Source organism: Bombus vancouverensis, chromosome 12, assembly GCF_051014615.1.
Source record: "Bombus vancouverensis nearcticus chromosome 12, iyBomVanc1_principal, whole genome shotgun sequence".
NCBI classification, from domain to species: domain Eukaryota; kingdom Metazoa; phylum Arthropoda; class Insecta; order Hymenoptera; family Apidae; genus Bombus; species Bombus vancouverensis.
This window is the reverse complement of record NC_134922.1, coordinates 9,472,190-9,588,358: the sequence shown is the minus strand read 5'-3', so window position 1 is coordinate 9,588,358 and position 116,169 is coordinate 9,472,190. Positions and strand designations below refer to the sequence as shown.

Genomic DNA, 116,169 nt, shown 5'->3' with positions numbered 1-116,169 from the left:
ACATTCTACACCATTGAAATGTTTCAATAAACGTTTTGTCACGGGTAATGAATTATTAATAATAATAACAATTGTATCGTTAATGCAATGATTAGATGACCTATCCATCGATTATACAGCAATGTCTGTTTAATCTATGAATCATTCATTCATCATTCGATTTCCGTTAATTAATTCTTGTATCTTACTGTCAAGAAGTAAATAAAATACGGAATTACAATAAAATAGATTAATTTAATTAATTAAAATAAACTAAAATTAATTAAATTAATAAATCAAATTAAAATTAAAATTAATAAATAAAATTAAAATAAATAAATTAATTAATTAACAAATTAATCGTATAATCGCGTAATTAGTGCCGCAATTGTTGTCCTCTAAACGATTCGACCATTTGTGACACGTTTAACGTTATTTTGCCCCGTATCGAATTGTTCGTTTAAGATTTCAGGATTGGAAGCTTTGTAACAAGAGGACGCGCTGACACCCGGTTGTTACCATATTCATTTGTATTTCATAAGGCCTTTCATTTTTCTTTCTCTTCGAGGGCTTGTTTTACAACGCCACGTTGTTTGTCTCGGTCCAGTCATTAACCATCTGTTTTTAAATAATACACAGGCTCCTCGACTATCCATTCTTAATCTTACTCCTTTCATAAGCAATCCCTCTCACTATAATTTTTCACAACCCCCTTTAATACTATTTTTCACGAAAGCAAGCAAGATAAATCGAGAAGAATAATGGTTTGACAATTTCAAACGGAATAAAGTGGAAAGTAAAATTAAAATGCGTAGACACAGGCCTTACAGTTACCTATACAGGCTGAATAATACATTCTGTTCGTGTTTTCTCAAACAAGTGCATCGAGTTCATAGCAAAAAAAAAAAAAAAAAAAAAAAAAATTATAATAAGCTGTTAAGCCTACAACCGAGTGGTTAAAATTTAGTAACTTTACGTAAAATCTATCGACATAATTATCTCATTCCGTGAGAAAATTCATGAAAAATATCGGATACGAGTGTCCTTAACGTTTCAATTAATTTTCATATTTTTCGCAACGCGCACTTTGGCGATAGGCGAACGATCTTCTGTCTGGACCTAAAATTAATAACGAAAAATTATTCGATTTTCCGGAGAGAAATCGCTCGAGTCGACGCGGGAAAGAACGCGTTGTGTGGCAAGTTTCTATAGAATTTCCATAGAAAATAATGGCATTGTCCTGGATTCGACCAACTTTGGCGTGATAGCCGCTTCTCCTGTTAAAACGTTCCTGGCAACCCTTTGCGAATAGTTTCACTGCGAATTGCTGTAAAAATTGAAATCGACGAGAAGCGACGCAGCAAGTGTCGTGGCCAGTTTCTGCCGCATTGTATTTCTACTGCAATTCAATTCGTATGGCGGAGACACAAGTTGGCGAGAATAGAAATCTGGTCGTTGTGTCCGCGATAGTTTTGGTAGATCGGCGTTAATCAAAGTAGAAATCGAAGGAAACTGTCCTCTCGTGGAAATTTTCTAATTCGTCAACCTGGCTTTTCCTTAATTCTCCTTCGATGCTGGCACAGTGATACGAGATGCTGCCCTTCTCCTTCGTTTTACCGTTCCAACTGTCAAGCTGGCAAGCTGGCAGCACGACCACGAATTTTTAATACACCCTATATATACAGGGTGGTTGATAACTGGTGGTACAAGCGGAAAGGGGGTGATTCTACGCGAAAAAAGAAGTCGAAAATGTAGAATAAAAAAATTTTTTTTTTTTTCATTTTTCCATCGAAACGACGATCTACAGTGAGTGCGTTATAACGTACCGCGCGCGTACCGAGCGTAAATTCAAAGTCGATTTTCTCGAAAACAAAGCCTCGAACGAAAAATGTTTATTCTATATTTTCGACTTCTTTTTTCGCGTAGAATCACCCCCTTTCCGCTTGTACCGCCAGTTACCAACTACCCTATAAACGAATCAGGTCATTTCCCTTACGTTTGTATCCCTTTTTCTTTTATGATCTCCTAAATATTTCGATACAGCAAAGACGTACCGATAGCGCCGGACATACAAACTTTATCAGCAAAATATCGTCTTTTAACGCACGTTAGAATGATAGTTATTCCCCGAGAGATAAAATATTTTTTTATTCGAGATAAAAGCGCGAAGCGTGCGGGTTCGTGTCTTGTAAAAATCGATCGGCTATCGATGCGTCTAGTTTCGGTCGTAAATGGCTGGCCTACACGTTCTCTAAAACGAGGAATGTCCATCGACCAGTTGGTTTCCGGGCCATCAAGATCGTATTGACGACAGTCAGCGAATGAAGAGCACGCGTGCTCAGCCGGAACATAGAAGATTTCCTCCTCGCCATTCGTTTTATGTGTTGGCCGTCTTTACGAGCGCCGCAGTTGGCAGATTCTCGATCGGGACTCTGGACAACCGGGAAGATCCAGTCGGAGAATATCCTTTGTCCTTTGCAGTATTCTTATTAAAAATAGAACAGAAGAGAATAAGCGAATTGATTGGCCTTTAACGCTTTCCGTTATAAGCAGCTCATGCTGCTCTTCGAATTACGTCCGAACAGCGTTGTTTAGTGAAACGTGAATCTTTCTTATCAAATACGTGTACAATTTATATGGATGATTTACACGTTGTACAACAATTACATTGCTTCAGATAGCGTAATAATTATTCGCTAATCGATAGTAACGGAGCGTGCAAATTTTTCAGTTCCTTCCATGATAACACTGCTACGACTTTCTTTCCTTTCAACAGGATTGGTAATTTTTTACTTCGTAATGAGGTGGTTGTTGGTGAAGATGCCGGCAAGAAATACTCTTGATGTTCAACAGGAAAGTTTATCAAACTATCAACAAACAACAGTCAACAATTTACGATCAACGATCAACGATCAACGATCAACGATCAACGATTAACAACAATTAACGATTAACTATCAAGAGTTATATGATAATCACGTATCTCTAATGGTGTTTGCTTCGCTATGACCCTTAAACTTTCGCACTTCGCAGCTCGGGGCAGAACGAATCTTTGGTTCGAAATCAAACGGATTTTTTTGCCCCTCGATATCCGCGACGATTAGATGTCCGCCACGGTTGCGATTGCGATTTTCCGAATATTCGGCCAGAGAACCGTAGGGATATCGATGGTACATTAGGCATGTCAGCTTTACGCTTTGAAGGTACAGCGTTTGGTGTCGCGAAGCCGTTGCAAAGTTGCGTGGTCGAGTGCAGCCACGGTAGTATACGCGATTTATTTGAGTTTTGGCGGCTCTGGCAGAAATAAATTAGGATTTCGTTAGTAAAGGGAATAAGAGAGGTGTTTCAACGTTAGTTCGAAAGATCACTGCTTCGGTGAATAAGTGTGGGCTATGGATATTGCAATAATTGCCGAGCTTCTTCAACAATTCAACAAAACAGGCTGGTGAACGCCGAGTAGCGGTGCATTTTCCACCCGAGTGTGGTTTAAAGGGTGTTGAAGTAACTAATACTGTTACGTGGCTACTTTAGACAATGCAACTTCGCATTTTTATGTATTCTACTTACCTGAACGAAATTTTACTATTTTATTATTATTAGTTGAATTATCGTCGAGAGTTAACTTATACGACTTGTACGAGGATGTAAGCAGCAAGGGCACGAGTTACGCGATACAAGTTTGCAACATTATTATGTACTTAAAAGCAAATGTTTCGTGGAATTCTCTAGTATGAACATGAACTTCTAAGTGAACAAAAAATCGTAGATAGTGGAGAGAAATAGGTGGACTCCTGTTACACGAACGACCTGGTTATATGAACCGACTTGTTCCCGGGCAGGTTCGTATAAACGGAGTACCGTTGTAATATAGTTAAAAAAAAACAAACAAAAAAATGAGTTATTCTTAAAAGAACAAATGTAACTTTCTTGGAAACGGGAGAATATTCTACACGCTCTTGTCGAAGTTTCTACGAACATGAAAAATTAGATTCCGTCGATTCTTGAAGTTTGTCAACGACGAAAGAATGTAGTACAAATATAAATACAATTAAGTCGAGAATAACTTGACTGTAATTGACGATCACTCGGTTTAGATTAGAGTTGAATTTCTTCGTTTCCGAATATTTCATCTCAATTCGTATCCTGTATATCATATCTTATCTTCTCCAAGGCCATTATCGTTTAAAATACAGAATATGTGGAATTTAAGCAAGCAAAAATTATGTTAATTGAAGCTGTTGCGGATTTTTCATCTTAATAGGATAAAAAAATAAAAAATAAAAAATAAATAAAAGATAAAAAATAAAAAAATAGGATAAAAGAACGCAGCAGGTTTAACCTCCAGCTGCGGCTGATTTTCATATTTTTGTGTACAGAATCTCGGACAAATTTGCATCTTGTATAGGTATATCGTTAGAAGTCTTTCGACGCGATACATAAAGCAATCAAAATAAGCGGAAGAGAAGAAAATATTGTTGTTCGTTAACTTCCAAATAGCTTCCAATTAACACAGTATGCGGAATGTATAACACAATTTCCACGTTGCTCGCTGATGGAGTGTTAAAATTTCACTTCGCGCCCCTATCGAACAAACAACTGAGGCGAAAAATCACGCGTACCGATAGCTGTTACTTTATTTTTTCTTCGAATTGAGGAAACTCGTTAACGACGGAAAAATACGATGGAAACATAACTCAAAGAACGTAACGGCATTTTTCATTGGTTTCCATGTTCCATAGTATCAACTTTTTCGTTGTCGTACGAAAGTACTAACTAAACGATAGGAAACTGAATATATTTCGACCTAATTAATTATTACGTAAATGCCGTAAGAAATGAAATGCCTGTACTCCGCGAAAAGATCGCATAAGCAAACTAGCCACGTATGAAATAAAAAATTCACGACGAATTTGAAATACGTAGGAGTGTTCCGATGCGTTTGGCGTCAGTATCTCGCCATTGCGTGTTCAATTTGTTGCAGGTAGTAGAGAAATAGAAGAAAAATCATCGAGAGTCAGCGAGGAGAGGGCACGGCGAGCTGTTGCGCCATTGGTCGCCGTTAGGGGTGTCTGAACACTTCGTGGGTGGTTGGGAGCGACTATATAAAGCGTTTCACGGATCATGGTACATCGCAGTTGCTTTTACGTGTTGCTTCATCCGCGTTCCGAAACTTTTTCCTCTCTGCAACGTGTCTGAAGCGTCTTTTTTTCGCTCTCGACCAGCGGCGATCGTGTTCGCGTCTCGCGTTCCTTCCCTCGACTTCCGTTCCAAGCGTACGACCGAACGTCGATCGAAAGAATTTACATCGTCCGAATAGTTCGAAGAATTTTTCTGGTGAAGTTGCTCGTTACGAGGTGGAAAACGAGAGGATAGTTGGGGAGAAAGTCGAAGAGTTGATCGTGAGAAGAAGAAAAAGAATATCTTTTGTCTTTATTTGTGAATTTGAGGATCGAGACAGATTCATATAAGGGGAGTATATTAACATCGGTCACGATTATCTCTACGTGATGTTAATTGTTAAAAATCGATCGCTCGAGGAATATTCGTTGGTGTCACGTTCGAGAAAATTAATTCCCATAATACACGCGTAATCGAAAATATTTTTACGATTTTTATAATATACGCGCGAGGAATAATATAGTATAAAAATAATATTCCGGTCGTCTACTTTTAAATAATCGTAGAATATTTCGCGTTCGAGCGAGGTAATCTAACGGTAGAAATAAAAATAGAAAAGAAGGGTTAATCACGCGGATGATGAAAATATCTGGACGTAATTTTTACAGGCAAGAAAATGCTTTCGCGGCGTGGGAAGACACAATTGGTACCGTGCTTTGGAACCATAGAAATCGTGATGTGTTTGTGGATTGCGTGTATGGTTTTAACTCTGGTCGCATCTCAACAAAAATTTTACATTCAGGGCCGGTATGGCAAGAGGCAGGAACCGCGTACAGGTGAGATATAAATGTATATAAAATTACCTTGATTGACAAACCTTCGAGATTTCACAGATCCATTTTCTTTATAAAGTACGAACCATTTCTTTTCCACCGTTCAAAACTCAAACTACTGTTAAAAAACCTTTCTAAGTTGTAAATGATATAATTGATAATTATACTATATAACTATAACTACGTAACTGCATAACGATATAACTACATAAACCACATTAACTGAGAAATATTCAAACACAGGAATTTTCTCTCTATTAATACAAATACATCTTGATTAACTGTTACACTCTATTTAAGTTTCTGCGATTCCGCGATATTTCCTTTGCTCTCGTTAAAACGTGAAATCTTACCTTTAATTTTCCAGTCGTTCGTATTTTCAGTCTCCGCGACTCGTTCCGTGCGCGATGTTCTAATCAGAAGCGTCGTGGTCGTTTTGTGGACCAACGATTGGTGGTTATCTCCAATTAGAGCGTTTCTAGTTTCTAGTCACTTGATCTTTTCGTTCTGAACAAGGCACATTTATCGAATTCAACGAGAGTAGAATGTTCCGTAACTGTGAATTTTCTTTTGTTACAGTCGATGCGTTATAATTAACTATCGTATACCTCCCCTATTCTTTTTCTCGTATTTCGAATTACGGAAATTTTTCCTTCCATACGTATACTCTTTTCTTCTCCATCGTCGTTCTCATTTTTTCGTATCTGCTTCATCATTATTTTTACCTGTTCTTCGTGCAATGAAGAATCTGCAAAGGAAATACGCGTCTTTCTGTGTACATACTTATAATTGTTTTCGCAAGAACAAGAAACGCTCTTTGAGCTTCGATTCATCGCAGTAATTAGTTATGGGTATCTGCGTGATAGAAGCAAAGGATAGCTTATTAAATAATGAAAATTACGATATATCGGAAATTCTGTGACGAACGAAATTGGAAATGTCGAGCAATCGTTAAACTTGGATAATGACGATTCGTTGCCTCCATCTGAAATGTTGAGAACAATTTGCGACATTAAATTACCGTTATTATTACACATCAAAAATTACATGTTATTATTAAATTACACACTTATTGTTATTTTCTGTTCATTCGTGAAGATTCAGATGCCATTAAAATGTCTACTTACGAAAAAGAAATTCATTGCCAGATGATTATTCTCGACGATGTTTCGCTATTACGCATATAGTAGGATAGAGTGATCTGAGTCACTCAGCTACATTTTAAAATTCAGTTCTGAACTTTGCATAGAATAATCAAACTTGCTGCAAATCACGAGACATCGTTAGTCTTTAATATAGTAATAAAAGAACGAGAAAATGCCAAAAATCATTTAAATAATTTTCTGATGACATTATTCGGGTTCGCGAGAAGATATTGCGTAAGGATATCGGTACTGGTTGAACAATTATAAAAGACTATAGTCGTCGAGAGTTGTCAATATACGTGATGTATTTCGTTATTTATCACGTCACGAATATCGAGTTAAATAATTTGTTTTCAAACGTGGATCGTTTGAAAATAGTTTGCAATAGAATTTTTTTAATTACAAGATAAATTGTTTAAACACCCTTCCAACACAAATAATTTTAATTTAGCTTAACGTCTCAATTGCAGACTCGTTCTTCGTGTCGGGAGGCAGATATGGGCGCAGTGAAAACACGCAGAAGGCGAGTAAATCGTTGCCAAAGTTGGTGGAGGTAGAGGTGCCAAGGATAGATCGATTCTTTTGGGGTAGCCGGTACGGGAAACTCTCCCCTCCGGATTACCGGACACTTTCATCGGTGAATCGATTTAGCGCCATTCTCAACTTTATGGATCAAGTTAATCTCGATCGGGAGAACGACGCCAGCAACCGGAACGATCTCGATCTTGTCCCTTAAAATTATTTCGTCGGTAAGATATCTTTCTTGCTTTTTTTTTTTCGTGAAAGGTTCCAGCTGTACAGATGAATGAATTTTTAAATGAATGAAAAATTCAGAATGCGTAAATTATGCAAAACGACGGATAAGTAGTAAGAGGGAGCAGAGACAACTTTTCAATTATTAATAATAAAACGTGTGTCCCAGCATTGAAATCACCCACAATTTCCAGGATAATATGCCACGCTTTTTAGCGTGTTACAAATTTTCTTGTAACATAAAATAATCTCGAGCTTGAAAGGCCTATGAATTTTCTTGAAATCGTACACGAGTTTGACCTGATGTTCGTTGCGAGATTTGACTAATGCCCAGTGGCAAAAAAGAAATTTTAAACTTTAATATTCTTCGAGTCGAGACAAATTAACTCTTTATAATTCTAATATGTTTATAAATTTTCACGTTTGAAAGGATCGATGAACTAAAGCAATTGAAAATGTTAGATTGTTTAATTTTAGAGAAACAACAGAGTATTTTTGCTGCAGAATTGTCAAAGAATTTTCTCGTGAAGCGTTTTCTTTGTTGGAGCTGTTACAGAAGAGTTTCTATTGCACAGAAATAATCCTGTTTCAAAGCGAGACACCTAATTCTTTTCTTTTCTAACGAACAACTATTCCAATGCTAATATTATTGAACTATGCTTCGCAGACATCTACGAGGACTCGTTGGCTCTTTTGTGCAAACGATACAAACTGAGAGAAGAAGAGTTACAGGGAACGTGCGTGTTTCGATCTTCTAAACAAGTCCTCCGTAATGATTCGTTGTTTTCAATCGATTTAAAAGAATGTAAAGATCTCGTGAAAATCGGTGGAATGCGCAGAAAAACGAAATATAAGCTTCAGTTTACGCATCGTAGAATCTGGTGTTTTCTTTGTAAACCGACCCATTCCTTTTTATCGTTCTCCCATTTTCCCTCATTCACTCTGCTACTTTTCTAACAATTCTTTTTCCGTTTTTTATCGATTTTGACTAGCATTACGTATTCAGAATAGTAGTAGAATAGCAATAGTAATAGTAGTAGAATGCATTCAGCATAGGAGTCGAATATTGCTCGAGTGTCGTTTAGATCTTTATTTAATTATTTTATTCCATCTAGAATCTAGATTCTTACATATATACATATGTATTTTTAATTCCCGTTAAATCATCGACGGTTTTCAATTTTTCACACACAAACTTTTTCCACTTTTTGTCTTTTACTACTACATTCTGTATTTTTATGCACTTGTGGGCGCGAGTGTGAAACAAATTTATGCTCAGATCTCATTCTTTCAGTTGCACTGATAAAAATATGAATTTGCATAAAAAATCCGCAGTCTATTTATTACCATCACATTCCGTAAATTATCTTACAGATTTACCAAATTGTACAAAATAATTGCTTCCGAGGAGTAAACGTTTTAGAAGTTTTGCCGGTTCCTCAGCAGTAATGGTCTGTATTTAATCAGACCGCCTACGGGAAATCCCTGGAAGGAATTCCTTTTTCTTTTTATGTTCTACTAACGCACTGTGTCCTCTCCATAGCTATCTCGTCATTATCCTCTTATTTATCATTACTTTGCGATCGTTTAACGTCATCGAAGGAGTCTAGCAGATAAGTTTCGCGTTAATAGATTTTTCCTGTCTTCCTCTTTAATTCCATCCCTTTTTCTTTCCACTTCCATAAAATATCGAGTTTCAATCGTTTTCGTTTCGTTTCCTCTTTACGTTCGGGTTTACCGCTTAGTATTCGATATCGAAGAACGCAACAAGTCTCCACCGTAATCAAATGGCGAATCCGGATTCGATTATTTTATTTGTCCTCTATCTTTTATTTTTTCCCCCAAACGGTACGTGTAGGTGGTCAAAATATCGTAGTGGCGATAACACTACCATTTTATTTCTCGGTCAAGTGGTCGTGTTCCAACGATTCGGTATAGATCAATGCGATTCGTTCACGATAATGAAACTACCTGGGAAAATGGGAGACACGATCGTTTGCGCCATTTTTACGGATCTTTTCGATGGCCGCGCCGTTCTAAACTTTCGAATAAGTTTGGCGAGAAACTTTTTTGGTCCCCGTTTTAACACGAGAATTGCCGATAATTAAAACGAAATATTTGAATTGTACAACGAAATAGTATTGCATAGTTTGGACAAATAAATAAATGTCTGGTGTCAAATAGATAGCCTTAAAAATTAACCTTTTTAATATTATAATAAAGATATCATAAAACAATTCCGAACTTTGATCTCTTGATATCTTTTTTCATAAGATTATTTGTCCTCGCATACTACATGAAAATCAATAATCATAGATAATTCATTAGCGATCTCTCGCGTTTCATACTTCTCCATTTACTCTATTTTAATTTGATAAAACTCCTATAGTAACAATTTTTATCGTTTTAAACTCAACTCGGAAGAACTTCGGTACTTAAGGATGATCTCGTGAAAAGTATCTGTACACGACCGATTAGACAGGAAAATAAAAAGATCCGAGACCATGTAACCTACTGAAGGATTTAATAGTTCCCCTGTTACAAGATTCTAAATCCTGGGTATTAAATGAAATTTTTCTTTAAATCCCAGCATCTTCCCGCAATCTTTTCCTAGATTCAATTTCAAATCCTTTAAAATCCCGTCTTATCAAATCCTTCTTAGCAATATCCACGAGTTTACCAACGATAGATAGAATTTCAAAAAATACGCTGGCGTATTTTGTATCGCGATATCGGTTACGAGCGCGACAGGATCGAGCGTAGAATACCGATGTGCCAATTAGAAACATCGACGCGTTCCATTCACTTTCGCCGATGAAAACGAAGAGAGCCCGTTTGAAAGCAATGAAAGTAAGATGCGTAAGGAGGATTCGCGATGGTCGCGAGGGGAGGATGCAGTTCTGCTTGGCCGTGGAACTCGTTCAGCAGGGTAATCGAACGGACGGACCAAGCTGCGAGCCGTGGAATGAACCGGACCGGTCTACCGTAGTTACTCTCCGTGGTAGACAATGCCTGGTATCGATTAGAAAGTAGATAATATGCACGACACGACGTGTATACTCGACACAAGGAGGTTATCGTTCTTGTGCTTCCAAGCATCGCACAGTTTTGCTTCTGTGCTTCTCGAGAAAGGTAAGATGAAGGGAAACTATCGACGACCATGGCGATCTCGCGATAAACGAGTCGCTGTGAATTGTAATAAATTATGCATAACATCGAGAGAATGGTAAAAGGATATCCGAACAAATAGGAGGCTTGGAAATACAAATTACACAGGATAATTGAAAAATGCAACGATAGTTCATAGGATAGTTTAGGTTTTACGATAATGAACTTATTCGAGAGCTAGATGTTTGTTAATTATTTCCAGTCACTGAACGATATTAAATCGTTTATCTGGCACTTTACCTGTAAGCTTTCATCCGTAAACTTTGTGCTTTGGAGTTTACTATAAATTTTCAGCGCGAGATATTTACCGTTCAGTTTCTCTTGAAGCGCGGAACGTGCCGCGGAGTGTACCATCGCATTTCTCTCTTACAAATTTCACCCAAAGTTGCCGATTGCGTAACCCTTTCCAAAGTCTAGTCACTGTCTTGTATCCTTGTAACGAATTACGAGTCGCTCGACGAATCTTTCGAAACTTCTGAGAAGAGAATATCACGAAGGCTATGATCCCGGAAGATCTGAGAATCGACGAGGGTCAGGCAGAGATCGTAAAAGAATCAGAATTAAAGAGAAGACAGTGGCTGGGCAGATCGAGTGGCAAGGTCTTTAAACGATCGCTTAATCCTATTTGAGGCCTACTTTTGAGTCGATCCAGAGGAGAAAGTAAGAGGAGCAGTATGTACTATACATATATAAAAGAGAGGAGCGACGGTGGTCGCGTGCTTGAGAAAGTAAAGTCTCGTTTACACGTAAGAGGCCGGCCGTGCGTTTTTACAGACACTCACACATTACGCCGGAATAGGATTGCGATTACCACATTTTAATTTTCTTGAAATTTCTGGGTCGAGCAAGAGGGAGTCCCCATTATCCTTATTTTTGTTTCTTCTTTGATCTTGAAAGTGGGCCGAAAACATAACGAACGCCGGCTGCCTTTTACGCGTTGCGATAGCGTTTAACGTGACCGAGAGGTTCTGCGTATAATTGTCTCGTTGAGTGGCTAATTGTCGTAAAACACAGATATTATGGAGTTCCTTCCTTTCCCTGACAAAAGACTAGCTGACAAAGTATAGTAAAATATGAGCATATATCATGATAGAATAGCCTGCTCCCATAATGAAGTAGAAACTGGAATAAATTAGAGCGATGCAGATGGATGTAGATAATTTCCAGTATTAATAAACCGTGGTTATATACGCTGATTTTATGCATATATTATGATGTACAGTCTGGTGTATTCCGGAGAACGCAGCGGGAAGCTTTCATTAGCAACTCCTATGAGATTAATGCGACTATTGTAATAAAGATGAGATGGCCGAAAGAATTTTCGTGCATATTTATTACGCTTTCCTCGATCCAAGGTTTCTGTACAAACGTTGCATGAAGACCGAGAATGCGACGTTGTTTTGCCACTGCTTTCTAAGAGAAGTAGGTTTTGTTTTCGATTACCAGATATCTTTCTCAGCAGCGATATATTCATCGTGTCGTAATTAATTCCGTATGCGTCGATGCAAATTGAAAATAATATTACTGCAACGACATATTCGACGACTATGTGACATCATTCCATTCTTATGGTGATGTCACCCCAAACGTGATGACCATAACACTTTCCCCTTTGGATTTCTTCAGTTTGTCAACTTCTTTTTGCTTCGTTTCGAACATTAACTATTCTTGTCACAATAGGAACTTAGCATTCGTTCGAAGAAATTTGTCAACAAATCGTTAAAAGGTGGCGTAGGATTGCGTTAATGAGATTTTCTTCTTCGCAATTACGACGTGGAAGCATCGATGTTAATTGCAGATTTACAGCGTATCCTACGTGAATCGGTGCAAATGATCGCATTTAGGAGCACGCGTTTCGCATTACTGACCAAGTTTCGCTTATATAAACGATAAATCGACATTTACCGCGTACTCTGCGATAGACACGGTTAACGAACTGCAATTATGTCGAGATTGTGTTTTCTGCGGGTCCAGGCCGGTTCTGTTGCTCCGATTATAAGCCCGTGAATGTTTCGTTATTCCTCCGGATGCATAAATATGTAAATCACCATGATTTTACAGAACGATTCGACGGCAATGCTTATCGTACCGACATTTATAGCTTGGAAAATCGGAATCAATTTCGCTGATTTGCGTTTTGATGAAAATGTTACGTGCAATTCCATTACATTCACTGCATCATTTATAAAACATAAATATCACAGGTACTGGCCTAATATTAAAGGCGTTTCTGTGAATTTATGCGCCATAAAAATAATTAATCAAACGAACATCTCGATCATTGCAGCTTCCATTCGATGACGCATCGCGTCATCTCCATTAAGTTTATTCGATTAAACGATTATACGATTCTGACGATCGAGGCTTTATTCGATGGAAAAGATTTAAATACACTTACCCATGAATGTTTATTTAAAGGGAGTGCAAAGGAAATATTAGACTTTCCAGCTCACGGAGAAAGTTATGCGCTAACGGCTGTGCATGCGGTGTACCGCAGGCTCGTCTAGATAAATAAAATGTGCGACGATGATCCAGCGAATGTTGCTTCTGCTTCTGCCAGCTTCGACCTAGTTTTTTTCTCTTTCGATCTGCTGCAATTCATTGTCGGTGAACGCGTGCTGTGTTCAATAAAAACCAGCTGTTCGCTAGATATTTAATTCAGTCAAGATAAATAACACTCTCGATCTTAAATCACCACGTTGTGTAGTTAGACCAAGTTAAACATCGTTACACTCGTTTGCACACAAGATAGCACGTAAGATCTCTTCTTTCCGCAGAGTGTCAAAAACACAAAGATTAAGAACTTTGATACAGCTGCTAACTTCGTTGATACATGATTCACTCGGCGCGTATTCCAGCCGTATAAAGCTAGGTGAAAACTAGGTTTCCTAAAAGAATTTCTATTACCCTTCTTACGCATACACGAGTGTATAGCGTCAGATGGACGATATAAATGTAACCTTAACCTGGGAACGGCTGAATCACAGAAACGCTCGATTGTTCCGCTGTTTTCCATTCAACGTCGCAGTACAATGGCGCAAAAGTGACACGGCCGAGATAAATTTCACGCTTATAATTATATACCGCCAGAATTTCAGCCGGCATCGAGAGTTAGAGCACGTAGAACAATTGGATTCTCGACAACAGACCCAATTATAGATCGGTTCGTCTCGACCATATATGTACACTCGTGTACTTACACGTCACGTCTCGTCGCCTGGAAACCTAGAAAACGAAAAAGGCGAAAAGGTGCGCGAAACTGTTGCTACGATCGCGTCGATCGGTCGAAGAAAAATGGAGACAATGGAACGTCGGAGGATAAGCCACGGGAAGTGATATTGTCGTAGGCGCGACAGTTTGGAATTTTATCTAGAGGCGCTTTCGCCTGCTCGTTTTGAACAGCGTCACCTAAATTCACGACTTCCGTCCCCCGGAACGCTCTTACTTTCTTCATCGATACGCTCCCTCGTAACACGTTGTCACGCAATATACTTGTTTTCGTACGTCCGGATGTCTTCTGACTATTAGAGATCGAATAATTAGTGCCTCGAGACACTGGCCTCACGCTCTGATGAATGAAAACGAGGAAAGTTCGTGGTTTCGCGTGCAACTACGCACGAGCAAGTTCGAACTAAGTACAATGGTAAAATACAAGGATGGATATGTTAAGATCTAAGAAATGCTAGAACGATGATTTTCTTGTCTATTCGAAGAACGAACGAACATTCAGACGTTCTTTTTTTTCCGACCAAATACTTTTACCGTGTAACGTGAATAGAACGCGATCAAAGCGAACGATTGAAAGAATTAATTAAACGGTAATTACAAAGTTCCTGGATTCGTTCGAATTTCAAGAATTCCGCATACTTCCAGCTTGACTTACGTGGCGGTCCTTGAGGAGCCGTATCACCAAAACGGATGTGAGCGCTCCGACAGAGTTACGCGAGAGAAAACATTTACACTAGGATATTACGCGAGAAAAAATGACGTTAGCCGATCGGTCTCCAAATAAACGGCCTCTTAGTTCGACGATGAAATTGCAAAATTCCATATCGATTACGAGCGTTGGCCACTTCACCTACAACTTTGTTCCGTCAAGAATTAAGAGTCGTTACCCTTTTGAATTGGCTCATCGTTGTCTTTTATAGAAGTCACGCATGTATAAAGCGGACGAATAGGAAACGTGGATGGTGGCACGAACTTTCTCAAAACTAGATTTCTCGACTGCAAAGCTTGGAGATGTGTGATTTTTGATCTCCTGGCTACGTGTGATCTAGAAGGCAGAGAATTGTCGAAAACACGGGTCCCCACCGACTCTCCTGCTTGGGCCACAGATTTGTCTTCCGCTTTCACCGCTCTTTAAAAGAATTATTCGTAGAATAATCGCTAGTCTGTAGAGGTTTACGCGTTTGCGAGAAATTTCGATGTACATAATATGTAAAGATACAAATTATTCATTCTAATAGCGTGAAACAAATTTTCATCTAAATTTCGTTCCCATAATTGCGTCGATAAATATACGAATCTGCATAAATATCTGCAGTATAGTAATCGTATGTTGATTCGAGAATATTATTTAAGCATCAGGAAACGCAGTAGCATGTAACACTGTCACGGCAACGAATTTCAATCGAGTAAAAAATAGGGGAAAAAATGAGAAGGATCTATTTGCAGATTTATGAGATTTAACGAGAAACTGTATACTTGGACTTTCCAATTGCTCACACTAGGTTTGATTAGATATCGATTTCTTCTCAATCTTTTATACGAGAATCTTCGTTTCACAGGCGAGATTTTCACATTGGCTCGTGGCCCGCGGGCGTAATCGAATCGAACAACGCTGACAATCGACCTTGCAGCGGTTTTCTCTTCATGCTCCTGTTCAGAGGCACAATGGCCGGCGTTTATTTTTTTTCTCTAGAATTAATAGTCGCAGTTAATTGCCTGGAATCACTTCCTAACTATTTTACGGAACGAGCAACCCGTGTAAAATCACCGTCGAAACAGGAAGAAAGCTTTCAACGTTGACAATGAGAAGACGATTTGGAAATCAGTTCGTGGAAAGGAAGAAGTCCTATTTGTTTCAAGTTTAGTGTCTTTCGATGAAGACCAGTGACGTTTCGCCATTTTATCGTCTGTAGGTTTGTTAAGTATCCAGCTAAAAAGTTTCTTTGTATAGGTCATGATTGAAACGTCGAAGACTTCGCATTTGAAGTTTTTTCTGTTATATCCTCTTTAATAAGAATGTTCTAGCAGGTTTCCATTTTTCAAGGTATGTTGAAATAATTGAAATTCTCCGCGTTTTTTATCCTTTACGTAAAGATATGTCATACAGACTGTTACAAAGCAACGATGAAACGTTTTAAATTGAATGACAAGAAAAGAAAGACGACACAACGATATAACAAATTTTAATTCTCCTGGATGTTTCGAGACATAGTAAATAGAACGTTTTAACTAGAAAATATACAAACAGATTACTTTGAAGATACAAATAGCAATCGTCTACAAGTCTAGTAGACAAAAGTTTCATGTCTCGCCAGAAAATTTAAGTAGCCCTGGAGGAAAGCACATCTCGCGTGTCGTTCATTTACGTTGTCAATTTAACAAGAAACTTTCCCACCCGCGCGACTAGCACTTACTCAGACTTTCTTCTCGCAAGTACGTCTTCTTTAAGAGAAGAAACCCTTAAGCGGCGCCAAAACCGCAATCCGTCTATTATTTACGAACGAACGTTCCAATTTCAACGCAAACTTTTGCCGACCTTTCTATCTTCTCTAATTTGAAACCCCTTATTTGCGAAATCGAATAACTCCACGAAACAAAAGATAAAGAAGATTGGTGAAATCATGTAAGACAAGTATCGATCAAACGTTTTGCTCCTAAAATTTCAAAAATTTCGGAAAGTGGAGTTAACCTATTTTTCGCCAGTGAACATGACTCATTTGTCTCGACATTCCCTGTTTCCTCCTGTTCCCCGTTTCGTCTACCACTTGCAGCACTTTAACAAAGTTTAGAAAAACCTTCATTTTCCTATTACCAATATTCAGACTGAAGGTTAACAACGTTAACGCGATGAATCACGATTCTGAAGAACAACGAAGAAGAAGGAAACGCTGGTTGGATCGAAGGACTATGGTATCCTTCCGATCGCTCGATTTTCCCGTTCGATTACACAGAGAGAAGACTCGAGCAGCCGGTGTGGACCTGGTGGGGGACACACGAGAGAGTTTTACCTACCGAAATGAAACTACTCGCCGGAGAAAGTGAGAGCCGACGTAGCGGACGGTGGGCAACGACGAGCAGGCGACCGGGGCTCCTCGAGACGAGAGGATAGACATGGTGCAGGCCCTCCATCGTGTGCATCTTCCTTGTTCCTCGAAAAAACTCTTGGTTCGATCGTGACCGTTTTGAGATCCAATGGCCGGGAAAATTTAGGAAAAGTCTGGTGAATCCACGGTGAAGAAACTCAGGCAGAACTGAAAGAACATTTCCAAGTAGATTCATCTCTCGCGCCGGTTCTTTTCTCCATAAAGGAACTTGAAGATCGACGTCGGTCGAGAGAGAAGAAAAATAGTCAAAGTGCGAAGATGATAAGAAACTAGTGAAGAAGCATGAAGCAGGTCTTTGGTGACTGTGACGCAATGTTGATACATAGCTGAGTTAATTCGATGTAAAAGTCGCGATAGATAGATCGTGGATCGAAGGTGTCGCGACGTATCAGTGAGAACCGTTGTGTTATGGTGGTGAGGACTGTTCAGGATCGACGTGGAAGAAAAAGAGGAAGAAGAAGAGACGGTGGCGAAGCTGGGGGGAGGTTCTTTTGAGGAATCGCTTTTTGGACAGCGAAGGGGAACAGAAGACTAAAACTTAGGGGAAGAAGATTACAAGAACGAGATTGATTTGGTTTGACAGATCGGTAAGTAACAAAGGTATCGCTGAGTCCTGTTAGAGACGATACTTAAAAATCTCGATAAAGTTTTTAGTTCAATTTTTAAGACCAAGAACTTATTTTTCGACACTTTCGAGATTTCTAAAGAAGACATCGAAGGTACAGAAAGGTGAAAGATACTAACTCGTGCATAAAGTAGAGGATAAAAAAGGAATAGTAAGCGGTTAAAAATAATTAGAAACTCTCATTGAATTCGATGCGTTGGGACTTGTAATACAATACTCACGCGATGGTCATTGGAAAAATTAAGTGAAAGTGAGAAGGACTGGATCGGCTTTTGAAAGAAAGCCCGTATCACCAGCCTACTCACCGAGTAAAACGTACACAAGGTAAGATAGGTAAATGAAACTAGCGATTTTAATGGTTGAGCGAAGTAGTTATTACCAATGAATAAATCGCTGGTCGTTCTCGCGACATTAGTCGTGATTTCGGTTTCCACGTATGGCAAATTAATGGACAGAAATTCAGCACTAATGACGTTTAACAGGATTCGATTATCACTTAATGACATACGACCATGCAACGAAGTAATCGGATTTCTATGATTGAAAGTAATTCGATCAATCAGATCTAGTTTCTCATGCAATTACATGGTATCGTTTAAAACACGTATAAAACATAGGAAAAATGTTCTAAAGCTATTAAAGTACTGAAATTCCTTTTGATCTAACGAAGAACTTTCACGAGTTTTGCAAAAAGTACTATTCATGATATGACAGTATTCGAACATTATTCAGAGTCTGGGACGAAAAAAGCATTCGTAGATAGACGGCAAAAGGACCAAGAGAGAAAAGTGAGATCTCTCGTTGCGAATTGGCAATGTCTCGTGGCTATCGAAATGCTCAACTTTCCGACCTCGTAGCCAGTGAAAGTACTTCCGTTCTTTTCCAAAACGAGACAAGCAAGGGGACGAGCATTAAGGATGCACGCTTCGGTACCGTTCTACGGATTGCCTAAACACCACTCCCTGTTTACGTAACATCGTTTGATAGAAGTTTGAAGAGAAACGTGTGTCCAGCCACGAAACACGTCGTTCCATCTGACGATCCTCTATCACCGTACATGGAAACGGTAGCGAACGTTCCACCGCGTCCATGCCTCGTTCCTTACGATTAATTTCGTTGAATATATTTCGAGTTCAATTAAAAAGCTTGTCTGTCATTGAATACCAGATGGCTCGTGCATTATCAAGGTGTATCGGGATTCATGAATATTCAATCGATGGTATGCGCGTTATCCGACACACTTTTTCCCCATTTTCATCTGGCTGAGATTACGCTGTTTATGCGCGAATTAATTTCTCCTAGAAAGTAACAATGCAGATCGTTCCGCGATCACTGAGATTGCTCGGCACTAGACGCGAGAGGAAAGAATCGACTTTACAGCGGAGAATAAGAATCGCTTTTTAACCAAGAACGAACGATGAAGAAGAAAAGAACCGCGAGGAGAGCGGCCAACGAGGAAAAATACACAGGGAGAAGACGAAGAAAAAATTCGTTACACAATGGAAAGTGTTCGTCATGAAAGGGTATCTGGTGAACTAGACCGCGAACAAGCGTAGCTCTTTCAAGGCCACGAAGAAAGAGCAGAAGTTGCAACGTTCAGATTTCTTCGAACCGGTTTCCTTCGAAAGGTGGGACGCGTACTCGCGCGTATCCACGGTGGACGTAAGCGTTAAAGGGCCAATCAGGCTGCTGTCATTTCTATCGAAAATCGAGAGGAAAAAAAGGGCATGATGCGCGCCCGCGATCTGGATATTACCATTTCCAGAGGCCGGCCCCGAGTAGCCGTTATACTCTTTCGACGAGAGAACGCTTTTTGCTCGTTCGCTTTCTTCTGAGCCGAGCGATCCAAGTGAATTGACCCGTTGAGCCTTGTTATCGTTTATTGCCGTTTTGCAGAAATTACGGTGCTATTAAGCATCGTATAAATACCGATCGAACAAAGTAAACAACAGCTATATCGAGCACTCAGCTCGCATTATCTCTAGTATAGATACATATATTTATTTAAAACAATTTTCTCTTGATCTAAATTTTACTATTTTCTAGTTAAACGAACATAAAGGAACGATTATTTTATTCCATGCTCGTGTGTTGAAAAATGCTCTGTCTTATTTACGTTCTCGATCGCCGTTGGTGGATCGTGCAAAGAAAACGGGGCCGGGATCGGACGAAAACAAAATTTCACGCGCCGCGCGCTTCTCTTTTTTTGGCTTTTTTTCCATTTGCTTTCGGCGAAAGTAAAACGGCGCCTGTGCGCTTTGCAGAGAAAGTAATGGATCGCGCTCTTAATGTCGGTTCACACGGAATTCAGGATGTGGACACCCGTGTGGCGCCAATCGGCTGGTACCGGACAGCACCAACGATATAAACGACAGACAGAAAGAGAGAGATAGGAGAGAGAAAAGCCAGAAGAGAAAGAGAAGAGACGCGGGATACACGCGAGATCAACGCACGTGGGCTTTCACGAACAGCTGGGAAACGAAGCTACAATTATGCGTGTGGTGTGTATCTCGTTTACAGCGACGTATACACGAGACGAGAGAAGAAACTCTCTGTACTTTCGACCATCAGCCTGCACGATAGAGTCAGACTAGTCGTAGGAAGGTGAAAGTTCGTGCGATGCAGCTTCTAGATCGCCTTTTGCATCGTTTACTTTGTGATTTTTTTGCCCCTGTCACTTTTCCTTCGATCGAGTTCGGGGAACCAACGATTTTCCCGTGATCGTTTCTTCTCATAGATCTTGTTATCTATCCGCCTTTGACATTTATACTTCTGGCTACAATCTGTAAGATCGAAACAGCAGCGAAATATATATTTTAATAGCAACATTTCGTAACAGAGGGAAAATTGATTATGATATATGCGTTTCGTTGGTAGCGAGTATCAAGATGAATAATGGCGAGGGTATTAAAATGTCGACAGCTTTCATTTTCTCTCGAAGAACCAGTGACATGGTTGTATTTTCTCCTCCTTAACAGAAATCAAAGAGCCGAGAAAAAAGAAAACGAGAAAGACAATAATTAAAATATTATCGAGTCGCAGGAGCATTAAGGCGATTAACAGGTTCGAATCTAGTCGGAAACTGGAATATGTTTTCTACCGGGTTTCACTTTTCTTGCTATTTTTTTTTTTTCTCGCATGCCAGGCTTCTTTCGATAACGTTCATTAAGAACTTGACAATTCCTTGTAAGTCGTATTTCAGATAATTTTTATTAGTACATAAAGCATACTGACTCGTATACTAACGTTTCGTTTTATCGATTAGATCGGCTATAGCGACATTCTAATTGGCATGGTAAAACTCTAATAAGATAGTAAGAGGACTCGAAGAATAAGAAGAACATGGTCGATGGCTCGTAACTTCCGGCGGAGCGGGTGGCAGCGTGAACATGAACTTCACACTGTCGTGCATGCAAGAAGTGCACTTTCACTTCTACACGACAGAGCCAATGACCTACTAACACATCGAACCATTCACTCGCTACCGCGATGCTATTCTGGCAAGGACGTTCTACATCGATTGTTCGATGCGTTCGATTATTCTTCTTGACTGAAAAATGGACGATATCCATTGAAAAATTGCATAAAGGTATTGCAACCATCCTGAAAACTCGCAATAAAATCTATCCTCAGATATTTCAACTTCAATTCCTAAATCAGCTACTAATTAATTCTCAAAGAAGTAATACGACGAATAAATTAATAATCAAGTTCGATAATTAACATCCATAAGGGTATTTAGTAATATTTATCCGATGGAATTTTACATTTATCTGTTGAATGAATCCAATACTCTTTACATCGATTGCTGGCCGCTTCCACCCCTTTTTCTAACTCTAACCAAGATCATTCCTTTACCTTGAAATTCCTCGTCGTTCATTGACTGTCCTTCGATCAGCGGACAATGGGCCCTTCTTTTCGGGCGAGGATTTTTTAATCTATTACGAAATGGGGTGACAAGGACCGTTACGTGGTTAAATTGACCTGAACGTGGTTAAACTAGTGATTAATGCAGCTGGTACGATGTTGGCTATTGCCCAATCTCGTCTCAGGCCAATAAAACTCGTGGCGTGGCGTTTTCACTCCTTCTTAATATCCCCGATAACTGACCAACCGGAGGATGCTGCCCCGTACCATAATGAATCTCCGTGTGTACAATCCATGTGTTTGTTTCCTGTTGAGCCTCTTTTTACTTTCACCCGTTACGGAGCCAACGTGACGCAAACAACATATTTTCGTCCACTTGAAAAAGAATCCACTCGATCGGCTCCAGGAACTTGTTTTCTACTCTCCTGACGCCGGACGCGGACGGTTTCCGGCTTTCTGAAGACGAGTAGGTCAAACGGAGAGCCAATTTCGATTCTATCACGCGATTTTAAGCTCCATCTTTCTCTCGCTTTATACAATATCTCGTGAAGGTGTTCTACCACTAGCGGAAATCTCTTATTAATATATTACGTATAATTCGTAGTAATAAAGGTCAACTATTACGATTATATCGATAAAGTTCCAAACGAACGCGAAAATGTACATAGAAAGTACAAGATATTAAATGCAAGCGTATAATTCGTAGAGAATCAAATTAATTATTTGCTTAATATTTATTATTTATGAGATATTTAACACAGATTATACAGGGTGGTTGGTAACTGGTGGTACAAGCGAAAAGGGGGTGATTCTAGGCGAAAAAAGAAGTCGAAAATATAGAATAAACATTTTTCGTTCGAGACTTTGTTTTCGAGAAAATCGACTTTGAATTTTCGCTCGGTACGCGTGCACTTTATCGCGTCTCGTTATAACGGAGCTCACTGTAGATCGTTGTCTCGATGGAAAAATTTAAAAAAAGAAAAAAAAATTTTTTTGTTCTATATTTTCAACTTCTTTTTTCGCGTAGAATCACCCCCTTTCCGCTTTCCCCCTTTCCACCAGTTACCAACCACCCTGTATATTTACAGTGACTATTTATCCAATGAAAATCCTATCGGCAAGTATTCGAATACTTTGAGTCGCGATATATTCTGCTTTAAAAACAAAATTGGAAATATTCGACGACGTTACCTTTCGAAATCAAACGCAACAATGCAACCTAGTCACGAATCATTGCGTGCACTATATAGATGCAGTTAAAATGGACTTTGGTATAAAAGGGATTCGTGTCGGGTAGAATCTGTTGAGCTGCGTGTTCCGTGGCTCGTTTACCTCACTCACGCGACGTTTCTTCTTTGATGTTTGGAAGATCAATTCTAACGAAAGATCGAACGATAAATCGAAGCAGATTGGTTAAAAAATTACTGGATCGTCGTGAAAGAGGAGAAAAGAGAATTTAATTATCTCGCGTGTCGTTATATAATTACAGCTGTTACGATCGCATCAGGATTCTCGTGCAATCGAATCGATTCTGATAGCAACCAGTCGAGACTTTTTCCCCTTCGTTTTGGAATTGAGGATTGTTTACCTTTTCGTAACGGCACGTTTTATCTTGGATCACTTTTGTTCCTTGTATTCTTTGTCCTGCTTCGAAAGATACCGTATCTAATGTTTGACAATTTACACAAGTTAATTGAAAGAGCCTATCGGCTAAATAAGTGGCGAGATAACAGGCTTACCAGTACAAGCCGTCCTATAGGAAGGAAAACAGAATTTTGACACTTTGCGCTGTAAGCGAGCTCAAAGTTTGTATGGCAAATGATACTCGGAAAGGATGCTGGTTACGGCGCAAGCAAAAACTGGGAGAAAAGGCAAACAGTGGGCAAAAAATCGTTCCAAAAGAGTGACGCTATTAAACACAGGGGAAAGTGGAATATTTAAGTTGCAGGAGTCGCAAACGATTTTTCTCCATAACGAAAACCCTAAATCTTTTTGTCCGATTACCAACGCAATTTCTAATTCGATTTCTTCAGTTTTAATATATAAAACATTTGTACTATACGTTAGTTTAACAGAAATATGAATTTCCGGACAGAAAATTCTAGTGGCGAGCCAAGATTTTGAGAGCTTAAACTTAGTCACATAACTATTTTAACTTTTGGAAGTATCGTCCCTTTGGTTTCATACTTAATTAAGTTTCAACGTTATCTTCCGCTGTGATACGCTTTTATAATTAGAAAAAGTATAATGAATTTTTTATAACAATAAACCTAAACTTTTGCAGAGAGCTTATTAAATTAGTTACGATGAAATATAAAATATTGTTTGGAGCACTGCAAGTTAATATTCGACGTAACAAAAGATTTATGATTTTGTTCCAGTCAAATGATGGGTGCAGCGAGATCGTGCCAATGGTTGCTCATAGGAATAGTCCTCATCGTATCCTCGAATCGTGCCACCAGTCAAACAGAGATCTCAGGATCGAGTCTTAGCAAGCCAAAGACGATCTTCAGTTCCAGTTACATTGAGCCGCGAAACAACAATGGGAATCGCACAGACTTAATTCTGAATTCGCCTCGCAGACGTCGATATGTTAGATTTCCAAGTGGCCCAGCCGGCTATGTTTTCGAGGGTGGTGGACCTCCTATAGGGAGGAACATCGGTGTGCCTCCTGGAGTTCGTTTTCCATCCTGGAGACAGCACAAGTCGCTATGGAGAAATCCTATTTCCGAGTACAACAGACCCGTGATGGGTCATCGAACTCCACGATTGATCTTTCGTGACAACGACATCCCACCCCCGGTGGGTGGCAGCGCATCCTCGTTTTTCCAACAGTCTAACCACTTGCCAGATTTTGAGGACGAGATCAGAGGTAAAGTACAATAATGTGACGTAAAAGGCATAAATCACATTTCTCGTATTTTATAGAAGAATTTTAAGATTCGATATGTTGTCAAGCAATTCCACGTCAAAATTTTCCATTTGCATCTTTTCCACCTTCGATCGTTTCGTATTTATTTATTTATCATTTCACCATCAAGTGGCACGAGAGTCAGAAAATTAACAAAAATAGATTTATTTTATCTTTCTCGCGTGATGTTTATATTGGTAAAATATATTATATATACATATGTGCGTAAATGGCATTTGAAATTCGTGACGTCGATCTCTGGTTTGGTCGAAAGGATGGGAAAAGCTAGCATTGGCTTGATTTTTTTTTCATATCGTGTTAACTGTTTGCGGTTCTATGTTGAATTGGATTCGATATTCTATTCCGCTTGATTTTTCTATTTTTCTTTTATCTTCGATTCGACAGAAATGTCCATATAGAATAGCTACGAAATGGCTATGAATGATTTTCATTGTTAGTTTGACGGTTAAATATCTTTTATGAGAAAGATTACTTGATAATTTTTTTTCTTTTTTTGTTAAGAGAGGAAATTGTTGTTCCAGATCATCGAAAGCAAACCCTCGACGATTACCCTAGGTTAGAATCAGGTACGTTCCCCGTGAAGCGATCAGCGTTGATCGGTGTTTCGACAGAGAGCGACGTACCGATGAGTCGTGGTCTAGTCGCACCTGTTGAAAGCCCGTTTCGCAGAACGTTTCCGGTCTTTCGCTAATCCAATGAGTGAAACCGATACCGGATTACATTACATCGCGCCTCTGAATTTCGTACTAGTCGGATAATTGTAAATTAGCCCGGGTGCAATATCCTAACCGGGTGTCGCAACGATTGTGACATCCGGACCCGTTTCCGTCGAGCCGACGATTTCCGTCATCCGCGTTGGTCGTATCGTTACGACAGAGGTGCGCTCGAAGGTTCTTTCCTGTTGCTTTTACGATTTCGTTAAACCACATCGCGATTGTATTAACGACGCTCCGTGAAATAAAACTTCTTTCGGTCGCTTTTTAAAACGATTGCGCTCATTTTCAATCCTCTCGCGAATTGCTCAATATTTTCAGCTCGTTTCTCTCGCGAAAGTATTCTGAAGCTAGGCTTGGAGTAATCAGACCTTGCTTTGCACATATCAGAGATGTCTGGTATGAAACGTAAACGTGAAAAATGAACGAGTAACGAGGACCTTGCGTTCTTTCATTTTAATTATCCGTTTTGGAGAGACAAAAAGGGGAAAATGTCGTAAGAGAGAAAGGAGAAGAAAGAACAGTTTGCCCTGTTTTGTGCAGAGCCGCGTCAACAAAAAAGACCGCTGTGGAAGGGTGACGATACGTTGTGCGCTGACGGACGAAGCTGCGAATTTTTTCTAATGTGCTGGATGTCCGCTGGCCTTTTGGACGGCAGTTGCGGTGGCATCATGTACGCTTGTTGTCAGCGGAAAGAACCGAAAGGTAGCTCTGATTATAACCTGATTGAGGCACCTAGAGATCAATCTCAGCCGCTTCCGTTGGATACTTACACGGAGACCGCCAACGATGATCGTAAGTCCTTCCTACAGAAGCATGTCATCCGATTCTTGCACTAGCATGATCGACCACCGCTGTCTTTCTTTGGAAATGCTTCCTGAATGTCGTTATTCTTCTCTCCTATTTAAGAGACGTATCTTTTATATCTTCTCCCTTTTTCTTGCATTACTTCACTCGGTTTTTCCTTGTTCCCATTTACATTTTTCTTCTCTATTCCGTATTTTTGTTCTTTTTAGTTTTTCTTTTTATTCTACTTGTCTATTTCTCTTTTTTGCCCTACAAATGTTACATTAGCACTTTCGTCAGCATGTCGAAATCTTCTTGACTTGTAAATCACTCGTCTCTTTAACACTTGCACTTTCCTTAGCATGTCATCGAATGCCTTCACTTTCTCTGTTTACACCTTCCAAAGCATGATAGGATGTACACCACCCGATCTAAGTCATTTTCGTCTTCCTCTTTCGATACTTGCACGTGTCGCGATCTTCCTGCCTGCCTTCCTCCGGGTGAAGTTTTCTCACCTTATTTGTCAATCGATCTTGCATGTTCATCGTGATAACAACGAGTCCGTTCCGCACTTCTTCGACGGTTCTCTTGTCACGCGAGTCCTCTGAATTTCGTATCCACTTCCGGTGTTCCTAGTTCGCGAGGAATAAGTCCTCCGTCCCCCTGAAGTACGATCTTCATCTTTAATCATCAATTTCGTCTGTACGAGTATAAAGAGAGATTTCCATAAATCTAATTAATTTACAGATTAATTACAAATAAGTGAAATTTTTCTTCCGGTCGAACCGCGTTTAAGAGGACACTTTTAATTTAACGGAACATAAGAAACAGAATCGATAGAGTCGCGATTTATTATTGCTTGGTAGTTTGATCGTCGAATGTTTCATTGAATTACTCCAAGTCTAATTCGGTAATACTAACTTGAAGATCAACGAAACGTTATCAAGTGAAAGATGTTTCCGTCGCTACGCTACCAAAGTGTTTATACTGCATAAAATAATTAGAGGATCGTTACTATGAACGATTCTATTGCGTTAAATAAGCAAAGAGAAGATTCTATTATAGTCGATAGACTGAAATATGTAATAGTTGTTCGTGTGATAGTTTTAAAAACGACGATTAAACCTAATTTATTAAATTCGCCTCTACCATAATCTGAACTAACGTATCACTGCGTTCGTTGTTAAAAGAACGATTCGTCTTAAAAGGGTTAAGGTAATAATTAAAGCAAACGTATAAACGCAGGAAAAAGACATAAAAATCAAACTGATACGGAAAACGGTGCCCTGATTGTTTTGAGCAGTGTATTTATACATATTCCGCTACTAACTCTTCAAGAGCTGCTCGTAAACGAACACTGCAAACATATTTAGATTGAAATGGAGAATCTACATCCTCGTAATTACAGGCTGCGGGATTCCCGTCTCGAAGCAAACCGCGCAAAGAAGAATCGTCGGAGGCGACGACGCAGGATTCGGCAGTTTTCCATGGCAGGTCAGATTTGCATCGACGAATCGTAGTCAATCCTTTCCAGCCTTTTGTATCGTCTTTTAAACAGAGAAAATGTTCTACTTTCTCAGGCGTATATACGAATCGGGTCCAGTCGATGCGGCGGCACTCTCGTTAATCGATTCCACGTCGTCACTGCTGGTCACTGTGTAGCTAAGTAAGTGGAATATCGAACATCTGAAGCTGTTACGACTTGCAGAATTTCTCGAAGTTCTAGAATTTCCTTAATCTATACGTGGGTCGGATTTGAAAGCCTCGATACTATGATAAAAATTCCGCAAGTACAATATCGGTCGCTATTTTCTTTCAATTGTTCTTTCGTTTTACGTTTAGGGCATCAGCTCGTCAAGTTCAAGTCACTCTAGGTGATTACGTAGTAAATTCCGCCAGCGAGACATTACCAGCTTACACCTTCGGTGTCAGAGAGATTCGCGTTCATCCTTACTTCAAGTTCACTCCTCAAGCTGACAGGTACGTTGACATTTCACGAGTGGTTCTAACAGACGCTAAAATGAAATTGCCTGTTGCTCAGGTTCGACGTGGCTGTTCTACGATTAGATCGACCGGTTCATTACATGCCTCACATAGCGCCGATCTGTTTGCCCGAGAAAAACGAGGACTTTCTAGGACAGTATGGATGGGCTGCTGGATGGGGAGCGTTACAGGCTGGTAAATACAGAAACGATTTATCTGAAACGTTACAGAGTTCGAGCTAGCGACGGTCGTGTATTGAATTCTGTTAAAATGAACAGGATCGAGGCTACGTCCCAAGACGCTACAAGCAGTAGACGTACCTGTGATAGACAATCGAATCTGTGAGAGATGGCATCGGTCCAACGGGATTAACGTTGTGATTTATGACGAGATGATGTGTGCTGGGTACCGTGGAGGTGGCAAGGACTCCTGCCAAGTGAGTTTAATTTGACGTAAAACGGGTAAAATCAGTCAAAAGCTAAAAGTTACAGATTCGTAAATTTATGTGTCAAAACGTGCAATTCGAGACAATTATTAACGAGCAAAAAACAACAGTGGCTTATTGCCGTGTAGATTTAGTGAATCATAACCGGAATATTAATTTACAAATAACTTGAGCGATGAATTACATCGTCTCTATAAAACGGGTACCAGATGCAGCTACTTACTGTCAGTGGGTATTTCTTTCCAAAGTTTCACCCATTACGCTATATCGTCTGTACATATAGTACATAATCTAGAATGTTCAAGTTGAATTTGAAAGAACTGAGTGATACTCCTTTATTGTGTAAAAGAAAAAAAGGAAAAAAAGGATTGAGAGCTTTTTGCCTATGATTTTCAGGGTGACAGTGGTGGGCCACTGATGTTGGAGAAAACAGGACGATGGTACCTAATAGGTATCGTTTCAGCGGGTTACTCGTGTGCTCAGCCAGGCCAGCCAGGAATCTATCATCGGGTAGCTAAAACGGTCGACTGGATAACCTACGTTATCAATTCGTAGCGAGGCGAATCAAAAAGGGATAGAGATTGTTCTCTGTAAAAACTTTGCATGAAGCAAAGTTTACGACACGGTATTGGATAGGATCTCTGACGATTTCGTAACTGGCTGGCAAATGATCGAATGATAGATACCGAGGATCTAGGAACTGTGTAACTGGGAATTTCGACGATTCTACGCTCGAGGAATGTGAAACATTGTGATGAGATAATGTTTAAAGTCAGGAACAAAGTTGTCCGTCTTCGAGGTGGAAGAACTGTTGCTATCATGCATCGATTTCTAACATATAATTCTCTAACGAAACGAGGTGATGCGTGGAAATTGTTTTAATTTGTAAGTCGCGCCCGGTGAACTTTCTTTCGTCGATTATCTAAGCCTTCCGAGGCAAAAAGCGTCTACATTCTTGACGTACGGTGTGAAATGTAACGATGTGGATATTTTGTAAATTAAGTGCGTGTGATATTCGTTTGTATTCGCGCTTAATAAATGTTCAGTTTTTTATTTTATCATTGTCTATCCATTTCTTTTTGTGCGTTTTAACGGAAGGGACGAAAGAACAAGGCTTTTACATTAAAAACATACTTTGTTATTCGACAACCGCTATAATTCAACGCAAGCTTGGCGTTGCAAATGATAGAATAACGCGCTTAAGTATATATTTTTCATTGCGTATATAAGTACACATTTATCTCGTTATTCGGTTTAACAGTAAGTATCTGCGACAACGAGCATCGAATTTCTGCATTTGCAGATCGCAGGACGTCGGCTCTTCAAGTTCTATTAAATAAGATTATCGTGGGATAAACTACGGTATAGTTACAATTTTCCCATCTTCACACCAACAAAAAAGTACACTAACTTCCCGCTTTCACGACGAAATTTCATTATTTTTATACAAATAACTTTTTGTTCTACTAACGTCGATATCGCGTCGAGCGTCGTTTTAGGTTGTCCGATATTTTCAATAACAACTGCCTGACTATTATACAGAAAAAAGAAAAAAGCTCGTCGTGAAAACGGGAATATGATCAATTCCCTATAGTTTCCTAGTTTAGAAAATTCATTAGCATTCGCAACCATCTATACATCTTGTCACACAAAGCGCGTGATCCATGTATTATATTATCTTTAATTTATTTTTTAAGTATATCTTTGAAACCGCAGTGAAAAAAGACGGCGTCTAAACGCAAAAGAGATCCCCCCCCCCAAAAAAAAAAAAGTAAAAGAACGTATCTAACTATCTATTTCGTTCGACCTGCGCCAAGGTGAGCGCTCTTCGACGGGACCATTGCTCCCTGACGGCAGAGTAAGTTAAAATTCATCATCTAAGTTAAATAAACTAATGATAATACTTTCTCTTTCGAGTCTGGTATGCTCGAATACTAGTAGAGGAGGAGGACGAAGAAAGATCAGGTCAAAAGGGACCCCTTCAGTTGATCTACCGTACGATGCTCGTGGGATGCATCGTTGGTTACCAAGCTGTCGTGAATGCCGCGGCATTCTAAATGCACTCTTGTGAACGATATTTAGATTAGAGATCGTGTCGGAAATTTGCCATATCATTTCTTCCAGTTGAATGCTGGTGATTCGAAACTTTCCTGATCGTCTCTGAATTAAACGTTCCTGAGTGATTCCGTATAGCAGCTGAAAACAGTCTTGTATTGCAATTGTCATGGGACAACAAATGCACTGGCAGATAAAGTGGAGATACTTCGAGACAATCCGGTCTATGAAATCGAGCAGGTACGTCGAATAGCAAACAGTAGATCGTTCTTCAAACTTGAAACGATTACCGTTCGTTGTTCGAAGTACCGTTCTTTGATCACTACCAATTCAAATCCCACGAGGATAAATCGCTCTCTTCTACGACGGTAGAATATCGAGTTCAAGGACACTTTGTGTACTGGGAGACAAGCCATATTCGCTTTTGTGCATCAAGGCGCTCTTCAAATCCCTCAATTTCTGCGGTTGAAGAGCCATAGCGGTGTTCCTAGGCAGGGTTGCGATTGGATTTGTGCTGTGGCTCTTAAAACTGGCTTTTTCGTACCGATTGATTCCTTTCTCCGATTCCGAATTGTATCTTCTCTTCGCTGTCAGCTCTATGTTCGGTTGTTTCAGCACGGAATCTCTGTCCTCGAAGCAAGGAACCGTTTGCATGGATACGGTGTTTCTGCGATCGTTGAACAAGGACTTGGGATTTAGAGTGACTTCTCTGGCAGAGCCAAAGTGCTTGAAGTTCTCACAGATCGGACTGTTCATGAAGCTCGTGTCCACAGGATGACAGGACTCGGGAACGCGTTTCTCGATCTTGATCTCGGTGACGTTTTGACGAATCAAAATATCGGGAGCAGCTTCTGGTAACGGTTCTTGGGAGATCGGTGGCCATTTTAAATCGCGTGCCATGTCACGGTCAATCGCGAGGAACTTTCGTCTAGATTTGTCTATGTTATGCCAACGATAGCGTAATTTTCTAAAAACGAGGTAGTCAACAAAGAAGTACTCCATTAGCAACGAGATCACGAAGTTGACGATACCGTAGCCGACCAAGATGAAGCGGAAGCCAACGTTCTCTGGAAGAATCAGCTCGAACCAGTCACTCAGCCACTCAAAGGGAAAGGTCGCGAGGTAAACGGAGAAGAGGCTGAGACAAATGAACGAGGTGAGCAGACCGTAATTCGTGAACAGAGACTTTCTATATGGATGACCCTTAGAGAACGTCACAGCCAGAATGATATACTGCATGGAACTGATTATGAAAACTGTGTAATTTTCGGTACAGCTCACATCGTCCTTGTTCTCAGCAGCTTTCTCCGTGGCATTGAACGGTTTGAACCAATCCATTTGTTGAAGATGCCATAGACTAATGGACTGAAATAGAGCCACAATCAAAATTTGCGTCACTAAGCTAAGAATGGGAGTGATGCTAATGAGACTGTTCAGAGGAGCTGTCTTGACTAATGGACCATCGTAAGCCTCGGTACGACCAAAGAAGAAAGCGAAGATCGAGATGATAAAGAGATCTATGTAGAGGAACTCGATGTCTGTCAAATTCGACTCGAAACTGTACAGCAGCATCACTGAGATGAATTGAGTGAGCGAATAACTCGCCATATACTTGAAAATTCCGAAGGAAGTGACCAAAGCTGCGCGACCTTCTCGAATCACGGTCAATACGCAAGAAATGTTAGTTTCGCGGCTGGTAAACGGCGATGCTACTGAAGATTCAGTGTCAGAGAGAGAAATTCCGGTGTGGGCAGCTTTCAAAGCTCCACAATCGTTTGCCCCATCACCTACCATAGCTGAAAATAATATTTAAAATTAACATTTCAATCAGATAATATAAATTGTTTGAAGAAGAATTCAGTTACGTACCAACATAGTATCCCAAAGATTGCAATTCCTGAACGAGTTGTTGCTTCTGGTCTGGCGACATCCTCGCAAAGATTGCTCCACGAGTGACAAGTTTGGGAATCAGTTCTGGGTAATATTGTTTGACTAGGGCCCACGTTTTACCCGTGAGTGAAAACACGTATTTGTTTTTTGAATGGTGTAAGCTGAAACAATGACAAACAAAAGTGAGAAATTAGATGTTAACACGTTCGCTATCGGATTAATTTAAATCTAATCCTAAACTATAAATAAACAAATGTGTAAGTTTCGCACTAATTTACTGTAGTAGTAAATGTGATAATGATGTATAGCTGAATGAACTTACTCGTCGGCTAAATAATTGACATCGTTATCGAACTGATTGTTCCCAAAGGAGCCACTCTCCACTGTTTCCAAGCTAGCTACACTATTCAAATCAGTCATTTCGCTGAGATCTCCGTGTCCCATAGATGGCTGACTGCTGCTCTTCGTGAAATAGATTTGTGGTTTCATCTGGTTCTGCTGAGTGGCAGAGACTGCAATGACGGCTGTACCTGGCTTCACGATGTCACAGTCTCTGGCAACGGACAGTGCAGTCAGCATATTGTCGCCAGTCACCATGACAGTCTTTATACAGGCAGTGTTTAATGCACTGATCACAGGCGTGGTTTCTGGTTTCAATCTATTTTCCATGATGACGAATGCTATGAACGTCAGATCGGACTCTGCAGACTCGCGACTCAATCGCTGGACCTTGGCGTAAGGAAGACGATTCAAAGATTTGTGTGCGAGGCCGATCACACGGTAGCCTTCCGAAGTATAGTCTTGTAACACAGCGCCAAAATCTGCTGGGACTATAAAAACAATACGATTAGTCATAATTTGAAGAGAGTTTAAAACACAAAATTTAAAAGATATGTTGCAATATTTACTGGATTCTGCTCTGGAGAGGCTGAGAATCATTTCTGGGCTGCCTTTGCAATAGAGGTCGTAATGATTAGCTCCCAACGTCCTGGTAATCACGCTCATCCTTTGGAGACTAGATGTGAACGGAAATTGACGAACGATTCCAATTTCTAAACCTTGCTCCCCCAATTCTGTCGTGGAACCAGTCAACGTGGTATCAAGGTTGTTTAAAGAGATGTTATCGATCACGTCAGAAGACATAGAATTTTGTCGGCTGATCGAGATTCTTATTTCGTTGGGTAGCTTCTTCAATAGATTGGAGCCTTTTGGTGGTCGCACTATTGTAGGGAAAAGCATCGAGAATTTTGACGTATCGGATACGTCGGGCTCTTCCAAGCTCCAACCCGTAGACTCAAACATTTTTAGGTCGAGTGGATCTCCGACAAGTTGATTTTCTATTATAGTGATTCCGTGGCAAGTCACCATTCCGATGAGAAGATCGTTTAGGGGCAAGGATGTGATATCTTTAATAGGCGGCTGGAATTTCTTATCGATGGTATTCACTACGCCCCACATGTCGAGACCATCTTCAGTCAGCGTTCCAGTTTTGTCAAAACAGATGCAGTCAATTGATCCTGACACATTGATTGTTCTTGGACTCGTACAGTAAATCTTGTTTTTCTCAAGTCTGCGTTGTGCCACCATTCGACCGACTGTCATAGCCGCTGGTAGAGCTGGCGGTACTACGATGGTAACCAGATCTAACGCTTCAAGAGCGATGTGATGGTTTGGGACACCTCTCATAGCCTTTGTCACAATGGTGTAAATCACGCCAATACTAGCTATACCAGCCAATAATACGACGAACTTGTAAGAATCTTGTTCAAACTTGAAATCGACGGGTGGAGGATACATAATGGATCTGACCAGTCCACCTTTGCTGGTGTTGAACCCTGTTCTCACGACAACAGCCAGAACCTGCAAGAAAAATAAATTATGTGATCAATAATCATTGTATCATTTTCCAAAGTCCCTATGCAACAATTAGACTACAAAATTTTATAAATTTATAGAAAAATTTTTTTTGCATATAATATGCAAAAATATATAAAATATTTAAAGAAACAAATCTCTGTTCAGGTCTCATCTTTTTCAATTCTGCCCGTAAAAATACGAATTTGCATAGATATGTCTAGTAATAACGAACTTAGAACATTAATCAGAAATTCTAATGTTTCGAGTTACCTTCTCTGAACCGTAGTATCTTGTTTGAATAACTCGAGTACCACAGAACAGCGTGTGTCTTGCATGTTCCTTAATGTCGTATATCATTTCATTGGACGAAGGAATAGGTGTTTTTGTGACAGGAACCGACTCTCCGGTCAACATAGATTCATTCAGAATGCAATTCCCAGTCAGAAGCACTGCGTCACAAGGCATCAAACAACCATGAGATGGAATAACCAAAATATCACCAGGTACTAATTTTTCAGCAGGCACGGTCGCTGTTTGCCCAGTCGCGCGGTCTCTCATCACCGTTGCCACGTCGGAAGAGTATACGGTGGAACGTAAGTTGTGTTGGTTCTGCAAAAGAATCCTTGGTTATTAATATAATTCAGAGATTGACGCAACAAGCGGCCGAAAAGTTGCATACCCGACGAGTCTGGAAGACTGCCATAATTATGCCGACGCTGGACATGGCCAAGATGACCATGGCGTAATAATAATAGTTGTCGGCAATCCAGAGACAAAAACTAAACAGTTGGAAGACGTAGAATGGATTAAGGACCTCGAGACAAAGCAGCGTTAGAATACTCTTTACTTGAATCACGATTTCATTGTTTCCGTAAACGCAACGTCTGTAAAGAAATCGGAAAATATTTTTTAGATAGTGTCGCAAAGTAGATTTATTATGTTTATGGGAATTTTTGTGGATATTTGCCTCATATGCTGTTCAAGCGAATTTAATCCTTGCATTTGATGTAATGTGGAAGTTAGGACACCAACGTCTAAACCACGAAGTTTTAGGAACTCGGATCTCTCGGGGTCCCAAACGTAAGTTAACTTCTTGCATTGGAACAGGACGATCGACGGAACCTCTGTATACAAATATAAATTGATTAATTTTTTATATGAAGAAAAAATATTTTTTAGAAGACTTTTCTTACCATAATAAGAAAATATTTCTATTAATCGCCGAATACTTACGTTTAAATTGTCCACCGGCTAAATGCAGCGAGAGTGAGGGAGGATATTCTTCCTTTACTTCCTTGACGGTTATCACGCTGCCGTTCTCCATCCATGGTTCATTATCCATCAATGATTTTCCATCGAAAGGTTTACCGCTTGAAATATATGTAAAATATTAGCTTGATAAAATAATTGTCGTTGATAAAATAAGGAATGCTTACAGTATATCCTGAGCGGCCAAAGACTGCAATTTCTTTACGTAATAACTCGTGTGTTTTCCTTGGAACTTTTCTACCAGCAAAACAGTGTCTGCGTTTTCTAATTGACATTTGGAATGAGTTGCCAACAACATAAGATGCGGTATCCAGTGAAAGACCAATCTAAGAAGCCCTCCAGTAATGATAATCAAGAACCAAGTAACAGCGGTTAGAATATTGTTTCTCTTGTATCTAGAAGAAATAGGAAAAGGCGTTGCATAACATCGTCACACTTTCAACACGCGATATGTATGTATGTACCTACCCATAAATTTCCATTTGATCTTCTTCACCAGGGTTGATGTAATCGATACCATTCTTTAGGTGGAGAATTCCATTGCCTCTGGTTCCTGAAATAACACAATGGCCAAATAATTAGATCGATGTAATCGACGACAGGCGATGAAATTTCATAGAAATAACCGCGTGAAATAAATTGCTTCGTAACAATGTGAAATGCTCGTAATCATCAATTAAACGGACTATCAATGGTACGTTATTTATGGACGGCGATTTCATTCGGTAGGATCGTCAAGGACGATTCGATAGAATCGCTGCCAAATAATTTGATTAAGTAGGCGGTGATCTCTTACCCTCCAAAAGTTCCGTTTTCTGCTCACGCTGTTGATCAGCGGTGGTATTAGTACCGCGTGTTCCAAACACGCTGTACGCGTTTCTGGCGAAGCTCAAGTTCAATTTATTCGGAGTAGGCGGCATGATGATCGCAGAAAAAGGAGCGGATCTTAAGCGCGAATACTATATATGTATATGTAATATCTATATATATATATAATATATATATATATATATGTTTCTCCTCTCTCTTTTTAAATTTGGTACAATTGTTCGTGGTCTCACGGGAGATCACTCAGCGAGGATACTGCTTGCGGTATCACGACAGGGGGTTTTCCCTTTCGACGTTTCTTGTCCTTCTTCCCAATTTGAATCCTTAATCGTTTCACAACTACATTTTACCACTACTCTTATCACCTACGATTTATTGTCTATGGGTCAACCGCGGACCCGTTTGTTGTTGTTGTTTTATTCAACAACGGTATAAACGAAAAGAAGAAAAAACAAGAACAACGACACAAAGTTCGTCAACTGGCTTCAGAGGGAGATCGACGAGAATAAAATACTCGTGACAAGAGAGAAAAATGGGATTCTAGCCGAAACCAATTGAACGGTTCAGATGTGGCTCCCCTAGGAATAATGCAAGACGAGGAGATCGCTCTTTTAGGCAATAACCCCGTCTGCTACCGACACCGATTACCCGCCATTTTCGGGTCCGTCTTCAATGTTCTCGACGTAAATCTCAACAGAGCGTTCTCTTGCATTTGGCTGACATCGACAGGGACCAAGATGCGTCAGGATATAGCGGTATCCTGTCGAATGGGTCGAGGTTTGAAGATCTTCCTTCCACGAGAGTTCAAGTGGCAGTGGCTAGTTGTTTGAGTGGCAGGACAACGATGACGTTGACGATGAAACAGTAGCTGATGCTATCGCTTCGGACCTGCCCCCGAGTTCCTGGATTCGTGTCAGTCGCCAGGATCAGTAAGCTTTCGCCAGCCAATTCGTGGCGTGGTCACTGCTCGTTCACCTTCGCTCATACCGCGTCGTACGCACGCCTGTTTTGAATCTCTGTCGGCCAATCTCGGATGAAGCAGCTGAGGCTCTTCGAAATCCCAGCAGTCCACCAGAGATCTCTTCGTCTTGCCCTTGTCTCTCGCGGCCGATCCAATGTTACCTCGACCTTTTGTTCCGCAGCCAACTTCTATCGCCTCTCTTGCATTCTCGTGCCTCCCTTTTGCTGCCTCAACGTGCGATCTCAAATACATTACGGGTTATAAGAGTATTTTGGATGCCGTCGGGTGTGTCGATCGGCAGGGAAACTTCGTGGATCCTCTTCGATCAATAGAGATCTGTCTTATCGATTAAACGATCGGGTCGATAAATGATGTATCGATCGTACGACTAACGATATTGTTCCAAGATTTTCACAGTCACTAAGTAAATCGATTTACAAAGCGATTCTCGATTTTCTAAGGATTTAAGTACACGAGTGTTCGATTGAAAAGTACAATTGATCACAGGGAGAAAATGTCTAGATTGAGAGTAAATGTCGATTCTAACAGATCCACGAAAGAAAAGAAAAATTATTGTTCGCGATCGAGAGTACTTCGCTCTTTTATATAATGTTCGCTTCACGGTTTCGTGAATTTCGAACACCTATATATAGAATTGATTACGTCAACGTCCAAGTTCTTTTGCCGAAGGTGATCACACGTCTCCCACGAGCTCCTTCAATGATTAACACTTTTATTTTTTCACGCACGAAAACCGATGCACTCGTTTTTAGCACTGCTCCTCACTCGAAATTATCACTCGTGGTCCGGCTGTTCAATCCTGACTAATCGCCCTCGCGGCTCAAACGTGCTCGAATTCTTGCTCTTTCCCACGGTTATGGCCTTTGCTTTTCTATTTGTTGGATGATTCTTTCAGATGATCCGTTTAAACGATTCACCCTCTTCGGGACTTCTAAGTACAGAGAACACGGTGCAATAGTTTGTACCTAGTATCTTACTCATGCTGATGATTTCAATTCGTTCGTACGCGTCGATGATCAGCTCCGCCCTGTTAGGCCTCCGTAAATTAGGAAACAGAAAAGAAAAAATCTCTCTCCTCCAGGAAGTCACTTTGCACACGGTCGTTTCACTTGCGTTTCATGCATCTGTGGCCGTTTTCGCGTTTCTCGCTCACGACACTCACTGCGTCTGCCTCTGTCGACATGCACCGTGTCGGTTTATAAGCGCTCACGTTCGAGGAAAAACGACACCTTTCCTTCTCGCATGCCTGTTAATTTTTTTCCTTGAAAAGCTCACGATCCGTTGGAACTCTTTCAAACCGCTTCGTGCAATGTGCTCACAATGAATCTAAGATGGCGACTAGCCAGTCGTTCCTTTGTAGCTGTACACCGAAATGCTTTCTTTCCCTTCCTTCCACGACCGCGTTTGTCCAATGATTCTCGCTCGGCGACAACGATTCGTTCGACGAGTTTCGTCGTAGACCGGTTTGTACGATCACTCTGAAACACTGACAAGTACGAAACAGCTGGCACAAAGCGTTCGCCCCAATTACAACGAGATTCCAGACGCAAGTGTATTAAGGGAATCGTTTGGCATTAGCAGAAGACTTGCGCTCTTGCCTGCTTCGATCCCGGTTCAGGAGCGTACTCTTCGCCGCCTTTTCAGGTACGCCACGTGTCTCGTTTCGTTACTCGACTCCGAAACGCCGATTCGATTACGCTCTGTCAACGGTTTATGAAACGCTGAACCTCAGCTACATCGACGAATTCGCAAACGTTTGCTAATCCACATGTGAATATTTATACGGCACGACGTATCAACAATTTCTCACGATTAAATGGAAGTGTCGAGAATTTTCTTTAATTCTATAAGTCACGAGGCATTGAGGGCGCCAGTTGTTTGGTTCGATTAAAATAGAAAAGTCTTTCCAATTGCACGATTGAATGAAAATATTCGTTTGGCGTAACTTTATCAAAATCTTAACTTATTCTTCGACAGCTGTCATGGTATAATTCTATTTGTCATTTTGTGATTATCGACGTTCTCAAGGGCTAACTAGCGAGCTTCGTGGCTCCAGGTTTAATGATGCCATGCCTGAGATATCCCCACCATTTGGTTTTGCCTCGACCTACGACGACGTTGCTGTTCGTGAGTCATTTGTTCTCACTAAATCGCCTTCCGTGGCACGAGTACGGCCCTGTTAATTGCATGGGACTTAAAATGCATGCGCCTGTTTTCATGGTGATTCCTCTTCCACTACCCTGTAAGTGATTATCGAAGGAGCGCACCTGTTTAGGTGTTGTAGCGGCGAAACCCAGGCAAATCGAACGGTTTACCCGCTCCAGCCGTCCTCGTCACCGTCCCACTCTCTCTCTCTCTCTTTCTTTCTCTCTTTCTCTCTTCGATTCTTCATTGGAGTATTGAACGAGCCCGAAAGCCTCGTGGTCGATACTCTGTTCGAGTTAACTTTCTACTTTACTATGGCCAGCACGTGCCAAGCGTCTGAAACGTTCACACCTAACTCTCGTGCGGCTGGTGGGGCATTTCTTTGCCGTACCCTCTTTTAGATAACTCCGAGTTTAGCCTTTCAAGGCACATTCAGCGCGTTAGCGATTATTGGAGCTTCAACAGAAGTTTCTTTTATCCGATAAAACAGAGTCCGAAGAGAATAGGGTCAAGTTTAAAATGAGATTACTAGATTGCATAAATATATAGCGTGTTATTTAAGGAATAACATTTCAGTGTTTTGATGATATAAGTAGTGGAGATACGTATATCGTTGAGCTTGAATCTTGTTACGTTCCATTCGTTTGAATGAAAACAGATGCTAATAATATGATACTACGCATCGACTACAGGTCAGATTGTTGTTACACGCAATCGTCAATGACTGAAATGTCGTTAAAGACCATAGAAAAAAAGAGAGAGAGAGAGAGCATAAATATGTGACTATTCGGTCTGAAGATATCTGAATTATCCTAACAATGAGGAAAGACACCTGAAGTTGTTTTGTAACTCATCGTTGCGACGGTTTTTCCTGGAATTGTTAGCTCCGTCTCATTCGAATTTCTTTTATCGTACAGGACGTATCGTACATATCGTATTTGCGTACAGGAATCGTTGAATGTCGTAATTACACCAAGAGATAGCGAAACTTATGTAAGGTGAATATTGTAAACTGTGTGAATAGTGACACACGATTTCCCGGCACGGCAGACGCGATGCTTTGTACTCGTATAATTTCGCGCCGTTAGCTTTTCTTAATGAAGGAATCGCACGATTTCCGGTTAATCGTAGCTTCGATTATTCGATCACGTTCCACGTGTACACTTGGCGATTTTATTGATCAAATAAAGCGGTGTATAGCTACCTATGTTACAAATTAGTCTATCCGGTAATCGGTCACGTTTCATCTGCAAACGTCTGAAATTTGATATACAGTATGATAAAGTTAAATAATATTTATTGTTAGAGTAACCGTAGCTTATCGATAAAAGGTTTCTACTTTCCGATGTTCAGATGTGAGGAAGATCGTTCATATTAATTCAATGAGCACATTAGATTCGCTGGGTCGTTATGTAAGATCAGTAGGTTTTCGCGAACGTCTGTAAATACCGATAGCCTTAAACTGGCAGCTTTTGTGGAAACATGAAAGTGGACGTTACTTTTTGCTCGTTCAGTGTCGCACAACTGACTACTTTAATAAGCGTAACTTGAGCGATAGGTCGAGGCTACTGACAGAAATTAAAATTAGAGATATTACGTTTCTTCCTTTGTAATCTATCGAAATCTTGAAAGTTCTTTATTTGATGTTGTTTTTTTTTACGAAAATTATCTTATCAGACATTATTGAGACGTTTATCGTACCAATTACGTTTTCCATCGTTCAAACGAGGAAATTCTATTTATATCAATTGCATCATCGAGATGATACACGCTGAATCGAGGACATGTTATCGCGGAGAGACAGTTTCTTGTTCCCTATCCAAATCTCGTCATTGATAAAGCTCGAGATCTCGACGATAAATCGTTGAGTGGATTCTTTTCTCTGTTCCGATTCCCGAATTTAAATACGCGTCACGGAAGGCAGACGCGTGTCGACCTCCGTGCTATTTTCGAACGAGTCGTGTCGTCGACCGATTCGATGAAAATCGTCTCATATTCTACTTACTTGTTCGTCTTTTCGACTCGCTCCCAGCATTTAGAAGCATGCGCGGTGAACGTCATGGCCGTTTGAACTTTTCGCGTCTATAATAATCCAGTGAGTCGACCCTGATTTTGTTGTCGACTGAAATTTCGACGGAGTCATCCGCGTTTCCGACGCGCGAATTATTAACCGAGTTATTTACAACGCGTGATCTGTCCGGAAACACGCATTTCTCGTGGAACATCATCTTCAAGAATGTGCAATTGACAATTATAGTTTTGCCTCAAGCTTCTCACGCACACAGATTCTCGCTAACAGTCGTTTGAAGAAATACTGACGAGTACATCTTCTCATATGGAAAATTATTTCTTATTAACTTCTGCATCTATGTATTTTCGTGCTTTAGAAATCAACAATACAATCGTAATATAACGAGATTTCAGAATGGAACGAGATAAAGTTGCTTTTTGCTCGTATCTGTTTCACAAAATCGGCTTGTATTTCTTTTTAACGATAGACACGAAGGAAAAATACTTGATTTGTGAATGATGTCTGATTGCAGCGCATGACCTTCGGGGTTATCACGAAGCGGAGCTTCATGTGGTCTATACATCTGTAAAATTGAACGAGAGAGCCTGATCAACACGGAAATACAGTCGATTTCGTGGATAAATACGAGAATATGGCTCTGTGTGAATTGTTTTCGTGATTGATAAGCAACATAATCTTCAAAGAATGAAATTTGCCATTACCCGATTCTAGTTACATGTCTTCCGATAAGGAGCCTGCTATTCATATCAGATTAATGCGAACACACTTTGTCGTTTTGATAAACCGATTTTCGGAAATGGAGTTGCACGTGCGTAGCCAGCTACGTGATATCGTACACATTTATTGCACAAGACGTTATAATTGTTCTCCGATAAGGAAATCTTGCTTAATTTCAACGTGGTTTCACAAAACCGTTTCCTCACAGTAGATACAGGCGGTGCGCGTCAGACGAGAAACGGTATAGATACACAATATGAAACACTGATAATTTGATTAATAGGGTTGATGAACTGATACCGCCGATAAATTGACTCGGTGTAACAGTAAAATTTCTTATCAAATAGGTAAGAACTTTTGTACGATTAAAAGCAAAATGCAGAAATCGGGAAATTGTTCGATGCAAGTTTAGCGTCAAAGAATTTACAATTCTAATTGTACTTTAGTCACCAATTGATAAGGCTCGTTTCTTTCGCGCTGCCGTATTGCGTTAAGGCTTTTTAGTAGATCAATTTTTTTAAATCATTATGTTAGAACTCATAGGCTGAGGACGCGGCATCGCGGCAGCCCGACAACTTCGTTCGTTAAATGTGTCACCTCTTAATTGACGAATCGTTTCGAATGGATGGGGGTCATTTGTGAGGACATTAGAGTAGCTCGCGTCTGCTACTTATATATATACATACTTCGAATTCGAAACGTTTCTAGCCACGTGCGATACGCTTCGGTGAAAATAGACTCAAGGAGAAATTATAGTAATTGATGCTCGTCATTTTCCTTTCTTTTTCACTATCTCTTCCAAACCAACCCTCGAGCAAAAGTTACCATGATTTATCGACTACGGAATCTCCCTCGAACGATAATCAGCAGCTATTGCAAAACAATTTCTTCTAATTAGTCTTTCCCTAACTTTCATGAATCGATATCGGCTGATAGATTGATATCGACTTCACTTGAATAAAATAAAAGAATATTTAAGATACAACGAAATTAATTAATTGATCATGGGCAATGTCAATAATGTTCGTAATCACGACGTTGACAAAACTCCTCTTGATAATCATTGCCTTTAAAATAGATCGGTTGCAACGAAAGAACTATAGTTATTAGCTATTTCGACACTATGTTATTTTTACAAACCCAATGTCCAACCCAATTCGTCACAAAACGAATTATCTATCGCATTTATTCTTACCATACTTGTAAATCATAATTTCGATTTGAGATTCGAAAACTGTATCTATGCATGTAATTTTTGTCGGGCAGGCTAATCTCGATCAAAGTTTCGGATCCTCTCGATTTTATATCGCTATCGATTCGGGATTACAAACGTCGATCGAGTATTGCCATAACGTTGAGCAACTGGAGACCGGTCGAGGACTGACGCAGAGGAAAGTTTCGCTGTTACTTTTATACGTGGAACCGGCTATACATAAACAGAACGTTCGTCTGTGTTAATATAACCAACACGACACATTAATCACTCAGCTTGGTGAACGTGTAGCCATCGTGATTCCAATTTTATCCAGATTTCAATTTTCTTGGATTTGTGACGCTTCAAAATTCTAACAACAGCTCTTACACTTAAACCATTCGAAGCCAGTGTTTCTTAAAACCTAAGGATTTGTAGGCCTGACATTTAAAGACCTTCAAATTCCGAAGACCCCATAAATCTTGCTAAATCTACAATTTCTAGTTTGTCAAGGACCGTACAATCTGTTCACCCAAGACCATCACCAAGCAACGTATTCGTTGATATAACAAAAGCCTACCGTTCATGGCGCTTATCCTCAGCTCGGAGGAGGCTGGTTCGAAATTGGTGTTCTCCACTTTTGTATCGTGACGACGACGACGTTGGTGATGGTGGTTGGACAGGTGGGCATTTAGAAGTAATCGAACACCAAGGGAACGCCGGGCATCGCGTGTCACCGGGGGCCGTGATTGTCGTTTTTGTTTCCCGAGAGATCAGCAACGAGGCAACATAATTTCGGTGGCACGCGCAGCTGCGCCGTCAAGAGAAACGCTACGCGACCGCGCAGAAAAGCAGCAGGGACGCGCAACGGAGCGCCGAGCAACACTGTCGTCGCGTCGCTCCTCTCGCGAGTTCTTCGCCCCGTTACCGAGCTATACGTAATCGCTTTCATGTACCGGCGATCCACGCGAATCTACGCCGCTGATTGGTTGAGACCAATTCCTTATCAGCGAACATTGTTCCGTTGGAACCGATGTTTCAAAACGGATCCAGTCCTTGTCCCTGTCGATCTACCGATTTCGAGTAAATGCGGCTAGTTAACACGCCTCGAGCAATTAGACACTTGCTGTTAGACACAATTACACACCTGACCGTGGAGTTAATCTTGTGCAATTAATGGCTTTTCGGTAGATTTCTGACTCAAGTTCATCGAGTAGTTTTAGCCTATTAGGAACTTCGTCTAACCGTCTCAGCGACTTCTCGCGGTTTATCTCTGACAATTCAGAGTCCGTCGCTCTCTTGACGCAAGATGTTTATCGCGAACTCTTAAAAAGATTACGTTACTGAGATTGTGAGAAGTACTTGATTTTAAATCGTGGAAGAAAAGTGAACGGTTTTCTCACAAGGAAAATTGATGAGCGTGTTTGTTTTTGTTCGAGGAGAAAGTGTCGACGTAGACAAGACGTTGCTCGAGATTTCGTTCATCTTTATTGGTTTCTTTTCTAGTGGTTCTGAACGCGGTATTAATTGCTTTATTTGCATTCTTTCTTGCGCACCTATGGCACGACTTGCCAAGTCGGGCCTCGTACGAGTTTCCTTTTTCTTGTTCATTCGTTTTATTTTCATTCGCGACCGTTCTTCTTTTAGTTTCGCAGGAATTTTATTTGTTGTTTTATTTCTTCGAAAATTGGAGAATCGATTCGTCGGGAAAATGATCGGGGAAGTACCAGGAAAATGTTGTACGGACTTTGTTTATTCTCTGCGAGACAATGGATATAATGTATACTTTTAAAGCAATCAACAAGATATAACGCCTTTGGACGTCTACAATGGTTGCCAGTTGTGCTAATTACGAGCTAAAAATTCCGAACGTACGTATATTCCATCATTAGGCGCGCGAGTATATTAAATAGTTAATTAATATAATAATAATTAAAATATATATTAGAATTTCTCTCTCCCCTTTTTCTTCGTTTCCGTATTGTCAACTTTTGCTCAACAACGTTTCCTAAATACGATTAAACCCTGACGAGATTTCTCACATCGAACCCAAGTTTCCAAGCTAGCTTCTCAAGAGTAACAGTTTAAAAGATATCCATCTTTTGCTTACTAAAAAGTACATATAAAAAAGAAAGAAATAAGAACGTAGAATTTTCCTATTTACAGATATATCGTTCGCGAGATAAGTCGAATCTCTAGTTTCTAGATCGAATCGAACAATTTACTACGGACTGGACTAGGTCACGAATGAATCTTAACAAATATAGAGAAGATATGATCTCATTCGCTAATACCAAACACGTTTCTATCAACTTTGTTTGATCGAAGTTTCAAACTCGACCAAACACGCGTTGCCATCACGAGACATACATTCTAAATCTCAGAAATCTTTCTTCTTATCCTTATCTACTAATACGTTGTCGTGGTAGCTGATTTCCTGACCGGGAACAGCTGGATGAAGATAGTGCGGTTCCACGTCGATCTTCTCTTTCACGTCGGGATCTAAAACCATCGAATGATGAGGTCCTCGATGAAGCACCGTCGTCGAGTGATGCTGTTGCTGTTGTTGCTGCTGCTGCTTTCCAGTCGATTGATGCTGATGTTGATGCAGATGCTGATGAGTGTGCTGCTTCTCCTCCTCTTGGCCGTACTTGTCCAACAACTCCCTCAGTTTGTCGAAGTCGATGTCCTCATCGATTTTCGAGAACAGCTCCTTGGCCCCAGATTGCTCCAACTTCTCGGAGTCCTTGAGCTGCTTGAAGAGCTGTAAGAATCTCTCGTTAGCCTGAACACCATCTCTGGTGGTATTTTTGGAGGAGTTCAAGTTTGGGTTTTCCAAGAGATCTGGTTTTTCGTGAACGACGTTCACATTCTTATCCAAGTTCTCCACGGTTAATTGTTGAAGCAGAGTATTGTAATCTGGCTTGATCCTAGACGTTTCCATACAGGAGCTGCAGGAACAATTGGTGATAATTTGCACTTTCTTCTGCATGGTGATCGGATTGTTCGTCTCGTCCTTGCAGTCCAGCGTAACCTAAACGATCAAATAAACTAATCAATTTTAACGAAACACCTTCGCAATTTATACAGTCGATCGATGTATGTGGCTTCCGAACAGCTGATACATTTATTCGCCTACCGTGTGCCAAACGCTGTCCAAAGGCTGACAAGAGTCACAGTAAGGTCTGATTAGGTCACCAGGAGCGGAAGGTTCGCTGTGTGGCACCATGTACGAGAAACAAGCTCCCACGCAAACGTTGTTATCCAATTCCTGTGAGGAGCATTGCGGCCACGTGACGACTTGCTTTATGGGAGTCGTCTTGCACCAGCTGTGCTTGTCGGGGTACAGTACGATGTTGTGAACCTTAAATAACCAGTAACGTCACTCTACGGAATAAATCAAAGGGAAATCGAGTGAAAGATCGATGAACCTTGTGCTCGCGATGGGCGTGTAGGGTGGCCGCCTGGAGGAACAGCGCGATCACCACTGTCAGATGACACGTCGGTCGCATGATCCCTGAAACAACAGAAGGAGAGAGAGAGGGTATCCGAATCTTTCCGACTGGACGGTCGTTGCCAATAAATTAGTGGCCAGGTAAAGAGCAGTCAAATTTCTAAGTGTGCCCGAACTTTCTCCGTTCTGATTTGTCGCGTCAAACATAATCGAGTATGGATAGCCGAAGAGACGAAGGAATTTCGCGATTGCGATTCGAGGCGCGGCGTGCATCGTGTGCACGTGTGCACAACGCGTATTCGTTGGTCCCCACCCCGAATGAATGAAAGTCCGTGGCTCTCTTTCTCTCGTGGTGTGCCTCTCCCGAGGTCTCAGGTTCGACGACCGTCTGAAATTACGTCACCGGGATTTGTCGTGGTGCCGCTTCTCCATTCTTCCTTTTTCTTCATTTTCGCATCGCGTGAATTTTGTTTAAAACAAGCTACACGCGGGGAGCATCGTAAACGCAGGGAGAGCTACCGAGCGGTTTTTTAGGAGGAGGAACAGGGGTGTTAGTGAAAAGAAAAAGAGCGGGAAAGAAGCCACATCGGAACATCGCGGCAGCGAGTTCATTCATAAATCGTTAAGGCCGATTCCTTGATTCCAGTCGAGAGCGGGATGCTCGAGTTTTAAGTCACCGAGATCTTAAGATAACGGAATTCCCCGTGGCCTGACGGGATCGAGAGAAAAACGAGACTTTCTCGTGGATATCTCGACCATAAATAGCGGCGGATTTAAGCTACGAGGTTTGAATACGGGATATGCTCCTTCCGCCGGTATAAGACATTTTTTGAGGTCAGGTCGTAGAGGGTAAAAGTTTCTTGTTGTTTGTGAAAATTTGGGAGAGGAATCGTCGTTGGCCCGATCAAAATTTCAATTTTCACGAATAGAGTAAGCAAAGACGCGAAGGAAACGACAAAGAGCCGGGTAGATTTAAAATCTTTACCAGGAAGCAATCAGTGGCGGAGGAAGCGCAGTCTCAATTATCGTGACCAGTCGAGCTTGCACGAGCTTGTTTTATTTCCACGGAGCAATCGGTAATGAAGCAATAATTCCGCAGCAGCGTGGTAAAAGGAACGAAAGAGCATTACGTGTATATGTAGACCGGCTGGATCGATGGCGACCGAGAAAAAAAGCGTCAATCTCATCGTACGATCTTTCTTGATCTTTCGGAGATCACCACGGGAACAAGTGGCACGAACGACAAGGTAAAAGGATGTGCAGGCCCAATTACGAGAGATCGGCCCCTTTTTTGGCCCTCGAAAAATCTCGGATCCGTTTCACCGCGGAGCATCAGGGAACCCACCACCGTGCATCCTCCGTCCTTCAGGAATTTACTTTGTCGTTGGACTCGCGAGTTGAATTCCTGACAACAGAAAGAATCTCGTCCCTCTACGAACAATTGGTCGCCGGTATTTCCAGGAGAGGATCAACTTTTCGTTCCCCTCCGTTGCATTTCAATACCGATCTTTCGACCTTTTCTTATTCTTCCGCGGGCTTCCTCCTTATCCAGCGTTTCATTCGACGAGCCTCTTTTTTCCAGCGTTCCTTTCTTAGGTCGAATCCACTATTTCTGCTTCTACTTCGAAGAATCGCGCCGGCATCGCAGGGTTCGACTTATCAAGCCCGATCGAATAGTCGAAAATAAAATTTGAAAGGTTATCGGTGATCCTCTTGCAACGTAACACCTGCTGCAAATTGGCCTAAAGATACGATAGTCGAAAAATTAGAGCTCCCAGCTGATTCTTGTTGAATCACCCTGTACGTGGCCACGAGGGGAGGTGTGCGACTACAAGGTTCGGCCGCCCATCTCATTTCCACAAGCGGTGATTTGAATGACCGAGTAGGATACAACAGGGACGTACTTACTTAATCCGGACGAGTCCGACGGCTTACAACAAGCAACACTTTGTTCTATCCAAACAATTATCTTTACATATTGTGTCGTCTTTACATATTACGTATCTTCGTGCCTCTATCAGACAGACCGCGTTAAATGTCTACAATGGCGAAAAATCAATTTTTATCTACCTTTGATTTATCGCTTAAGACACGCTGTCAATGGCAAATATTCTTCTTTCAATTATTTTCATCGAACTTGTAGTTCAAACTACTAGAACTTAAGAGGAGACGAGTCAAGTAAGAAGTACGAGCTAGCACGATCGACGTGAAAAATAACGAGGCGTTGGAGGAAGAGGATCGAGATAAATACGGCCCTGGCCGGGTCGCAGCCAGAAGTCCAAAGCTCTTTGTTGCTGCGCCACCTTCTCTTCTCGCCTCTAGGTCCGTGTCGGTGGCATGGAGGACCTCCGGTCCACCTCCTTCTCCACCTTCCTCCCAGTCCCGTTCCTTCGATTTGCTCGTGTCGTCGAGAAACGAGGGACGAAGACAGGCTGGCCAGAGGCGAGGCAGAGCGAGCGAAAGAGTCGACAGAAAGAGACGGTAGAGGGTCCTGCGCCCAGCCGCGAGATTAATTTGATTTTCAACCAAATTTGACGCGCCCCCGAGCCTAGGCGGCCAAGCACAAAGGGTGCCGCGATCTGTGCACGCTACAGACGAGATCTGTTGGTTCGGTCGGCGTTGGCTTCTTCTCGCGGGACCTTTTAAAAAGCACAAGGATTAAATCCGTTCGACTCGAGCTTAACACCTACGAGAACGAGTGGCCCGCGGACGCGACGTGCCGCACTTCCAGGAAGCTTCTAATAGGAATTCATATTTCATTCGGACTTTCCCTTGGCGAGAGAAGAATTATGTTTGGCAAACCTGAACGACGACTTGGGGCGGGCCGAGCGGAGAACGCGTGGAGAATCGGCGTTAAACACTCCGTAGGATTTTATTGTTCGGCTCGAGCCGTTCTCCGTCAGATTATTCTTCGAATAACAAACTATTTGTCGTTATTAAGAAAAATGTGAATGCGAGTGGAGAATAGACAAGGATGAGAGGTAAAGCGTAATCGAACCAAAGTTTGTACGGCCCTGATGCCCGAGGCACGCAAGATACTTTCATGATCTCTTTGCCGATGTGCCACAGTACTTAGGCGCGAGAGAAAAGAGAAGAAGGGGAATATTCGCAGCCAGTACGAAGGAAGGAAGAAGAAACACTAGGAGTAAAATGGTTCAAGTTGCTCGACCAATGGTAGTCGTCGGTGAATACGTATAGGTTCTCGCTGGTGGTATCAAAGGACTAGAGCTACTCCGTAGCTCGATCACCTTCACCATGCTTCATCTAGGCATACCCATAAGCGGAAGAATGACTGGTGGGTACAGAGAGACGAAGTAGGAGTTTCTTATTTTTCGAATTCCTCTCCTACGAGAGAAGCGCAACCGGAGAAAGGTATATGCACGCCTATGATCGTTTCGTACCGTGAAATCTTGCATCGACGAAGGTCTCGGACTTCGAAAAAAGAAGGTCCGAGAAAGAAAAACGGTACGCGGCCCTGATTATTGCGATAGATTAGCGTATAATTTTGGAGCGCAATATGTTCTTCCATTTTAATGAGAAATCCCTATCTTTCGATTTGGTCTAGCCCAATTTCGCATTTTGCGACCGTCCTTTGCTCGTCTTTTTTCCGCAATACGGTGCCGTGGCCGAACTAATAGGGGGGCCCGCAGGGTGAGGGTCCAGAAGGGGAGCAAAATAAAAGAGGAATCGACGAGAGGGAGGACGCAGAACGCGCCAAAAGCGAGAGGGAACCAGAGGAAGGCAGGCGAAAAGGAGCGAGAAGGTAACTGGGGAGGGTCTGCAAGAAAAAGAAAAAGAGGAGTTTGCCAACAGCACCGGAGGAAGCCCCGAAAACACGCTGGACGTGTGGCGCCATCTCGGCTCCTTTTTTTTCTTCCTCCTTCTCCGCCACTCGCCGCGCACACCCCCCGTGCTTGTTCCTCGTGCTTTTGTTACTTCGCCCATACTAATTCTTCGCGAGCTGCACGGCGTGCCCAGAGTGCGTGGGGAGAAATCGACTCGAGAAGGGGAATGGGCCCCGAGCGAAGGGGAAGGGGCCCTGTGCATCGACCAGTGTCGGATTAAGCTGCTTTCGCACCCTCTTCGTACCTTGATTAGATCGCAATTTTAAGCTCGCTAAAATTTCAACACCGCCCGTAGCGGTTTCACGCTTTCAAAGTCTTGATTATCGTTGCCAACGTCTGCCGCGTTTAAGTTTAGACGTGTCTCTGACTGAACTGTACCGGCCGAAACTAGGAGGGTACGCGCACGAAATATGATACACCTGTGCTTTTCGCCTAACTATAAGCTCCGTGGAACGATGGAATTGTAATTTTTTAAATTGATCGACAGTAGAATCGGATATGAACGTAATCGCTAAAACACCGAGGGGCAGCAAAAAGAGGAAATAGCTAGTGTGTGTACCGCCTTAAGAATTCTCTCTCGGTGTGGTAGCCCCCACGAGAGCGCGGTCCACATACCTGCAAACGAACGTTCTTAAAAGGGAGGGCAGAGCCCAAGAACAGGTCGTTAAAATGTAATGACATTGTTGTTTTTAATGCTCGCCTCTTTAAAACGGGCCCTTTCGTCTTCCTCGAGCTTGCTCGCTACTACCTCTTTCGCTCTCTCTTCCTACTTCTTTCCCGTTTTCTGACGAGAGATGCGAAAAAGCGATCGCGAGTCATCTTGCTCCGTTTTCATCCGATTTCCTCCCTTTTTACCTTTCTTCTCTAGGAAAAAAGAAACGTTCTCGCGGAGAAGGCATAGATCGGAAAGAAAATGAAAAGCTCCGATTTTATTCCGAGAGATATGGCGAATTTCTGGCTTTGAATGTTGCTCTCACGAAACAGGCGGCAATTTGTATGTCATTACTTTAATGATCTTTTGTGGCAACCGATAACCCGTTACCTGAGCTACAGACATCGTACCCACTAAAAGATGACACAGCTACTTTTGGTCGCTTCTGCAGCCTGACCTCGCAGCTATCGGTATCAAGTGTCATGGACCCCCAGGAAGCCTTCGATTTTTCTTACCTCGCTACGTGTTGTACAAGCCTAGCCGAGGAATATTTTTAAAAAAAGAACGTAGAAAGAGATACGCGTGAACGCGTGCGTGTAACCGTCACGGCCAACCAGTGAAATTTTTTGGAGAAGACATAATCGTGCCACTTAACGATAGGTTGGAGAATACCAATTAAACGAGAGGTAATACACTGTTCATTTTCTCGTGTCCAATTACTCGAAAGGCGCGAACATGGTCGCATTAGCGACTGTCGGTTCCAAGCTCGCTTCGGCGATCCTCGACTACCTGTAGTTTTAAAAAGAAGCGCACCATAAGATGTAATTAAGCGTGGACCATTCTTGAGAGAATGAGACTGGTTGATGATATTACGATGTTTACGGAATGAAGTAACATGTCCAATAATAGACTTTATTTTACGTATCTACAATTTGTTCAAGGAATTATCGTGTCTCCTTCGAATTTCTTTTCCCTTTCTTCTTTTCTCTCTTTTCTTTTTTTTCTTTTTTTTTTTTTTTTGACTACCGTAACTTTGCTATAAATTTTCTAACAAAAAATGTATCTAGTTTGCGAGATTAACTCGCGTGAATGTTTCGATCGAGAAAGCCGAGAAATCGATGGTAAATTTTTGTCAGAGATTTTGGGGAATTAGCCAATTAACTGCACGGTGGCAAGTCGAGGCAGTCGCAAAAGGTCTTCATTAGAAAGGACCCGATGGCGAGTTGGCTACCGCACAACAGTTTAGCTTGGAAGTTAAGTGTTGCGTCTAAGAAGAGCTATCATTAACTCGAGAATAGGGTCTGGTATTAGGATTAGTGGGCAAAACGTTTTGGATAGGGTGTTTCTCAACTATTTAAGTCCGGAGTCCCTGTCCCTTGGCCACTTTCGAACAGTCTGTGATCATCGCAACTTCTCTCAGCTGGTGTTAACATTCCTTTACTTCGAATGGAGACCACCGGAAAGGGATCTGCCTTCCGGTGATCGTGACGCAAGAGAAAGATAGCGACAGAGTGAATCGAGGAATCGTACGCGCCTTATACGCTGTTATACGCTGTTGTTCGTTGTTATAGTATCGGTACCTATCGGTGTCTATAATTGCTTTGAAAAAAACATCTACATGAGGTCAAGGGATCGTCACCAGGGAACACTGATAAAGTATGGAGAGCCAGAAAAAAGCTAGAGTATTCCAAGTACGAAATCTCGCTGCTATTTCGATATTGTTATCGAATCTACGATATCGTGGATTCCCGTAGCACACGCATCACGTAGTCTGGCAACTCTGGCAACGATCTCGAGCCACCAGCAAGCGTACGGCGGCAGCCTTGGCTTTTCTGAAGAAACTGTCACTCACCTCCGTGTACGTCAGCGACGTTGCGAACTACGCACCACTCTAGAAATTTGCCGAGAGCAGAAAAAGGATCGGCAGACAGTTTCGAAAACGGGAACGATCTCCGTGCGATAGTCTGTTGCTCGCGACTTTTCACTCGTTCCTCGGCCGGAACTTCGCCGTTCTTGCCCCGCCGGCGATAACAACCGGATCAGAGGAAGATCTGTAGCGACAAATTTGAAGAACGGTTTGCCTCGAAACACGGAGATCCGATATGAGGTTGAGCCGAACCGAGCTGAGCTGAACACGAAACTGTGCTGCCGATCTCTCGTGTTCCGTTCTCCTCCTCCTCTTGCTCCACCTCCACCACCACCGGAGTCTCCTTCAGCTCCTCCTTCTACTCGGTACGTTCGGTTCCGCGCCGTTCTCGTTCCGTTCTCTCTCTTTCTCGTTCTCGCAGCTTCTCCAGGTATTCTCGTGGAAACAGAAAGAGAAAGGATCATTCTCTGAACGAGATGGAGAGGGGAGGAATCAACGGTAAGCAAGAGAGATCTTTGACTACCTCTACAACGACGTCGCGTGTACTGTAAAAAGCAAGATCGCCCGAGGCCTTACACCTCGAACCAGTAAAACTTGTCGTACGCTAGTGCCAAAGTGTGCTCGTCCCGAGTTTTGATTGCCAGTTTAGCTGTTACCTCGTTTGTCCGATTATGAGAAGCGATTCGGCCGTCTTCACGATGATACTAGACGAAAACCAATTCGTTTCGATCTTTCAGAGACGTTGGTGACAGACCATAGGGTTGACAAATGAAAGAAGAATCCGACGAGGAACAGTACGTCTCACGTTTGTTGGGAACTTCCACTTTTCGGAGATAGAATGAAAAAAGTGGTAGTTTCGTAGGAATTTTATTTCGATCGCTGCTCGAATACGTCGCGCAACATCTCCAAGTATCGTCTAAACCAGTAGTCTTTGGTTTCACTTTGGTGTCTCGTGTTTGATATCTTTCTATTTCGAAGGTCGAACAGATCTCCTACGTATGTCATGTATGATAACCATATACGTAAGCGACAGAAACTAAAGATTTTTTACAATTTCTCCTAATATTTTGCCTCTTTTATAAGAGAATCGGTATTCCAAGTGCTACGTCAAACTTGGTCCACGCTCACATCGATTCTGTTGTCCACAAGAGTGCTGTTGCTTTGAGTCAAGCCAAGAGCGGTTCGTCTAATTCGATCTACAATGGGCCCTAGTTCGTTGTTTACGTATTCCTTGAACTCTACGCACTTTTGCCTGGTATTAATATCGTCGGAGCTTCCCCAAAGGATGAGACCGTCGGCACCGAGATCCATGATCTTTCGTAGAGTCGCTTCGAGATCGTCCTGCACAGAGAAATCCATTTCGAAGATCAACCGATTTGTTATCGAGTGACGTATCCTTCAATACCCGAAAATTGTTTTTTACGTAAAAAGACTCACCTTGCTCAAATACATATCCCTCTTATCTTGGTACTTGTACCAATAATAGGGGAGAACCTTCTTCCTAATCGCCATTTGTTTTGCTATTCTCAAGGCTTCTCTGACACGGCCTCCGACGAGACCGACTCGTTCACTGCTCGTTAGGCTCAGTCTGAAGTACACCGACGGCAGGAGAACGTCTTCCAGCTCGAACAGCCATGACATTCTGAATGGAGAAGCACACGAGTCTGGTTGGACTTATCGAGAGAACGATTAGATAAGACGGATGTAACTCCCTCAGGACGGTTTAAATTTTCATCAGAACACGATTCTTGACACTGACCCACTTAAAGTCTGAGTGTTGTAACGTCCACGGCCGATTCATAATCTTGTTACCTTAAATCTCTAAGAAATTTTTTTCACGAAAACTAGAACGCACGATCGGTTGATGAAATTCGTGACGGTACGATAAATGCGAGCGATATTCGTGCACAATGGTACCGATACGGTCGTACGACGGATTACCTAGGAGAGTCACGACATTGAAGATGGTCACGATCGAAATAGAGCAACTTTGTTAATTACATACTTATCGTTTTCCAGCATCGTAGCGCTGTCGCACTGGGAACTGTGTTGATTCGGTGTCAGATTGTAGCAGTAGGGGTAAGCATAGTATCCCCAACTGGCGGACGGTCTGATCTGTTTGGCAGCTTTCAGTGTCTCCTCCATGAAAAGTTTCCCGTATTTCTCGAATCTTCGTTTCGCTTCCTGCTCGACGCTCTGATTGTCCCAGAACGGATGCTCACGACGAACTATCTCTATGGAGAGTTTCTTATAAGGCTGGAGGGAAGCCCAATTCTGTCGGAAGATTGGCCTCCAACTTTCGAAATCGATCACCCCCACACCGTGAAACGATTTGTCTGGTATCTGATTGATCAAGTGCTCCCGAAATACTTCGAGATGCTTGGTGAGATTGCCTTCTTGCGGGACACCACCGTTTCTCGTCACTACCTTTCCTGCATAACGTTCAAAGTTCTTTCCTTTCTCCAATCCATCGATAGTCTCACGGTATAAGGAGCGAGTATTGTTTTACCGTTCGGGTCTGTCAGCAACGCCGGGAACATTCCAGGGTCGTAAAGGATCGCGATCTCGTCACCGCGGAAGTTATCCATCGAATTCTGTAGAATGCCATATCTCTCCGATACTTCTTCGAAGTGAAGCCCGTACTTATGGCACATAAAGGTGGGCACGTTCCAGTAAACGTTGAACTCCCTTACGGTTTCGTTGTTTTTGGGGCTGGTCGGTATGAAACTGACAAGAGAAACGACGTGTTAGCGAAAATCGAGTCTCGAAAGCGCGGCCAATGACACGAATTAGATAAGATATTTTCAGACCTGAACTTGAACGCTTTATGGGTATTTCAGGAGTTACAGGATGCGCTTGCCAACATTCGCGTTGTCCTTTTTACTCTCCGATCTTTTTTTTTTTTTATTTTCTACGGAAAAACGCAACGTGCCCGTTGCAGCACTAGGCCGCAACACGTGTTCCCGAGAATAAGTTTTAATCGTTCTCTGAACGTACGGCTTCTCTAAATTTAAGACGAAGGGTGCGGAAGAGAGCAAGTTGACTGTTTGCAAGGCATCTCAACGATTAACACGTGTGTCAAGTACCCGAGAAAAAATGCGTCGATCCGAAGTACGGGTGCTAGCATCAACAGCACTCGGAACATCATCTTTTCTGTTACGATCACGATAACCGAAAAGATGAATCGAATGCACCGACTAGCGGGCTTGATAAGGAAGAGACGCGTAGAATATGTCCGCGTGAAATCACCCAGCGGGTACTTATTGATTTTATCCTGCTTGCAGATGGGACTAGATGACTTCACGAGGAACTCGTCAGAGGTCTTCGTGAATAAACGTCAACGACGATGGTACAACAGCAGTGCGACTGAATTCCGCTCGATTTCAGGCCACTATTTATTCCACATCGTGTGTCTCGTGTTCCCCACCTACGTGTTCGTCAGCGCTTCGTGCTGTTATCTGCTCCGGGTATTGTTCGGTGATTTCTCGTTTCCGTCTTTTCTTTTCTCCTTTTTTTCTCCTTCGCATCGCGTAAAAGGACATCACGGCGTTAGTGATCAATCTTACTGACAATTAAAGTGCATTGAGCCCCCTATGGAAACAGCGCGAAATCGGTACACTTACCTGACCAAGGACCATCCGAGAGTTGAAGGCCTTTGCCGGAGGATCGTTAACAATGTTCCGTCATCCAAATCTGTAGTTCACTTACACAATGCCTCGACATCACGATCGCCCGTAGTTCCAAATCTGCCAGACGCTTTTCAAGGACCATCGTTGGAATTAATAGCATAGTAGTACTCATACAGGGTGTCTGATAATTAGTCGTGCAAACGCGGAAGAGATGACTCCTCATGAAAAAAATAAATTAAAAATGTAAAATAATGTTTTCGCAGACGAGGCTTTGTATTCAAAAAACAAAAGGCAAGCGATTTTGAAAGTCTGCCCGGTGCACATATACTAGCTGTAAGTTTCAACTCGCAGTAGTAATTAGAAATAATAGCATGCTATTTATATTGTTAACCGTGTTATGATATCAAATAATATAAGAATACTATATGGATGACATATGCGGGTAGCTCATATTTCTACGTGATTCCTGAATTATCCTTTTTCGTAGTGCTTTTTATACATTTTGCAATCGTGTCGAATAGAAGAAATTTTCCAGCGAAGGAAATGAATCCGTTTATCGAAGGACAAGTTTCTATCTCGCGAAATAAATTTGTCTGTGAAGGAAACTCTAATCAAACGTTAATTTTACTTGCGATTAACGTTCGAACTTGAGATGATAATTTTCCTCATACAAACAAAGCAATTTGGCGCGTTTGGAGGTAACGAATGTGTCCTTTTAATCTTAATGGTCGGATTGATTACCTGAAGCATTTTTACAAGACTGTTAAGCTCCCTTTCGTGAGCTTCTTTTGACACATAAAGATAATAACGGTAGGATAACGACCAAGGTAACAATAAATTCCATTCTTCGTCATTAATCATGCGAATAGTACCATAGTAGAGATAAATGTTTGAAATATTTGCCACCTGTGAATATAATTGATTTCACTAGGGAGAGCTAAATTCTTATTGAACATAAATAATTAGCCATTGTAAGAGACGAACGGTAGCGAAGAAGATGAATTTTAATGGAAGATAATACGGCAAATGTCTGTAAAGAATTTGACATCTGTGGAATATTATTGTAGAATTGATCAGTGAATTTTTTACCGCCAAGTCGTACGATTAAACATTTTTCCTTGTCATTATTAGTTTGTACAATCGTTATTCACTTGTGTGTGCATTAAAAGATATATTATTTTCCAATGTCATGTTAAATATTTCTAGACAAACATATATTCATAGGGTATCTAGAGGACAATTAATCAAAGTTCAATAAATTAAATCATTTATCAAGAATGAGCACTCGCAATTTAGACAATATGTAAATAGACGATATGTAGACAATTAGAAATATTAGCATCGTAGGTAAATAGAAAAAATGGGCGTGTAAATATCAGCTGTTATAATCGCCACGGGGCCATCATTTCGCGCCTTTTATCTTGAAAAGACCTTGCATGTCGGTTGTGCGTATACTGTGTTAAATATTGATCTGCAGCAACTGTTACAAAGACCTCGGCTCGTATTAGGAGCACACGCTGCTCTCATAAATGAATATATGTATATGACAGTCGAAAACGTTTGCTGGAAGAAAATAAAAAGAAATCAGCTGGCTGATGTTTTCCAGAAACGTAAAATTATCTAAAACGCAGCTTGTAAAGATATATATTTCAATGAAGTTTACATTTAAACAACGTAAATTACTTTTGATGCCGTACCGTTGGGCCAGCGGTGTTTCCCTTAATGACAGTCCTTAAAAACTGGTTTCTTTCGGTGTCTTTTTAGTTTTACCGCTATCTAATCGGCGCCGGAAGCAGGTCGCTTGTTATGCAACCACGTGTTTTGAACGTACCGGAAAAGAAAACAGTACCGAAGCTAATGATCGAAAAATGGTGGAATCATTCGTGTCAGCTATAAACGTATCACGTACGATAAGGAAACTTTATTTCGTGCTGGAGTATACAGCTTACAAAGGGGAAATGAGATTTACGATATAAAGTCGGAGAAGGAAGAACGAAGGGGGTAAACAAACAAATGGATCGCTTTATACTTCGATCTTCTTTTATTTAAATTTTTCTTCCACTGTCCACTTCGGCATACCTTGCGGCCTATTTAACCAAAACAGACGCCGAGGGAAATGTCTAATTCCAAATAAAATAACGCCCAAGGAGCTTTATCGAAAATTTTGAAGTAACTCTGCGGTCGACGATACCTGTAAGAAGGAAACTTGCCCCGCATGGTTCTTGTAAATTACTAGAGCATACGATAATTATCTACATTGCTCGTCACGCAGATACCTATATACACGCGTTGCACATGCATATTTTGATCTTGAACTAATGTCATGATCAAGGGTTGAGACAGAGACTCCCCAAAGATAACATCCACGGAACCGGCGAATCCAATGGAACGTGCTACTTTGACTCATTTAAGGAAATATTAATTTCTTTCTATCGTTCAATATGCTTTGGATGCTCGTTAGTAGAAGACAAAATTATATTTGCTTCCGTTTCCATGTATTCCTCCTATATTATCCTAATAATATTTATTTCCATCGTTTATCGTCGCTTCCGTATCGTAAACTTGCACGTGCGAAAACTTCTTTTCTAGGCGAATTCGTTTATTTAGAACTTATTGGAGCACCAAACCAATCTTTCCAGGTGTCATGCTAGGACAACGCCAATTATATAAATAATATTGCAGATTTCCGTCACCTATACCAAACTTTAATGGCTCTAAGAACTCTTTGTTGTCCATGAGATCCAACGCATTAAATACGTCAAAGTCGAGCTGAAAATAATATATAAACGATGGTTTTTTCTTATATAATAAAGGTACAAGCAATTACACTTACATTACGAGCCGATATCAATGCATCAGTCATGAGTTCGAGCCAAGGAGTCGCAGTGGATACGTTGTAAAAACTGTATGCAGCCCTGAGAGTTTTGTGTGTTTGGTGATGCATTATGGAGCTCGGCAACGTGTAGTAGCTAACCATGTCAGTAATTTTACCATCGTTTTCTACTACAAAACTATTAATAATCCCGTTCTGTGGGAGGAACCAATGTCGGAACTCTTCGACGGAGAAAATCGGAACCAAGTCAAATTTCTCCAAATACTAAAACATGAGTGATCTTAATATTCTCTGAATTAAAACATTAACATTAATATTTCTAGCAACTGTAGTATTCTCCTGAAAAAATCATTACATCAGTTAATATTTTATGAGCTTGAGGTATATCTGCTTCAACCAGTTTCCTAAATCCTGGCACTTTTGTATTTTCTGGCAGTTTAAACAACTTTAAAGTTCTCTGCATAGTCATATTGCGAGACAAGTGAGAAAACTTCACTTCAATTAATTTCTTTGGATTGAGAGAACGATGCCAATACCTTTAAAATCGAATTCATAGTTAAATGATAAGAAATAGTGATATAATAGTGAGATTGGTTGTGATGCAGGTACACACCTGCAAGTTGCTATTGGTTTTGGCAATACAACACCAGCGGTATAAACAGCCTGGAATATACCTTGAAGATTAACTCTCCTAGTTATTTCACGTATTAATACTGGTGCAACCCGTTTTGACCTCAGTTTCTTGTGCACGCATAAGAAATTTATTTCCACCATTTTTTGAGTGCTGAAATTTTCCTTACATTAGCTAACAGGGGACAGACTAAAAATAATTTGAAACCTACTGATTATAAACACGCAGAGTAGCTGGAATAGCGGAAATGAAACCGACTAGACGTCCGCTTTTAGTCACACGTACCCCACAGTGCCATTCTTTGCACCATCCAGGGGATTGCAGTGCCCTAGAAACATCTTCTATTGAGTACTTAATTGAACTAAACTACATTATAAATTTCATTAGTTGATATTTTGTTTACCACTTTAAAAAATTAGGTGGGTAATCAAATCTAAACATAGCATCATCATCTTCCACATAATTCTCAGACAATAAAGTATATAATTCTGACAAAACTAAAGGATCATCAAGGTTTAAAGTATCCCATTGGAAGTCTGCTGGTAATGAATAAGGTTCTGCCCTGATTGATGTTTTGTCAGATTCAATGGCTTCATTTTTAACTATTTTTTCATCTGCAGAAAATCTTCATAATATAATCTGGTCAACTTAAAATTATTGTTTACCATCGTGAAATGTAGATCTTAAATTGTTTACCCATTTTTGGTACTGGCTGCGTACTCCAAAACTGATAAGGCTTTTGCATTGCCTCTTCCTGAGTTTTAGCAGGTTTCTGCTGTATATTAAAAACCTCCATTGCCATTTGGATGTCTTTTATAGAAATGTTACACGTGCTATGCATTTCATGTTCATCTCTGTGGCCTGTGTGGTTGTGATTCTCACCAGTGGCATGCGCCATCTTGTTCTTCTTCTTACGATGTCTCTTTTTTGAACTAAATTACAAGTATTATCCTTTTATTTCTTTATGCGCTATCAGTAAAAGAAGCACAACTCACACAGGCATACACAATGCAAGAATAAATTAAGAATGCAAGAAGCAACAAGGAAGGTACAGGATACATTGAAACTTTACATGTTGAAAATATCTTCAAGGATAATAATATTTATATACAGGAGACACATTAAATATTACATACGATTATATCCTTATAATATTGAACACTTATAGTGCTATATATACCTAGTTTTGAATTAGTAGGTTACTATGACACATAAACATAATTCTAAAGTACCCAACTCAACTACGGGGACAAAATATAATAATATGAGAAGCCTTTTATTATTTCAAATTAATAATAAAATATTGTTATTGATAATTATATAACGGTTAATAAAAAATAACATTAAATTACGTCTACGGTATTGCCGGTCATCCATAACTCGTATTCAAAGTGAATCGAATCAAATGCTCTCCAATCATACCAATTGAAATTACACGGCAAGTACTTCGTAGGAATCGAATGAACGTTCGCTCACCTTTTAGATTTCCCATCTTTTTCGTGAATCTCATCCTTCTTAGCCTCCCGTTCCACAACTTGACTCTTTTCCTCCATTTTAATATAGATTTTGATAATGCGCATGCACATGACATGGTGGCTCCCCCTAGTTGCGCTTACACGTAGAAAAACGGGTCACGTGATGTACGCCATGACTGTTCCTTCGAAAAGTTGTATCGCGTCGGTGTGCTTAAATTAATTCAATTCTTTTAGTAAAAATTTCTTTATACGCCAACAAATTACTCTAAATAATTTTTATACAGTGTAGGGATCGCGAATAGTATAAAGTTTTTGATCGGCAAAAGAAATTATACAAGTTTTCTTAAAAAGTATTTGGTACGCCTAAGAGTCGTTCTATCTCGTAGTGAACGCGCGTTAGATAGAAATAAATTTCTCGGACCGTTTATCTGAAAACTTCGAAATTAGAAAATACGCGTTTACGGTAGTTTGGAAACGTATTAACGGTTTCATTGACGAGATTGAGAATGTTTCGAATCGACTTTCCGTGGAAAAAGAAGCGTGGGAAAATTCGAGAACGCGGGATTTTCAAGCAGCGAAGGAAAGCAATATGGCGTCGGCTGCGCAGCAAATTTGGCGGGAATGTTTGGCGCCGGTTTTATCATCGATGTTATCTCTTCGAATGTTTGTCAGCGTGTAATGTGAGTCAAAATAAGAATCAATTATTTTTAACGATATCATTTATTTTGTTTTAAACCGTATTGCAAAGCCAATGAAGATAGTAAAATGTATTTTTATAAACGAATAAGATAGACAAATTTGAGGATCGGAAAGTTACTTATAATTTGATTAAGTAATTAATCCACCGATAACCGATTCCTAATTGAAAGACAATTGTATTTGACTCTAGTCCGTACACTATTCATTGTCTTTTTATCTTGAAATCAATAGCGCTTTTCAATATCATTCAATACTACTCTAACGTGGTTTCATTTTTTTTTTTTGCATATATTTTTAATATTATATAATTTTCATTGAATTATACTATACTATATTATTTCGATACTGTATTCAATACTAAATCATTACGATAACACGTAGCACATGGTGCGTTATCGTTAGATTGAATATGCTTTGCATAGCACAAATACATTGCATAACATACATCGCATAAGCACATGTCGTGCGTTATTGGTTCAAATGGATCAAGGAATTCGGGTTGTAATAAAAATTGAAATTAAAAAAATTTGAGATTCATATACTAAAATTATTCCATTGTGTGACAGTCTGACAATTATAGTCTTCTTTATTTCATTACCAACAGTATTCTTACATCTTCATGCCGAAACAATGTATAATTTCTATATCATAATATATATTCATTTATTCATTTATATATTTATTTATTTATTTATTTATTTATGTGTATAATTGTTAATAATTGTAATAGCAGTAAATAGTCTGTAGTAGGCGAGTTTGTAGGTATGTAAACAGCTTTTAGGTACGCGTAATTCCAGTTTATCGATAATTCAAATCCCGCGTACGTCCCGTTCGCATAATTTATGATTTGCATATCTATTTGTCAAACTGCGGGCAAGAGCAAACTCCACGATTTGCTAGCGTGCCGCGATATTCCAATGTTTTCTCTTTCTTTTTTTTCTCAGCTTTTCTTAAGAAACCCGATATCCACGGAAACTGAACGGTTCTTGCTTCTGTTCGACGATTGAACGATAAGAGTCGAGTGGAAATTGATTTTCGAACGAATCTAATCTCGCTTTTAGCGCCAGATTTTCTTCTCTTTGTCATAAATTCTGCAAACTGGCTGGTTCTGATATCCAACTAAAGGAAACTATCGCGTTCTCGCTTTATCAGATGAATTGACAATTAGGATAATTAACGCTTTATTAACACAAGAGAAGTGTTATTACGGAAAAATAAGATAATACGATAGAAGTAATATTATTACGTGGGAATAATTAGGAACTTCTTTTCGCCTCGGATACATAATTAGCGATTTCTTTGAAGTTGCGCGCGAGCAACTTAATTAAGAACTTTCCATGTAAATCAACATTCGCTTCTCCGACTCGAAGAAAACGAAAAACTCGATTGATCCGCAGGACTAGTTAAATATTCGACCGAGAGATCGATGTCCAAGTAAATTAGGTCTGACGGTGTACTCGTCGAGTCGCGAACGAAAAAACCGTAGAAAGGGAGTAATAGAAAAGGTTTGTTATTTTATTTGTCGAATGAAACACATGGTCGTGAATCGTACGGGGAATTCGCGGCTTCAGTGAGCAAGTGCCTTGAGGACAACGATCGATCGTTGCTCCAGCAGGTACTGAAATTCAGAATGAATCAGCAGGGAACAAGCAGCAAACGTTTCATTTGTCTTCCCGCGTCTCGCTCTTTTTTCCACCTCGAGGAGTCGAAATGAAATTCCGCGTGTCGAATCAGGGCCTTTAAAACACGAAAAACAATACGGATCTTCACCCCCTAATATATATCAGCGTTGACTGTTCTCGATCGAAAATGAAATGCCCCTGTTAAATCAGCTGTATGGAAGGTATTTGAATTTTCCTCGCTCGCTTTGGCACTGCAACTCTGTAGAAAGTTTAATCCGTAAACTCGAACTTACATCTTAGTTTCGCCTTGTGTGTGTGTGTATTTTCATTTTTTCATTTTTCTTTTCGTTTTCTAACAAGGCATAGGCAACTACGCTACTACGAGAAGAGAACAATTCCTTTTTCCATCACTGAGAGTCTTTAAAACGGCCCTCCGTTAACTATACATGCTTCAGACAGCGCAGGATTCTCCCGGAGGATCCTGGCGACATCTCTCTCTCTCTCTCTCTGTCTCTCTCTTCGGGTGACGAGTTCGTACTCTTCGAATCTGTCAACGAAGAGAAAGACGAACAGGCTTCTAATTTCCCTAGCTTATCTTACGCAAAAACACTCGCTCGCGCGATAATAGTACACGATTCGCGATTTACTTCACACCATCGAAAAACAGAGACGAGACGGTGGAAGCTGATTAATAGAACACAGATTTTCCCAAAGCTTCGACTCGAGAAGCACGGAGCCGCGAGTACTTTTACGAATAATTTTTCCTTAGGACTCGAGGACTTTTTAAACGTTCGAAACATGGAAAGTGTAGGTGTAACAATGACAGGATATGCTATCAGTCGAGAAGAGATGAGAGTATACAAGTAGGACTAGAGTCGCTTCGTTCGATAAGAAATAGATGGATTGCGAAAAAACGCGTTTTATATTCTCGAATCGTAACTCCGGTGGGGGATAATTCCCGAGCTGCCTGGTGCACGGCTGATGTCTTCTAACTAGAGATTCTTCCGCGGTGCTGCTTCCTCAGCAATGATATGCATAGAAGAGTGAGGCCATGAGCCAGAGTGCGCCGCCCCCGTAGAATCGGCTGCCCTCGACCCCGTTTCTACCGGGTCGTTTGCGTTTCGACTTCGATTTGGCGCGCCGTTTGCGCGAGAAAATGGCGTTGGTGGCGTTGGTAGGCGACTCGATGTTGCAGTAACTCAGATCGCAGCAGCTGATGCAGATCTAGAACGAAATAACCGAATTTATTTCACCCGGTCGCGTGGCTTCCTCCTCTCTTCCGTGAGAGAGAGAGAGAAAGACAGTTGGCAACACGAACTATGTGTATGCGGCTGACTAGATAGAGAACAGTCAAAAGAGAGGGCAAGCCAGGCCAGGATACTTTGAAAAAATTCGCTATTTCGCACCTGCTGCGTGTCCACTGGGATGCAACCGACCGAGGCAGGTCCGCATTCCGCGCTACTCACGCAGCTCTTGCTCACCTGAAATATAAACGTGCTTTTTCACGGACCATTGTGCGTCAGGGGCATGTTACATTCGATGCGTCATCGTTTTGTATCGGTTTGTTGATACGCTCGTTCTCATTTTCTTCACGATGCAACGGGGGCTGCTTTATTTTCTATCTAGCGATTGTCAAAGTATCGATTCCCGGTCGTTAGGATCTACGTCGTCGATCTTTTTCTCACTGTTTAATTCTTAGATGTTCGATTTCGCGTACACAGAATGTTCATCTCGGCGATTGCTACGGGTTTTTTCCGCTTGTTTCCCTTCCTTTCTTTCCGAGCGTTCTGAAACTTTAGAGAGAGAAAGAGAGAAAAAAATGAAAGGAAAGAAAGGAAAAGGAAAATATCACGGAGGTTTCACTCGAGTCTTTCGTTTGAAGCGAACGAATCGCCGCACGGTCTGAAGCCACTGCTTGGAAAACGCTTTGTTCCGCGTCATCTGCGAATCTTCCCACCATATCGTTACGTAGATATTCGCATCTAAGAATCAATTAATCGATGAACCAACAAAGCCGAGAACGCGTGGAAACCGCGAATAGGTGAATTGATAAGCTCTAATTGATTCCGATGTCCATAATTGAAAGAGTTTTGGAAAGTGCTTAGTCGGTGGATGCTCTTAAGGGAAGCCATCACTCTTCCGCTGTGAATTCAGTTTCGCAAGTTTATCCATTAACAAACACGGAAATCGATAATGCGTTTAACGCTGGGAGAAGCTATTAGTGGGGCTAGTGATAAAATTTCGGATTGATCTTCATCGGTGGCAGGCGCATCGTGCGTACAATGGTTTCGTGATGAACGTCGAACGTGTCGATTTTATCGTGGCACCGCGGCCGCGTTTCAATCAACCCGTGAAACGAGAGAACACATCGAAGGAAATCCCAATTTCTAACGCCCAATGAAAAGGAAGGAAAACGTTCGCCCGCTCGTTTTTCCTACTTTCGTCGCGTCTTCGATTTAAATTATTCTTCGATGGTAAATTACATTAATTATGCAAACTTATCCCCGTTGGAATTGTGAAGCAAAAGAGGCAGAGTTTCTCCATCGTAAGAAAGGAAAGGATCGACACGGCCAACACTCGAGTTGCAGTTCTAATACTTCTTGGCAACGACAGAGTTAATCGCGTCGACTCGAAGTCTTCTCGTCTCGAGGAGAAGGTCAAGTGTTAGGGGAAGAAGAAGAAGAAGAAGAAGAAAAAAAGAAGAATTTGTGCTTGCCAAGACGCTATTTCCCAGGCTGTCCAAAATGTGCAGCGATCTGCAAAAGTCTCGGCTACCCGCCGGACACGGTGTATCTATCGCCCATTCGTTGCACATCTGCGAACAGAGGACAAAAAAAGAATACGATAGCTGTGATATTAGCTGGAATCGGAACATATATAACGTCGGATTCGTATATACCGGTCGACGTATTTGCATGGTCATCCGGTCGTTACTCACCAGTCTCGATCAATCGCACGAAAGTTCGAGGTTAGTACCACGGTGGTTCGATATGGGGGTAAAAAAGTATGGAGTTTGTTGGTTCTGTACCGCTCGAAATCGAGGGGATCAGTAGAGCGAGTTAGAGTTCGGAAAATCGTACGGGTGGAACGTAACTGGAGAATTCGTTGCTTTCTGATCGAGTGGCCGCAACGACTGCGTCGCCGTTATAGAAAGATCCGACTACTATGGAATTCGGGATGAAAGAAAAGAAATAGAGAAGGGAAAAAGGACAAGGGGAGAAATAAGACGACGGAGTTCACGGTCGAAGGAATAAATTCTCGGAGCCGGAACTCGCGGTGGCCATCGATCCGACCGGAATCAACGGTTTTCAATAGAGACTTCCGTGGAAGGAACTTCTATTTAGAATTGCTCGGACTTGATCCGCGGTGTTGAACGATCTCGTAGCCATCTTCTTCGGTGTTTCGTGTCTTCTTTTTCTCGTTGCTGGAAGAAATCGACGACCGGGCCCGATATTGGTAATTCCTTCGCGACGTCGGCGATTCAAAGAGCGGTAGATGGCGAATGGAGAGCGAAGAAGGAAAGACGAGTCGTGGATGTACGGACAGAAGAAGTGAGATAGGTAGGTTAGGGAGGCGGGCCAAGAACGGAGGAAGGGAAGTTTGAAAATAAATAAAAGATCGATGGCGGAACGATCTGCTCGGGGCTAAACGAAATTGTGCACTGGACTCGGTACGATACAGGCATTACGGACTCTTAGGAGGACGTTTAATGGACTCGTCGATACCTGGTTATCGCTGACGTTGACGCAAGTGTAGCACGTTAGACCTGCAACAACAGAGGGGGCGATGGAGTGAGTAATAGCGTTGAACAGAGAGACAGCAGACCGGTTGAAGTACGAGACAAAGGGCGGAGAGACGCAACAATTAAACACGCTTAGGCGTTCCTTCGATATAATTCCCGCCCGTCGCAATACACTTAACGTCGTGGAAAATGGATTGTCCCGTCGAATGGAACTTATAACGGTGCGGCGCGCGTTGCGGATCGTGGCAACAAAAGCTCGTTCTCCTCGAAATGCACCCATACACCCGGACGAGCGTACGACGATGTATTGTTTCAGTGGCGGGGTCCAGTGTCGTAATTAATACTTTTCAAACCGTTCAAATTGAAGCCGTTTCCGGACGTTTTGCCGCTCCACCGGAATATCCAAGAGTTTACAGTCGTTCGCTAGAGAGGTTTCCTATTCCGACACGCTAATGGAATACAAACTTTTTCCACCGGAGACCGATGGAGAATAGAAGGAGAGCGTAAAAGGAGTAGCCGAGAAAAACAACCGGAGAAAAAGGAAGCGAAATCTTTCCACTTCTTTTTTCCTTTTTCTCTTTTAAGCTCTGCGAATGTCGGTTCGAGCCGAGAGACTTTAGCTAAAATAGCATTGGCGCTTTAAGAAGCTTGGCAGCGGGCACGGTTGGCGATATTTCAGAACAATATGTTACAAGCCAGGTGTATAGATCGGCGAATGATTTGTGGGGAATTGGTAGGAGGTAGCAGGGAGGAGGTAAAGTGGCTAGAGCGAGATCTGTAAGCGGTAGAAAGCCAGGAAGGAGGATTAGTGGAGCTCGATTGCAGAATTCGAGGGGGAGTGGATAAGCTCGAGTTAGTCGAGCAAATCATAGATCTGTTTGCCCCGTTCTCCGCCCTTTCTCCACGACTTTTCTCCTTTGCTCTTCGCAGCACGTCGCGCATCCACGCCAATACGCACGGTAGATGTCTTCTTCTTCTGTCGTGACTCCCTTCAGCCCGTCCTTCTGCTTCGACTCCTCCTTTCCGTTTCCGTTTCCGGAGAGGACGTTTCTGCCGCAAGTTTCCGCAGCCAGGAGCAGCCCGACCATCACCCACGTGATCATTCCTCACATCTCTGGAATGACAGAAATGGGGCTACGTGTTACGTAATTGACCGCCACGCATCTCTTTCGTGGATCGAAACCGGCTAGAGAATCGAAGTGTACGCGTGAATAACATTCGCGCGTAGATAACGCCACGTGTCGCCAGCCAGTTCGAAATCGTCAATTTTCAATGGGATCGTAATTCGTCGATAGCACGTAGACAGCGTTAAAAAAAAAAAAGAGAAAAAAAGGAGCAGGACACCGTGTATCAAAGGATTATCGTGGGCCGCGATAAATTACTCTTATCACGCTTCGATACATGACCTATCGCAGCCTCTATCGAATTCGATGATCCTACAAGCTGCTGGATGGCGATTAAAAAATGACCCGTAATTATTGGGATTAAACGCTGAACAAAGAAACAAAAAAATCACACCAAAAAAGAGGGCGGAGGAGGGGAAAAACTACAGGTGGAGATTTGATTGGTCGAAGTTGGAAAATTGACGCGAGACCGAAAGAAAAATTGTTCCCTCCGGACGCGTTGTTCTAACGGAGATATCGGAATTTCAATTTGCCCCGGTTGATCGGAGGATTTATCGTCTTATACGAATGAAAATGGCTTACGAGGACAGGGTAGAAGACTAGAGAAAACGTCTTTCAGCGGAGGAAACCTCGCGCAGTCGACAGATACGCTAGAATTCAAATCCGGATCAGGAATTACAGAGGAAGGGCTTGGAGCGAAGGGGTACGTCTAGTTTAAATCCTCATAGAACGCGAAGACCACAAGGTCCGCACGCTGTTAAGCTACGTTCGACTCTTGTACTTCTCCGATATCTACGGATGTTCCGCTCTTCTTTGATTAACTGTATCGTTTCTTTGACTTTGACGATTAATCACTTGTAACGTTTCGGTTGCGAACGGAGACGGAGAGAGAAAGTTGGGTAACGGGGATTGGATTTTGTGACTTGCGAAAACATAGAAATGCATTCTCAAAGCTCTCTCCTAGTCGAGAATCTCGAGGAGCGAGGAAGAGTGTGATTCGCGAGGAGATATAGTAAGCTAAGATTATTTGAGACACCCGAGCTTCGACGTCTTAAGATTCGATCTTGATCTTGAAGCAAAGTAGATCGTTTAAAAATTGTTCGCAAACAAATTGAACGAATTACAAGGAAAAGTACTTGGCTTCCTAATCACCTAATTCACCTCGTACTTAGTCCAGGGTATTTTTTGAACTTCGTTAAAATCAGCCGATACGCATTCTGTTCGAATTTACGGAAATTACTGGCTGTAATGGCCACAAGGTGCAGATTGCAACGAATGCTTCGTTATCGGGAGAACGTATCTCGCTTCTAATTATTGTGCGTTGTTTCAAAAATTGCTAGGAATTTTACCAGCATTCTACGATCCGAGATCGGGCGTAATGGTCGATCGAGCGACAAAGAAAATTAGATCACTAACAACCATCAGGCAGCAATTGCAGGCAAGATTGTGAGTTCAGCCGTGGAACAGAATAATCCTATCGATTAAAACGGTGCCGGTTGGTTATGGTCAGTAGGAACTCCCCGACACAACCCACGGCTGTTCCACTTAATCAATGAAATACAGATCGATGAATATACTGTATGAAACGCTGTACCATTCGGTCCCTGTTCTTTGATATGAAACGTCAATCAGTAGTTGATAAGGCTGATCCTTTCAATACGCTTCTGTTAGCAATTGTCAGGTGCACAGCTTCTCTCGGTAGCTAAAGTGGCATTCGGCAGTGGGCGACAAGATTATATCGAGCCGAAATGGATAGTTAGAATTTCCAGGTGAATTCTCCGGTTAGATCACGGACCAAGTAACACGATTATTTCGACCGTATTCCCCGATCCGTTACGTCGACTAAGAATTTCACGACCTCTCGAATATCATCTCAACCCGGTTTATCGTCCTCGATCGGTTGCTCCAATATCGGGCTAACTTTAATCTCTTTTCTATGTGACGAATGGTAATGGCCATTACCATTCAATATGACCTCGTATTTCTTAAATCCTACTCTATTCCGCTTGGATATAGTTTTTAAATCTCGTACGTATCCGCCCCCGTTCCCTGGTGATCTTTAATATAGAGAGGTGGGCAGACGCTGCGCTTTTACCAAGCCACAGGGCAAGAGACATTTAATTGGAAAATCAAATGAGCGGTAGTAGTACATAGACGATACGGAGGAGCGAGTTTAACCGTGTCCAGAGAGCAGGATCAATCCCGTTGGTTTAAATCCTAGTCGAACATGTCGTCCACGAGAATCGGCTGCGGGTAAACAGATCCACTCGACCGTTGGACATGTCAATCGATGGATATCCCAGTTCCAAGCCAGCCATGTGTATAGTTCTTCGGGGTGTAGATCAAGGTTCAATTCTACGGATCGGTTGACCTATCAGTGCCAGCTTCCCAGCCCTATCAATGCTTTCGACGAATCGAGAACATCGGACCCTTTATATCGGTTCGATAGATAAGGTTTCATCCAGCGTCCTCGTTCGACCTTGCAAGGAAAGCGTTCGGTGAATTTGTCGCGATATACCGCAAGAGTAAGAGTAGCAGGATGCGAGACGCTCGTAGACCTTAATCGATGTAATTAAACACGGCCAAGGAGCTCGATCGAAACTCGCTAAAAGGGAAGTTGGCTGGCCCAGCGAGACGTAAACTTTTACGACAGTGTTTCGCAGTAAAAGCTGCTGGACCTTGCTCGGAATTATATCGTTCCCTCCATTTTATGGTAGCTTAGATCAGAGAAACACCATGTGCTTAGCAGTTTACCAAGCGTGTCTCGGGCAATAATGGAAATAACATAACGAACTAACGGAATGTCTTGTAATAAATCACGTCGAGATATTTGCTCATCGGAGCAACCCGCTTCGTGACTGTCTCGCATTTCCGTTACGAACCCGGTTAAATAAATTCATCTGATCACGCGTGCCCCGGTTTTAGATTTCCCTTGTATTTCACGCTCGTTCGTGAGCGTGATTTATTCGCTGATCGCACGGACGCCCGGGTGAGAACGTAATACGCGAGCGGAGTTTTCCACGGGAAGGGAAAGCTGACTTTGAAAATCTTCTAGATTGAAATGGGATCGTCGGAGAGGAAAGGGGAAAGTTTCGGTCGCGTGGAATTACGATGAAATTTCATTTCGCGTAATCAATAGTGCTTACGGCGTGTTCAACAGAAGATCTTCGGCTTTTTTCATCCGTAATAGGGGAAGTTCTTTGTTCTTGTACTCCTCTCTCCTCTTACCCTTCCACCAACTCGCTTCGAATCGCGTAGATTAAAAGAGCTTTTTATTTTCCTACTTAGGAGCGAACTCGGCCCAAGAATTAGGTTGCTCTCTCTCCGTCGCGCGAGAGGATGGCCCTGGTCGGTGGTAGTCTATAACTAGTTCCATTCTAGAACTCCCATGAGCAAACATTGGCCGTGCAGTTATTACTACCCTGAAGGTCATCGATCAAATCTCAATTTATAGGCTGTCATTCTTGTCAGAGCATGAAATCCGACTCGGTGGAATCGATATCGTTGAAGGTAGCTGAAATTTTGCCGAAATTTCACGTCCAATCGGACGTAAATATTGAAACGTTCCGTAGCAATTACATACGTTTCCTGTACCATTCGCGATAAGTTCGTTTCATGTTGGAAAACAGCGTCTACTTTTGGCCCGATCCTAACATCCATTCGACTTCCATCGCGAATTCAATCGTAGCAGTCGTTGGACTCGGCTTCGATCAATCCTTTCTCGTATTTATCTAGCTCCTCGTCGACGCATAGTAAATACAGCCAGTGCGTAGTCAGACAATCTTTACTTGCTTTCCGCCACTCGCTCTTGTACGCTTTCGAGTTTCATGTCCCCGCTGCAAATTTCTCCTTCTATTTATTTCCACGTGTTTTTCATTTCATCTCTATCAAAAGGCAAAGCACGTAAGCAAATTTGCGAAAGCCAGTGAGCGCGTTTCCACACCAGGCACGGCCAGGTTGCTTTTTTAATCCGCAAGCTAGCGTTCAACAGCTGGAAAATCTTCGACAACGAGGAAACCGGTCGTAGAAAAATTGATTTCGTATCAGAGTGCAGGTTCTGCTTCTTTTGTGCATCCTTCGAAACGATAGTAAAGCAACGGCCTAGCAAAGTTGGCGCAAACTCGGGGGCAAATTCGCGCGGGACGCTTCATTGCTTCCCAATGGCCGGAGTAACTCAATTCTAAAATGCTGCTCTCGGCTTGTTCTCGTGTATAGAACATCGTCGGTATATTTGCCAAGCTACACGTTATTTTTATAACCGACCGTGGTGCTCGCGGCCCAGCGGTAGCTTCAAATCGACCGGATGAAATTTCGTTCTTAAAGCGTTACGACACGTTACCAAGGGTTGGGCAGCGTGTGTGCACCGCGCTTCTGATTATTTCCGTGATACATCTAGAAATATTTACAATGCCGCCACGTTGCTAGAAAGTCGAGTTCACCGCGATATTTGCCAGAGGGGGAAGATAAATCGGATCGTCTTATTTCCAATTTCAAGCAGCAGTTCCGCCCTATAAAGATATACATTTGTCTCTGGATTTATCGTTGTTATGGGAAAGAAAGGAGACCGATGTGTTTCGTTTCAAATCCCAGATCGAAGCAATTACAAGTTTCAGAGATACATAAGCGATCGTTGAAACTGTTTTCTGCTAAAGCATCCTGATTCGCGCCTGGAACACGTAGTTGGATAATTATTCAAACGAAAAACGGGAAATTATCGTTTCCTGATATATGTATGTATAACGCGAAGTTTTAGTTTGTCTTCCGGCAACTGGCAGATAAAATATTCCCGGTCTGGTCCGCGTAAGTTTTCTCGGTCAAACTGGCGCGAGTTTACTTAATTACCGTTTAATTATACGTCATCAAAGTTTCATGCCCACATCCGTGCGCAATTAAGGAAAATATTTTTTTTCATTCCCTTTATCCGTCGCGGATAATTCGTCCAATTAATTACGGCATGGTGCACGTTTTAATCGCCACGCCGATAATTATTTTCATGGCAAAACATCGAATCTATTAGTGTATCGATCGCGCCTTTAATTCGACCGAGTTTCTTGATCGTCAGCGATGGTCGTTAAGATAACAGCGAATTTATCTCCGGCAGAAAACTTTCATTTCCTCCGTGGACGTTCGTGAATTCTCGCCCAGGACGGTCAGAACCAGAGACCTGGTTCACGCGGCACGATTTAATAAATAACGATATCGACACCTTCTTCTTCGAGCTCTTCGTTTCGATGGCCGGGCAACTTCTCACGAGTTCAAGTTTTACGCACGTGACGAATATACACCGTGACTTTAAGTAAGAAACTTTTCGAGATTGCCTTCTGTTCGATTCGTCTCTCGATGTGTACGTCGCTTTGCCGTTTAGATGTTCGTGAAACGGCAACTAGGAGAGCATCGAGGAGTGCTTTCAGGCGGTCTCTTGAGTTCCACGCCTCGTGCACGCCGCTTAATTTCGTATGCCTCTAATTTCGAGTAGAACTTGCTCGTGATCTCAAAGTAAAATTACTGGCTAACACTGGAAATTTGACACGATGATTTAGAGATAGATTGGAACGCTATACAGGGTGTTGCAGTTATCGTGATACAATCAGCAAGGGTTACGTGAACAAATATCTCGAAAATATACGATACATTTTTCCATATGACTTTATTTTTCTATATTTACGAGAAAATATTTGCATTGAACTGGAGGGAACAACCGAAGGAGATTATTCTGCGTGTGCAAATAAGTCGACAACGTAGAACGAAAGTTTTTCATGGAACGCTTTGTTGTGGATGAAATTACATTAAAAAATTAACGAAGTACGCGTGGGCGAGGCTAATTTTTAACTAACGTATCCAAATTCCATAATTATTATTTCTTTTTTTTGACGAAGCTTCAAACCAAAAACTTTTATTCTACATTTTAGCATATTTTAACATTCAACGTATTTTGGTACGTAGAATAACCTCCAGTTAATTATTTGCCCGTACCCGGCCAGTAATTATTTCAGCTCGCATACGCGTATTAAAAAAATGTTCGAACTCGATTTTGTCGAGAACGAAATGCCGTATGAAAAGATTGTATTCCACATTTTCAATCTACTTCTCTTTGTAGAGTCATCCTCTTGCCGATTGTATCGCTATTATTGGATCGCCTTACGTAGAGGAAAATCGTCTTTCGATAAGGAGGAAGACTTCTTCAAGCTTTTTAATCGAGTTTTTACTGTCTCGTGATCAGTAAGCACCATGGACTTTATCACGCTGGTGCAACCAGCTTTTCATTAGCGTCTCGAATTTTATGCACATTAAAGTAGCGCGCGTGCCGCTTAATCGCTCGGCAAAAAATGGCATGGCGAACGGAGAGAATTTCTGCCGTATAGTATAATGTAAATTTCGTGGCTTGCTCGGCCGGCGAAGCTAGTAAAATCCTCGGCTAGCAGGACACTAAAACCGCGTTACGCCAGGGACGGTGCTATCCTGGTTGCGTTTCCGGCTTTCCAGCGAAATGGAAAGTTCAACGGAGATTCTTGTGCTCGAGTGTCGTTCGCTTTGGCTTTATGTTGGCGGTAAAAGGTGAAAAAGCTAAACTAGAGAAGAATACTTCTTTTTTCGCTTAAGAAGATACGCTTGGAATATTCTTTATCCGGTTACTTTTCTTCCTTTACGTTTTAACAGACGCCGAGGCTCGTTTGCATCATTCGCTTATGGAAAAGTTCATTTTCTTTAACGAACGCCTTCGCGGCAAATGATAAAGCATTTAAAGGGCAAAGAAAACGGCTCGACGAGCGAATACCAAACTTACGTAGTTCTCTGGCGGATAGAGTATTCCGCTATAAATATACGATGCATTCGTAGATATGGAATCCGAATAGATGTAGCGAGGTCCCATATGGCATGGGGCGTACGTGGATATGTTTTCGTAAATATGCTACTCCTCTAGATTTTCCCCTCTGTATCTCCATACGTATAAAACCCTAGTAAATAAGCTACTTTTATGGACATGAAAAGTCGAACGGTTAGAGGCCAATTCTGTATGGATGTTACAATACGTATGGGGTTTTTTCATCGTCGTCGACGCGTCCACGGATGTATATTTCCCTATAATCTCATCTTGTCTCGAATCGGGTTAATTTCTCACGTGCGATTCGCTCGACGTGAACGAAGGAGAATAGGAAAATTCGTGCGACGAATTATAAAAAAGTTAGCTACGCTGTCAGTTTTCAGCTCCCATCGTGACTTTAATTCAACTACATTTCGAGGAACATAGGCCGATAGAAAGAGAGAGAGAGAGAGAGAGAGAGAAACATATTTGCATGACAGAAAATGTTTTCTCTCTTCTTTTCACGGAAAATGTATTTGCTGCAGCTATATTGCTGGTCAGAGCGGGCAGTAAAAAAGGAAATGGCGAAACGAGCGTGGCATTCTTTTTTCCAAAAACCGCTGCCGTTTTCGCATTTACATTTTCCTGGTTGGTGCGTCGAAGGGAAAAAAATTAATTGGTTGACCGAAACTAATCGCGGGACGCATTAAAACGCGGCGAAGGTTGCGAACGAACGATCGCCGAGAGATTACTGCGCCGGTGGAAATCTACGATGGAAAATGCGAAGGAGCGAAATTTCATCGCTCGACTCCGGACAACGCCGAGAAAGTATGTCGGCGACCTTTCATCTGCGTGTTCTGTTCTCACGGGTTGTAGTTTAATTTGTCGAGGAACAAGCGACCAACCCACGGTTTCCTTTCTTAATTAACTCATCTCCTGGGGGAACGGTGAACTTAATGGTCCTCCACGATTTGCCTTCGGCGCATCGAAAATTAATTTGTCTCGACCGCCATGGCCAAGCTCGCGTTTCCTATTCGTTCGATCCTCGTGCAAGTTTAAAAACAATGTTTCCACCAGTGGGCTCGTGGCTATCGGCCGGGGTAATTGGTGCGAGCCAAGACCAATTTGCCATTTAATCCCTCGATGAGAATAAACGGCCAACCGCGTAAATGAATTCACCACCTCTTTCTCCTCTGCTCCCTTTCACCTTCCTCGCTCATCTTTTATTTTTTTGTTGTTCCCATTTCGGTCGTGTAATGCGGTAATTAGTTGAATTTTGCACGTGCTACGAGAGCCCGATAAAAATTCATCGACGCGAGAGAACGCGTCGGTCGTTGTTGCTTAATTGAAAAGCATCGGCCAGCGGCGACGTCGTCCATTTTTCCTCTTGTAAACTTTCATTTAACGTTCCCTTCGACGTCCCATCGTTACGCAACGCTACCTATTTTGCATAAATTCATTCTCCTGGCCTGTACCCGTGAAGAATGGATGAAAACGCGAGGGGAAAGCGGCACGAATATAAGCGGAACGATAGATTCCAGAGATTCGATAATCCGTGATATCGTGATTCTCTCTCGCGCGTAATCGCCATAATCTTTTGTAAACTAACGTTGGAACTACCCATATCATAAACATGCTAATGTAGTTAGGCGAACACCATGGAGCTATAGGATACAGTAATAGATGTTCGATTTCTCTCGTGGATGGCGCAGGTTATAAAACATTGAATTTTGGCCAGAAGCCGAATCGAGGATATTAATATTAAAGGTGGTGCGGGACGAATTGAAAATATATCGGCGCGAGGGTATCGCGCTACCGGGGCGACCAATCACGCGCAGGGAAAAAGTATTTTAAATGAAATTTACGGTAGTGGACGCGAATTTACGGTGCACGGTGGTCGATGTCTAGCGTACGGCTTGAATATGACCTGCCCGAATGAAAGCATCGGTAAATGGTGGATGTTCCCATAAAATATACCGAGGGATGGTATCGCACGCTCGCTAGGCTATGTTCGGCTAAGTAACCGGTATTAATCATTCGTATTATATCACGGGAACGTTAGTATAACAGCCTATATAACGTATCAAGTTAATACGCTCGAGGGTTTCGTCTTTTGCGTGTACTCGTCCGGAATACGAAATTAACGTTCACTTGAATTATTATAAACTGCAATGTACCGCTTGTGCGCAGTTTGCACGGCCTGCTACGAAACACCCGCGTTGAATACAACATTCAGACGGACAGAGGGATCCCCCGTAGACGTAGCCAACAGATACATCCAGCACTTCATTTTGATTTACTATTCAACCGGGTCCGGCGTCGAGTTCCGACACACGGCAGACGTAGTACTTTGTCGAATACAGACTGCGCAAATTTCCATAAGTGATCTTTCCCCGTGAATGTGGCGTTAACGTGTCACAAAATCCGCGGGAAACAGAGTTTACCCTGCGAAACCGTGATTTCCATTGGATCAGGCGTTTAGGCAAACGGGACATGTTCCTGTAAACGAATATACAAGCTGGAATATACGTCGGAAAATACGTGAGGTACATCTATAGGATGGATTGTAGATGTCAAAGCGACGAAAGAAGTATTCACGTACGACAACGTTGCTTAAAGCTTATTTCCCAAGTTAGAAACGATTCTGGCTTGGAAACGTGTTAGTACAATCAATGAATCAGCTGACGAACCTTTCTTTATCTAACATATGCTTCGTGTATCTCGCTCTAACATTCACGAACCGCCGAAGCGATACGCGATACGGATAGGATTTCGGCAGGATTCTAATTATATTAGAGCGAGAAACACGAAACGTGAATGAATTAAAGAGGAAGGTTCGTCAGCTGATTCATTCATACCGGTATATTCCCATGTTTGAATGTCATTGTTTTTAACTTAAAGTATCGAACAATATCTTCACGCGTGTACTTTTCGCGTAATTTTGACGTATATATTTCGCGAAGCCCTGTTGAGCAGTCCACGCTATAAACCAGAACATTCATGCTATTATAGACTCGACACGAGTCGAACAAATTACTTTACCATAAACCGTTTGTCACGAAAAATGTTGGAACGTAGTCTTTGTTGCCAGTGACACCTTGGAATTCTCGACAAATTGGCTGGTGAGGAAGCGAAAAAGCCTTGATCCGGCAAGAATTACGAATTTAGAGCGAGGGCACGTCGAGCGGCGCGTTACTTCAATACGGGTACGCGCGAAAGCATCGGCGAAATGGGGAATAGCCCATAAAATATGAGACGGTTGGCAAGCTCGGGAGATCTACCGGTGCTTTTCACGGCGGCGGTGTCGACGTCGGCGCGGCGTCGGTGCTGGCGTTTTCACGGCTGAAAATCACTCGTGAATTCCACTGTAGTCGGCTCGTTCTTTCTCCTCTCTACCCCGCCTCTTTTTCTCGCGCGCTCTCCACAGGCCGACATCGTGAAAGAGAAAGGCTTTTTCGCTGTAGCATTTCCGCGAACGACGCCCGCGACGAGGACGTAGACGGTGTTTCTCTGGTCCCTCTGTTCTTCTCTCTTCGCGCTGCTTGCTACGCCTCGGCCAGGGGGGAAAAGCCATCATCCAATTTTTCATCGTGCCGCATCCGTTTCACCGGGGTATCACTTCCCTGACTCGCTCGAACGTCATTAGGGCTCCGCCGCTTGTGGAAAGATATCGTTTCCACTTTTCCCAGAGACACAGTTTCCCAGCGAAACACGTTGCTCCCTTTTTACTCGCGACAAGCTTTTTTTCACCGTCACTACGCCTGTTACACGTTCCTACAGATGCTCGCAGAAATATTGAGCAAAAAATGATATTTATGTAACGCGAAATATTTGGCAAATATTAACACTTATCATAGAAAACGTCTTGTATATTGAGGATGTCGTATGAAACATTTTGAAATTTCATCTATGAGTGTATTGGTATTTGAAACGAATCCGAGAGTGCACGTATAAGTTACACGACTTTTATACGAGATATAATTAAATATACAATTAATGCTGAAGGCGATCTCATTAAATATTAATAGCCTGTTCAAATACTTTGGTGATCTCCGCCAAGTATATACCTGCTCCAAATATCTTACGGGTTCTATGTAACTTTTGAGATTAGTTTCGAACTTTGCCATTATGATCGCGATAGCCGAATCTCGTTACAGTGTTCATTTTCAAAATGTTTTATATAACATGCGGGATATATATATATATACATAAAAATAGAGTACAAAGTATGTTCATAAAAGACCCGTATAAGTATTCGACCGCTTTCGCGAACAATCGTATAATACGTTGGGACGTTTTAAACGACGTACAATCTTTTAGGAATTTCTGGCCAAATATCGATTTAAGTTAGATTCACGAGTTTGCAGATTGAGAGAGCTCGTTGCCAGAACGTTTCCTCGATTCGTTTCCGTGAACGAATAGTTCGCGGCGCGACGTTGGAACAACTTCCGTTGCCAGGCAAAAATGTCCACAAATTATTATTCTCATCGAAGGAATCGCGCAGAGAATCGAGTAATTTAGCCAACTATATAATATATATATATATATATATATATGTATATATCTAGAAGAGGTGCGGAGAATATCCATCCCTTGCAAACTTTTCCATTTGTTCCTTTTCTCAATTCTCTTCCATTCTTTCGTTTTAACGAAGACATTCTTCCATACTTGACGCGTTCCATCGATCGATGCCATTCCCCCTGTTTATTCCACTTTTAACGATGTCGCTAATCGACCGATCCCGAGACTCTCGTTCACGATAAAGTGCACCCGATAATATCATCGCTTGCGCTATCAACCATTTTCGACTGTCGATCGATCGGAGGCGCCCACGGTGGCAGCCACAATTAAAACTTTCGAAGCTCCTAGGATGGGATATCATTTATGGGGCTAATTACCGGGGCTGAATAAATGGGAGGCGATGAATGAGAAATGAGATCTCGCGTTTGGTGTTCGCTTCGACTTCTTCGAGTTCGGTGGGAGGCTCTTTCATCGACTTCTCTCTCCTTGGACTACTTCCAGTATTACTTTTCCGGTTGTTCGGAGCTGAAAGGCATTACACGATTTCCCTTCTATGCATTTTTTTCTTTGCCTAGCACCCTTAGGATCGCCGAAAGGGAGTCTGTCGCAGGTGTCGGAGGTAAGTCGAGGCCGATTCTGGCGCAACAACCTCCGTTTCTTTTCTTTCTTCGTACTGCAACGAGTTTCAGCTCGTTCGATATTCTTCGTCGTCCCTGTTAATTATACACTTAGAAACTTTGCTTTTATCCCGCGGTCTACTTATTCATAAACTTCCGTGAACTGTGACGGGCAGAGAGGGTGGTCTCGAACCACTCACGAATCGACTCTCTTCTATCCTCCCTAGACCCTCTTCACGGATATTGCACGTATGTAGCTCAAGGACAGAACTTCTTCCTTCGAGGCTCGGTGGAATATAAGATACCGCTTATCCTCGTGAAAAATATAGTCTCGCTGGTGAAAGGAAAAGATCCAGCAAGAACACATAAACCGATTTCCTCGATCGAAAATTAAACCATCCTGTATCTCGTGACCAGACAACGTTCCTGTTTCCCCAGGAAATTAACTGAGCTTGATTCGAACGTTTCTCGTAGCTCGGTAAATCATCAGTTCGTTAACTTTCGTCGTCGTCTATTTTCTCTCCACTTCTTCTCTGATAACAGTTACCTACATCGATCGGGTAAATGCGGCGCGAAAACGTTAAAACAAAGCGGAAACGCTTTATTCCACGGTAATAACGTTTGACGCGTGAACGCGTAAAGGATTAAAAGCGATCATGAATCTCAGCGAACTTTCTACGCGGTGTTCTACGACGGATGATTTTACATAAAATTCATGAAAGGCGTTCTGTCCAATCTATCCGCGCTAAGTTCGTAACGAGCTACCGTTCGCTCTCGTCACGAAGTTTCGCAATAACCTCCATCTGTACTTTCTAGTTACGATTTCGAAAGCGGGTATACGTGCAACAATAAAAACCAAACGCTGGACTGGAAATCCTGTTCGCGAACCGCGGTATAACTCAACGGCGAAACCGAGGGAGATATTAAACGTTGCTAAGGACAGCCATATACACCGGTTGTCTCGTAAATATTTCAATCGTGACGCGATCCTCGACGAATCCACGGGGCAACACATCGGTTTATGCAAAACAGCTCCCGCGACAAAATAGGGCGGTCCTGGCTGAGCATCTGTCTCGTGTCAAAGTTCTTTCCCTCGACCGGCGGTGGTTGGACCAGACGAGCTACGCGCCATCCATTCTCGTTGTCTGGCCATGCACGTAATTTTCTCCTTTTCGGCCGCCACCGTATACGCCCGTCAAGCTCCGTGGTACATTCGCGGTATTTTAAACGAGTTGCTCCGTAAGATCGAGTTCAGTTCAAAATACTATTTAATTCTCCGAACAGCGAGTAAAGGAGAATTGCCTGAATTTGTCGTATATTTCGTGTAACACGATCGTGTATCGCTTTTTAAAGGAATTATTTAGTTGCAAGTGTTTGGCTTGTTTATGGGCGAGAACGGTATAGCGAGGTCGTAAAATTGGCCGCGAGTTAAGCTTTACATTTCGCGAACTGCAGTAACTTGAGAAGATTTTAGGAGACACGAGGATCTAGGCCCTTATTCAAGGCTTCTTCCTTTGCGATGTTCCTAAAATTTGCTCCTTCGTATACGAGGGCAAATTTTAATAATTTATATCTCGCGATATGGCAATGTAGGTTATCGTGTGGGGCTGCATGATGTTAAATCAGGACTACTTTTACGATAAGCGACGATTATTTTCGAGAATCGCAATATTAAAAAAAAAAAAAAAAGTAAATCTTCTTGCGAAGAGGACAGATTTTAATACACGACTCTTGTATTTTTGATATCCTGGAAATTGGAATTTTACGACACATGGATGATGGAAATTGATTTGGAAAAATTGAAATGGCTGCGTGCATATGCCGCTGGATGCGACTAGATCAGTCGACGTCATCACTTAACGTTCTACTTTACGACCTCGCTGTATATCATCTCCGTCAACTATACGATGCTTTCGCTTCGTAAAAACGTACATCGAATCGGATGTGCTTTCGTTTCGGTAAATTTCCCGCCGACGAGACGGAAATCGAACGACTGCATAACGATTGGTTCGAGTTTTGAGCCAAGAGAACGAGAAAGGAAAACGAATCGTTGAGGCGAGGGATTCTCGTGGCGAATTTTTTAGATGTCTAACGACCGTCGAAAGTATTCGTTATTTCTTAAGTTGTCTCGATTACTCTGTCGATCCTTGTTGTGGGGACGGTACAGATTTGCGCGCAGACGTGCAAAAAGTGGACGAAGAGCAACGATAACCGAGTCGTGGTGAGTGGAGGGAAAGAAAAAAGGGGGCGGAGAAAGAGCGCGAAAAGCTACGAACAGGAGAAAGTTTCGAGCTCTCGAGCGGTTAACGACCGTCGAAAGCACCGATGTCGGTTCCTCTTTCCTCGTAGCATTAACCAGTGTTGCCTGCCATTGAAACCATGAAACGAGTCCCCATCTGTACGACCGGCCGTCTGACTACGTCGCTACTCTTTCCCCTTTACTTTCCCATTGTCGTTGTGCTCATGGCTCGGCGGGACGTGCTGCGATTCGCAACGTAGTAAAACAAGGAAGAAGCAAAAGGGAGAAGAGAGAGAGAGATAAAGGCAAAGAGACGAGAAAAAACTGGAAAACAGTATCGAGCGTGGACCGGTTGTTTCCAAATCGATGCATAAAGAGAAGAGAATGGTTGATCAGACCAACGGATGAACGGGGATGAATGAACAAAGGAGCGCAGGAGCAAGAGGAGGAAAGGCAGAAAACTGGAATTGTTTTGTCGTCGCGATCGAGTGAAACGGAAGATCCAAAAAAAGAAGGAAGGAAGGAAGGAAAAAAATAAACGACGAAAGAAGCAGGATAAAAATGCGAAGTAGGATGAGAAGGGAAAGTTTTCAGCGCGAAACTCTCGACCGACTAACGACCATCGAAAGCGCCTGCCTTTGGCTAGCTCTCGGAGTGCATCGATCCTGGCTTTCCTTACTGCTTCGGAATAAATACTGGAAGAATACCCACTTGAAGGCGGCTGGCTAAAATTATTCTCGTCGTTCCATTATCATTAAGTACGCTCGTAGAGTACCTGCTTGGCGTGTGTGTTTGCGTGTATTCCGTAGACTGACAGGAAAGCTGGGTGGCGATGAAACGAAGAAAAACGACGGAAGCGTGTTGGGAGAATGCGGAAATCATGGGGATACCGATGATAATAATTCATGGAGCTAATCGGTTCGCCTGCCTTCGGCTAATCTACACCGAAATTCCGAGATACTGCACTGTTTTCCAATCTCGCCAAATCTTCTCGTGCAATCTTCTTGGGAAAATGTACGCGGTTGAACGTTGAAGATTTTCCACTGATTTCGCTTCGTGTTCCCTCACCGGAACACCGATAGGATTATTTTTTATCGAGTATCGGATACATCGGCTTGAAAATGCAATTTCCACGCTCCGATCGGATAATACCAGCGATTCGTGTTCACCGAACCTAGAACAAAACTTCCTCGCAAGAGCTATCAACAGGTTCATTAAAAATTACGTGATTCTTGAAAACGTAGCTACGTTCGTACCGGCGTATTCGAAGCAATGGAAAGTAGCGGCGAATTGCCGACGTTGGGCTTCCAAAAACCGACGCCGGTTAGAAAGTCACGCGTGAAAATAACGCGTCAGATAAAACACGCTGCTCTCTTTTCCCCTCTCCCCCGTTTTTCCTTCAGTGCGCTGTTCTCTCTTTCTTCTTTTTTTTTTTATTTTCTCCCCTTTTTTTTCGTTTTATCGCTCGACGATCGTAACTTCGCAGCCAGATAACATCCTCGACCAAAATTAACCGGAACGCAAGAGTTTGGAATCGTTTCTAAGGTAAACAAGCTTATCGGGTCGATTTATGCCTCGCGTAATTTCGTAAAACAAGCTGGGCCCGGTGTTATTTCCGCTTTAATGCCATGATAAATTGAAGCGTCTTTTCGGAAAATGGTAGTGCCAGATTATTTAATGTTTTCCGGCTAGATCGGTGAACATTAGTTAGGAATAATTCAGGCGACCTGGAAAATTTCCGACATCGATTAAACCGCGAGCCCATGAGTGAAACGAGGTCCTCGGCTTCCCGGACAAGTTTCGTCGCTTTCCTCTTGGGAAGTTGGTCTCTGAACAACAAGTTTCTTGGCGAGGTGATGACTGATGCGTGTATAGCCAAAGGTGGAATCTAAATCCTGGTAAACTAAGAGATAAGGGGAAGCGTAAGCGTCTTTGATATTCCCCGGCAAGCAACGGTTCATGCAATTTTCACGAGGGGCATGTAAGACGACGGATGAGATAGTACGCGATAGCGGTTAATATGTTTTTTTAAATTCCTTCCGCGGAGTACGTAAAGCATCGAGCGTGGGAGGTGGTTAAGTGTGCGTGCGGTTTTCCAAGCGGAACTATAAATTCGCGCGTGAAAGAGGGAGAGCGGAAGAAAAGAGTGGAAGAGAGGGTGAAAAAGCGACAAGAAAGGAAAATGAGGACAAAAAAGACGAGAGAAAGAAAGAAAGAAAGAAACGAGAGCGACAGAAAGGGAAGGGAAGAAAGTGGAAGTACAGGGGTTGGCTGGAAAGAAAGCTCGAGGCGGCGTTTTTATCTTCGGCATACGAATAATATATTTAGGCTCCGGAAATGAAGTAGCTTTATTGAAGTATAGCTATATTTTACGCCTGCCGCTTGGTTACGACCGTGTGCGTATCAGCCTTGCAACGCAAAGCACGTTTAATTTCCTGTGTACGATTAATCAAAATTTCCAACAAAAACCAGCTCGGCTTTTCTCTTTCCATAGCCGAGGGTTTAATTATCAGAGGCACTCATTTTCCTCATCGTCGCACCTCGCTGCAACAAAATAAGAGCACCTCGCCTCCCTTCGTCTCTTGCTCTTGAATCTCTTTCCTTCTTGCTTCCTCGCCCTTTTTCTCCTTTGCTGCTTCTCCTCGCACCGCAATGCAGATATGACCGAATCGTGGCAGAAAGATTCTCGCGGTGGACCCTTTAACACTCTCTATTCTTTCGTGCCGTGGAACCGGCGTCTGTGTGTCTCTTCGTTCTCCAGTCTCTTTCTTCCCGGTGCTCCACGAGTTCGCCCTTCGCCCGTTCCCGCACATTATTCGCGCTCGTAAGTCGTAGACAAAAGGCAAAGACGCGGTCTGGATGAGCGGAGGGACGACAGGAGAAAACGTTCCCTCTCTGCCATTCTCTCTCATTCCTCCCTTGGTGACGGTGCCACCACCATAGAATAGTAATGTCGTGCCCGAATCCGTTGACCGAGAGTAAAGCCAGCTCGACCCCTCTCGTAGCTGAATCTCGCGGATTTTCTGAGTGGTACGCGATCAAAAACGATCTCCTCGTTCGCAGTTAATTTCAGAGATCTCTGATATTCTCCGGGTTGGATCTCTCTGAAGCAAAAGAGGTCAGGATCTTTATAAGGGTCGGAGGATCGGCCCTGCAAGAGAGTTTTCGAAAGGAAATTCATGGATGAAATTCTATTTTCATGAAATTACGTTATATCGCGTGGACGTAATAACGTGCCGACAATATCGGATCAGTGTGAAAATTACCACGGTTTTTAAACGTATCTCTTTAAAAGCGTGCTATTTCTCGGATATTTGATGTTTGTATTGCCGTTAAATGAAATTGGCTGACAGTAACGAGACCTTGATGAATTCGCGCGATCTTTAACCGACCCTGACCGCCAATTAGAGCATCTCGATGAGCTTTCGTAAATTTTAAATAACCTCGAGGTCTAATGGAACGACATTGATAAATTGATAAACCTTGTGCGATCTGCAAATAACCATGATTGATAATAACAGGTCCTTGATAATATATCATAATCTTGAACTGACATTAAGTGGATTCCTTGACTGACCACGATGCATTTCCATTTAATCCTCGTTTCACTTACGAGACAGACGAAATATTTGGAAAATTGAAATTACGTCTTTTTCTCTAACGCACGAGGGATATTGTGCACGGTGATGTGTGAAAATATCCGTGGAGATACTACAAGTATTTTCTTTCAAAGGAATTTTAATTAATTTTTGGTGTAAAGGCATGCCACGAGAAAGAAGAACTTTAGCAAAATATGTTGTCTATTATTGCATACGCATTTAGTGAAAATTGCATAATTAACGCGTATAACGCGAATAAAAAAAGATATCTGGTCGACAATTTTCGTTCGTTTTCTAACGATCCGAAACAGTGAAACGTTTTACAGAAATTTGACAAATATACGAATGCTCTGTAATATCGAAACGCCGAAACAATTTACGAAGGAATATTGCAAAGAATGATGAATAATCGACATTCGGTATATTCAAAATGACATTTAACGATGCATCGATGCATTTCCCTGGCCGTGTTTAAAAGGAGTAACGAAATGCGTGTATGTATCAAATCGTCATTTGACGTTCCTTTAACGTCGCTTTAATATTTAGTTTCCCATTACGCGTTACGCGAATTGTTAGCTCTCACGTCGTCGTCGATATTTTAGTTAACCACCTACCTCCATAATCGGACGTCGATCGAGAGTATTTAAAATGAATTCACCGCGACTATAGCGTGGCCGTTTTCGCGTTTCTATTTTCGCGCGGTAAACACAGCGGCGCATCTTGCCTCGTGCAACCGCAAAAAACGGAAGCAATCTTGATCTCGACTGGTATGAAATAGCGAGGAACACATCCCATGTTCTCAAAACTCTACTGATATTTCCCAGCAATTTCCTCTCGTTCTGTCTTCCTCGGATAAAGTATTTAAGGAGGAGAATAAAATTTACACAAGAGGCAGCGCGTCGTTTTTCACAAAAATCGAAAACTTCGCTCTCCCGTGGTCTTCTCTAATACTCCCCTGCAATTTCCTCTCATTTCGTGTCCCCTCAAAGTGAAGCACTTAAAGAGGAACAAAGAATATGAAGTCGGCCCAGCTAGAGAGGAGCGTGTCGCTCTCAACGAAATCAAAAATAGTTCAGCTTCCATATTTTTCAGATATTTCCCAGCAATTTTCGCTTCAGGGTCTCTACGATGCCTTTAGACAATGATAAACGATAGCCGAATAAAATCGGTACGACGTACGAAAGAATTTCGTGTTAGAAAGTCCAAAATTTTCTTTTTATTCTGATATTACCCTGTGATATGGTGGAAAATCAGCGAAGCACTTAAAGGGAGATCGAGCGTAACTTAATTAGTAGGGACTTGTCCGCTCTTTTTTCTTCCTTTGTGGCCTCGCGTGGCAACTTACAAAGGATGAAGGAACGCGTTGGCGGTACCGACCAGCCCCGAAGCTAACTGTTTCGCAAGGGATCGCTTTTAAGCTGGCGCAGCCTGGAAAATACTATTGTACGCACACCAGGGACGATATTTTAGGCGGGAAGCCCCTTTCTCCTCGTTTAACAGGACAACCAGCTCTGGATGGTACGAAGGAACATGAACATTCTCCCTTTGACAGTGAACACGGTGTGGTCGCGTGAAAAACAAATTTAATCGCACCGCGTCAAAGCGGCGACCTTTCATCAAAGTTCTTCCACTCTTTTTCTCTTTTTTATTCCCTTTTCCTCGGATATTCACGAAACCACGGCGGAGATGCCCGATTGAATTTGACTATCGGACGTCGAGATTACGGCAATAAGCTGACAAAACAAAGAATCTGGTTGTCAAAGACAATCTAAACTCTGGTCTGGCTATTTCGCTTTGTTCCCTTCTAACTCCCTTCGCTGAACGTAATTTACCTGCACCATAAAAAGGCATCACGAGATAAATACAGCGCGACACGTATTTTAAACCTGTCAGATGGCCGTCGTATCGACGAACAAAAAGAGCAACGTTGTAATAAGGGATGAATTCTGTAGCCGATATAAATTGGCGACGCTCGTTTCGGACAAAAATGAAGAATGCAAAATGCACGGAAGATTTACGATCCGGATAGAACTGGCCCTCGGTACAAATTGCTGTGATATGTAAAAACCGTTTAAAACAACGGCCATGAATGCACGAGGTGTATCGCTGAATATCCTCAATACGTGTTTAATGGATTAAACGGCGATGAGGAACGCTGCAGCTTAGTGGTTGTAAAGAGACACTACATTGGGAATCGTGGCAATCACTCGCGGGATAATATTTTTCATTGAAACAAATTGAAACAATTTAAAAATCGCGTAATTCCGCGAGAGACGAATGGGCGACGTAAATCTTTGGTTAACTGGTTTCTTTTCGACGATATTCGTTTATTTTAAATACCGAGCTGTTTGATCTCCGACTTTTTATATCATAATCTCGTTTCCCATTCGGCAAATAAAAGGGTTTTTAAGGTTCAAAAGCTGTAATATATATACCGAGGAAAAATCGCCTGTATTAATAATAATCCCTGTTGAGCTTCTTCGAACGTAAAAACAGTAGCTTTGTAACAGTAGCTTTTTAAAAAAGCACAGAAACAATGATTAATTAAAATTAAAATAAGATTAACTGGAAGTTATAATTCTGTATAAATTTGATCGATATTAACGATTAGAAATAAAAAGAAGAATGCAAACTAGATTGCCTCGTCGTGTCTTTGTACAAAATCGATATTAATAACAATTTACAGTATCGATGGAACCATCATCTGCCATCAGTCGCAAACAATAGCGTAATTAATGTTGGCAGGTTTATATTCGTCAAGTGTATAATAAAATAGATAGAATAAATATTTAACAATTTAGATAGACAGGGGGCAATTATAGAGGAATAACTTTTAAAATAATTTTTAAATCTTCCAAAATTCCTTCCTTTCGATTCTAAAATTATTTTCTCAATCCTTCAACTATTCGTACAGAATATTCTCGCTTCTCAATCATATCGTATTCTCAGAGATCTCTCACGCAAAATACACATTCTTGCCACGCGCAGCCAAATTTCCTTCTGGCGCCATGCATACTAGTTTACTCATGCATTCTACCAATCTCTTCTCATTCATTACTTATACCGTACTTTGGCATGAACATTCTCTCTGTACATTCTGTGTGCATCACACGTTATCCACATAGATTTTCATCCTCAGAGTAGAAAAACTCTACTGTATCCAAAACGGTGCAAGAAAGTGCAGTGGAATTAATCTCGTCCATACTCACTGTCACAATATAAAGACGAAATTATTCCAAAAATAATCCGCGAAGACACGGTGGAACGAACCTTGTCCATGCCGATTCACGCTGCGACGATATATAGAAATAAAGTTATATAAAAAACGATTGAAAAAGACGCAACAGAATTAAGCTTGTTATGTCGGCAAACGATTTACTAGAACGCATAGAAATCGTATCGGTTTTGCAAGCAACGCTAACAATATTTCTGTTGTTTCCATTGCCGTATCGGTCATTTTATCTTCATCTCGGCCGATTTGAAAGAGTAGAATAAAAACACCAGTGCAATTGAAACAACTATGCGGTAAACTTTCCAGTACCTCTTTGTGTATATTTATCCAGGAGAAAAACTAGTATGTGCGTCTATCGTCGATGTTTTATAGCGCAATCGTTTGTGACGGAGACGTTATCATCGGTTGCCTGTTCCGTCTTCTTTTTCATCTCCTCTAGACTCGTGTTCGTTGTACGTATCTCGTTCTCGTCAAAGGGACAAAAGATCGGCTCGCGCGCGAGTTCAGGGGCGAATTAAATACCACGAAATGTCTCTTCCGGCCTGGATGGACCGAGGGAAACACACGGATGAAAGGAGTACAGTGACTGGAGTGGCTTGCTGGTTGGCGGTGCAGCTATTTTTTCTGCTAATGGCGGACGGAGAGGCTCACGAGTGCAAGACTGGAGGGAAAGAGAGGCGGATGAAAGCGCGAGAGAGTGGCGTGCGGGAGAAAGATAGAAGAAGGAAGCACAGACTGAGCTTAAATAACGCTGCGGGGAAAGAGAGAGAGAGAGAGTGAGAGAGAGAGAGAGAGAGAACGGGTATAGCTGGTGGATAGTTCGACTTGCCTCGGTGCTGTTGAATGATACCGGTCGAGAGTTTGACGGCCGGTAATTTTTAATCAGTAAAGCCATTCCCCGTACGCCTGTGTGTACACGATGGTAGCAGGATTTCGATGAGCCTGTTCGAAAAGAGGCGCGCATCGATGATAAACTGGTGCATGCGCCTATGTTTTCCCGCGATAGGCGAATGCTTTTCACAGAGGGCAACTTCTCGATTCATCCCGGTTTAGCGTTGTAGATGGCGAACGTTCGTTTCACGTTACCTTCATCCAGCGTTTGTTTCCTCTTCAAGTCGCCAAGTCGTATCGTTATTAGCTAATTGTTCGTTGGATTATCGATCGTAAGGATCACTCGTCCGTTACCGATGTTATTATCGTGTTGAATTGTTCGCTCGTCGGTGAATTCGTATCTTTACGCAAAATCAATTTGAATTATTGTTATGGTCGGGGGTTATGCTGTATTATGCAATTGGCGAAACAGTGTAGTTACATAAAACAGATTACACGAAGCCTGGCCTCGTTATTCAGGGTAGCAATTTTCATTCCGCTTTCCCGTTTGCCCCTTCACTGACAAAACCATGTTACGCATCCCATCGGGATTTTCTTCGTCTCTAATCCGCGAAACTAAAGAATCGCGCCCCAGCGGCCTTGCCGAGAAAACAATCGAGCCAAGCTACCGGCAAATTACCACACTGGATTATATTCTACGTTGCACTTGGCAACTTGCAAATTAACGTAATTTCACGCGTGTTCGCGACTACTTGGCCTGAGCCGGCTCCGACGTTTGAAGAAGCTTAAACTTCATGGCTTTGGTCTTTCGCCGCGCTATGGAATGAGAGGTTCTCTTCTCTATGTAATGTAAAACAGAAGTTCGAACGGTCGAAAGGCTCAGGAAGAACAAACACTCGCGTCTGATCTCGCGTCTAATTTTCATTGGAAATGAGTATTCGTTTGCATCGCCGACAAGACATCCAGATGCTCTTTTTCCATCCTTCCGTTTCTATCCTCGCAAATGCCACGATCGAATAATTTCGAAAATTCACAGAGACAACGATGTTAAATTCTTGACAGAGCCGAGAGCAATTTCGCATTTTCACCGTCGCGAAAATTCCTATCGGAAATGCAGTCAATTTGCAGGTGTCTCGGTTGCCTCGTCGTTGCAGATATTTTCTCTCGTCTCTTTTTCACTTTTTTATTAATCGAAGTCGTTGCTGCGACAGCGTGCTTAGTTCCCCCGATGAAGTTTCGCAAACGATAATAGATCCCGCCGCGTCGATAAAATTCGATTCTTTCGACTTTCTTTCGAACGTTATCGCGTAATATTAAAATAAAAATTGCGCCCTGCAATAAAAATTCTAATTCGTCGCTCGCTATCCGAACTTTGAGAATGTATAGTCGAACAAAACGAAAGACCACACGTTTACATCGGCGAGAAATTTCAACGAGATTTCAGATGCGTGCACTCTCGAGAGCCAGCTGTGAAGTTAATGAATAATTTCTCGCCGGAATATGAATAAACAACGGTATCCGTGGGGGACGAATTAAAGGGCCGGATACTTGGACCGAGGGAAAAGATGGAGAATTAAAATATTAAACGAACTTTCGCCTCGATGAAAGTGCCACTTTATAGAAGTTTATCCTGCCTTGACTGATAGAACTGAAGGGGGCAAAAAAATGAAAGAGGAGCCAGGAAAAGGGGACGGATGAGTACGAGAGTAGAATGCGCATTCGTTGAAGAAATATTTCGAAGAAATATTTTAAAGAAATCGTGTTTCACCGTTGGCAAGATTTTTGCGGCGACTTGGAAATTGCTCGGAGGAGCTACGCATCTTCGATTCGTTTCTATCCGAGGTGCCAATATTGGCTTGCTCCGGCTGCCAATACTATTTGCACGGCCCTGTAGGCACCTCTCCTTTATGGCACATTTGTTCTTTTATAGAGACAAAGACTGCACGTATTTTCCCTGTGCACCTTTTTGCCTCTTCACGGTTCATCCGCGGGATTACGCTCGTCAGTCGAACGAAACCATCGAAACAAGTCGACGAAGGGAACGAGGCAGGTCCTTAGATTTTATGTTCGTGGATATTTTCTTTCCTGGGTATTCCCGTGTTAGTCGTGTCGCGTTTGAATCTAGTCCTCTAGCATCGTTTTAACGAGACATCGCTTCCAATTTGGTGAAACTCCATCAACGCGAATATTCCGACTATTTATTTTTCGCAAGACGTTAGCATCGTTAACGGTGAGTTTAAAATAATATTTCTTTGTCCTTCCGCCTGTCTTTTTATATATTCGTAGATATAGATTCGTTCGGTGGTTTGTGACGAATCGCTTTATGCTTCTCGTTGCTCACAATCCAAGTGCAGCCTCGTGGGATCGGCGATTAAATCGGTGCATTGATGGGACCGTTTTCACACAGTGAAACAACTGATTCCCGATTATTGTCGTTAATGGAGAAAACGAGTAGCCAGCGAATAATTTGAGAACAGCTCGGTTTCGTTTGGTCCTCTGTCGTCGCATTAATCCGTGGAAATAATTTAAATACTGTTTTTGTGATCGGGCCCGATAATTGCGCTTTATCCTGCAAGCGGCTTCCATTCGCGTGATCCTTCGTGTCAACGATACGGTAATTTAGTCGCAGTATTTATTGGCCGACACGGTACATTGTTTCGCGATATCGCGTTTTGTAATAGCAAAGATAACTTCGTATATCGTAGGTCGCCACTCGAATCGAAACTGTGTATGTACATACTATCATTTTGAAGTACTCTTTGTTCGATTGTTGAACTCTTTGGTCGATTTGTCGTAACAGCACTTTTAGAAAACACGATTTACCTATTAAAATGCACAACAATGGAATATTTTACTCTTTGCTATATACAGTTATTCACGGAAATATTCGAATATTCATGGATTTTTAATACGAATGAATATACCTATCATGTGCGTTATACGAAACATGTCATTAGGTTCGTAATGAGATTCGATTGTCGTAAACATATTGGAAAAATTTGGAACAAATCCGACAGAGTATAGAAGCTGTCAGATATTTCAACGATATGAAGCGCCCGTAATTTTGTAATTGAAATACGTATAGATACGACGTTGTCGAAAATCTGCAATAGTCTAAATACTGTCTCTCTAATAACAACTCTTATATCGAACACGTTTAAGAGGAATTAGCTTTTGCTCCGTTGCTATTGATTCTTCAATTACAACGTTACGATATTAAAATATATGAAAACCTGCGTGTATTGAGAGAAGTCCTTGGTTGAAATGTTGATCGGCCGTATGTTCGTTAATTGGTACGAATTATGAGATACGAATATTTATTTCACGTTTCCCGACGTTCGCGATAAGCTGCAACTGCGAATTATTCGATGAAATTTCCACAAATGTAATATATAGGGTGTTTCATTAGTAACTCCATTACGACTTTTTTTTCTCTCGTAAAAGGAATGCTTAAACCTTTGTAGGAGAGCGGAGAAAAACGCGATTCGGGAATTATAAATAGAATCGCTATGTTTTTAACGAGCTAGGCAATCTAGCAAACAACGCGTACATTAAAAGCCTCAGCGAGATGCAGTAAGCTAGGATTAACTGTAAGACGCGGAAAGACAGGCGGCACAAGTAGTAACGGCCCATCTCTAGTCAGGCTCGTTTCGTAGCTGTTAGAACGCTGTATTCCACGGGTGTTACTCGATTGTCGCAAGTTATTCGCTTCCAGCCACCTTCATTGCAGCATTTTGCTCGCGGTATAACGAAGGAAAATGCTTTCTGTAAAGAAGACGAAATTTCAGTAACGCATTAAGAACTAACGTTGCGTAAATGCGACATTCCAGCTGCAACTCGCTTGTTTATCCTTTGTTCAATTAAGATAATTGAATTCTGTTTCTCGCATCAGGAATTTTAAAAATGTCCAATCGTACAGCACGCACGCACTGTGAAAAAGATATATGAAATATATCCACAGTATAATATTTTTCGTATTACTTGACAAGGAAAATTCCTATCCAGGTTTTATGTATTTTTCGCGGTGGAACCGAAGTCAGGCGGAAGCCTGTTTGTTTTATTCGTGCTAGTTAATAAGGTTTGCTCGATTTTTACATCGTTTGGTGTTTAACGAGTTAATTATGTGACGACAGAAAAAAGACGCGATATTACCAGACTTCTTCTGCTCGGTTTCTTGTCCGAGTCACGGACCGTCGTTATCGTTCACGATACTCGTGGAAGTTTACTCATCAAAGCAGTGAAAAGTTCGAAAGAAAAAGGGAATAAACAAAGGGAAAATGGATCGTCGGTAAAAGATCGAACAGGTTAAATCACGATTCACAGTCGAATAAATTTGGTGACGCTACAGGACGCGGATTCGCCTGGGACTTCCGGTTTTCCTCCGACTTCTTTCCGAACTATTCGAGTAGAAGAATCACCGTTGCCATGAGCACAATGCTGGCGAGAAACAAAGCGCGTCGTCGTGCTCAAGCAAATCTTTTCCAGCGACGAATTCTGCAAAACCGCTTCGTGACCAAGTATTTAAATGGTTTTCCTTGTTAATACTAAGTTTGTTCTACCGAGTTTCTTTTTTCCTCTGTTATTCCGGCTTATTTTACAAACGGACATGACAATTTCATATTCTCCAGACTGTTCTGTCTTTTTATCGTTTATTCGATACGAGTCGCCAGCGATCCCGAGAAAATCTTCGCTTTGCGTAAATAAAGCATAAGCGAGTAAGTATCACGGATATTAGAAGGATAAAGAGAAGAAGGGGCCACGTAACGAGTGTCCAGGTTCACGCGTTAATATCGTTTAATGAGAGCTCGCAAGTTTTTCGCGGGCAGGCGAACAGGTTATTATTTTTAACTTTTTTTTCTTTCATTATTACGTAATCTCCCTGACGACCGAACCGACCGAGGGATGGATTTCTTATTTAATAATTCTTATCACGAACGGACTAAGTCTCGTTAGAAACTTGCAGAGAAATTTTTCATCTGCGATTCAAGCTCTGTGCACGAACATTTCTACATACATACTCGTATACATATACATAGAGTGAGTCAGGGAAATCAGTGTATTTATACTCATCTAGTTTTATGTATTTGACTTATCAAGAAACGCACAGAATCTTATTCTTGCATGGTGCAAAATCAATTTGAATTTGTTCAATGTATTAACGTCTTTCTAGAACACAGTGAGAACAAAATGACTCTGACTTTGTTCGATACATTGACATCTTCGCACGAAGAATCAAGGAACGATATTCGGCACAAAATTTACAAAAAAGTGAAGTTGATCAACTAGTTGATCAACGATCACATATTATTTGTTTAAATATGTCTACATCTAAATTCAGCTAATACCTAAAAAATTCCTCAAGAGAATTACTAATAGCTCCAAGGCTATACGTAGACTTTTATGAGTGACTATATTTTATATATATACATGGGTAGGATTTGCAAGGGTGAAATTAAGGCGAAGGTTAAAAAAAGTTTGGTGAAGCTCCTCGAAACTGGCTGCCGGTCTGATGCTCCCCAGCCATGCTCCGCCCACGCCGGCGATTTCCCCTTTTTTTTTCTTTTTTTTGTTACAAATTAAGGGAGAAGCCGACGGAAGATAAAGGGCGGTTCACGAGCTGCTGAATAAAAATTGAGATTTATCGGATGAACTCTGCTCACTGGCGGAGATAGCGTCGCGGACACTGCCGCGGAATACGAAACAGGATTTCGCGAATCCTCGCTAAAGGAATATCAGGAACGCGCTGACACGTTTTGATTAACGTTAGAAAATACCGCGCGACCAACCTCCTGAGTCCAATGACACGGCCGCGATAATTTACGAACGCGACAATAAGGAAAAACTGGAAATTAATGACGGCTGGGGGTTTTCCGTGGAAAAAGTAAACTTTTCTCTCATGCAATTTTCAAAGTCTACAAACTAGTTGCCACGTAATCAGGAGTCTATTAAAAACAATCATGTCGTTAATCCGGAAAGGTCTCCTTCGTTCCATGCATTTTTAAGCGAGTTTTTGTGCCGTACGTCGCCACACTTGGAAAGTCTAATCTGTTTCTCGAGCACGTGTGAAGGAAACAAAAATAAAGGATAGGGATTATTAAATCGTAATGAAACATTCTTAAGTTCTAAATTACCTAGAGATCGTTTAAAGTCGTATACAGGGTCGTTCGTTCGAATATTATTCAATCCGTGCACAGTACATTCCGAGCTTCCATGAGTGAACTTCGGACAATTCGTGAAATATACGCGTAGAATAAATTTCACATCTCGAAAACCGCTATACGGGAAATTTTTGTGATAAAGAAATACTAGGTGGTTTAGAAAGTTGGTGGCGTGTTTGACAACTCGATGCATCTATCTTGTATTTGATGGAACTGGCGAAGTGCAAAGTTCTGCTTTTAGTTGCATACTAAAAGAGATTAAGGAGGATGGATTAATTTCATTTTTCGAGATAACGTCGACGAAAGCAGCCAAGAGATTTTAAATCATCACTTCGATTCACGGGACGCGACTTTACGCTTATTCACACTATCGTCTATTCTTTTAGCTTTGCAAAATTCTTTTAATTATACCTAGTAAATTGGACTCCGAGGATTCGAAGAGAGGTAAATAGAATCTACTTGAAGGAACTCGTTATTGAAAATGATGAGAACTTTTCGAAAAAGAACTCGCGCAGCTAGTCGATAGTTGGTAAAAGGTCATTGAAATGAATAGCATATAACTTCTCTAATGAAATTTCTTAAATTTCGCTACGAACTTCTCCAGCTAGTAATTATTTTCTAAATCGTTCCTTTTGAATTCCCCGTTCTTTTATCACTATGTCGAAGGCTCAAATCTTACATCAGACATATTAATCGTATAATAACGTAGGGTTATTCGAGTTACTTAAACTTCAACGTTTTAAAACTCAATCTTCAACTTTGTACGGGATAATTAAATTTGTTGTAAATTACGAGACATCGTTAGTCTTTAATGCAATAAAGAAAAAATGAGAAAATATCGGGTACATTATGCTCTGCAACAGCTAGTATTAAAAATGCGAAGATAATTCGAACGTGGAAGTATTATATAAGAAGTGATAAAATAAGCAACGAAATAACTTCCACAGACAAAGTAATATAACACGCGCTACTGAATTAGGATAATAGCAACTGTAAGTTGAACATGCTTTTCTTTTAATCAGTACAAGTTACATGCTCGTACGCCTACGAAAGCTTACCGGGCTTTCAATGCAAGTAGATATTGTAAGTCACTGTTCATCATGACTGGAATATTCTCTTTTCAAACATAAATCGCTTAAAAATTATCCTCTTTGACTCAAATAACCCTGCCTTATCCACTTCTTATTTGTCTCTCTATCTGACCAGGAAGCTCGACAAATATGCAATTTCCGTTCGAAAATTCGTTTGTGCAAGCGTTATTCTTGCAGTGCACGTCTGCCATCCGTTTGCATCTGCCAGACACGTTTCGGCTCGTATTAAAATACGCCTCGCACGACCTCGTTCGAGTTCGGAACACAGGCAAATGGGAGCGCAAGAAGTAAAAAAAAAAAAAAAAAAAAAAGGAAAAGAAAAAGAGGAAAAAAAATGAAAGTAAGTAGAAGTTAGGGTAAGTGGCGACAGGCCGATGGGGCAGCGGATGCGAGGCCAGAAAGGAAGCAGGGGGCAGAAGTTTCAAGTAAAAGTCGAACAGGGTCAGCGATGGAGCTCGTGAGAAACTTCGTGGGCAGGTCAAACCTGGAGATCGGTAAGACCTTTTACTCGCCGTGGAAAAATATATACTATACATGATAGGAAGGAAATACGGCTGATCAAATATGGATGTTCAAAAGTCGTATATGTTAGGTCGTGACGCTGCCATCTCGCAAGAAAAGAGAAGCCACGAGACATGACTGCGCGTATCTTTTCATCTTCCTTTCCGAACCTCGTAATTTTGCGTCCCGCGACACATCAGAAAATTTGGACGTTGCTAGATTTTATCGCTTCTAACACCCACCCGCTTGTCCTCCATGCTGGAATACTCTAGTGGATGGCCGGAAAAGCCACGATAAGACTGCTTACATTTTCCACTGGCTTCGCTATCTGTCGAGCTGGTCGTTTTAAAGGTTCCTGGTGTACCTTGTTAATTGGGCGGTTGATCTCGCCGATAATTAGGCAACTGAGAGACGAATTTAAGATCCTCCTTTTTACGTCTTTGTGCTACTCTTTTTATTCCTGGAATTTTCTTTCTAGCGCCCTTTTACTGATTTATTTATCGCTGAAGTTCCCCTTTTTTTTGACATCCCTATAGGTTTCCCGTTTTTATTCCTACCAACTTCTTTCCTTCTGCCCCCGCCCTCCCACCATGTCATTTTTCCATTGCCGCAGTTTTCTTCTTCCTTGATGCCTTTACTTCATCTTTTTATTATTACGTTTCCTTTTTTATTGTTCTTACACTCTACTTTATATTGCTAGAATTCTTTTCTTACGTCCTTACACTACATTCTTTTTACTCCTGCAATTATTCTTAACGTCCTCGCACTGCTTTCTTGTTCCGCCAGAATATTTCTTTTTAACGCCCCCGCGTTATGCCACTTTACTCTTGAATTTTTAATTTCTATTCTCCTCTCACCGTTGGAAATCGCTGTTGTCTTAAAAAGACTCTCTTTGTTCCCCATGATAGAATTGCTTCCTTCAATGTGGACATTTTTCCAGTCCCAATTTCACGATATATGTATTGTACTCTAGAAAGGTATTGTCGAAGAGAAACTGGAGGAGTGATGGATTATTTCCAGCGCTGATCCGGGATAGACATTGTCCACGGTTGTCAAGCCAGAAAAGGGTAGGTCGAGAAACGCCGACAGTATTCGTGTAGTTGGTACGAATGATTTTCGGGAATGTGACCAATGGTGACCACTGGCTGACCGTAGGTGCACGAAAAGTACTTGGGTCAAGAGGTTGTTGATCGTCTAAAGCAGGTTCAGATGGAAACTCATTGCATGACAGATTATTTCCTACCATCGACCTGGCACGGACATTGTCCACAAAAGTAGTACGAACTGGGAGAATATCCCCAGAGACGTCGACAGTAGTCAACTAGTCATTAAGAAGCGTTTTGGCGAAACTGGCCACAAGTGACCGCAGGTTAACCATAAACCGGATAATCGGCCGGAGGCTAGTTGATAGCGCATAGTGGTTTGGGATGCTATGATAAAAGAAAAATGAAAAAAACAAGAATTGGATTCGAAAGATTCTTAAAAAATTCACGATCGATTGTTTCATGAATTTTAATGTATTTGCGCTTAACGTAGAATGACAGTTTCATTTTTTTAAATGAGATGTTTTTCTATAAATAAGTAATGGCCTTGATCTAGTGATATATCTCGCGTTGATATATTTATTTTTACTCTTTTATATTTTTATATGCTTTCGACTTTTATTGTTACGATAAGCAGAATGGTCGTGTTATTTTCACGCTTTAGTCGATTATTTTAATAATAATGCAATTCTTAATGATTATCAATTTATACATGTACTTGCAGCAGGCGCTAGTTATCGCATATGTTGCAGCATCTGATGTCTTCAGTATCAAAATAACTCACGAAATAACAAATATTTTATTTCAACTGCAACTGAAACGTGATGTCTGGTGTTTTAGTGCAATTACTTAATCCTTTGATTTAGGATCTCGCTAAATCAGGAAAGTTATTGTACACGTATCTGTACTCTCTCATAATTTATCGCAAAATTTGTTTTAATCCGATTAAAGTAAACTTTTTCGCGCGAGAAGTGAAGTGCGTGAGAAAAATCCGTCGCATTTCCAGAATCAGCCAATTGTAATTCAATGTTTCTGTAAAGTTCGTTCGTTATCTCGTTTATATATGCTGGAAATTCATTCGACTAAGCCCATTATATAGTTTCCTGGTCCCTACGCATGTCAAATTCGTTTAAAATTCATGGGACGAAGGAAAATACATATTCCTGGGTCTGTACTACGGAATTAGAATTAAGTTTCTTTCCTTAATCTACCCATCTACTAAAAATTCCATTTTTCAAACATTTCCAGATTATTATCTTTATCACATTAAAATTTACCCTTCTCCGCGAGGCATTCTAAAACCTCCAAATGAATAATTTCACTCCCATCGTGTATTATCCCTGCAGTTGAAGACTGTCTCGAGGATTCCTTCGCGTAGATTTCGCCTCTTTCGTAAGAAGATTACCGATTTCATTATTCTTCTTATTCTGAAAAGTAGCGAAGACGATAGTTAGATAAAATATATCGACGCAACGCGATGTGCCTGCGCTCGCAGCCTCCTCCAGGAGACGCCGAGCCGTTAGACGTCAATGCGGCAAGCGGCCATACGTTCGTAATATAAATAAGGGGGTGTCCGGACGCGAAGAAATGTGAGCATCTTATTGGCAATAACACCGCGAACGTATTTCCAAACGTCGAGGGTTGAGCGTGGGAATCGAAGAAGGAGGGATTAACAGGCCCGAAGTCACGAACACGCGTTACAATGCCGTGATTTCCGGGGACGAAACCTACTTCCAGTTTAACACGATTGCGCAAAATCAATTACCACGAGCTCCCATAATATACGAGCAAAGTTCCCGGACCAAAAGTGTTCTCCCACTCGACGTCTACCACCGAACTTGTCTCTCACCCTCTATTCTACAATTCTGCCCCCCTGCCACCTATTTGCCGCTTTAACTCGCGAAATTATAGCGGTTCGGCTGCGAATTCGGGCCGCGTTCAAGCCCGCCACGAAACAACCCTGGAAATGGCTGTCGTGTAAATGTGCGCGAATAATCTGTAACTTCAGCCAGTGTGTGTCTCCCTTTCATCCCTCTCTGTCTTCTCCCATACCCCCCCCTCCCTCCCTCCTGTTATCGTTGAACGCCACAGTCGCCATTTCCACGTACGAGGACGGTCTCTTTATCAGGCCGCCGATTGCACGTGAAAGCATCGGCCAAAGTCGCTTCCTGTTCACAGACGGGGATATACGTCGCCGTTGAAAGACCTTTAGACCGGTCGTGTTTCCTTTCAAGTTTCCTCTTTTAATTTTCAACAGTGCTCTTGGGTAGTTCTCTCTTAAATCCAACGGTGTTCTTGATAAAAGATTGCCGACACTCTAATCTCGCGCTAGTAATACGATCGAAAGGATTGTCACGATTTCGGGAAATACGTACTGGCATGTAAAAGGATAAAGGAAAGGTATGCAGTTTATAACGTATCTCGTTGGATACCGGTATCTCGATTGTTTTCTCAGATACAGGGGATTTTAACGTTCGCAACGTGAGCGCTGATGAATGGCAGCCGGATTCCCAGAAATATGACGACCTACATTTTTTCCTGCAAATGCGTACGCGCAGTAGCGATAGCAGAAAAAAATCCAGCTGACTCAGCGTCTGGCACTGACCACGGTGCAGACGACCAGCTCGGGGTCAGTTTAATACAGTCTGTGGTTGAGAGATCGAGTCGCTAATAGAGACAAAGGGAACGTTAAAAGTGAAGCTTTTTAAGCGTTAAAAGTCACTTAATGGGAGAATAATTCGGGGAAAATTTCTCGCCTCATTGAACCTCGATCAATTGATACTTTCGACGATCCTCTAACAAAACTAATTCACGGTCCTGTTAAAATACCAGAGCACTCTTCCGGAAGGGGAATCCGAAGGAAAGTCACGTTCCCATGGAATATTCTAGCATGTCGTTCGAGACGATTTCGTGTACCATTAGGATAGCCAAGATTCTTACATGACGTTATACGGAAACTGAAACGATCGGTAGCTCGTCCCAAACGAGGTGTATAACCAAACCGACACCCTCGATTCCAGCACGAAGTAGTTTAACGAGAACCAACCTCCGTTTAATTAATCCGAGAAATTGGATTAACGGCACCGCCGGCACGGCCACTTTGGTCGATGTCGGCTGGAACACGGCAGAACTGCCACCGGTTATCGGAAAAATAATAAAAATCTTCCTTTCTCGAACGATGAGGGTTGCCTCGTGACGCAACCACCACTTCCTCGACACTTTCTGTTCCCATAACCGCATATAGAACGTAGCCATCGTATACGATATCGTTCAAGAGTGTTTGCTTATTCTATACGTACGAGCACTTGTTTATTTCATTTTTCGCAAGATCCGTTTTAATTGCCTGTACGATTAATAATAAAGCAAACTGCGCTACTATACTGCAATAATGTAATAAACGAGGCTATCGCGATTATATTGTTAAAGTTGGAAGCAAATTTGAAAGTGTTAATAGTACTTAGAAGATATTTAACGCGGAGATTATAAAATTATTTACATAATTAATGGAAGGGCTGAAAATTCTAATGGCATAAGTAAGTTTACTGCTGTTTTCCTCGAAACAGTGTTCTGAATTTATCGTTATAAGAAATTCATTATATCTTTTTTGAGTCACGGAAACGTATTAACGCGGGGCATGAAGTTATAACATAATTAATTATGAAACTAGAGGGAGATATTCTTAAGGATTGCAATAAATCGAAATTCTCCAAATTTTGATTTATGTATTAGCCTTGATGAAGCACTATATTTTAATTAACTGTATCGTCTTTATCTCTGAATATTTAGAATTACTATTTGTGCAGCGCGTAATACATAATGACATATATCATTGTCATGCCTTTTAATACGTAGTTTAACTTTATAGTTTGATGATTGCATAGTAAATGTAGCTTCAAATTATTATTAATCTATCATTAATTTGTACAATTCGACGAATTTCACATAATCAAAATCGACACAGTGCTCGGACAATTAACATCCATGCGGTTCACGCTTATGAACGGTAGCGTACATTCGAAGGATCCTCGTATGTTTCGTTAGAGAGGATTTTTCCTCGATGCATCGACAGCTCTCGCAGGATTATGGAAGGTTGAAAAGAGAGAGAGAAAGAGAGAGAGAGAGACAAGAAATCGATTCTCTCAGAAAAATAATCTTCGCGAAGAATAGATGCCCGCTGTTCTTCTGACCGATTTTCTTCTTTCACGAGCTTCCCGGTGATCCGTAATTTTCGAACGGCGTATTCGCCGGATGGGAGCTCGGTTTATTCGACCAGAACTGATCGGTAATTTCGTAGCGGCAGTTTATCGCGTTGCTTTACGAAATACCATTCAACGATATTTCATTGTGTTCTCTCAAAAGCTGGCGTGGAAAAATTTATGTCAACTGGCCCCAGCAATTCAGTACGGTTAACTTAAATAATCCTATCGTATTTCCCAATCCAATAATCGCTACAAAGTTAAACACTTTGTTCGTCAAACAAATGGGACATTTTTTCAAATTTCTGACTCGAGTTTCCCGCTGACCTACAATTTTCCAACTATTCGGACGCATTCGTACAATAGGGTAGAAGCTCATCAAACAACGATTCAATCTTCAGTAATGAGTAATTTCCTCGAATCCCTTTACGAAATACCATTCAACGATATTTCATTGGTGCTCTTTCAAAGGACAGAGATAGAGATAGATAGAGAGAGAGAGAGAGAGAGAGATGAAAAATTCCGTCAGCTAGCCGCGAATTTCGTAGGTTAAGTACTCGACTAAGTATTCCAATATTAGTAGTAGCGCAAGTTAAACGCTTTACCCATCAAATTAACAGTAAATTCCTTCGAAAGTGATTTATACCCTGGGACGACTATCGCCTGGGTGCTAACAGCAGGGAGGGAAACTGTTCGACCCCTTTCATTCCTTGAAGCGATGACAAAAAGGTGACCGTCCGATGTGGCAAGTCGATTATCAAGAGACTTTAACAGCGAGGGTGGCTCGATGGGATCGGGTTAAATCAAACGTATGGTAAGAAGCGAAGTCCGTGGGCAAGCGAAGCGATGGATCGATTCTCTTGTTCGTGGCCGATAATTCGACCAGGATGGGTAGCGAACCGAAGGGAGAAAGATGAGAATAGTCGGATAATTCGAAGGTAGAGGCATTATTCGGTGCATTTTATCGGTGATTCTTTTCTTTCTCTTTTTTCCCCCATTTGATGGTATTTAGAGCGGAGTTGTCTGGTGAAAAGTCTTTATTTAAACACGAGCACTCGATTCTACTTTGGCTCTTCGAGAGGAAATCGAAGCAGATACAGAGGTGCGGGACACAGGAAACAGAGAGGTACAAAGGGACCGATTACCAGGACCGTGATGCTTTTACCAAGGAAACAACCCACGGACTGTGTGTGTTCCCCTCTACAACGATTCCGCGGGTCGAGAATTCGTCCATTCGATGTTGGCGAATCAATTAGACACGTAGCAATACGATACGCGCATAAAAAAAAACGGTACAATCCAACTGAAGAAATAACGTTCGATACAAAAGGACTGGCGTATTTCTTCTCGTTGAATTTATACTTGTCGAACCGGGGGCTGAATGCGAAACGAACCACCAGTGGCTCGACAATCCACGCAGTGGGGAGAACGGAAGTAACAATAATAACGCCGGTGAATAGAGGCAAACTCAACGGCGGAACTGCTATAAATCTATGTTTGTTAAGGTAACAGAATCTCTTCTGGTGTATCTTGCGATGCGTGAATAGAACCTGTAAAGGCGAGTGAAAAATTGTAGCAAAATGAATAATAGAGCGGGAAACATGATTTATATGGAGGCAGGCGTAAACGTTCGCAATTAAAGCCTTAAAAATTTACCGAGTGTTGTTGAAATGAGAAAGAGTAGGGAAATGGACGGTTGTTTTGAAGAGGTTGCGGTATTTTCAGCGCTTGGTTATTGTTACGCACAGTCTTCCGTCCCAATTTTATGTCGAATATGCACAAAATTGAGGTATACATATATATATATATAAATATATTGGAGGAGCAGGGTTAATAAAATATTTCTTCCATGACAAAAAACTGAATAGCTGAAAAGTTTGTAAAGTCTATTCGAAAGAATTTATTGCTAAGAGAACAAATTCTTCAGAGAAACGACGAATTATATTCAGTTGAAATGATATATTATTTAAATGTATAAAAAGAAGAAAAAAAAGGTGCATATATTATCCAAAGGTAGGATAATCGTAAAGATACAATATATTCAAATTTTTCCTGCATTTCGAACGTCCCGAACAACCCAACAATGAATATCACAATAGAAAAGGAATTGTAAAAATTGAGACTGAGAAAAGGAGAAAAATGTACGGAGTCTGTGCAAAAAAGTTTCATTTCCTGTCCCGTATTCAGTTTCACTGTAGTGTATGCCGATGATGGGAATTGATTAAACGAACGTCGAATCGGCTTGCGGAACGCGAAAAAGATCATTTAAGAGGAAGCTATGCAGGGAATAGTCGGAGCGGAGGCTGATACGATTGAAGTTCACGACGTGCCTCCTCCACTCTCGATCACGGCAGAAATACTGTTTTCTTCCCTTTATCAGCGTGAAAAGGTGAAAACGCCGACGTGGGAAAGCGTCAGAAAGTTTAACGATACAGAAAGCTACGCGATCAAGAACAGATATAGGTACTTTTATCATTGTTGGAAAAGCGTGGTAAGCATTTCTCATTTCTAGGATCTCGCAGACAAGGGAGAACCGCGAATGGTCTGGCTCCAATTTCGACAAAGCTTTGCAGCCCTCAAGTACAGCCAAAAATAGTAGATACATTTTTTTTTTTTAGCTGCTGTAACTCAAATTTAAGAGGTGAAATCACACTCTAAAGTTCCGCCCCTTAAGAGCTAACTCGGGAATTTTTGACCAAAATTGGATGCTTTTTTAACTCGCCTCCACCCAGACTTTCAGTCAAACTTTTATGGTTAAAGTCCGAGTGGCTGTTTGGGTGAAAGTGTTAAAATCTTTTTCCATCTGTAACTGTTTCCGAGTCAGATCTTAAGAGGTCGAGCTCTCGAAGGTAATTCAACTCTTGAACTTGAGTTACAGCAACTAAAAAAAGAAAATACGTACTTAGCATCTTTTGTTGTTTTTTAATTCTACAAAGTTTCATTCAATATGGGGCCGGACCATTCGTGACAGTTTCTTGTGTGTCAGCCATTCTCCTACTTAAATATGCAAAGTTTGCGATTCGAACGAGAGCTTTCCCGCTTTCTTTCTACTCGTTATTTGAAAAACGTGGTTCTTATCCGTAAAACGTGTTCAACCCTTACGATCGCGCGATTCTGAAACTCTCGCACCTTCGTCTTAATCACGTGGATGATTAAATTCTCCGTTCTATTAACTGCGTCTCGTATGTGGACTTTAGAGTCGTCTTCGTGCTGCGAGCGTGGGATCAGTCTTTTCAGTAATATTTTTCAGTGGAATTTGATTGCATTTATCTGATAGAGTTAAGTTTCGCCAGGGGTTCAATTGATTTCGAGACCTAACGGAAGGTGATAAGTGTCGACGAAAGGATGGCCAGAGAATAGGTTAATCGTGGATTCCATCGAAATCGTTGGCTCGCTATAGATACGTATTTTTTTTTAATTTTTATTCCAACGAAAAGCTGATGCCAACAGGCTGAAGCGAAACAAATACTCGACCGCGGTTCCGAGTACGAATAGAAGAATAGCTGGTATTTTTCGATCGAGTATTCCTCCCAAATTCGCGGGAGAATAAGACTGAATGTAAAATACGGAATTGGTCTCGTACCGAGTAAAAATAGCGAAAGTTCGGCAGACGATAATTTAAATGGAGGAACGAAAATGCGAGAAAGAAAAGAATCATTGAAAAGAAATTCGATGGGATTCGAGTCCAAAGTAATACTTCGATTCGTTTCATTTCGATGGGAAGGGTGACTGAGAAGGAGAAAGAGCGAGGAGGAGGCTAGGAGGAGGCATACGTTCTACCCTTATTTTTTCCCCTTATCCTCACGAACGTCTCTGACTACTGACGGGTTCTTTCGACCCTAGTCATTAAAAAAAAAAAAAGGAAAAAATGTGGGAGGGACAGAAAGAGTGTAGGGTACGAAAGGAAGAAACGAAGGGATGGAAGATAGGTCAATTGCAGGCTCGACAAACGGCAAGGAAATGATGCACCATCTGCGGAACGAGCACGGACGACCAGTGCATTCGTATCTTGGATTCCTTTTAATTACTGCCACGCCAGATATTTGTATTTCTCGGAACGTTCCTCTTTGTTTGTGCGTGTAAGAACGAGGCTCCGAAGGAGGGTTCGAACAATGAGAAATCGCGACGAGGATAAACCTCGGGAAAAAATTGCAAGCAGCGGAGGAGCTTTTTCCTTTTGAATTTCGTTCGCGCCAACGCTCGATGTACCGTTCTCCAAGCGTTCGATCGCGAAACCTACAATTTCTCGTTTCTTTCGCTCTGAATCTCATTTAAAACTCCGCCTCACGGTGGAAACGTATATCAAGTTGTGCTCGCTCCAACTTCCTCTGTTTTTTTTACTCCATCTCTTTTTCGGCCTGCCCCCTTTCTCTCCGCGTCTCCGCCCTCGGCTTGGGAACGAACGTTAGACTCGACGGAACTAATTACCGGCACGTCTCACACGAAGCTGCGAAGTCAATTTCAGCTTACACGTAACGTTTACTTTTATCGAACGCGCCGGGCGCGCGCGGCTTAGGAATTTTTTTTTTTACAGAGAAATGAAACAGCAGCAGGCAAACCGGGCTGCGTTGGTTATCCGCGCGAAAACTTAATCGACTTTGACTACTGGCCTGGGTACCGTGCGCTCTTAAATGCGAAAGCTATAAAGGCTGTTTCAACGGATAGGTTTTCATACAACGTTGGACTCGCGATCGTTCCCGCCCCGCTATAAATTATAAAAATTCGAGCGTCGCGCGCACTTCGAAGTAGAATGATAACCTACATGGTCAGACGCGGCCGGTCGAACCGCTTCGTCGGTGACTCTTCAGAATTCCCCGTTATTTCCCTTGCCATCGAATTATTAAACATGTTGTTTGAATAAATTTCCCTTCGCAAACTGTCGTAGACATAAGAGCAAGTTTGAATGTAAACATATTACATTTCTGCCTAGTATCTCACGTTGAAAAAACATTCCTTGGTTTGGATAGACGAATTTTACGAGTATATAGGACAGGGTCCCAGGGCGATCAAAAATTTCACGTTCCATTAAAAGGGCAAGAAATTCATGGGCTATGCGAGTAACGGTTACCGTTAAATAAAATATGTTCCCTGGCCTGATACGAGGGGGTTCGGCCTGGCATCAAGTGGTTCGACCTGTCACGGAATACATCTTCACCGCGTAGGCCTCTCAAGAGGAAAGTAGGATGGTTTCTCGGGAAAGGTCCTTTCTGCTGAAAACGCGAAAACTTTTCCGGGATAGGTTGTCCGTGCGCGGAAGCATCTGGAACGCAGATTTATTTCTCATACGAGGGATGATATACAGAGCGAACCGCGCCAGTGTCACCAAATTTCGTTCGTTGCCGGTGTTTGCGAAATATTCGTTCGAATGAAAGTTTCGCTATTTTTCAAGGAAATAATCCACGAAGATCTCGATTCTTTCCAGCTTTATCCGCCGTAGGAGAATTTTTATCGTATTCCTTAATGGAACTCGAGCAACTTTTCCAACATAACTTTCGATAAATACGTTTGTATTGTGCGACATTCTGTGAGATTGTGACTTGGCAGATAGACTTTCACGATAAGTAATTTTGATAAAAGCAGTTACAGAATTTCCTATTTGATTTATGATATGTGTTCCGCTAATGTAAAAAAGTTTCAGGATTTTGCAGGAAAATACACTTGGAAACGTTACCGCGGCAGTCTGTACGCATTCTGTGAAACAAAACTTTCGGGCTAAAGCCGCAAACGTGAGTTACGTCCCGGAATCCTCCGCAGGCCGCGTTTCTACGGATCTCGCGAAAAGTAATGAAACTTTTTACGCGCTTATAAGCTTCTTATGAATGTTTTACTATCTGCACCAACACCTAAGAATGTTCACTCTTCTAAACACATCTCTGTTGGCAAGAAATCTTAATAGTTGTAACGACCTTTGATACATAAAAGATAGACAACGTATTTTGTATTGGAAACGTATCTTTTATTGTTGATACCTTTAGTGCGCAAAAATCGATTGCATCGAGAATTTAATTTATAAACTTTCTTCAAAGAGTTTGCGTCCGAGTTCCCCACGTAATATATTTTACTTCGTCATCCGTGTTGAAATGATTCCCATATCTCTCTTCATCCGAGCGAACATGAAAATCGCGTGGTAATAAATCCCACAAAAATCTACGTAACGGAATTTGCCCACAAAAGTCGTATAACAGCATGTATCTAGAACCTGTCATACGATGCTCTATGTTGAACATGTTGCAACATATGATTGATGCAATCGACTTTACGTTCACTACCGAACAATACGAGTACATCTATACAGCAACTCCAGCACCAGTTATAACTGTTGGAACACCTACTCATCGCATTCATTGCAGAACTCCAACAAGTTTTACTTTCACATTACTTTGATATTTTACGTTACAAGATGAGAATCTTCTCTTCATGATGAGAATGAAATAACAGATTTGCGATGAAGTAAACGAAAAGGACTTAATTTAATTTGTGCTAAATATCAATAAGTATTCCAATACTTGCGAGTTTTAGGATAGAAGTCATTTAGTGTTCGACCTATTACATCTATATACTTACCTGTGGCAATTAGCTATCTCTTTCAGAAGAAAAGTTAGAGATAGGCTATCAGCCGATCTACGTATATCCAGGCAAGATTACATAGGCAAAAAATCCTGTTACCACTAAATCCTTACTGTAGCCACTTCCATAAGAACCACCCATCTCTGACTCTCTAATCCTCAGGTATAATATAACGTCCGCCGAAAATAGAACGCAGGAGGGTAATTTTAATAATAGCCAAGGCTAGAGAGACAAAGTGTCTTCGTCGTTTTAATCTCCGCAAGAAACGACTGCTAATACCGTGGCCCTGTTTGATCGCGTGGGACGTACTCTCGTATTCCTTGTTTTAACACCGCAGCCGCGAGCCTTCCCTCTGACCGCGAGCAAATATGTATAGGCCCGCGGAGGTGCATATATGTAGGTATACGCGTGCTCGTGCGCGAGATAACACAAACGCAGAGAGAAACAGAAGGAGAGAGGGAGAGAGTGAGAGGAGACCAGCGGCGATGTGCACAAGGACGATCTACCTCGAGCCTCGCCGAAATCGTAGGCGGGTTTACGAAAGTAGGCTGGGAGGCTTAAACGTGGCTCAGGCAACTGTAGCAACCGCTGGAATCGTGTGTGGCTTCGTGGAAAGTAGGATGTGAAGGTTTAACGCGGCGCGACGGGGTTGCGGAAACACACAGAAGAGAGGGTTGCTTGATGCTTTAGGGGGGAAGCTGAAAGGGGGTAATCCGGCCCACGGACCGGCGGGGGAGTTTTCTAATTTGAATGTTTGATGTCGGATCGCCTTTTGTTTCCCGCCTGGGCCACGGCGGCAGCGAGAAGAAATAAGAGCAGTTACATCTCCTGTTCCCCTCCTTTCCCACCGCAGCCTACCACCCCCTCTCCAACCCGTGGCTTTCCTTTCTACCTTATCCATTGTTTCCCACCTGATAGTCTCTGCTACCATTTCTGACCTCCTCCCACTACTTCGCTAGTGATGGAACGAACCGCGTCGCGAGACATTCGCTAACCTTCGAGGAAATTACGATACACGCTTGCGGGTTAATTGGTGGGCCAAGATTAGCGAAGACAGTGAAGAAACGTCTCGTGAAAATGGCGATGTTTATTTATAAGGGACACCGATACGTTGCGTGTTATATAAAACATTTTAACATTTAGTGGCGCTATGACGAGGCAAGAGTCCTGATTGTATTGGTAAAATTTCAAACCAATTTGATAACGCGAGAGATATTTACCGCAAGTGTACATTTAGTAAAAAATTATTTAGAAATGCTCCCGTTGAATATTTAGCCTTGTAATGACAAGGATAATTAACACTATGATTTTCGTGATATATGTACTTGTACTAAATGTCTTGTAGTTCATGCGTATATTTTCAAGTTTGTCAACTTCAAACTTCATCGACGTAATCACGATAGTTGACTATTCGAGTCTCGTTTCATAATATATTCACAAAGGGTGCCTGTAAGTATTCGAATAATTTCGCGAACAATTGTACGCATTGGAAACCTTCTTCGTTGCTGTAGCTTTGGATTTTAATTGAACGGAGGATATAGTTTCACCATATACTCTGTCCCGTCACTATCATTGGTTCTTTTACCACCACTCGACACCACCTTTCTCTCCCTTCCCTCGTGGTTTCTTAGCCGCATCTAGATTTCATTTTAGCCCCTTCCAGGCTCCGTGAGAGCTACAGGGAGCCAGTTCAACCAAAGGAGAACATTGAACGAAAATTACGACATACCGATAGTCTGGTTCCTCGCAGCGGTTTCTACTTTCGTATCTGCTTTTGCTTCTTAAGAACCGCCAGTGATCCCGAATTTCCCTGAATTTCTCGTTTAATGGATTCTCAGGGCGACGTGCATTTTTATCTTCGCGCCACGGGCCACGATAAAGCCAATTAACTTCGTGTAAATGCTAATACGGTACAACGGTCGGGGCCATTGTAACTGGATACTGTAACCACGGTCATTATGAACGCTTCTTAAAACGTCGTAAAGGTTACTTTGCGACCTCTATCTTGTCCCACGTCCTCCACTTAGCCGATCTTCACCCTCTCTCTCTCTCTCTCTTCCGTTGGATTTCGTTTCGCACGTACGAGCTCTTGCGTAAAATCCGCGACACGTAGTCCGCGAGTAGCGGACGAGCCCGTAGTCCTTCTTCTCTCCGCCATTTAAATGCTAATGTCAACTTGTTCGAGCGCTTACGAGTTCGCGAACGCGTACGACTAAGTTAAAGCAATCGAAAAATTTGTCTCGACGATGTAACGGGAACATGTTCTAACCGATCTCGCGAAGGACAGCCGAGTTGCTTCGCGTATTTCTTTTTCTTAACACGATTCCGTGGAAAGGTGGGAGGGGAGGGGGCAGGGACAGGATACAACGAAGAAGTAGGAAGGCAGGTTTTTCCACGTTCGACTCGCGATTCGTCTTACAGAAATGTGCACTTTAGAACGTTGATAAAAAGCGAGTCGTATCCCGAGTCCCTCTCCTTCTATCTCTCGTCGTGTACCATTTGAAACCTACTCCTGTCGTCTTCAAACCTTTTTGCTTCTTTACTTCTGTTCGCGACACTTCTCTCCATTTCGTATCGGATCTTCTGTCTGGATTTCGATGTCGACGTCCAGAGGTACACAGCTTCGTCCCCTGGACTCTTCCATATAAATGGTAATGTTACACATCCGGCTGCTCGATGAAAAATAAAAGAAAGTGAAATCTTATCGAAGGAACAAAGCCACGAGCTATCCGCAAATTTCTAGCCACGACGGTGTCCGTAAAATAACGTAAAGGAGAAACGACTTTCTTTCGAACCTGTTCCCTCCGTTCTGACGGGAGCTGCTGCACCGTTTATATCGTATAAATAATGTAATAACATTTCGAGAACCCTGTCGAACCACAATATTAATGCGTTTCCGTCGTTGAATTGAAAGGTAGACGAATAGGTTCCTCGCCTAGGATCCACCGGGTTATCGAAGAAACTTGTCGCTCCTCTCGTACAGGTGTAAGAGGAGGTCCCTGAGTAGGATTTACTTTTATTCTCCGATATATCTTTATCTCGTACACGCTTCTCCTATCTTCCTATTCAATTCCTATTTTTCCGGAAGTTTTCCCGCCGCACTGATAAAACCCGAGTGGGTTTCGTTATCTCGATCCAACCATTGAGATTGTTTCTTTTTTCGCGAATCTTCTTGTAGAAATTGGTTTCTCCTGTGTAAAAAAACATCGATCGATGTCGTAAGATATATTACTTTATTCGGGCGAACGAAAAAGAGAAAGAAAATTAAAGTGAGTCGAACGATTCACTTTAACGATCATCGTTGCATAATTGGTCTGCGCGGCTATTTGAAGGAACGACGCATCGTTGCAGGGTGCGCAGGAAGGCCGAGTTGACGGTGTGTGTTGTCGCACATTCAAACACGGCCAAGTTTGTCGGGAGACGAAAAGAATTTTCAGCCGACAAGTTTCACCAAGAAATTCTCGTTAAGCACGAACCTAGCTCCGGCTTGGGGAGAATGCGCGGCATTGGTAGGTCCAGTGCCAACCGCATGTTGGATTTCGCGCCAAATGCGGTAGCCAAGGGAATGTACACGCTCGAATGATTCCTTATCGTGGATTCAGAGAGAAGCCAAGAGGGCTGAGAGCTCGAGTGGAACGAAAATTGCGAAGAAGTAGCGCGACGGTGGCGAGGGGAGGGCCAAAAAATTCATCGAATTTCCCTGGGGGATTCGTTGAACCAGTTTGGCAAATGGGCTTCATCTCAATTTTCGGTTCGAAGAATTTCTCTCGCTTAGTGAAACGATTCTGCAAATGAAATTCACTCGGTTAAGATCGAACGGGACTTGTCGGATCCGATCGTTTCTTCCTCTATCTTTCGATTAGCCTTTGGAAACTTCTGAGTCGTACTCCGTATGATTCTGCCCCCGCCCCCTCCCTACCTGGGTTTTAAGAGAAGACCACTTTGCGGATATACAGGATGAGGAGAAATAAAGGAAAGTTCTTTAATGAAACTATCTTTCTACCAGACTAAGCGAGTGCTCTTAAGCGAGTACGTATCTAGAAGTTACAAGTTCGGTTGGCCAGTTACTCACTTGGAATATCCCAAACGCTGTGCCGAGGTGTTCATTTGTCCGTACGACCGTCGTCACGATCATTACTCTCTCCAGGCTCCCTCTTTCTCTCTTCTTCCGTTCCCTCTCCCCGAGCACGCTATATCTTTCCCTTTGTTCCTCTCCCTGTCTTTCTGTCTGTCCGCTAATCTCTTTACTCTTTTGGCCACAAACGCCGTGTACCAGCCACTTGGAAGCAGCGACAGCAAAGAACCGCGCGGGACAGCGTATCACAGCAACGGTCTATGCGTTGTACATCTTCCGCGTACACGGCACACACAAGCGCGACTGGTCGGTGCACCACAAATCGGAACCAGCAGCAGCATCCGCGTGTAAACGTTACAGACGATATTCAGACGGCTGGGCAACCGCGTTCAGTCGACCTGATTGAGAGACGAGTACCCATGACTTTCACGAATGTCGTCGTCGATCGATTCTCGACCAATGACGATCAATTTCGTGCAACTGTTTCAACGCCATGATCACTGGAATCGCGTCTTTTAAACCGACTCGGTGGTAGTTCCATCTTCTTTAGACAAACGCGAATGAAATCGAGCCGAGCTGGCAATCAGTCGCTGCTGGGTCGCAGGTGATACCAAGTTTCGAAACGGATTCTCGATAATTCCGTTTGTTTATCGAATGTCCTTTATCCCTTCCAGTAGGAATTTGACGATTCGCGAATACAAAGTTTCGATTGATTGGCGTGGAATTGAACCGCAGACGAGACGTCGGTTTCGAGCGACAAACTACGCGCACGGTGGAAAAGTGAGTGCGTCCCAAAAAGCACGGTACGGGCGCTTTTCGTTGGAAGCACACTGGTGTGCGTCCGCACAGACACGCAACCGCGAACTACGCGCCCTCGACTGGAGGCGCCTGCGGTCCAGGCTGCCACGCAGTATACTGAGCCGTGCCGGCTGCCCGGGAGAATCCGTGGGCGAACGAAGCTCCCCGAAAATTTGCGAAGATCCTCGATTCGATACGCTCTCTTCGGGGTCGTGCACGAGTCGCGAAGAGATGCTGGATTGGAAGAGACGAACCGTCAGGCGACAGTCACTGTTTCCGATACTTCGTTGGATATCACGAAAGCGGACAGACGAAAATATCTCTTTTTCTTCTCTTACCATCTAATAGCGTCGCGCGATTCCATTAAGACGATCGATCAACTTTGTCGGATTAGTCTCTTTACGACGTGGCACATCGATAGCGTGTTGCTTTTACGGTTTGGCCCCATTGTTCCCATCGTGTCTCGGTTTCTTTAGGTCCTAAAGAATTGATACTGACACGGTGTCGCGGAACGTGCTGATTCACTGCTTGCGTTTCCGTAGTTGTCTTCATTTTTCGCGTGACATTCTCGAGCGCAAACTCGCCCGTTCCATTCCATTTCATTCCGTGCTGACAGGTGTTCGCGCTGTCTCATGTGTCCAAAATAATTGTCTTCGTTTGTCACACGACATTCGTAAATA

At 42.0% G+C, this 116,169-nt stretch overlaps 6 protein-coding genes across 8 annotated transcripts; 2 read left to right on the top strand and 4 right to left on the bottom strand.

Annotated features, from left to right (window-relative positions):
• The first annotated feature begins 5,769 nt into the window (after positions 1–5,769).
• On the top strand, positions 5,770–8,689 carry LOC117155352 (uncharacterized). Its single transcript, XM_033331238.2, has 3 exons — positions 5,770–5,933; positions 7,546–7,824; positions 8,496–8,689. Exons 1-2 carry the CDS (start codon positions 5,774–5,776, stop codon positions 7,809–7,811), a joined length of 426 nt encoding a protein of 141 aa, XP_033187129.1. The 5' UTR covers positions 5,770–5,773; the 3' UTR covers positions 7,812–7,824; positions 8,496–8,689.
• An 8,404-nt stretch (positions 8,690–17,093) lies between these two features.
• LOC117155577 (venom protease) lies at positions 17,094–29,737 on the top strand. Of its 2 annotated transcripts, XM_033331710.2 has the most exons (10): positions 17,094–17,915; positions 24,202–24,692; positions 25,274–25,318; positions 26,009–26,260; positions 27,660–27,745; positions 27,832–27,917; positions 28,094–28,231; positions 28,293–28,429; positions 28,513–28,670; positions 29,076–29,737. In XM_033331710.2, exons 2-10 carry the CDS (start codon positions 24,206–24,208, stop codon positions 29,232–29,234), a joined length of 1,548 nt encoding a protein of 515 aa, XP_033187601.1. In that variant the 5' UTR covers positions 17,094–17,915; positions 24,202–24,205; the 3' UTR covers positions 29,235–29,737. The 2 variants fall into 2 exon arrangements, with proteins under 2 accessions (XP_033187601.1, XP_076479686.1); XM_076623571.1 differs by lacking the exon at positions 26,009–26,260 and having other exon boundaries at positions 17,098–17,915.
• Positions 29,738–29,794: 57 nt separating this feature from the next.
• anne (polyamine-transporting ATPase anne boleyn) lies at positions 29,795–44,528 on the bottom strand. Of its 2 annotated transcripts, none has more exons than XM_033331709.2 (11): positions 44,227–44,528; positions 36,219–36,303; positions 35,918–36,145; positions 35,715–35,851; positions 35,449–35,605; positions 35,161–35,365; positions 34,752–35,090; positions 33,533–34,484; positions 32,947–33,454; positions 32,604–32,785; positions 29,795–32,530 (listed from the first exon to the last, which is right to left on the bottom strand). In XM_033331709.2, the coding sequence occupies exons 1-11, from the start codon at positions 44,231–44,233 to the stop codon at positions 31,095–31,097; spliced, it is 4,236 nt and encodes a 1,411-aa protein (XP_033187600.1). In that variant the 5' UTR covers positions 44,234–44,528; the 3' UTR covers positions 29,795–31,094. The 2 variants fall into 2 exon arrangements, with proteins under 2 accessions (XP_033187600.1, XP_033187599.1); XM_033331708.2 differs by lacking the exon at positions 44,227–44,528 and adding an exon at positions 36,547–39,116.
• An 853-nt stretch (positions 44,529–45,381) lies between these two features.
• Positions 45,382–56,839, bottom strand: LOC117155064 (uncharacterized). The gene is made up of 9 exons (XM_033330618.2): positions 56,551–56,839; positions 55,974–56,191; positions 55,470–55,896; positions 54,902–55,106; positions 54,575–54,805; positions 53,450–53,636; positions 47,078–47,163; positions 46,786–47,010; positions 45,382–46,680 (listed from the first exon to the last, which is right to left on the bottom strand). The coding sequence occupies exons 1-9, from the start codon at positions 56,610–56,612 to the stop codon at positions 46,027–46,029; spliced, it is 2,295 nt and encodes a 764-aa protein (XP_033186509.2). The 5' UTR covers positions 56,613–56,839; the 3' UTR covers positions 45,382–46,026.
• Positions 56,840–59,111: 2,272 nt separating this feature from the next.
• Nmt (N-myristoyl transferase) lies at positions 59,112–62,163 on the bottom strand. Its single transcript, XM_033330617.2, has 8 exons — positions 62,034–62,163; positions 61,254–61,489; positions 60,961–61,171; positions 60,769–60,885; positions 60,540–60,710; positions 60,282–60,462; positions 59,927–60,190; positions 59,112–59,862 (listed from the first exon to the last, which is right to left on the bottom strand). Exons 1-8 carry the CDS (start codon positions 62,141–62,143, stop codon positions 59,704–59,706), a joined length of 1,449 nt encoding a protein of 482 aa, XP_033186508.1. The 5' UTR covers positions 62,144–62,163; the 3' UTR covers positions 59,112–59,703.
• Positions 62,164–63,297: 1,134 nt separating this feature from the next.
• LOC117155251 (uncharacterized) lies at positions 63,298–115,585 on the bottom strand. Its single transcript, XM_033331041.2, has 6 exons — positions 114,689–115,585; positions 69,054–69,209; positions 68,079–68,119; positions 67,070–67,168; positions 65,760–65,834; positions 63,298–65,577 (listed from the first exon to the last, which is right to left on the bottom strand). The coding sequence occupies exons 2-6, from the start codon at positions 69,196–69,198 to the stop codon at positions 65,374–65,376; spliced, it is 564 nt and encodes a 187-aa protein (XP_033186932.1). The 5' UTR covers positions 69,199–69,209; positions 114,689–115,585; the 3' UTR covers positions 63,298–65,373.
• Positions 115,586–116,169: the final 584 nt, after the last annotated feature.

Coding starts and splice junctions, on each gene's coding strand:
- LOC117155064 (XM_033330618.2), bottom strand. CDS start 56,612: ATGATGTTCCGAGTGCTGTTGATGCTAGCACCCGTACTTCGGATCGAC. Junction 54,806..54,901: donor GGGATATGTATTTGAGCAAG/GTGAGTCTTTTT, acceptor TTCTCTGTGCAG/GACGATCTCGAAGCGACTCT. Junction 47,011..47,077: donor ACGCCCATCGCGAGCACAAG/GTTCATCGATCT, acceptor TGGTTATTTAAG/GTTCACAACATCGTACTGTA.
- Nmt (XM_033330617.2), bottom strand. CDS start 62,143: ATGTGCATGCGCATTATCAAAATCTATATTAAAATGGAGGAAAAGAGT. Junction 61,490..62,033: donor AAAGATGGGAAATCTAAAAG/GTGAGCGAACGT, acceptor CTTGTAATTTAG/TTCAAAAAAGAGACATCGTA. Junction 60,191..60,281: donor CTCATAAAATATTAACTGAT/GTAATGATTTTT, acceptor CTCATGTTTTAG/TATTTGGAGAAATTTGACTT.
- anne (XM_033331708.2), bottom strand. CDS start 36,670: ATGCCGCCTACTCCGAATAAATTGAACTTGAGCTTCGCCAGAAACGCG. Junction 35,606..35,714: donor AGCCGGTGGACAATTTAAAC/GTAAGTATTCGG, acceptor ATTTGTATACAG/AGGTTCCGTCGATCGTCCTG. Junction 35,366..35,448: donor TCGCTTGAACAGCATATGAG/GCAAATATCCAC, acceptor ATTTCTTTACAG/ACGTTGCGTTTACGGAAACA.
- LOC117155352 (XM_033331238.2), top strand. CDS start 5,774: ATGCTTTCGCGGCGTGGGAAGACACAATTGGTACCGTGCTTTGGAACC. Junction 5,934..7,545: donor GAGGCAGGAACCGCGTACAG/GTGAGATATAAA, acceptor TCTCAATTGCAG/ACTCGTTCTTCGTGTCGGGA.
- LOC117155251 (XM_033331041.2), bottom strand. CDS start 69,198: ATGATCACGTGGGTGATGGTCGGGCTGCTCCTGGCTGCGGAAACTTGC. Junction 68,120..69,053: donor AGAAGAAGAAGACATCTACC/GTGCGTATTGGC, acceptor CTGTTGTTGCAG/GTCTAACGTGCTACACTTGC. Junction 65,578..65,759: donor TCCCAGTGGACACGCAGCAG/GTGCGAAATAGC, acceptor ATTTCGTTCTAG/ATCTGCATCAGCTGCTGCGA.
- LOC117155577 (XM_033331710.2), top strand. CDS start 24,206: ATGATGGGTGCAGCGAGATCGTGCCAATGGTTGCTCATAGGAATAGTC. Junction 26,261..27,659: donor GGAGACCGCCAACGATGATC/GTAAGTCCTTCC, acceptor TCGTAATTACAG/GCTGCGGGATTCCCGTCTCG. Junction 28,232..28,292: donor TTCACTCCTCAAGCTGACAG/GTACGTTGACAT, acceptor CCTGTTGCTCAG/GTTCGACGTGGCTGTTCTAC.